A 142161-nucleotide genomic window follows, 5' to 3' on the forward strand; every position below is an offset into this window, starting at 1 on the left:
GTAGGGCGGCATTTGGCTCCGGCGGACCTTCCGCAGTCATGCCTGCGGGAGGTCCACCGGAGCCCCGGGACGAGCCGACCTGCCGCAGGCATGACTGCGAAGGGTCCACTCTTCCCACGGCTCCACTTGAGGTCCCGCAGGCATGACTGCGGCGGGCGCGCTGGTCCCGCGGCTCGGACAGAGCTCCCGCAGTCATGCCTGTGGATGCTCCACCGGAGCCGCGGGACCAGCGCACCCGCCGCTGCCACTTCTGCCCCGGCCGCGGGACCGGGGAAGGGCAGTGAACGCGCTGCCCTGCTTCGGGCAGTGTAATTTCTAGAGCCGCCCCTGAACAAGGACATGGTTTGTGTTGCTGCTTGTCCTGCAAATGTGGAAGAAATGTGTAAAGACAGAGTTTTATGACACTTCCTAACTAAGGCCCTCTTTCCATGCAGGCTTTTTCAAGCATGATGAGTTGTGAAGCGTGGGGGGTGAGAAGGGGAGCAGGATGGTGTAAGATCCAGCTATGCTGGATTTAAACCATCTGGTGTCTCCCCCATGCCAAAAGCAGCACCAGCTTGGGCTTTCTAGCTACTTTCCAGCCCCTTGAGTGGCACAAAGAAGCTAGATCGTAGCTAAGAATCTGGCCTTGTATTTCTGAGTACCATGTGAAGCTGGAAGAGGCATAATACACTATTGAACAAAACTGACTCTTTTCTTTTAGTCTCTTATTTTCTTCTAAAATTTAAAAGTGAATAAGTGTCCAGTCCTGCATAGTGCTGAGTGCCCTCAACTCCTATGTAAGCCAATGGGAGCAGAGGACGCTCAGCAATTTACAGGCTTGTAACACTACAACACTGAAGCACACAACACAAATAATTCAATTAAAATGGCAGCTTTGAGGAGTCCCCTGTTTACCATAGAACTATGGGCCATATCATTGCACTGTTTTTTATGCAGAGCTCCTCACTGAAGTGAATTAGAAAACTATGGCAAGATCTAGCCTGGGAAGATTAATATTTACAAGAATGATGCTAGAGTCACCCTGCTGAACAGGTTATTTAAGAATGTAGCGAATCCTCTCACTGCAAACTGTTTCCTTTGTAAGTATTGTAATATGATGAAATTAAATGCTACACTACTAGAAAAGGGGTTCAGCCCTTGTGCATGTTAGGTATGAATTTGCAGTGTGATAAACGACCAAGCTTTATTGAGAAAATAGTAAGAGAAATCAAATCCTGTACACTGAAATGTGTATCATCTGTTCTGCATTTGACTTTACACATGAAAGCTATTTGGTCTGGCTTACTGCCAAATCCTGTAGTTTGAAAGATCATCAGATGTGGGGAAGGATGTCAAAATTCCTTAGGCTGGATTCCTAGAATTTTCTCCTAGTTTATTATATGATGAGTTCTAACAGCTCAACCCACTCCCTGCAGACACCCCCGCCCCCTTCGTGGCTCCATTTTGTTGCAGTTTTTAAGCTGTCCTGTTCCCAGTCAACGGTAATAAGATTTATGGAGTGGACATTGTTAACACTCAACAGCTATTGTGCTGGATTACTTAAACTTGCATATATATTTTTTAAGTCACTATTTAAATGCCCTGAAATTCACCGGAAAAGGAAGTGCAAAACCCCGGACAATCCATTTAATATGGCACTATAGGTGCATACCCTTCAGTGTTATGCATAATGAAATGTCATTGCAACAATTTGGAGTGAAACTTCCATCATTCCTGTCTGTGCTTTGTCTATTCTATGGATCACTGGAGGAGTTCAGGCTCCAGTGCACACCATTAAAATAACTAAATTAAAAAGTTTAACAATAAAAGTCACTGTGATAATTTCTCAACCTTACTGAGCACTTCATTCTTTCATCCATTAGTCGTATGTCATCAAAAAGAACCTTTGGGCTCCTCTTTCCCCGCTGCAAATTTGTAAGTGTAGCCAAGCCCATGTTACACCATCAGCGAGAGACTGATGTGCACAGTTGAAAATCCAGTGACTTGTGTATATCTTTGACCCTTGTCTCTGGGTTAGCCGATAAACTCCTCCTCTTGCTAACTTGGCCACTTAACTAGTTATTGTTTCCCTATCAGTCAGTAGATCATCCCCTCCATGGAAAAACACAGGTAAGGGGCCCAGAGGGAGGAAAACTCAGTGAGGTATCCCCAGTTCAGTAGTTCCCAGATTATTCTGAGAGGAAATGGTTAATCCAGCTCTCCCCTTGGACAAAATAAGTGAAGATTCAGCCCTGCCAAATTTGCAGATCTCCCAAGATCTACAAGAAGTTAGGGCCATTTGTGTAGAGGCCCTGTGCCTTTACACTAGTGCTGCAGCCTCTCAGGACCTTTTTGGTTCCATGACAGCACAGCACCAATGGAACCGCATAGCCAAGGGCTCCAGTATCTCCTTTAGAATTCACTGCTTGCCAAGGAGGATAATGCACCCATCCCAACCCCTCCCTGTGCACAGATCCCTGGATTTGTTGCTCCAAAGAGGGAATGTCATGAAGATGGCTGACTCCACTGCTTTCCATGAGGTGAAGAGGGAGAACCACGTGCACAGTTCTTTTCCTTAGCACAGTGGTCCCCAAACTTTTGAGGGTTGTGCCCCACAGTACCTCTGTCTGCGCCCTTCCATCCCCCAGAACTGGGGCGGAGAGTGGGGCCAGTGGGGGGATGTGGACTGAGGTAAGGAGGCCAAGGCTGGGGCTGCAGCTGGGGGTTGCCTGGAGTCAGGATCCAAGGCTGGGGGCGGGGGCAGAGGCAGGAGCAGAGTCACAGCTGGGCTGTGGCCAGGTGTGGCTCCACTCCTGGCCTCACCCCCCCAGCATTGGCCCTGGGCCAGGAACGGAGCCAGAGCCAGCTCACAGACCATGGCTGGGGCCAGGGCCAGGAGCCGGGGATGCAGCTGTGGGTGGGACCGGAGCAGAGCTGGGGGTGGGGAGAGGCTGGGTGGTGCTTCCTCTGCAACCCCCGTGGGAGCTGGCCCGGGCCCCGCTTGCACTTCCCTAGAAGGTTCCACCAAGTCTGGGGACCTTTGCCTTAGCAGATCCCGGGGGGATAGTGCTCCTCCACCCCTAAATCATTTGACTGAACCCAGGGCCGGCGCTTCCATTTAGGCGACCTAGGCGGTCGCCTAGGGTGCCAGGATTTGGGGGGGTGGCAATTTGGCGGCGGGGGGTCCTTCTGCACGCCCGGTCTTTGGCGGCAATTCTGCGGCGGGTTCTTCACTCACTCCGGGACCCGCCGCCGAAGTGCCCCGAAGACCGGGAGCGCAGAAGGACCCCCCTGCCGCAGAATTGCCGCCAACGACCGGGAGCGAGGAAGGACCCCCGCCTAGGGCGCCAAAAACCCTGGCACCGCTCCTGACTGAACCATTATAGGAACAGCAAGTTGCCCTTTTGATAATCTCACTAATGTACTAATGAGGGCACTACCAGAGAGTATAGACTCAAATGTTAGGTTTTGTACAAATCCTAATAAATGTTTTCACAGTTTGCTAATGCCAACACCTTTGGTTTTTTTAGCATTTCTCCTCCACTATGTGCACCCCAAACACTGCAGCAGTGTGTTAATACATGAAAACCAGGACATGCCGCTGTGTGTGTAATGTGTGAAATGGGAAACTGACCTCTTCATTGTCCCCACTGAGTGAAATTCAAAAAAGTAAACAAACAGTATCAATGCTGAAAAGATAATGATCTTTTTACCATTGTTTGGGACCGGTTCTGTTCTCACTTCATCATATTAATAATTTTATAACACCAAAAGGATAAACTAGTGAGAGTGGAGGAAAGAAAAGGATTAAGGGGATGGGATTGCTCAGCAAAGGGTCCAATAATAAATACAGCTCTTCATCAACTCACTTAAACTGGTGTAAATTGGGAGTAATTCCACTGATGTCTGGGGGTAACTCTGGATTTGCCCTGGTGTAACTGACGTCAGAATCAAACTCTTTAATGTTAATAATCCAAGGGCTCTTTAACTGTCAACTAGGCTACTTCCAAAAATTGTCAGGTTGCCAGCGTTGCAGATTTAGCTGCTTGGGTAGCTCAGTGGAATCCTGACTGTTGGACCCAGACTCTTGGCTAACTGCCTGGCTCTTGGTGAGTTGACACATAACTCACCAGTTGTCATGCTGAATCTGCTGATGACATGAAAATCACTTTTCTCTCTGCCGTCTTGATTTTTGTTCACTTTAGTCTCTGTATTTTTCATTCCCTTTTTAAATCAATATTCAAACTGCAGAGTAAACTATTAAAGGGTGCTTGGAAAACAATTATATGGAAAGGCTAGTGAAAACCCCAATGTGAGATGCTTTAAAAGTGTCACTGCTAGGAAACCTAACTTTCCTAGCTAGTCTCAGCTCGTAAGAAAGAGGATAGCTATAGGAAAGACTGTTTTTAAAGGGAAATGCCTGCTTTGCCATTAAAGTGCTCTGATCTGAAAATTGACTCTAAAAATGGCATTAAGGGGTACCATGTTTGTAATCTTTCTCAGTGATTCCAGATCAAATGTGTTCAGGTTACAAATAAAATGTTTTATCTTACTGCCACACTACCCTGAGCTCTGAGAGTCAAAAGGGTTATTTCTGGCTCATACATCCCCAATGATGAAGATTTTTCACCTGGACTTTCACTGAAATGAATCCTGCAAACATTTGCTACCCAGTGCAGTGTTTACCATCAAGAGTGATCCCATAGCAGCCAGTCACGCTGGTAAGCACTTCGGTTACAATTGGTCCCTTTACCATAGCACTGATCTGTGGGGACAGAATAGAATCCAGTTCATTCTCCAAATGCTGTATTGGTGTGGCAGTGCTAATAGGGGTAAAAGGTAGTATCAATTTATTTCAGTTGGTGCAAGCAGCAGATAAGACTAATACACACTGGGAGTAGAATGGTTGAGTTAAGGCGATGTCACTTTTTCAGGCACTTTTCCGAATAGAAATTCACTTCAATCAAATCAAAACAAATTGGCAGGAAGAGAATTTATGATGATTTGACTGATCTGAAGGGGTTGCAAATCACTCATGACTATAGATGGGAATATGGATTTTTAAAAAAAGGTTAAATAAGCAAAAGTGCTATTAAAAAGACAAAAATGTTGCTTATCAACTTTATCAGCTATAGTGAAAATTCCTTTGGAATACAATCCTGGCTATCAAGGGTTATAATCAGTGGTCACATACTTCTTCAAGAGAGAGCTGTAGCCACTCATTAGGAGCACTGGCTCTTTGAAACTAATTCCCAGCCAGCCTCCAAAAGCAATAAAGCCTGCAGGGCAGGGGCACAGGTCAAGACTATTAACTAGCAGCTTGAGGGCTGGTTAGATCAATCTATTTTTTCCCCAAAATTAATTTAATCTTTCTAAGTGTGGATCGAATTGTTCCTCTGGCTGACTTAAACTTGCATTTGTTCAATAATTGTGCACAGTTAACCAGTATTTTTATGGGTCTGATTGGCACTGGAGGATAATAGGGGGCTTAAAAAAGCAGGCTTTCATGTATGGAAAGCAGAGCTTCTTGGGATTTAGGCCTTGTCTACACTACTGGGGTAAATTGACCTAAGTTACGCTACTCCAGCTACCTGAATAACATAGCTGGAGTCGATGTAGCTTAGGCTGACTTACTGCGGTGTCTATATCACGCTGCATCGACAGGAGACACTCTCCCATTGACTTACCATACTTCTCTCATTCTGGTGGAGTACTTGAGAGTGCTCTGCAGTCGATTTAGAAGACCCACTAAATTGACCCCCCTGCTGCATCGATCACAGCAGAGTTGATCCTTGCTAAGTGTAGACGGGGCCAGTGTTGTGACTAGGGTGAAGCGATAAATGGACCAAAATAGGGCACGTGCTGCTAGGCTGCCCACCAGTAACTGTTCTGTGCTTTCCCCTTTCAGGGTCTTCCACAGCAGTGGTTCTCAACCAGGGGTACGCATACCCCTGGTGGTACGCAGAGATCTTCCAGGGGGTACTTACCTCCTGTAGATCAGTGTTTCTCAACCTGGAGGTTAAAACAACAAGGAGTCCTTGTGGCACCTTAGAGACTAACAAATTTATTTGGGCATTAGCTTTCGTGGGCTAGAACCCACTTAATCAGATGCACAGAGTGGAAAATATAGTAGCAGGTAGGGGGTCATGGGACGGGTTTAGGGGGAGGTTGCAAGTGCAGGACCGGCGCTAGGGGGTAGCAAGCAGAGCCGTTGCCTGGGACCGCACACCACAAAGAGCACCACGAAGCAAAATTCCATGTTTCAGCCCCAGTAGGTTTGCCAACTTTCTAATAGCACAAAACCAAACACCCTTGCCCCGCCCTGAGGCCTCGCCCCTTCTCCGAGGCCCCACCCCGCTCACTCACTCCCCTTGCTCTCCCCCACCCTCACTTGCTTTCACGGGGCAGAGGGTTGGGGTGCAGGAGGAGGTGCAGGCTGTGACATGGGGCCAGAAATTAGGGGTTTAGGTTGCGGGAGGGGACTCTAGGCAGGGGTACGGGGGCGTGAGGGCTCCAGCTGGGGGTGTGTGCTCTGGAGTGGGGCTGTGGATGAGGGGTTTGGGGTCCAGAAGGGGGCTCAGGGCTAGAGCAGGGGCTTGGGGTGTGGGAGGTGGTGCAGGGTGCGGCTCTGGCTGTGGTTCCTGGCCAATAGGAGCTGTGGAGCTGTTGCTCAGGGTGGTGGCAGCATGTGGAGCCCCTGTGGCCTTCCTGTGCCTAGGAGCCAGACACGCTGGCTGCTTCGGGAGCCGCGCGGAGCCTGGGCAGGCAGGGATCCTGCCTTTGCCGTGCTGCACCACCAACTGGACTTTTAGTGGCCTGGTCAGTGGTGCTGACTGGAGCCACAGGGTCCCTTTTCAACCTGGTGTTCTGGTCAAAAACCGGATGCCTGGCAACCCTAGCCCCAGTGGCGGGGCTCGGGCTTCAGACAAGGCTCTCAGGCTCAAGTATCACCCTGAAATGTAAGTACAAGCTATTCCAGTCTATCTATTTTTTAATTCTATGGTACACACGAGAAAGTGAGCGATTTTTCAGTACTAGTGGGCTGGGACACGTCTGTATTTTTACGTTGGATTTTGTAAGCAAGTGGTTTTTAAGTGAGGTGAAACCAGACAAACCAGACTCCGGAAAGGGCAAAGGGGCACAGCAGTGTGGAAAGTCAGAGAGCCCCTGCCCGGCCCCCTCTCCCAGGCTGTGGCAGGGGGGAACCCACAGGCGGGAGGGGAAGGGAAGGAAGGGGGCAAGTGAAGCGAGGGCGGGATGGGCACAGGGCGAGGACGAGGTTAGAAGCCAAGTGTCTCCACCCCCACTCGATGTGCTCGGGGCTTGGCCGGCCGAGCTCTCGGGAGCAGCTGCTCCTGCCTGGCGGCGGCCAGGCTGAAGCGATGCACCTCTTGGCGCGGGCTCTGCGCCGAGTCTCGGGCCCCGTCCGGGGCCGGGGGCAGCACCGGCTGCAGCGCCTGGGGAGCGGCCCGTGCCCACCCCGGGGAGCCGGCGCCTGGGGCTGGGGGGTCGGGCTGGGTCTCGCGCTGGGGGTGAAGGTGGCGGCCGGCTGCGAGCAGGAGGGGGCCCCGCGGCGGGAGGCGGCGGGAGAGGTGAAGCCGCCGCCCCCCAGAGGCTTCTCCCGGGCCATCGAGAGCAGCAGGGACCTGCTGCAGAGGATTAAGGTGCCGCGGCCTGGGTCCCCCTGTGGGGAGGGGCGGGGAGAGCCCGGCACCCATGGCCGGGGGGGAGGTAGGAGAGGAGGAGCCGCGGGCCCCGTGTTTCCCAGCCCACAGCTGCACGTGCTTGTCTTAAAATAGCTTCTTGCTGTTGCCCTTCCTCCCTCCCTCCCTCCATCTCCACTGCCGCATGCACCCAGCCCCGGCCTGGTGCTAGGCGCTGCACAAAAATCACAAGAAACCTGCTCCTCAGGGGGGAGGATAGCTCAGTGGTTTGAGCATTGGCCTGCTAAACCCAGGCTTGTGAGTTCAATCCTTGTGGGAGCTATTTAGGGAACTGGGGTAAAAATCTGTCTGGAGCTTGGTCCTGCTTTGAGCAGGGGGTTGGACTCTAGATGACCTCCTGAGGTCCTTTCCAGCCCTAATATTCTATGATTCCTGCAAGGCTTTGGTGTGCAAACAGAGCAAGACTGGCACCAGGTGACTTTACTCATCTGGTGGGAATTCAGGTGCCCCTTGCAGGGGGAAGACATTTGAGACAAATGTGGTTTTGAAGTTGAACGTGTCCCTTAAACTACATCACTGAGTGCTGTGTGTGTGTGTGTGTCTGAACACTTTCAAAAACTTCCTCTGTATAACCTAATCACTAGTGTTTAGGTTACTAGGGAGGAGAGAGGAACAACCCTATACAGCCAGGGCACTCTTAGGAGTCTGGTCCCTGACTAGTGCAATATCTCTACAGCCTAGGGAATGTATCTGTACTTTTCTTCTGTGTGGCTTGTGGAGGTGTTTGTTCTGTTCACATCAGGATTTCACAGTAAATCACTGAATGTGATCATTGCTTGTATGTAAGAACTGTCAGAAGGGTCTGAAAGTGCATTTCAGTTACTGAATATATTTACTGTCAGGAAGGGCTGCCCTTAAAGGGGCTAATTAAACCAGTGCAGACCTGACATACGTTAGTGGTAGAAGTATCTTTAGTGATGAGTACATGTGAACTCAGGACTATTTGAAGGACTGGAGGCGAGCACAGAGCCATGTGAACTATATAAATAGAATGTCATGGTTCTTCTGCAAATTTGGAACTGAAGCTTAAAGGTATAGTTTAAATCAGAACATCCCAGACTCACTAAAATGATCTGTGTTGACTGTCATGTGATATCACTCACATATTGCATCTTAGTTTGAAAAATGTTATGTTCCCTGTCTGCAGTTGTTGTAGTTAGTATTAAATTAATCTTTAAGCTCATTGGACTCTCATTGTAGCTGTCCAGCACCACAACAGATAGCTGCAGCTTTTCAAAGGGGATTTGTACAAATTCAGCCCAATTGGTATTTAAACAAAATAATTTCAATAATCGTGTACTTACTGGGAACACTGCTTATCCTAAATCCCATAAAAGCAGAATGTATGTTTGAATTCTGAAGGAGCAGAACCTTTTAATGACTGGAGTATTTTTGTGACAGGATGAAGTGGGAGCCCCAGGCATAGTAATTGGAGTTTCTGTAGATGGAAAGGAAGTATGGTCAGAAGGTTGGTATACAGGAACTCAGTTGTTCTGCATGCTCTTTAAAATTAACATTTCATTTGGGTTACACATCTTAAGTAATTATTGTTCTTCAGTTTGTGCCAGGTGCTGTCCATTAACTTCACAGTCTTAAAAGTACAGGCAGTCCATGACTTTACGACGTTTGAGTTATGATGGAATGGCACTTGCAACATTTGTAAATTGATATCTTGTTCTGACTTTGACATTGGTTCCGACTTTACAATGCTTGATCCCACAGTGTTCCTATGGGATTCAAGTTATGACGTTTTCGACTTACAGTGCGATTCTCAGAAACCAATTGTGTCATAAGTCTAAGGACTGCCTGTATTATAAAATCTGCCCTAAAAACTACAGATGACAAGACATAATAATAGTCCCTGTGGCCTTAAAATGTATAAAATGGGGGATGGTCCAAGTAAAGGGGAGAATAAAGTATCTCTGGAGAACAGTGTTTCCCAAACTTGGGACACCACTTGTGTAGGGAAAGCCCCTGGCAGGCCGGGCCAGTTTGTTAACCTGCCGTGTCCGCAGTTCTGGCCGATCACGGCTCCCAGTGGGAGCTGCAGGAAGTGGCGCGGGCCGAGGGATGTACTGGCCGCCGCTTCCAGCAGCTCCCATTGGCCGGGAGCAGTGATTGGCCGGATCTATGGACATGGCAGGTAAACAAATGGGCCCAGCCCGCCAGGGGCTTTCCGTACACAAGCGGCATCCCAAGTTTGGGATACACTGCTGTAGAAGATAGTAGTGGTTGTAATGGAAGCACCTTTTTGGGGGATTGTTTATAAAGCATGTTGACAAGTGTGGAGGAAAAGGCCAAGACCACTACTGGGAGGCGAACAAGTTTCACGCTCTGAAGGCATTACAGTATGTGCACAGTTGAATGGTGACCTAAAATGGGATAAGGTAATTCCTAAGAGGTGAGTGGTGTCAAAAGAAATGCCTCAATATGAGGCTTAAGAAGGTCTTGACTATACACTAGCTCAAAATGCTTGATTTTAATGAGAGACTTACCAAAGAGAGGTAATGTACTTTAATCTTGCTTGCATAGGTCTAACTTGCATTGTAACTAATTATGAGGAAATTTGCTGTTGTAAGTCATGCTAAGTGATTTTAGTTCTAATAAGTGGTAACTAGCAGTCCACACTTAGCTTGCCACTTAACCTGTTGAGTTAGGCTGAACGTGGCTTAAATTAAGTTTGCTTAATAAAGTCTTTCCCAAACTCTTTCTGCAAACATTTTACAGAAGAACTTTTTCCCCCAGTAAGCAGTATGGGAGACTCATGGAAGAGGGTGGATATTGTAATTAAAAAAGAGAATATTTCTTTTGGGCCCTTTCCTGATCTACATCTAAGCGAATACCTACTGTGCACAAGCAGCAAAGAATCCTGTGGCACCTTATAGACTAACAGACGTTTTGCAGCATGAGCTTTCGTGGGTGAATACCCACTTCCGACGAAGTGGGTATTCACCCACGAAAGTTCATGCTGCAAAACGTCTGTTAGTCTGTAAGGTACCACAGGATTCTTTGCTGCTTTTACAGATGCAGACTAACACGGCTACCCCTCTGATACTGTGCACAATTATTCTGCCATACGTCCCCCCCCTTAAAGTTCTCCTTCACTGCTAGGTGTTATATGGTACTCTTTGAGACAGAACTGTACATCATATTTATGCAGCTGCTGGTGGAAATAAAATAATTGATATCTACAGTTATTAAATTGATTATGTTTGGCTTTGCTTGAGAAACAACTGTTATTTTACTATTCTATATTAGACATAATCTTTCTCTGAGAATCTACATAATGGTCAGAATAAACTTGAGTGGTTCCAATTCAGTGATACTTCGTATACCAGTGGGCTAGTGCTTAAGCTCCCTTTGGGAACATGTTGAGATTTGACAGCTGTAATCCTTCCAATAGTCATAAACTATTTTGCAGGTTAAATAGATTGCCCTGGAAAGACATGTCTAGATAGGTCTGAACAGAACTCCAATGAGGACTTTATTGATCTTTATTAACCCTACTTACGTATCTTTCCAAAAATATTTTGATGTTTGTTTCAGGCAACTAAGATAACAGAAACAAACAGTAATGTACTTTGCTAAAGTGCAATTATAAAGTCCCTGAAAGGCTCATTAGCAAGGTTGTAAAAGACTTTCCATTGTAAGCCTGTTTGTGGCAGAATCTTCAGGTATTCCTTCAAAAAGCTGATTTCCATTTTTCATGTGCCTTTTGTTGCCACAGGAGTGTGTTTTTTGGTGGGGGGTTTTAAATGTGGCATGTGAAAATTATGCCACAAAAAAAATTCCTCAGATTATGCCTTTCAATTCAAAAGGTTTTGCAGCAGTGTTGTTAAGAGAAACTGTCAGTGCCACAGAGACCCAAGGAAGAGGAGTTTATGCTTCTTTGCTGCTTAAGCAGAATCTTCCTCCTGGAGACATGGAAAGATATTGGTTAGGATAGAACTCTCAGTGCCTACCACAGTTGAGTCCTGCTCCATGATTGGTGTTCCTAGGCACTATGGTAATACACATAATAAACAATAGTATCATAAAGGGGTGCAGGTTGTGATAGATTCTTCCCACCCCTTCATCCACAGGGCCACGGAGAGCACCATTATCTTAAAATAAAGTCAGGAGATTGAAGGGAGAAACATGGAAAATAAAATCCGTGTCTTCTGTAAAAATTCTGCCCAATTTCTTGCCAATCTGATCATAGTGACTTGAGACTTGGATGTGCTACTTTTGCAGACAGTTGAATGGGGAGGAGTGCAGCAGCTGCTCTCAGTAGCACAACATAAGCGTCTGGGTTTCAGCTTCCTTTAGAGGAGAAGACTTGGGCAATATAGACTGGTCAATCTGATTTCTCCCTTTCATTGTGTTTTGGCAAGTTTTACTGCTTTATGAGAATCTAATCACTAGACTGCAGTGTGTTAGGGGACTGTGTTCCACTTATATACATAGAAACATATGGCTAATAAAAACTGGCCTTTGCCAGTGTGCTGTATCTAAAGATTAGAAATAAACCAATAGTGCACTGCAACATTCCATATACAACTTAACCAGTGTAGCACAGATTGAAATATAACACTCTGGTGAGCCCACTACTGAACTTGTTGCTGTGGAATTGCACACTACTATGCAGCGGTTCTAAGATGTGTAACAAATATACTGGATGGAGACTACTGAATTTTTCTTCATTTCTGATGTAAGCCCTCTTTAAGTCTGTATCTGAAGAGGTTAAAAATAATTTATTAAATTACGGTGTAGTTAAACTTTATTAATTGAGTTAAATGCTGTAAGGTTGTGTGTAAATTTCCTGTTTTTAGATTATCTTATTTTCTCTTTATAGAAGTTACATTGTATTTTTGAAAAGAGTAATTCACAGTAGCTCTTTCAAAGAATTAAAATATGGATTTATGAATGTGGGGCACTTAACTTGATTGACAGTCTAGGTTATGGTTTTTGAGAGTTTTTTCCATTGAATGTTTGCCTTTAAGGATGTATGCAGTATGGGGCCCAGGATATTAGAGAAACCAGGTGGGTGAGGTAATATATTTTATTGGACCAACTTCTGCTGGTGAGAGAGACATGCTTGTCTGCCCTTAGGATATAATTTAATTTTTCACTAAGCTACATTAGTCTTAAGTTTTATGTTGTCACTGGTCAGAGTGATTTAAAGGGGCAACGGAGGATGTATTTTTCAAAAAGACGCTTAAATGGCCTGTCTCTTCTCCCATTGAAATCACTATTGTTGATGTCAATGGGAGCAGAGTTAGGCCAACACTGAGCACTTTTGAAAATAACACCTTTCATGCCTTTGTTTTGCTTAGATGCCAAGTGTTCTGGAGAATTCTGGTAAACTTCTTAAGTTTGTGAACATTGTAAAAGCTCAAAGAATTCTCTCTATATATGTAAAGCTACTAACTGTGACCTTTTATTCTTCCTAAAGGTCTGGGCTATGCTGATGTAGAGAACCGTGTAATCTGTAAACCAGAGACAATCATGCGAATTGCTAGTATTAGCAAGTGTCTTACAATGATGGCTGTTGCTAAACTGTGGGAAGAAGGAAAACTGGATTTAGATGCTCCAGTGCAGAAATATGTTCCTGAGTTTCCAGAAAAAGAATATGAAGGTGAAAAGGTAATGGGACAGTTTGTTCTGTAACCATTGTTGGTTGTCTGAGTTTCATGTCTGTCCCATACCTTCCCTATCCACCTACACGCTTCAGGTGCACACAGCTTTATGTATATGGTGCACCACACATAAGTTAAAAGAAGTAGGGGCAGGAAGCAATACATGTTGCTGGAAAAAGGAATGTTGGAAATTTTGGATTTTCAGACTAATATTTAAATGCGGTTTTTTTAACAGACTATACAATAGAAAGAATGGCTAGGAATTCTTATTTCTTCGTTTATTTCTTAACATACCAAATATATAAACTGCAGAAATAAAAGTGCACCTTGTATAGTATCTTTCGTTAAGCAGGCATGTACTTAATACTCTTCCTTTAAACTAGGTCACCATTACTACAAGATTGTTAGTGTCACATTTAAGTGGAATTCGTCACTATGAGAAAGATATTACAAAAGTAAAGGAACAGAAGGAAAAAGCCAACAAAGCCCTTAAACTAATGCAAGATGTAAAAAAATCTAACCAGGAGAAGGAACTGAAAGAAAAAGAAGATAAAGAGACTGAAAAAAATGACTTTGCTAAATCTAAGTCAGAACAGGATGGTGAAGCTAAAGGCCGAAATTTAAAACCTGTCAAGAAAACAAAGGAATTTGAACACGAAGAGTATTATTTGAAAGAAAAATTTGAAAATGTGATTGATTCACTGAAAATATTTAAAAATGATCCTTTATTCTTTAAACCAGGTGAGTTTCTATTCCGTTTGATCAAAAGTTAATATTTTTTCTTTACGGTCTAGATTTTTAGTATACTTCAGTTTGTCTGATGCATTATGTGGGATTGAGACTTTACTGAGACTAAACCAGAAGATTCATTTTCCTGTTATTCAATGAGAGCCTCAAAAGGGAGTGTTCAAGCCATGGTCTAACTACCTGGTCACTTTAAATATGCCCTGCAAAGGATTAAAAACAATAAAATTGGGAAACTTACTGAATATAGTTACATTGGTGCAACCCCCTTGTATGTATGCAGTTATAGCACTCTAAAGGTGCTTATCTCGTGTAGCTTATTTTTCATAGTTTCAGAAATAAACTGTACTGATTATAAGCACACCTTCTACTAGTGTAACGTGCATCCACACTAGGAGTTGCACAGACTTAACTAGCAGTTTGTAGAAAAATTGCATAGACAAGCCCTAAGATGGAATATAAAGAGTCCTGGAGAGTGGGTAGAAATAGATTCAAGTGAGTTCTTTCAAAATAGTTCCATGTACAGCATATGCTGCAAAATTTGTCTATTGAATTACGAAGGTTAAGGTATATCATAAATTTGTTAGCTGACTCACTGTAACACACACATGGCCTTTTATTGAATTTCAACATGGAGACCTTGTAAGATGAGTCAAATTAATCTTTTCCCATAGTCTTTTTTCTTAACTGAAGTTTTCTTTGGCTCTCTTGCCTCTTCTTCCTACAACAGCATGAGTTTTTTAGGGTAGGTAAGTAGCCAAACAAGTTGTTTAATCAGTGGCTCAAGAACTGGTTAAGAAACAGAAAACAAGGAAAATTAAATATTACATTTTCAGTATTGCAAAAGGTTAACTACAGAGTGCCTCACAAATTCCTACTAGATTTTGTGGCATTTATTTTATTTATATAAATATGGGAATTGGTATTGAATAGTGAGATAGTCAAGACCAGAGAGAACAGTGAGGAACTTCAGAGTCTTAAACAAGCTAGGTGAACAGGCAACATGATGGCATATGAAATTCAGTGCTGATAAATGCACTGGAGTGAGAAAATTAAACTACTCATACAACTTATCGGGTTCTAAATTAACTATCAATTCAAGACAGGGACTTGGGCATCATTGTAGATGGCACTGTGAATACTTTTGCTCAACATGCAGCTGCGGTCAAATAGGTCAATAAAATGTTAGGTTGCATGAGGAAAGGGATGATGAAATGTTATAATTATCTATATAGATCAATGGTGTGGCCTTATCTAGAATACTGTGTGCAGTGGTGGTCACCCCATTTCAAAAAGGATATTGCAGAACTAGAGGGATTCAGAGAAGAGCATTAAGAATGATAAAGGGTGTGGGAAAACTCATATTAAACAAGATAGAAAAGATTGGGATTGTTTATTTTAGAAAGAAGATGAATAAGAGGGGACAAAAATATAAACAATAACAAACAATATAGGGAGGGTAGATCAGGAACTTCTCTGCCCATTTCATAACACAAGAAAAGGGATACACTGAATGAAATTTAAATGGTGGGAAATTCAAAACCGATAGAAGGAAATACTTTTTCACACAATGTGTAACTAAACAGTGGAATTCGTTGCCGCAGTCCTTGAGGCCAAGAATGCATCCAATTATTTTTTAATTTTTCTATTTATATGAATAATAAGACTATCCAGAGTTGTCATGAATATTTTGGAAAGGTTATTAAACCTCATGCTTTCAGGGCTTTGCCAGTCTATAACAGAGATCAGGAGGAGACCTAACATGGGGGTCAGATTGCTCTACATCTGCCTGCTCTGGGTTTCTTACACATACCTGTGAGGCATGTGGTGTTGGAGACAGGATAGTGGAGTAACTAGACCTCTGTCTGATCAACTATATCAATTCCTATGGCTATGGTCTGGGTCTTTATTTTTTAATTTTAACATAGATTAAATATCACTTCTTTGGTTGACTATTCAGTTCCATGCATGGCTTTTAATTGCATTTATCTTATTTTTACCCTTAAAGTTTTATCCATCACTGTTGCATACTTAAATCTTATTTATTAGTTTGTCTTCTGGTGAGTACGGGTATTTGAATAGTAGCTATTAAAAAGAACAAAATAAATGCAGGTCTTCCTAATTACATGAGTAGAATTCAGCTGATGCTATATTTCTGTGTACAGTTAACATAGAAAAAAGAATAATAATTTTTAATTCTGTACGTTTCTGATTACACTGTGGAGAAGCTAATATTGATATTGTGGTGGCATAAGATGTACTGGGAATAAGTGTGTTCTGACAAAGTTACACTCAGATCCATGTGTAAAAACTTTGTTTTCTAGGAAACTTCATAGGAAAAGATCACAGAAGGAAACATTAAACTTTTCTTTCAAGCAGTATTTAATAAACTATCTCTTTCTCTCCTTCCATTTTTTTTCAAGGAAGCCAGTTTTTATATTCGACTTATGGCTTTACCCTTCTGAGTGCTGTGGTGGAGAGAGCTTCAGGATGTAAATTTACAGACTACATGCTGAAAATGTTTCATGACTTGGATATGCTGGCAACTGTCTTGGATGATAATGAATCAATGATATACAATAGAGCAAGGTAAATGAGAATGAAATTGCACCCTGTATTCTTATGCTGGCAACTACTTGCTCAAGTTCTTCACTGTACTGTCAAGGGTTAATAGATGTGTGTTTTTAAAAGATAATTTAAAGATGAAATGATACCATTATTCCAGCCATATGATATTATGTAGGGCTGTCAAGCGATTAGAAAAATTGATTGTGATTAATATAATTTATATAAATATTTTTGGATGTTTTCCACATTTTCAAATATATTGATTTCAATTACAACACAGAATACAAAGTGTACAGTGCTCACTTTATATTTATTTTTTATTATAAATATTTGCACTGTAAGAATAAAAAAATAGTATTTTTCAATTCACTTAAAGAGATTGCACTACAGTACTTGTATTATCATGAAAGTTGAACTTACAAATATAGAGTTCTTTACCAAAAATAACTGCATTAAAAAATAAAACCTTGTAAAACTTTAGAGCAGGGATTGGCAACCTTTGGCATGCGGCTCGCCAGGGTAAGCAGCCTGGCGGGCCGGGCTGCTTTGTTTAACTGTTGCATCTGCAGGTTTGGCCGATTGTGGCTCCCACTGGCCGTGGTTCGCCGTTCCAGGCCAATGGGGGTGGCGGGAAGCGGTGGTCAGCACATCCCTTGGATGGCGAGCCATGGTTGCCAATCCCTGCTTTAGAGCCTACAAGTCCACTCAGTTCTACTTCTTTTTAAGCCAATTGCTCAGACAAACAAATTTTGTTTACATTTGCAGGAGATAATGCTGCCTGCTTCTTGTTTACAATGTCATCTTAAAGCGAGAACAGGCTTTCGCATGCATGGCACAGTTGTAGCCAGCATTGCAAGATATTTACATGCCAAATGCACTAAAGATTCATCTATCCCTTCATGCTTTGGCTACCATTCCAGAGGACATGCTTCCATGCTGATGACTCTTGTTTAAAAAAAAAAAAAAGTGTCAATTAAATTTGTGAATGAACTCCTTGGGGGAGAATTGTATGTTTTACCCGCATTCTGCCATATATTTCATGTTATAGCAGTCTTGGATGATGACCCAGCACATGTTTGTTTTAAGAACATTTTCACTGCAGATTTGACAAAATGCAAAGACGGCATCAATGTGAGATTTCTAATGGTAGCTACAGCACTCGACCCAAGGTTTAAGAATCTGAAGTACCTTCCAAAATCTGAGAGGGATGTGGTGTGGGGCATGCTTTCAGATGTCTTAAAAGACGAACACTACAGAACCCAAACCACCAAAAAGAAAATCAACCTTCTGCTGGTGACATGTGAGTCAGATGATGAAAATGAACATGCATTGGTCTGCACTGCTTTGGATCGTTATCTAGCAGAACCCATCATCAGCATGGAAGCATGTCCTCTGGAATGGTTGCCAAAGCATGAAGGGGCATGCAAATGTTTAGGATATCTAGCATGTAAATACCTTGCAATGCGGGCTACAAAAGTGCCATACGAACGTCTGGTCTCACTTTTAGGTGGCAATGTAAATAATAAGCTGGCAGCATTATCTCCCGTAAATGTAAACAAACCTGTTTCTCTTAGCAGTTGGCTGCACAGGAAGTAGGACTGAGTGGACTTGTAGGTTCTAAAGTGTTACATTGTTTTGTTTTTTAGTGCATTTATGTAACAAAAAAAAATCTACATTTGTAAGTTGTGCTTTAAGAACATAAGAATGGCTGTACTGGGTCACACCAAAGGTCTATCCAGCCCAGTATCCTGTCTACCGACAGTGGCCAATGCCGGTGCCCCAGAGGGAGTGAACTTAACAGGTAATGATCAAGTGATCTCTTTCCTGCCGTCCATCACCACCCTCTGACAAACAGAGGCTAGGGACACCATTCCTTAATCATCCTGGCTAATAGCCATTAATGGACTTAACCTCCATGAATTTATCCAGTTCTCTTTTAAACCCTGTTATAGTCCTAGTCTTCACAACCTCCTCAGGCAAGGAGTTCCACAAGTTGACTGTGCGCTGTGTGAAGAACTTCCTTCTATTTGTTTTAAACCTGTTGCCAATTAATTTCATTTGGTGGCCCCTATTTCTTATATTATGGGAACAAGTAAATAACTTTTGCTTATTCACTTTCTCCACATCACTCATGATTTTATATACCTCTATCATATCCCCCCTTAGTCTCCTCCTTTTCCAAGCTGAAAAGTCCTAGCCTCTTTAATCTCTTCTCATATGGGATCCGTTCCAAACCCCTAATCATTTTAGTTGCCCTTCTCTGAACCTTTTCTAATGCCAGTATATCTTTTTTGAGATGAGACCACATCTGTATGCAGTATTCAAGATGTGGGTGTACCATGGATTTATATAAGGGCAATAAGATATTCTCCATCCCCTTTTTAATGATTCCTAACATCCTGTTTGCTTTTTTGACTGCCGCAGCACACTGCAAGGACTTCTTCAGAGAGCTATCTACGATGATGCCAAGATCTTTTTCCTGATTAGTTGTAGCTAAATTAGCCCCCATTATATTGTATGTATAATTGGGGTTATTTTTCCCAATGTGCATTACTGTACATTTATCCACATTAAATTTCCTTTGCCATTTTGTTGCCCAATCACTTAGTTTTGTAAGATCTTTTTGAAGTTCTTCAGTCTGCTTTGGTCTTAACTACCTTGAGCAATTTAGTATCATCTGCAAACTTTGCCACCTCACTTTTAACCCCTTTCTCCAGATCATTTATGAATAAGTTGAATAGGATTGGTCCTAGGACTGACCCTTGGGGAACACCACTAGTTACCCCTCTCTGTTCTGAAAATTTACCATTTATTCCTACCAGTTCTCAAGCCGTGACAGGATCTTCCCACTTATCCCATAACTTAATTTACGTAAGAGTCTTTGGTGAGGGACCTTGTCAAAGGCTTTCTGGAAATCTAAGTACACTATGTCCACTGGATCCCCCTTGTCTAAATGTTCGTTGACTCTTTCAAAGACCTCTAATAGATTAGTAAGATATGATTTCCCTTTACAGAAACCATGTTGACTTTTGCCCAACAATTTATGTTCTTCTATGACAATTTTATTCTTTACAATTGTTTCAGCTAATTTGCCCAGTACTGATGTTAGACTTACCAGTCTGTAATTGACGGGATTACCTCTAGAGCCCTTTTTAAATATTGGCGTTAAATTAGCTGTCTTCCAGTCATTGGGTACAGAAGCCAATTTAAAGGACAGGTTACAAACCAAAGTTAGTAGTTCCACAATTTCACATTTGAGTTCTTTCAGAACTCTTGGGTGAATGCCATCTGGTCCTGGTGACTTGTTACTGTTAAGTTTATCAATTCATTCCAAAACCTCCTCTAGTGACACTCAATCTGTGACAATTCCTCAGATTTGTCACCTACAAAAACCGGCTCAGGTTTGGGAATCTCCCTAACACCCTTAGCCGTGAAGACTAAGCAAAGAATTCATTTGTTTTCTCCGCAATGACTTTATCGTCTTTAAGTGCTCCTTTTGTATCTCAGTTGTCCAGGGGCCCCCGCTGGTTGTTTAGCAGGTTTCCTGCTTCTGATGTATTTAAAAAACATTTTATTACCTTTTGAGTTTTTGGCTAGCTGTTCTTCAAACTCCTTTTTGGCTTTTCTTATTACATTTTTACACTTAAATTGGTAGTGTTTAGGCTCCTTTCTATTTACCTCACTAGGATTTGACTTCCACTTTTTAAAAGATGCCTTTTTATCTCCCACTGCTTCTTTTACATGGTGATTAAGCCATGGTGGCTCTTTTTTAGTTCTTTTACTGTGTTTTTTAATTTGGGGTATACATTTAAGTTGGGCCTCTATTATGGTGTCTTTGAGAAGTGTCCATGCAGCTTGCAGGGATTTCACTCTAGTTACTGTACCTTTCTAATTTCTGTTTAACTAACCCCCCTCATTTTTGCATAGTTCCCCTTTCTGAAGTTAAATGCCACAGAGTTGGGCTGTTGAGGTGTTCTTCCCACCACAGGAATGTTAAAAGTTATTATATGATGGTCACTATTTCCAAGTGGTCCTGTTATAATTACCTCTTGGACCAGATCCTGCGCTCCACTCAGGACTAAATCAAGAATTGCCTCTCCCCTTGTGGGTTCCCATACCAGCTGCTCCAAGAAGCAGTCATTTAAAGTATCGAGAAATTTTGTCACCTCAGGATGAAATCCAGAGACATGTTCCCAGTCAATATGGGGATAATTGAAATCCCCCACTATTATCGAGTTCTTTATTTTGATAGCCTCGCTAATCTCCCTTAGCATTTCATTGTCACTATCACTGTCCTGTCATGACAGAGATTGCACTACAGTCCTTGTATGAGGTGAATTAAAAAAAACGATTTCTTTTATCATTTTTACAGTGCAAATATTTAATAAAAATAATATAAAGTGAGCACTGTACACTTTGTATTCTGTGTTGTAATTGAAATCAATATATTTGAAAATGTAGAAAAACATCAAACATATTTAATAAATTTCAATTGGTATTCTATTGTTTAACAGTGCGATTAAAACTGAAATTAATTTTTTATTGCGATTAATTTTTTTGAGTTAATCACGTAAGTTAACTGCGATTAATCACAGCCCTAGTATTATGATATTGATTCCATGAGTTCAAATTTATTTTCAAGTCCTAATGTTTAAGGATTGATCACACTTGTTTCCTATTGTGAGAGCATATATTTTAAGAAGGGAGAGGTAGGAATTCTGAAATTCACATTTGCTTAGTTCAGTTGGATGAGGAAGTGAAAGGAAAATAAGGATATAATAATAAACCCCCAAAATACTGCTACAATTATTTCTATAATAAGAGTAGAAACAATAAAATCTTGTTATAGTGGAGATAGTTGCATCAGTTTCTTTAATCCATTAATTTTAATTGCTCTCCAAAAATGTACGTTATCAGATTTCTTGAATCTCATCTTTTTTTATTTATTTGAAATCTTCTTTAATCTGCCTCTGTCACTTAAACCTACATATCATAAAGAATGATTTCAAGTTCTTTATCAGGCTTCAGTTATATTCACTGAGGAGAGTATGTTGTAAAGAAAATAACTTTAAAATTTCTTTTTAGACTCAAAATCCATTATAGTTGATAAAATACTTATGGACTTAAAGTATAGTGTCTGAGTTTACAAAATCTTTGATTAAAGTATTGCTTAAACTGCAAAAAAAAAAAAAAAAAAATTGAGGGGTTTAATTGTAAAGTATGTAGACACCACAATGTGCTTCTAAAATTACCTCAAAAATGTTTCATGGAACAGTAATAGTATAATGTTCCTATAATATTCCACAGTTATTTATAAATTAGACTCTTTAAATGCCAATGACAGCACCAGAACCCTTTTATAAATATCTGTATCTAAAAGAACCTTTTAATAGTTTGCCATTTTGGCAGCTTTTAAGAACGTTAAGGAGGAATTTGTATATGAGTTTGTATTTAATGGGTTAGAGTCATTCTTGCTGCTTCCCTCACCAATCTTATTTTACTGAGTTACCTAGACACAAAAATCACCCACAAGCACTGAACTTGAGGTTTGTTGACTCAGCCATTAAATGTTGGCCCGGGAAGAGGATTCTAATTGAATGTCATGAACAGATTATGGAAAAACCTCATCGGTATCTGAGTTTTGATATGCAGCTTTCAGATTTCCTGTGTTGGAAAAAATACTTTGTGTTCTTAATGAAGAATGGTTATCCAAGTTAACATTTTTTTTTGTTAACTCTAAAGCAGTGGAAATGTAATTCAAGTTCAAGGTTTATAGAAGTTTGTTACGTCCTAAATTCAAATGTGTATAATGGACTAGTGTGTTGGTATTACTGCTTCAGACATCAGAGGGTGGCTTGTTTTTTTTTTTTAATTTAAAATATTTTGATCTGAATTTTGCAGCTCTTTCACAAATGCACATTAGAGCAAGTTGCAGACAATGATTATATAATATAGATAATAACCATAATCACATCACCAGCTGGTGGTAGTATGTGTAGCTAGAATGTTTATGTATGTGGCAATGCTCCTATTGCTCAATTTAGGAAAATGTAATTTTCATAATGTATTTCATTGCTTTGATGGAGGAGGAGAAAATAATCTGTTAAGAAAATTGGTCACACTGCATGGTCAATTTATCTGTTCTTGGGAAACCCACTTATTTCACTTGCTTAAGTAACTTTCATCAGGTCTCAAGGTGTAGCAAAATATAAAGCAAGTTTTCTCTCCTAAAACATGTGCTTGGCTAAACTTCAATATAGTAGTGGCAAATTAACTGTAACTCAGTGAGCCGCTGCTCTCATGAATGTAGTTATAATGGGCTGATCTTGCCAGTTGCTGAGCATGCTGCAACTCCAGCTGAGCACTTTGAGGGTAGTAGGTTGGTTAGATCAACTGGCAAGATCAGGCCCTCGGTTTTAGTGTATTTTTTGGGCTGCTAGTAGGGTGACTAGCTGTCTCGATTTCATAGGGACAGTCCAGATTTTGCGGGCTTTTTATTATATAGGCACCTATTCCACCCCACCACCCCCCGTCCCCATTTTCACACTTGCCCTCTGGTCACCCTAGCTGCTAGTGATGAGACTTTTTAGTTTTTGAGCTGACAAAACATAAGGTAACAGTGTGCATATCTAGTATTGTGGGGAAGGGTGGGTGAATGCAAGCCTTAGCCAGCCATCTCTTCTTTTCCACCCCGGGTAATTTTACATGTAGATACGTTTTGCTTCTGATCAGTACCACTCTGGCTGTATTCCTAAGTTAAACCAGGATTTTTCCAATCTCTTTATTCTGCTGATGTCTTTATAAGAGAGCGCCTCTTCTTAGTAGTCTAGCTCCCTTCTCAATACCCCAAGGCCCTATTATTATTGACTTTCAAAATATTTCATTCTGCAGACCACTAGACAGGGCTTTGCAGGGTAAAGTATAAGAAGTACTAAGCTAAACAAAACCACAGAGGCTGTAATATACCCTTGTAGTATAATGGAAATGCTAGTCAACTTACAAGCCTCTATTTTTACTTAGAGAGTGGGGATTTTATGCTAAAATGTGGGTTCCATTTTTCCACTTAAATTGTGAAAGAATTTATTTGCTGCTTCTCCTTTGATTTGTTCTTTCTTGGCCCCTATATTCCCTGCTTTGCTGGAAATTACTTCATCTGCACAACTATTTTCGCTTCCAAGTTTTCACGTTCAGCTATTCAAAGTGAAAGTTAATTAATTTGAAATGGCTTCCTAAACTTTTTTCTCTTCCTTTCCTTCCCTTCCACTTTTTCTTGTCCCTTTTTAGTATTTCATTTTAGTATTTTTTCATTGTGTCAGTTTCTAGTTCCTGTGTTTTCATAATCTTTTTCCTGGCTGACTGGTTACTTAAGTCTTTTTTTTTCTAAATGGGAATGTTCTTACAGTTTTCTCTGAATACTGTCTGGGTGCCTCAGTTTCCCCTGTGCATTTTTTAAGTATCTAGGTGGTGGGATAAGGGTGTGTGATTGTTGTAGAGCCCCAGAGGGCCAGTGTTATGATGTCTGCACAGAGAATGGCCAACACCCTGACTCCTGGCAACTGGTGGCTTGGGCCCCTCCCCTGCAAGTGCCAACTGAAAGTGTTGGAGAACAAAGAGATCAGGTGGCTCCTGGCCTGGGACAGAGACAAAGACCAGAAGAGGGGCTGGAGGGGGCTTTCAGTTTGGAGCTGACTGGGGAAATGGAGGGATGCCCAGGACCGGCGTCTGGGCTCCCTACCTGGCAAGATGGACCTGACTGAGAGGTCCTGGTTTCTGTACCTACAAGCTCTATTTTGGACTGTATTCCTGTCGTCTGCTAAACCTTCTGTTTTCCTGGCTGGCTGAGAGTCATGGTGAATCGCAGGAAGTGGGGGGTGCAGGGCCCTGACTCCCCCAGACTCCATGAGACAGTTTTGAAAGTGATCTCATCAGTAGCGAGTCAACTTGGTGAGCAGGCAAGATCAGCTCTGCCCTGGCTTGTTTATCTATTATTTAGAAATCAAGACTATTTCACTGAGTACTGAAACAGAAGGCAGAGGTAATTCATGTAAAACTGCTAAGCCGCTGTAGTAATTAAATCGCCTTTGCATGTCCGCACTATAGTCTTTGTGTCAGTGGTGTGCGTCCTCACTTGCATCAATGCAGGCAGCAGTGCACCCTGGGCAGACATCCTACTGTGCAACTCACCACTATCTAGCTCAGGGTGTTTTGGGAAGGGTTTGCAATGCCTCAAGGGGCAAACGAGTCGTACAGGGGTGACTGGGAACATGGTTTCAACGTCCCATGATGCAGTTTTCTCTGTCCTGTTATTTTATATACATCCCATAACATTTTATGCTGTTTTTCAAAAGCCGTACAAATCCGTGTCTCTGCCATCTCTGTGAGAAGCGTGGATCCTGCACAGCTTTGCACTATTGTGATGGGCATTGTGAACACAATGCACACAACCCTGCAGTAGCAGAGCCATAGGGGAAGATGACAATTCTGTGCAGGCTGGCTTGGTATGCGCCATGGAAAGAAACAATTCAAGATGGTTGTTGGCAGTTGCAGAGCAACTGCAGATGGTGTAGCAGCAGTCTGGGCCCGAGAAACAAGCACTAACTGATGGGATCGCATAGTTATGCAGGTATTGGATGACGAGCAGTGGCTGCAGAACTTTCGGATGCACGAGGCCACATTTCTGGAACTGTGTGTGGAGCTCGCCCAAGCCCTCTGGTGCAGTGACACCAAAATGAGAGCTGCACTGACAGTGAAGAAGCGAGTGGCCATCGCTGTGTGGAAGCTTGCACTGCCAGATTGCTACTGATCAATTGGGAATCAATTTGGAGTTGGGAAATCCACTGTGGGGGTTGCTGTGATGCACGCGTGCAGAGCCATTAATCACATCCTGCTACGAAGGACTGTGATTCTGGGCAATGTGCAGGACATAGTGGATGGTTTTGCAGCATTGGAGTTCCTGAACTGCAGTGGCGGGGATGGGCAGCATGCATATCCCTATTTTGGCAGCAGGCCATCTTGCCACAGAGTACATCAATAGAAAGGGCTACTTTTCTATGGTATTGCAAGTGCTGGTGGATCATTGGGTGCATTTTACCACCATCAATGTGGGATGGTAAGGGAAGGTGGATTACACTCGCATCTTTAAGAACACAGGTCTATTCAGAAAGCTGTAAGCAGGGACTTCGTTCCAAACCAAAGGATTACCATTGGGGATGTTGAAATGTGCTTTTGGATGCTTGAAAGAACGCTGGCACTGTCTGCTCACGAGATTAGACCTCAATGAAAAAAGTATCCCAATGGTTATAGCTGCCTGTTGTGTGCTTCATAATATCTGTGAGGCAAAGTGGGAGAAGTTTCCAGTGGAGTAGAGGTGGAATGGCTGTCTGCTGATTTTTGAGCAGCCAGGTACCAAGGCTATAAGAAGAGCTCAATGGGGAGCTTTGTGGCTAAGGGAAGATTTGAAAGACCTAAGACGAGTGCCCAGGCTCCTTTTTTAACCTTTCATAAACTGAAATAAATATTGTTGGGGGAGAGGATAAATGTAATTGGGGGTATTCTGTTTGTCCCAGGGACTGTTTAACGCTAGACAATATTCAGGGCCCCTTGTTGAAATTATCCTTGGAAGCTAAACTTATAAAGCATAGTGATAGCTCTCAAACTATAAAACACTGCCACCCTGTGGCTTATTTCATGATATTTATGATCTAATTCAATAGCACTGAAGTAAACTGCAAAACCTCTGAGAGGTATTATCGCCATTGTAGATAGGGAAAGTTAGAGTAGTTAAGTGCCATAATAAGTCTGTGGCAAAGCTGAAATCAGTTCTTAGTTCATTTTTTAGATAGTTACCCTACATCTCTCATATATTATGTAAAATAATCCAATTAAATATTTGAGTTATTTATGTTGTTGAGACACAATTCAACAGTGGCTCTTTTCCATTGTTGCTGATAGATCATCCCAGTTTGCAGTTCTCAGTGGTGATTTCCAAAGTCGTCATCTTGTGACAGCTTTTGCAAGATCATTGCATGTCTTAAGAAATGGTTCTGGAATACCTCCTGTTTACAGATGGCCGACAGTGGAATGAACAAAGTCCCAGTACCTTGATAAGGTGGCACTAGGAGAAACAGGATGAAATGAAGAAAGGAGAAACTTGGGCTGAATGGTAAACATTCAGACAGTTACACTAATAAGTAGACAAACCAATTTATTCATGTCTGAATATCAGTGACATCATAGCAGAATTACCTTAAACTGGGGTAGTCAATTATTTTTTGTCAAGGTCCAAATTTCTTGATCAAGGTATAGTCAAGGTCCAGGCTCCAGAGAAAATAACAATAATAATGATGGTAAGTAAATAAAAAGATTTCAGGATCTATTCAAAAGTGGCTGGCAGTTAGGGTTGCCAATTTTGGTTGGATGTATTCCTGGAGATTTCATCACATGACAATCTTTAATTAAAGATTAATCTTTAATTCCTGGAGACTCCAGGCCAATCCTGGAGGACTGGCAACCCTACTGGCGATCTACCTATTGACTACCCCTGCCCTAAGCCTTCATGATCCAGCACTAATTTTGAGCACTCAGTAGCTGACCTTTCCGTGATCAGCCACAAACCATCCACCATTTCCTCACTGGTTGTCCTGTGCTATGATGACCCTCCACCATTTCTCCCTTAATTTTTTCTCAAGGTTATTTCCATCTCTGTGCTTAATGAGACCAAAGTGCATAAGATTGCATGTTAATTTCCAACATTAGGGTCTACTTCTAACATCGGCATTCATCTTTTTTCCCATCCAGGAGATAGACAAAAGTCTTTCCCAGCACCACATTTTAAAAGCGTTTATTTTCTTCCTATCAGCAACATTAACTTTCCATGATTCACATCTATACATGGCTATGGAATAAATTAAGTTTTTCACTAGTCATACCTTTGTACATTTCAAGATGCCACAATTTTTCCATACTTTCTTAAGAGAGGCCATAGCTGAACAAGTGATCCCTTGTTGTCTTCTGATTTCTTTGGAACAGCCTCGTTGGTTGGTGTCATGAACATACAGCTAAGGGTAGCATAAAATCCCTCCTTTACCTGTAAAGGGTTAAGAAGCTCAAATAACCTGGTTGGCACCTAACCAAAAGGACCAATAAGGGGAGAAGATAATTTCAAATCTGTGAGGGAAGGTTTTTGCTTTGTGCTCTGTGTGGTGTTCTCTCTGAGACAATGAGAGAGACCAAGCAAGTAATCCAGCTCCTACTGAAATGATGCATCTAATATTATAGAAATAGCAAGGAAATGCATTAGATTATCTTTTGTTTTAGGTTGTGAATTTTCCCTATGCTAAGAGGGAGATTAATTTCTGTTTTTTGTAACTTTAAAGTTTTGCCTAGAGGGGAATCCTCTGTGTTTTAAATCTTATCACCCTGTAAAATTACCTTCCATCCTGATTTTACAGAGGTGCTTCTTTTACTTTTTTCTTTATAATAAAGTTCTGTTTTTAAGAATCTGATTGGGTTTTTAGTATCTTAAAAATTCAGGGGTCTGGTCTGTGCTCACCTTGGTTATCTATTTGGTTGGTATATTATTCTCAAGCCTCCTCTGGAAAGGGGGTGAAGGGGATTGGGGGGCTGTTTTGGGGAAACAGGAAAAGTGGTCATTTTCCTGAATCTGTGTCTAACTCACTTGTTGGTGGCAGCGATACCATTCCAGGTTAAGGAATTTGTGCCTTGGGGAAGTTTTTAACCTAAGCTGGTGAAATATAAGCTTGGGGGTCTTTCATGCAGGTTCCCACATCTGTACCCCACAGTTCAGAGTGGGGAGGGAACCCTGACAGTTGGATATATATGATCTCAGTTAATTAAATTAATCTACTGCCACTATAGCTTTCTGTTAATCAAGATGTCTGCTTGCATCCTGACAGGTTTCAGAGTAGCAGCCGTGTTAGTCTGTATCCGCAAAAAAAACAGGAGTACTTGTGGCACCTTAAAGACTAACACATTTATTTAAGCATGAGCTTTCGTGAGCTACAGCTCACGTCTTCGGATGCATAGAATGGAACACACAGACAGGGGATATTTATACATACAGAGAACATGAAAAGGTGGAAGTATGCATACCAACAGGCAGAGTCTAATCAATTGAGATGAGCTATCTTAGCAGGAGGAAAAAAACTTTTTGAAGTGATAATTAAGATGGCCCATAGAAGGTGTGAGGAGAACTTAACATAGGGAAATAAATTCAATTGGTGTAATGACCCAACCATTCCCAGTCTTTGTTTAACCCACAGTTAATAGTATCTAGTTTGCATATTAATTCAAGTTCAGCAGTTTCTCTTTGGAGTCTGTTTTTGAAGTTTTTTTGTTGCAAAATTGCCACCTTCAAGTCTGTCACTGAGTGGTTAGAGAGGTTGAAGTGTTCTCCCACTGGTTTTTGAATGTTATGATTCCTGATGTCAGATTTGTGTCCATTTATTCTTTTGCGTAGTGGGATCAGAGGGTAATGGCTTGTAGAATGTGGAGTTAGAGAGTTGCCCTCACTCTCACAGATCTTGGGAGACAAGCCAGTCCTTGCTTATAGACCGCCTCCCAACCTGAAGCAAATACTCACCAGCAACCGCACACCATACAACATAAACACTAACCCAGGAACCTATCCTTGCAACAAAGCCCGATGCCAGCTCTGTTCACATATCCATTCAAGTGACACCATCATAGGACCTAATCACATCAGACACGCCATCAGGGGCTCATACACCTGCACATCTACCAACGTGATATATGCCATCATGTGCCAGCAATGCCCCTCTGCCATGTACATTGGCCAAACCGGACAGTCTCTACGCAAAAGAATAAATGGACACAAATCTGACATCAGGAATCATAACATTCAAAAACCAGTGGGAGAACACTTCAACCTCTCTAACCACTCAGTGACAGACTTGAAGGTGGCAATTTTGCAACAAAAAAACTTCAAAAACTTCAAAAACAGACTCCAAAGAGAAACTGCTGAACTTGAATTAATATGCAAACTAGATACTATTAACTGTGGGTTAAACAAAGACTGGGAATGGTTGGGTCATTACACCAATTGAATCTATTTCCCTATGTTAAGTTCTCCTCACACCTTCTATGGACCATCTTAATTATCACTTCAAAAAGTTTTTTTCCTCCTGCTAAGATAGCTCATCTCAATTGATTAGACTCTGCCTGTTGGTATGCATACTTCCACCTTTTCATGTTCTCTGTATGTATAAATATCCCCTGTCTGTGTGTTCCATTCTATGCATCCGAAGAAGTGGGCTGTAGCTCACGAAAGCTCATGCTTAAATAAATTTGTTAGTCTTTAAGGTGCCACAAGTACTCCTGGTTTTTTTGCTTGCATCCTGTTTTTCTTAGTCGTCATGTCAATGTACATAATTTTGTTGAATTCAGGAATAGTCCATATTCCATACTACTTCTTTTTACATTTATTGCATTGCATCGGTGATTGTAGCAAAGAGTATCATACCATCAGCATATCTGAGGTTGGTTAAGAGGTGTCTTTTGTAATTTTAATTTTGTGTTTGAGGCTAGCAGCTGATAATCTGACCCACAAACCACACTCACTGTTGCTGTATCATTAAACAGCTGATTTAATTTTGTGTTATCAGATGATCTCCATGTGTACAAACATCTAGGATGCTGGATGAAGATATTTTTTTGTAATGACCAGATGATTAGAGCAGTGGTTCTCAACCAGGGGTACATGTACCCCTGGGGCACTCAGAGGTCTTCCAGAGGGTACATCAGTTCGTCTAGATATTTGCCTAGTTTTACAACAGGCTACATAAAAAGCACTAGCGAAGTCAGTACAAACTAAAATCATAGGTTTATACTGCTCTGTACACTACACCTGTACCCCGATATAACATGAATTTGGATATAACGTGGTAAAGCAGTGCTCCGGGGGGGCGGGGCTGTGCACTCTGGCGGATCAAAGCAAGTTCGATATAACGCGGTTTCACCTATAATGCGGTAAGATTTTTTTGGCTCCCGAGGACAGCATTATATCGGGGTAGAGGTGTATATGCTGAAATGTAAGTACAATATTTGTATTCCAATTTATTTATTTTATAATTATATGGTAAAAATGAGAAAGTAAGCAATTGTTCAGTAATAGTGCTGTGACACTTCTGTATTTTTATGTCAGAGTTTGTATGTTTTTAAGTGAGGTGTAACTTGGGTGAGCACAAGACAAATCAGACTCCTCAAAGGGGTACAGTTGTTTGGACAGGTTGTGAACCACTGGATTAGAGCAGCAGAATTCAGCTAAATGTCTTCCTTTCTCACTTTGTGAACCCAGACCATTGTTTTCCATTACTACTTTGAGAGCCTACAGCTCCATTGCTTACATTCAGGTCGCTAGTTACAAGGGTGATATCTTTATTTGATGTTTTAGTGAGTGTTGAGTCCTTTATGGAATTCATTAATCACATTGTCATCAACTTGTGTAGGGGTGTAAACCGGTTTGATGGAAAGACTGACTGGGTTTGCTCAAAGACAAATTTTAATGATTCTTTCACTGAGTGGATTATATCCAAGCACACACTTGGATGAGATTAATGTGACCCCATTTTCTCTCGTTTTCTTGAATCCTGAGTAGTCCACTGCATATCCATCCATCGTCTTTAAATGATCCTTACCCTTCCAACATAGCTTTGAGATTCCACATATTCCATCTTGCATCATTCCAATTCTTTCATCACAATGGAGAGGTTCCCTTCATACATACTCTCACATTCTGTGTTCCTACTCTGATTCATTTATGAAAGTTCAGGTCAGTCATTTTCTTTGGTGCAGACATCAGGCACAGTATTTCCCAGAGAACTTGGTGCAGCACCATCACAAGTACAGCCTGTGCTCTTAATGGCCGGAGTCTCCTCCCCAGTATTATTTGTTGTACCTTCTGGCCTGGGGGGGGTGTCTCATCTGTCCAGCGTTACATGTGGATCGCTTTGGCTTTGTTCTGCAGTAATACTTCTTGTCGGAGAAAGTACAGAAGGTTTCCTGTTGCTTTCCTCTGGTTTGTGGCTGCTGTTGGTTAAACCACTTACGGCAACTACATTAGGCTGTAGAATAGTCTCCCAAAGTAACTGGTGGGAACCCTATCACCTGAAACACTTAAAGCTAGGCAAAATGGTAGTGAACATGGTCTGAGAAGCAGTCCTGCACTGGCAAGGAAGATGCACTGGATAACCTACTGATTCTCTCGCATCCCTTATTTCTCTGAGAGAAGTCTACACTATAAGCAGTATAGTGGCAGCACTGCCACTGTTCCATTCTAGAGCTGTAGTGTAGACACTTGGTACAGCAGTTGAAGGGTTTTTTCCGTCGCTGTAGTAAATCCACCCCCCCAAGAGGTGGTAGGTTGGTCAGTGGAAGAATTCTTCTATCAACCTTGCAGTGTCTTCACTGGGGCATAGGTCAATTTAACTACGTCTCTTAGGGGTGTGAATTTTTTACATCCCTGATGGACATAGCTCCTAAGTTTTAGGTGAAGGTCACCTAATTCTTTGATCTTAGCAGTATGCTCTGAATAGCCCTATAATGGGACTGAAAAACAGCAGCAGATTGAACAACTAGTAACTACTTTTTTGGTTCTCTGCCTCCTGAATTTGTGTCACAGTGCCCTTTCCCATTGTTCTTTAGTTTTGCAATACATCATCTTTTTATATGTAATTTTTTTTCCTTCTGCTGTAAAAGTAACTTGTCAGAGCCATATCATACAGCTTAAAAAGTATGTACATGATCCCCTCTGCTGGTTCTGTGGTAGTATTAACATGACAAGAATTGTATGTGGTGTTGTAGCTGTATCAGTTCCAGGTAAAAAGATATTACTTCACCCACCTTGTCTATCTCAAGAATTGAGCATTCTGGGGTGTTATATCAGCCAGAGCTGGCCCAATACTATGGGGAGGAACCTCAAGGACCTTAAAAAGAGAAGAAACCAGACTGGAGTGTTCAGATAGGAGGCGGGGCCCGCTTTTCAAACCATTCAACAACTGATCAGTGGGGACATTCAGTACAACGTGCTAAAAATTAGGAGTTGAGTTCAATCCATTTGCACAAAACCTGTAAAACTCACTGTGGATGCTTGTATTGCCGGATGTGGCCACTGGACATTTTGGTCTGTGCATTCTCATGGGTGAGTTCAGACTCTAGTCTCAGTCCTTGGGGTCTGAATATGAAGGGGGTCACATTCAGATCTGCTCCCACGTGCTCTTTTTGGGGGATGTTTTGTCACATTGTATGAGGTTGTCTGGTCTGTGGTCTTCAGGCAGGAAAATCTTGTGACATCCTCGAAAACAGCCTTTCTCCGCTCTGTTTTGCTTTTCCCAGCATGCTAGAATATGATTGCTTGTCTGGTAGGTTAATTTCCTTCTCTGTTGCAATTTGTATGGATAAAGGGTCATGTAAGGAAAAACAGCTAAACTGTTGCCCCAAATTTGGGGTGTGTACCCCAGATTTTGATCAAGCTAATTTGCAACCTTATTGTATGCATTCAGCCACCGTGAATTAATAAAATAGAACACCACATAGTTGAGGATTAATTTGAACAAGTAGGGCTTCTGGAGGCAAGGTCAAAACTAACTGCGGGCTTGCAGTGTCTGCTAATCAGAACGGGAGGAGGGGAGAAAAGAGTCAACAAATTGAGACTGAAAGAAAATAAGTGGATGGCTATCTTGAGTTTGGGCACCTTTCATATAGAAGCTTATATGACTAAGATTGTTAGCAATGTTTGTGGATGAGTAGTTTATTGAAGTCAGGAGAGGTGATGACCCAGTAGGGGTAGCACTATGGGCTGTGTGTTTTGTAAAAGTTAGTTATAAAAAGACTAGATAATAGTGTACTTTGGAGCAGTCCTCTGAAGCTATCCTGAGACACTTTCCTGATACCATACTCCTTGGCGGAGAAGCTACCAGCCATTGCAGATCTCTAGTTAATTGCTCAATACCATCTCAGATTGTAGGTAATTATTTGGGATGTTCTAAACCTATTGCTTATGTCTGTGTGTGCTTTAATCTAATAAATTATAGCTTTAGATAAGAGCATGCTTACTTGTATTAGTCTTTCATCAGCCAGAAGCACTGTGTTCCCATTGATTTATTTCTGACACCGCCTGGAGTGAAACAGTTAAGTTACCACGGCTTTGGGTTCTGAAAACCCTGGGTAACAGAGTAACATTTACTCACGGGGCTATTTCCAGATTCCCTTGTTGCTTCTATATCTTGGCTTTTACAGTAGGCTTTAAGTTCTGTTTAAAGTTCTAGGTTTAACTTTTTATTATTTATTTGTATTACAATAGGACTTAGAGGTTAACAGTGAACAGTTTGTGCTAGGCACTCACTGCACATACCTAGAGAGATGGTTCCTGTCTTAATGAGCTTACAACCTAAATAGACAAGACTGAAAAAGCATTAGGGAAAGGGATATAAAGTACAAATGAACAGGGATGGTTTGCAAACATCTTATTAGTTCCGTGATTTTTGAGGGGGAGGGCAGTTAAGGGATTGGGTTTCTTTAAATGTTTTGTTGGGGATTCGTTAGGCGATCAGTTAAATGGAAATGCAAAGGAAGAGAGGGGAAAATTGCTGGGAAGGATAAAAGGAACATGGAAGGCAGGTGGAGGTAGTCAGGTCTAGAAATTGTGAGGGAGGCATGGGTGTGGAGGGTTGGAGCAAACAATCAGTTGGCTCAGGGAAGAGAATGTCTAGAGTAAAAACTGCTGCAAGGACTCTGGTCTTTCTCTCTGGCTGAATACCTGCTGCAACTGGCTAATTCTTTGGCTGGTGCTGTTCAGGAGTTTCTTTTAATCTATAACTTTCTGCGATCGGGTGTATCAGGCATTTGCTGCCTGCTGCCAGAGACCTCACTGCCTTGGTACAACCTGCCCTAGGAAAAGAAGGGCAATGAGTTGGGACCTCCAGTTGTTTAGAAAGGCCTCCCCCAGTCAGCTGCTGGCGGAACCAGCAAGTTGTTTTCCTCTCTGCAGTTGGAAGGCTGGGAGCAGGCAAAGGCCGATCAGGGATCAGCAGGCCAGATGATAAGGACTGGCTGCTATCAGATGGCAGTTCTGGTGAAGCAGAAGAAAGGATCTTCACTCTGCCTTAGCCCACAAAGCCAGGCTTTGTCAGGGGCTAATTCTGACCACTCTTCTCTTTTAGGTCAGTGAGAGCCTTTTGATTTATTTTGTGGCATGTGAGCCCAATATTAATTGGACTTTGAATTAGGCATGCTCACTTCACAGGACACCCCCAGCTTCAGGCAGCTCCATGACACACTTCTATCAGTATTGCTAAGCCGAGGCATGGTACATTTAGGCCTGGTCTACACTGGGGGCGGGGGGATCAATCTAAGTTATGCGACTTCAGCTACGTACTTAGATCTACTTACCGTGGTGTCTTCACTGCAGTAAGTTGACAGCTGATGCTCTCCCGTGGACTCTGCCTATGCCTCTCGGCTGATGGAGTACCGGAGTCAATGGGAGAGTGTTCAGCAGTCGATTTATCGTGTCTAGACTAGACACAATAAATCGACCCCCGCTGGATGGATCGCTGCCCATCAATCCAGTGGGTAATGTAGAGAAGCCCTGGGTTAGAAAAAAGGAGTAAGCCATATTTGGTGTGACTTGCTTTTGTGGATTGCAGACTCTGAAGGTGATTAGAACTTAGGTTTTAGTAATTTTAAATGCATCCCTAAAGTGAGTTTGCAGTGTATGGAGCACACTGATGTTGAACAAAGTTTAGTACTCTCTGTCCTTTTGTCTGTTATGAAACACATGCTCTTGGGGACAAATAGCAGCCACTGGGTAAGACTATCAGAGCAAGAGTCCTGAGATCCATTTTTAGCAGAATTTACTCTCACTGTGCATTTACTGCCTTTATGCACACAAATATGTATTGAACTACAAGCCACATACTTTATCCTTCCTCTAACCAATCTCCTACATTGCCCTACAGAATCTTACTGCAGGATTTCTCCGTTTTCTGTCTGGGCTGCAGAACAATGTCCTGCTGCTTTTAGGGTTTTCTGGGCTTGTGGAAGGTGAGCAAGTTTTGGTGTGTTTTTGTATCCTGAATTCTCAAGCTGTTTTTAATCTCTGATAGCTGTAAACTCCATGGCATCAGAAATCCAGAGTGTTGAACTGGTCCCTAGTACATGACAATTACAACTCCCAGTATTAAAATGGCACTGAATTGCACAGTGTCTTGAGAGTGCGCTGTCCCATCACTGTTTTGCTTTTATTATAACCTAGAAAATTAAAAGATTATTATTTCCATTTTATTTATGGGTGACAAGTAAAACTTTCTTGTTTAATTCTAGGTGTTATGTTTGCAACAAAAAAGGACGGCTCGTAAATGCACCCTATGTGGACAACTCCTACAAGTGGGCTGGTGGTGGCTTTCTTTCATCAGCGGGTGACCTCCTGAAATTTGGAAATGCCTTGCTGTACAGTTATCAGGTTGGACAGTTTAAAAACAGTGCCAACAAACTTCTTCCTGGCTACCTCAAACCAGACACTATTACAATGATGTGGACCCCAGTGCCAAACACTGAGGCATCATGGGATAAGGATGGTAAATATGCAATGGGTTGGGTTGTTGTGGAGAAACAGCAAGAATATGGTTTTTGCAGACAGCAGCGACACTACGTCTCCCATACTGGTGGAGCAGTTGGTGCAAGCAGTGTCTTGCTTATTCTTCCTGAAGAGTTGGACTCTGAGGTTATAAACAGTGGGTTAGTGACACCTCCCAGAGGAGTAGTTGTTAACATTATTTGTAATATGCAGTCAGTTTCCCTCAACAGCACTGCCTTAAAGATTGCAAAAGAATTTGATAAAGACAAATTGGCATGATACTTTGATTAAAATATAGGGTAGGTCTGAATAACTGTACTGTTGTATTGAAATAGGAACAAAGTTTTAAAAAAACAAAACATAAGGGTACATGTGAGCTCCAAGATTGCTAGGAATACACATTTCTGAGAGAATGCATCAGATTGTAAAGAAATTAACCTATATGACTTTTGTTAGTGGTGCTACATTTTAGTGCATTTGGAAGTCTTCGCTCAGGGAAGTAGCTATATAGTTGCTAATTTATGGAAAAGGGGGGAAAAGACCTTCCAAGAGAAGTTATTTTGCAAATCACCAATGTTGTAGCAATGTTTTTTCATATCAAGCCAAGGTACTGACCAGTCGAGATCAATAAATATTATTGTTGGCCTTTACCAGAAAGAGGGTGATGTTTACTCTTGTCTTCTAGACATTTTTGTATTAGCAAATAGTTTCCTTAAATGTAGTAAAAGTAAGGAAAACTTGTATAGAATCAAATAATAAGAAAATGCAAGACTTGACTTCGTTTATTGCCATGTTACATTTTTCACATTCATGCTGGCCAAAGTTGTGTTCACCAGTATTTTTGAACAGTCACTTTAAAAATAGAGATTTCGCTTTTTAAAAAACATTGAATACAAAGTTTTGTACTTCTGTCCAAAAACAAACCCCACTGAAATTAAACTGAAGTTGCTCCCAGGCTGAGGATGCACACTAGATTTCAGCAGAAGCATGTTTTTAGCAGAGTTGTAACTCTCAAGTTCCTGTTCAAAATTAGAAAAAGATGAAACTTAGCATGGTGAGTTAAGCTGATTTTTCATCTTTTAGAGGACTGCTTTTCTATTCTAACTGGGCACAAAACAAATAAGTGAAGCCAGCCTGCTGGCCCAGTGGTATTCCTTTACTCTTTTGTGTTGGATCAGAATTAAAATATTCTATATAATGAGCAAAATCAAGAGAGATTACTCTTGAAGTCAATATCAAAATTCCCATTGACTTCAAGAGGAGAAAGATCACACCCAGAGTATCTCTCACTTCCCAATTCAGAAGCTGTGCTGTGCAGACAACTCTGCTCAATGGTAATCCCCTCTGGATGAGCAAGAAGTGATGCTGAGAGCTTTCCAAAGGAAATCTCATTTCTTTGCTGTAGAGGCACAAGGAATATTGAATCAGGGATCCAGCACCTAAGGGTGCTGCATAATGGCTGTGGAGGGTCTCTTCTCTTTTCCTCTTTCCATAAGGACACTAAAGAAAATTAGCTAAATGATCTCTGCTTAGTATTTAGTCATCCTCACTTAAAAATAATCTACAGTGTTTCAGAGTCCTCTTTAATCTAGTTTTGACCTGAATATCTTCAGTATGGGCAATTATGTTCTTTTTGGCAGGTTATTCTATTGTTTAATTAAAACGGTTACAAAAGGCTTCCTACTACTTTATTTTTTCTTAATTTTAAATAATTTTGGTTATACTTTCTAACAGAAAAACTTGTCTAAAATTCCCATAAAACCTTGTAGACAAGGACATATTTTATGTATCTCCTTATCACCTTTTTTTGTTGTTTTTACATTATCATTATTTTTAATCCTTTTTTTTTACTGTAGATGTGTCAAGTTCTTAGTTTCCCCTACAAATTTAACATATTTAGCCCAGATTGAGTTTCTTGGAGTGCAAGAACTGCTTAAATCTATTAACTTTGTTCCTTTCATGTGCATCTTTTGGTTAAACTTGTCACCAGCAAAACAATTTTTGATACTGGCTTTGTAGCCAGTCTTGTCTTCCTTCTTCAGTGACAAGGCCATTGTGTGCCCTCTATTTAAAAATAATAATAATAATAATAATAATAATAATCAGGAATTTTACAAGAACTGAAATGTTTTATCATTTAATATATACACTTACTGAAGTTTGAGCAAATGGAAAGGTGGCACAACATGCATATAATTTAAATATGCATGACTGTATGGGTAATGCAGAGTTGAGGCATCACCCATGTTCCTTTTGTTCTAATGTAAAATTTATTTAGAGATGGCCAAGTGTTCACAGGCTCAAAAGCAATCTGCAGAATATGATCATGATGAAGACTTGCTATAATAGTAGATCTTCTGTATTCTCATTTTTTGAGTTGTGATTACAATGCAACAATCTGGATTTTAGGTGTACAGAATGGAAAATGAAACTACATTAATTCATAGTTCAAGTTGTGGGTTTTTTGTAACATTTAAAGTATGGTCTTAATTCATTTATTTTAGCAAATGTTTTGCTTAATTTTAATGGATTTTGATAAAGCTGTACACCTGTAATCCAGAATACTGTTTTAGTATTAATAGTGAGTTAAAGGAATTTAAGTACACTTTTTTCTTCCTGTATATTGTGCACAGAGCTTCAGGTTGGTGTACCCAAAAAAAAGCACTGAACTCCCCGCCACATGTAGTTAGCTACTCACAATGCTACTGCTGCTGTTGATATTGCAGAGCTTGGCTAGCATTCTTTTAGCCCCTGTGCTTGCATACTTCACTGGTGATGTATTTCTTCATGAGGTTGCAATACAGGAAAAACGTTGGATATGTACATCTTTCTCCAGATTATATCTGGTTTTGCAGGAGCATGCCCTCACCCTTAGTCAAAACCTTAAACACAAAAGTTGCTCCAAAATGAATCTCTTAACACTGATGCAGGTGCCACAGCACTGCTTAGCAATTCTGTTTCTCTGCCTGAAGGGTCAGGATACTACAGGCAGTAGCTGAGAGAATATTGATTGGCTTGCCTGTCCCTAACCCTACCACCACTCTTAACATTAATTTCAGAGATTTGACTTCTACCATATGGAGAAATACCATGTCAGTGCTGCTTTCACATTTCTCCTATGTTATAGTTTGAGATATGACATACCAAGACATCTATTTTATTATAGATCTGTGATATTTAGGAATCTGTGTAAACCGCTGACAATTCTGCTAATTAAATGTAAATGCCTGTCTAGTGTTTTCATGATTATAGTTAGTTATTTTATGCCTTTAATAAAATGAGTTTTTATTGTTTAACTATTTGTTTTGTGCTAAGCGAGTTTGCTTCTTGGCTGACCAAAACTGTATTTTTATATCAGTATTAGGTCTATTCAACAATTTTTTTAATTTACCAAATGTTGGAAAAAAATGCTCATGGAAGCTGAGGATTGGGTTACTTCTAACGTAGCCAGGAGCTACTTTGACATGTCTGTATTGTCAAAATCAGTTAATGTAATTTTTAACCTAAATCTTAACACTGATGGAAAAATATATCCAGTAGGAACGCTCTTACAGTGACTTGATAAATGTTGCGCAATAGCATAAATCTGTACTGTTTCATAAACAGAACATGAGTTGTTTGCCCTGGATGGCTTAGTTCCTGCAGGGTTCATGAACAGATAGTGTATGAGCTATTAAATGCAGAAACACTAAAAGGTAAAACTTTTACCCTAACATGCCGTTGTTTTATTTTTTTCGTTGTCATATAAATACTCCGAAATAGTGATCTTTGTTTAATCGTTCTTAAAAGTAAGGGTTTTTTGGTTGTGGGGAGGGGGTTTAGGAAAAACAAACTCACTAAACATTTCACTGGATCAGATAAAGATATAATATAACGTGTAAAAACCCAAGCATATTGCTAAGACCACCACAGAGCATACAGCACTAGTGATAGGAAACACCCCAATGTAGATATTTGAAATGGGTATGAAAGCAAGATTCATGGCAAGAAATAAGTTTGAAAACACTTTTAGCAATCAAAGCTACTAGTGAGAACATTTTACCAGTGTACAGTATAGCAGTTGCAGACTTTCTCTATCCAAAAAGAACATACTTTTGGATACTTACCTCACTGTGGAGGTATTGTGTCTGATTGCTTTTATTTTTTTTTATTTTTTAAAAAAAAGGCGTTCTTGAAGGTAAATCAGAATCACTGGTTGATGTAATTTCCCTATATGGAAGCATTACCGAGTTTACATCTCATTTAAGCTACTGCCAACAGCCAGGATTAGACAATGACAAGATGGGTTATTCAGCTACTCTGGTTTGGCAGTACTTAGTTATTCCGTGTTTTCTTAAAATCTCATGTGAAAAGGGTATCAAACACTAATTTTAGCTTGTGCTTATATCTAGAAAGAATTGTCTGTCTTGCCTCATTGGCATTTCTAACAATCTGTGGGTAGTGTTTAGCCAACCTAGGGCAATTTGAATGACACATCAAATCTGACTTGTTACTTTGCTCTTAAGTTATCCTGTGTTTGTCATGAAATCTCAATATGGTTTAAAGTCACTTGATCCCTACATAACTATTACATATTCTACCAACTGACACAAGCCACTTTGCACCTTTAGGAAAAACACATACATACTAAGAATTTTTTTTAAATGAAGAGATGGACACTAAATTCATGCTCACTCTCTAAGTGCAGTAAAACATCTCACAAACTGATGCAAATACAGTATCAAGCATTCTTTATTGATTTTAAGCTGACATGCTCTTACCACAAAAGAATACAGTTTAAATTGGGAAAGAAAATTTCCAATGCCAGCCAAATGACGAGAAGACGTACTTAATTTGTGCAATTTTGAAAAAAAGTTCTGTTTACATATAAATCAAGACATTACTATAAAATTATTCTTCTTAAGATACAGATTTAAGAATGCACTGTTTACATGGCTTACCATGTAAAGAAATAACTGAAATGTCAATTCTGTTAGTATTCCACGGCAATTTAGAAAGAGAAGCAGTCCTTTTAAAAACAAAAGCCAACCAATTTTTTTTCTTGCTCAGGTGAACTGGGTAATTGTTATGCATAATATCTTTTCAGACTTTAAAATGCTAGTTCATGGTCTCATAACAGGATAAAACCTATTTAAGAGCAATGTACTAGACTTAACAAGCATTATACCAAGATACTTTATTTTCTAGATTAACCCTGTCACTGCATGGAACTAATTTTTTTAATTGAATGTTATTCATTTCCTTGTGACTTGATGCCATTCACAGCTCTCTAATAGTTTGCTGTCTAATAGGTATTTGTTCATATACCATATCCCCTATACATAGAGAATGCTTTCTAGTTTTCCTGTGGAAAAATGTTTGTTTTTATATACCCATCTAGCAATTTTAACCCCATGTCTCACAGCAGTGGCATTAAAAAAAAAAAAAAGCTTAAATATACAAAATGTATTCCTACAGCAGTCTCCATTTGTAAGTGCACTGGCACTTGCCTTTCATTTCTATAGCTGATATAGCAGTGGTGATTACTCAGTTTATAATTAACAAAACAGTGTGCAGCAAGTCTTAAGTTCCAATTCTTGTGTGGAATGGCATCACCCATTCAAAATACAGTAATAAAAAGCTATAAAAATAGAGCTCAATTACCCATAGACTTCTAGGAAAAATCTGCACATTAAGACGTTTTATTGGGGGGAAAAAAAACCCACCAGGTAACCGCTAGTGTTTCTTACAAAGTTGAACAATTAACTTGTTAGATTAACCGACATTTTTGAACAGATAAGGCTTCCAGGAGCATATAGCATGAGTCATGTTGGCAAAGGGAGCATTCAATGCTGCTTTCTTCTAAATGAGCAACCTGTAAACAAATCACATAAAAGGATATCAAACTGGGATAGTCCTTAAGTTGTTATAGGAGCCAACCCTGAGAACATCCTATTGCCCTTGCCATTTCTGTAGCTGAGTTTACATAAATAATGGGTTTAATTTACTTTTTCTCTACAGGACATTAAAGTGAAAAATTAGCATTTCAGATCAGGCCTAATCTGATTATAATAATGACATAGCTACATTTTTATATCTCAATGTGCAGTGAGAGGGGCTTTATGCCTATGCCATTGAAAGCTTAACTTTGCATCTTTTTAAAGGCAGATCTCCTGCTCTCTCCTCCAATGGCTAACACCCTAAATTGCAGTGACTTATCTGGCAAGGGTGGGTTGTTCTGTAGCTTGGTCAGCCAGCAGCCTTATTCCAGGCACCCTGCACTCTTGTAAACTCTTCTGTGAATGTACATAGATGCATCACTACTATTTAATACCTATATATCCACAGTTGTTGGACTGTTTTACCACTGAAAAGTATAACCCAGAAATCAACTTTTAATGCATACTTTTCCAAAAAGAGATTAAATATAACCTCATGGGGTTTTTTTTATACCACTTTTCATATCTTAAGCATTTTGCTACACTTGAATAGTAACAAGTTAAACACTGGTTCTACCCCAGTTATCTATGCAAACAGAGCCGCCATCATTTACTCAACTATAGTTTAACAAAAACAAATTTTAATCCCAGGGAATGTTAAGTAAGGAATCTTGCTGATACTAGGGGGAGAGGGCAAACTGAGACTGTTTTAATCTGACAGCAGTACCCCACAACATAACAGTGAACGTGTGACCCAGGGATTTAAACCTCATAAGCTTCAGGTTCAGAAGTAAATGAACCATACTATAAACTTTGGCCATATGCTTTCCATTACTGTTAATCTGAAAGGAATTACAACTCAGAGTATAGGGAATCATTAAAGCCTATTCAGGGTGTTTAATTTATACAGTATTTGATGAATACTGGTTTAGTTACACCGCCCTTATATAATACAAAAAAGATGAGCTGCATATACAGTTGCAATCCAGCTCCCAATTTACCAGAAATCAACACTTCTCAAACACACACTCATTTCAGAGGGATTTGAAGAACGTTGTTAATTTTCAGTCTTTGGTTTTTAAGCCACAGAGAAAATTAAAGCTTTAGCACTTTGCAAGTATATTAATGCACAGCCTTCAAAAGGAATAAAACTGGCTTAATTATTAAACATACTCCCTTACCTTCTGTAAGCCTGGCCTTTCCTCCAGTAGGCTGGCACAACACAGTTGAGCACCCAACACACAGAACCACTGTCTGAGCATGGCTGAACACCGTGGTGATCTTGTAGCATCCTAAAAGGGAATATTGGTAGACTTCATTAAAGTGACCCAGGTTAAATGTTTAAAGAGACATAGCAAAGTCTGCATTTATTTGGTTTACAACCTTCCTCCAACAAAAAGTTGGCAACTGCAAGATACTAGACAATTAAATTTAAAAGTGCCTGATATTAGCAGTTGGACATTGCATGCCATAGGTTGCCTACCCCTGTTGTAGGCAACCTATGGCATGCATGCCGAAGACGGCACGTGAGCTGATTTTCAGTGGCACTCACACTGCCCAGGCCTGGCCACTGGTCCGGAGGGCTCTGCATTTTAATTTAATTTTAAATGAAGCTTATTAAAAAAATTTAAAACCTTATTTACTTTACATACAACAATAGTTTAGTTATATATTATAGACTTATAGAAAGAGACCTTCTAAAAATGTTAAAATGTATTACCAGCACGCAAAACCTTAAATTAGAGTGAATAAATGAAGACTCGGCACACCACTTCTGAAAGGTTGCCAACCCCTGGCCTACAACAATACAAGTTACTCTAGGATGGCACATAATTGTGTTACTGAATCAAGCCTTGTCTACAGTATCTAGTTAATCTCTCACTATTATGACTCCATCTGGGCAGAATTAGATATGACTGATTAAAATGCCAAGAACTAGCTTACATTCATACTCCCATTATTAGTACCACGAGTGCATTTGGAATAATGGAAGATTAACAAAAGTACAGCTAAGAGTTTCTCCTATTTTGAGTCACCAGAACAAAAGGCTGGTTTTCGTTGCCAAAACCCCATCCATTTCACTCAAACTTTTAATATACATTTGGAAGAAAAATTAAGAGCCTGAAGCATAAGAGAGCTCCCAAGTCAGTCTTCTGGCAAAAACAAGTGAAATCCTGATATTTCTAATATAAGAAGCAAACAGAAGTGTTCTGAAAAAAAATATCAAACCATCTTTACTGGAGCACAGAAAGTACACCCATGTTCCCTTTTATAGCAGGTTTACATCACAATTAGGAATGACATTTCATTGACCTTTTGTTATCACTCTTCACTAAATAGAAGTTTCATTACTGTTATGCATAGTGAAAGGGTAAAGCGCTTAAATATTTACCTGGACACTTTACATCCATAAAGTAGGAATTTGGACTCTGCACCAGACGTTTCTTTTTGTGCTTTCTCTTCTCCTCCTCTAGAGATGGATGTGCTATGTCTCTATCCAACTAGAGTTAATAGCAAAAAAAAGGGTAAGTCATGGTATTGGATGGTAAATACTGCTCAATCCAGTTACATCAGTTGGATAGGAGACTTCCTGTTGATGTTATGCTGCTGTTTTGTTCCTAGTTAGTATATGCATATTAATGCGCAAATTCCAGTGCATTAAAACGAAACCACAACATATGCAAGCATTTGTGTGTTAGAAGCAGCTGCAATACCATCATTACCTTTGGAGATGCTTCTTATTGTAATGTAATAGAACATGTACTATACTAGGACACACACTATTACATCATTCTTACCAATGCAATGTCTCACAATATTGAGCTAGCTGCATGAATGAATTAATCACTCTTGACTAAAAAAAATCAGATGTGAGCAGTGGAATAAAGAAAACTGGCAATGATTTCTGGATAGTTTGTTTCAGAAAGGAATTTCCCGTTCTACAGTCTCTCGGTGTCTAAAATCAGTGTGAAAACATCAGGCTGCCATCACTGGAAAGGCTAAGTGGGTTGCTAGAAGCAGCATTTCTACACAAACGAAACAGGAATGCATGGAAGAAACAAAGCCGCTAAAAACATGCATAATAGAACCGATGATTAAAGAAAACTCCTAAAACCTAGGCCACTGAGCTAGCTCAAGGTAGCTGGAGTGCAGCCAATAAGCCAAGCCCAGTACCATGTGATTGATTGTTCCTTGAACTGCTTTTCAAAAGACAGCCCCACAGCTGCCACCTGGTAATCTGATAGTTCAGAACAGATTAAACCAATTAAGAACCCAACCCTCCCAAAGTGCAAACAAGTGTCCTCCATGTTACCAGAGCAGAAATGAAAAGGGAGCTCAATCCTCCTGTCCTTGACTTGAATGACTAAACTTTGTCTTCACTAGAGCAGGATGAGATGCAACACCCCCTACCTGGACTCCCTCCTGGCAGAGACAGTCCACTCTCAAGATACAGGAAGAGGACGAGGGCACGAAAAGGGATTTGGACAGGTCCCACTACAGGGCAGAAGGGGGCAGGCTCAGCAGTCAGCCCCCTGGGTTAACAGACCCCAATACAGGGCAGGCCTTGGAGATTGGAGCTCGGCTGCTATATTCTGAGAATCCCACGTGAGACGCCTGTAACGGGCGTCCCGGCACGTGCGAAAGGCACTCGGCGCCCCCAGGCTCCCGTGAGCACGCGGGCGCCCTGCTAACGTCGCCGACTCCCTCCCTCCAAAATTCCACGGGTGTCAGTTACTCCGTCCCGCAGTGCCGTTCGCGTCACGTGGGCGCGCCCCCTCCCCAGTGTCCCTCCCGCCCAGCGCAGTGGCAGGAGAATTCCCCCGGCCCCCCGCGTCACACCTATCCAGGTCACGAGGGGAGGGTTGCCCGCGAGCGGCCCGCACTGCGGGCCCCTGGAGCTGGGTCCCATACACAGGGCTGTGGCAGGGGGGCACATTCCCTTGGCCGCAGTCTGAGGCCCCTCACCCCACCCTTCAGGGGGCTGCCAAGCTGATTCGCTCCGGGTCCCAACATTGTAAACAAAACAACTCACAGGCATGTTGTCTCCCCAACCGGAAGTACCCTTCGACTGACTGAGCAGCGAACGGGGCGGGCCTGTCGGGCCACGGCAGCGAATCGGGGCTCATAGTCCGACTTCCGCTTCAGGGAGGCGGCGCGCAAGAAGCGTGGTGGTCTGTACTCTATGGTTCACGTGGAGCTTTTCTCCCGCCTACGGCGGGGCTCGGTGATTCTCTGTCTTGGAGAGTGGCGGGAACCCGAGCGCTTTTCTCCCCGTTTCCTCCGCGTGAGTCCTGCCGCCTGCCCGGGACTTGCGCTACGATATGGAGCCCGTTAGCCCGCCTGAAGTCCCGCTTGCAGCTGCCCACAGACAGGACGGAGCGGTGGGCACAACCCCAGGCCCCGCGGCCTGATCCCAGCCGCCCCACACCAGTGGCGTGCTCCGGGGATGGCTGGCTAGCCACTGGGCACCCCTTCCTTAGAGGGCGGGCGGCCGGGCCCCAAGGCCTGGCTGCCCTGCGGAGACCACAGGGCCCAGCACCCAACCCTGAGGTTAGCCCTTCAGCGGTGACCAAGCCAGTCCCCCAGAGACAGCAGGCGAGCCTCAGGCCTGGCTCTCTGCAGTACAAAACATTGGCGCTACAAAACCTTTCTTCTACCAAGAAAACCTCCACCTCATTCTGCAGGAAGTGCCCCAGGAGGACCCTGTAGTGCAGTGGCTCTCAACCTTTCCAGACTGCTGTATCCCTTTCAGGAGTCTGTTTTGTTTTGCATACCCCAAGTTTCACCTCACTTAAAATGGCCTGCTTACAAAATCAGACATAAAAATACCGAAGTGTCACAGCACACTAGTAATGAAAAATTGCTCACTTTCTCATTTTTACCATATAATTATAAAATCAATTGGAATATAAATATTGTACTTACATTTCAGTGTGATACTTGAGCCCGTGTTTCACTTGTGAGCCTTGTCTGAAGCCCGAGCCCTGCCCCCCGGGACTGAAGCATGTAATTTAGCTTTCTGGGCCCCCTGTGGTGTGGGGCCCCAGGCAATTACCCTGCTTGGTACCCCCTAATACTGGCCTTGCACTTGCAACCCCCTAAACCTGTCCAGGTTGAGAAACTGATATAGAAGACAGGTTTCAGAGTAGCAGCCGTGTTAGTCTGTATCCGTAAAAAGAACAGGAGTACTTGACTTGCATCTGAAGAAGTGGGTATTCACCCACGAAAGCTCATGCTGCAAAACGTCTGTTAGTCTATAAGGTGCCACAGGATTCTTTGTTGCTTTTAGGAGTACTTGTGGCACCTTAAAGACTAACAAATTTATTTTAGCGTGAGCTGCAGCTCACTTCTTCGGATGCATAGAAGAAGTGAGCTGCAGCTCACGAAAGCTCATGCTAAAATAAATTTGTTAGTCTTTAAGGTGCCACAAGTACTCCTGTTCTTTTTGATCTAGAAGAGTTGAGTACCCCCTGGAAGGCCTCTCTGTACCCCCAGGGGTATGCATACCCCTGGTTGAGAAACACTGCAGTAGTGTTTCAGGCCATTATATAGGCTTTCCACTTTTTATGGTTTCTTCTCTAGAGCACACAAATTGAGTTATGACACAATAACATTAAGATGACAGTGTTTCTCAATGATCTGATATGTTGATGGTAGGGGCATTTTAAACATTTTATTGTATAATTTTTAGATTAAAGTACTTATAATACAAATTGCATTATAAATGCTTTAATCTGAAAAGACTCAGCTAACACTTTGCTCTGTTTACTGTCCTACAAGTTATCAGTATGGAGCAGCTGACTCCAATTCTTGCTTTGTAACTCCTCTCTCTTCCAGTCTTTTGCCTTCAAATGTATCCTATTTACCTGTAGGTTGAAAATAAAAATGTAACAACCAGATGGTTCAGTTTCGGGAGGAGGATTATAAAATCCTTCGACCAAGACAATACCTTCATTATCCATAACATAACAAAGGAATGACAAAGCATTTGAAATATCCTCCTTTTCCCCTCCTACATTACCATTCCCTTCTTATAATTTTTCTCCTGCTAGGACAGTCTAATGCTGTATGAAGATTTTTGAGTTAGCGTTTACCTTAAAAATAGAGGTTTTTAGGGAAGGAGAGGCTCAGCGGCATGGTCCAAAAGCAGGATGTCCACACCACAGTTGACCTGGTTCTCTATTTTGAGTTTATTTGGAGCTTCATTTTGTAGTGTTCACTGCTTACTGTGTGAAAGTGTGAGTGTCTGCCACTGTCGGCTCAGTGCTCAGAATGTCTCCGTAGATCCCTCTATGCACCCCCTTAAAAGCATGCATCCAACGAAGTGGGTATTCACCCACAAAAGCTCATGCTGTTAATCTATAAGGTGCCACAGGACTCTTTGCTGCTTTTACAGATCCAGACTAACACGGCTACCCCTCTGATACTTAAAAGCAAAGACTACAGCTACAATTCAAACGTTAAAAAAATAAAATACAAGTTTATTTTGTTACAGAATAGGAACAGGAAATTAAAGATGTTGAACAGCAACTGTGTAAAGAGATAACTTGAAAGATTCCTGAAGACGGACTGGAAACATAAAGGCCCAGTATAATAGTAGGTATGTTTAGGAAAAGGTGACTGAAAACTTTTTGTTGTCTAACAGCTGAAGCTGAGCTTCTCTAAACACATGCATCATAGTGTCCTTTTTCTGGACTATCCCTTTTTGCATAGAATCCTTTTCCATTGCGGTTGCAAGGCAGAACTTACTCCCTGTTTCACTCAGTTCTGCTCCATTCACTGCCTTCTGGAGCTGGGATATTTTTCTGGTGTTTGCTCCCTGGTGTTGTCAGTGTAGTTAAGGTGACGTAGTGTCCGTGTAGACCAGGGTAGGCAACCTATGGCGCACATGCTGAAGGCAGCACCAGGGCCGCCCGGGGAGGGAGGGAGCAAGTGGGGGGGCAATTTGCCCCGGGCCCTGGGCTCCGCAGGGGCCCCCAAGAGAACAGCTGAGGCTCCCGCCTCCGCCCCTCTCCTGGAGCCTTAGCCCCGGTGGGGCCCCTTCGCCGAGTGACCACCTGCTCGCAGCCTGCACCAATCTCTGTCAACCCCCACCCGATTGTTTGGCTGAGTGCTGAGCAACAGGGAATCGAGGCACTGCTCCGCATCTAGGGAGCGCAGGCCTCAAGGTCAGAACATGCCCCGCTGGGACTGGGACCAACAGCACTGGAGGTCGCTAACTCCGAGAAGCCACCATAGCTCCTCGCGGTACTGATGTCAACGCCGCTCATGCTCTTCGCTCTGGTCAAGGTCCCCAGCACGGCACCACTCCCGCAGCCCCAGGTGTAGATCGCCGGCAATGGGCCACTGCAGATCCGCCCGACGGAGCCATTCACGGAGCAGCCATTACAGATGGCACTCCCGCTCCTCTACACTGGACTCCCGGTCTCAAGCCCAGCAACACTCATGACGCCGCTACTCGTCCCCATCCTGGGATAGCAGTCATTCGTATGCCAACCTAGCCTCCCCTTGGAGCCGGCAGTCAGCGGTCCACATGAGTCTGGCAGGGCAGCCTGCTCCGATGGTGCTGCAGCAAGTGCAATGGCACCAGGCTCCTTGGCCAGCGCCCTGGTACCAGTGGACCCCATAGGCCCCGACGTAGCCCCCGCAGGTGGCTCACTTGGTAGCCGGGGCTTCAGACAGACCGTCAGCCTCCCTCTCTCAACCCCCCAGGCTCCTCCTCAAGACCCCCCAGGTAGGCGGAGCGCTCCTCCCGGGCCCTGCAGTCAGAAGGGGACCAAGCGCCAGGGACTGCGGCACCGGTGGGAACGCAAAGCACCACACCTCCATCCTAATCATCCCCAGATGAGGCCATCACGGCACCTCTTCCTCCTCCTGTTCCCCAGGAGGACACAAAAGCCCATCAAGAGCTCCTAAAGAGGGTGGCCTCAAGCCTCAATCTACAGGCTGAAAAGGTGGAGGAGCCTTCGGACTTCCTCTTTGATGTTCTCTCAGCCACAGTGCCAGCCAGGGTGGCCCTCCCTCTCCATAGAGGGGTGGCAAAAATCTCCAATGCCCTGTGGCAAACCCCGTCTTCCTTGCCCCCCATCTCTAAAAGGGCAGAGCATAAGTATTTTGTGCCCGCTAAGGGGCACGAATATCTCTACACTCACCCAGCCACCAACTCCCCTAGTGGTTGAGGTGGTCAACCATAAAGAGCGCCAAGCCCAGCCTGCTCCCACCCTTAAGAATAAGGACTCAAGGAGGCTGGACTTGTTTGGTAGAAAGCTTTATTCCTCTTCAGGCTTCCAGCTGAGAGTGGCAAACCACCAAGCCCTGCTGGACAGGCATAATTTTAATCTATGGGTCTCAGTGCCAAAGTTTACAAACTCTCTCCATCAATGTGATAGGAAGGAGTATAACACCCTGGTGGAGGAGGGCACCGCTGCTGCCAGAGCAGCCCTTCAGGCAGCCTTGGACATAACGACAACAACCATGGCCTCTGTGGTGTTCATGCGGAGGGCATCATGGCTCCTCTTGTCCAGGTTGTCCAACGAGGCACAAAGCTCGCTGCAGGACCTCCCCTTCGATGGCAAGGCCCTGTTCATGGAGCAAACAGACGTGAAATTACACGGTCTCAAGGACTCTTGCACAATCTTAAAGACTCTTGGCATCTATGCCCCGGCCAGGACCAAGTTCAGGCTTCAATAGGCCTCCAGCCAAGCCACCCACTCCCAATACAAATCTTCTTACAAAAAATCCAAGAACTATAAGAAGCGTCCACAGTGGCAGTCTCAGCCTGCTCCCCGCCTGGCCCCTCTAAGGGCAAGCAGGGAGGTAAGTACCCATTTTGATGGGACACCCAGGGTCAACTTACCAGTCTGCACCAGGGATCTGCACACTCTACCCTTCTCCAACCATCTTACACATTCCTTCCGGAGTGGTCATGACTGATCTCGGACCGATGGGTCCCCAACACCATCTCCCAGAGCTAAACCCTCCAATTTCTCTCTACTCCACCTTCCCTCCCCATTCCTCTTCAGGGACCCCTCTCACGAGAGCCTACTCGAGCAAAAGGTCAGGCAGCTCCTGCACCTGGGAGCGGTGGAGGTGGTGCCTGCGGAGTTCAGGTACAAAGGATTCTACTCCCACTATTTCCTTATCCTGAAGGCCAAAGGGGGCCTCAGGCCCATCCTGGACCTGCGAGGCCTAAACCAGTACATGGTAAAACTCAAGTGCCGCATGGTCTCCCTGGCCTCCATTATTCTCTCCCTGGATCCCAGAGACTGGTACGCCGCCCTCGATCTCCAGGATGTGTACTTCCACATTCACATATTTGAGGGCCACAGGCATTTCCTCCACTTTGGGGTAGGACAGGAACACTACCAGTTCACCATCCTCCCATTTGGCCTCTTGACGGCACCCAGAGTCTTCACAAAGTGTATGTCTGTGATAGCAGCCTACCTCAGATGTCGGGGGGTCCAGATCTTCCCCTGTCTCGACAACTGGCTGGTCAAAGGCAGCTCCAGCCAGGTCTCAGGTACAGGACCACGTAACACTCCTCCTGTCCAAATATACCACACTGGGGCTGCTGGTAAACAACATCAAATCCACGTTGGTACTGGTTCAACAAATAGAGTTAATTGGCGCAATTCTCAATGTGACATTGGCCAGAGCTTCCCTCCTGCTGGACAGGTTCGAAACCTTGAGGGATCTCATAAGGGCAATCACGAGGTTCCCTGTGACAACTGCCAGGGCATGCCTCCAACTCCTGGGTCACATGGCAACATGCACGTACGTATGCCATGCCAGGCTCAGAATGCGGCCCCTTCAGCTCTGGCTGACCTCGATGTTCTCCCAGTCCAGAGACATGTTGGACAAAGTCCTCACTGTCCCCGAATCCATACTAGCCTCCCTCCTTGGTGGACCTCCCCGGACAACATGCTCCAAGGGGTCCCATTCAGGAGCTGCTCCCCCACCATAGAACTGATGTCCGATGCGTCAGACTTGAGGTGGGGAGCCCAGCTGGGAGACCTCCATACCCAAGGTCAGTGGTCCGCACAGGAACTAGACCTGCACATAAACGTCAAAGAACTCCAAGCGGTCCGTCTGGCTTGTGTTGCCTTCCACTTGTGCCTTATGGGCAGGGTGGTCAGAGTTCTCACAGACAACATGGCCTTGATGTTCTACATGAACAGGCAACGCAGGGCCTGCTCCACAGCCCTCTGCCAGGAAGCCCTCCGGCTGTGGGATTTCTGCCCACAATATCACCCACATTATCAACTTGGAAGCCCACCACTTACTGGGCATCCGGAACTTTCGAGCGGATCGCCTGAGCCAGGAATTCTACTCCCAGCACGAGTGGTCGCTCCACCCGGAGGTGGGGCACTCTCCAAGTGAACCTCTTCACAATCAGGCAGAACCGCCGGTGCCCCCGGTTCTGCTCTAGGAGGGGCCTGGGCAAAGGCGCGATTTCCAACGCCTTCCTTCTGTCCTGGTTGGGTCAGCTGCTATATGCCTTTCCCCCAGTTCCGTTGATCAGCAGGGTCCTGGAAAAAATCAAGACGGACAAGGTTCGCGTCCTCATGATTGCCCAGGCATTGCCCAGACAACATTGGTACAGGACTCATACAACCCTGTCCATTGCCCGCCCGTGGCCGCTGCCAACCCGCCCAGACCTTCTCTCTCAGGACCAAGGTCGCCTCTTCCATCCCAACCTTGCAGCTCTCCACCTCACGGCATGGCTGTTCAATGGTTAGACCAAGAGGAAAGGACCTGCTTGGAGAGTGTACGATGAGTCCTACTGGAAAGCAGGAGGCCCTCCACGCGTCAGGTTTACCTGGCAAAATGGTCAAGGTTCTCTCGATGGGCCGCCAATTGCGGTGTCTCACCAGTGGCTGCCCCACTCCAGTTAATACTGGATTACCTCCTTCATCTCCGAGCCCAAGGCCTAGTGCACTCGTCCATCAAGGTGCATCTGGCAGCCATATCAGCCTTTCACCCGCCTGTGCAAGGCCACACAGTATTTTCTCACACCATGACCGGTCGATTCCTTAAGGGCTTGGATCGCCTCTTTCCTTACATTTGGCCCCGTTCCACAGGGGGCCCTGAACTTGGTTCTGGCCAGGCTGACAGGACCTCTGTTTGAGCCGCTTGCCACATACTCATGGTCCCACCTTTCTTGTGGCAATCACATCTGCTAGGAGTGTCTCGGAGCTCCGGGATCGCTAGGGGTGCTCCCATATAGGTACTGCTAGGGGAAAAACTTCCGGCACTGGTGCACGTGCAAGCATGCACACCTACTGTGGAATGGACATAAGCAACACGTCTTGAAGAACACCAGTTACGGAAAAGGTAACTGTCTTTTCACTTAAATGGCATGTTTGATCTGGAGATTCTGCCGGCCTGGGGTCTTATCTGTATTACAAGTTGAAGCAGTTTAAGAAAAATCTGTTTTTAGATTGATTTTAAGTGGACTCTTAAATGGATTTTAACTTGTTATATTGATTTAGCTTAAATTGACAAGGAAATTTTAAGCAGTTTTAAAATTATTTGAGTGTCCAGGCAAAGTTAGCATTGATTTAACTGAATTGATTTAGTAGCACACCAAAGATAGCACTGGTTTAACTAAACTGATTCAGTAGCACACACACACATGCAATTTGTAGCATTTATAATATTCAAAGTAATGCTTTTCCTTCTTGGGGTATGGGCAGATTGAAACGTGTGCATATTTAATTAACTTTGCATTACTAAATGAGTCGATGTAACACCTTCCTAGATAGAGTTCTCTTAATAAGCATATGAAAAGAGTTCACACTTGCCCATCGTTTGTGTAATGAAGAGCACATCTCTGCTTAAAGACCAAAAAATTAAGAATACAGATAAATCCATTTGCAAGTAACAACAGGCCTTACAGAAGGCACTGTCACAAGGCCTAGAATGAATCCAGAAGCACCTAGATGCAATGCAGGACCTGCTTACTACAACTGAGAAAAAGATGGCAGATTATTTTGAAGTAATAGATGTAACAATTTCAGGTGATGGCTACCAACTGGTTTTAACTCATAATAGCATCTTCCCAAACCAGTCATTCTTAAGTGCAGAATACTACTATATTTAGTTAGTAGAGTCCAAAAGCTGGAGAACAAAGCTCATAATGATGTGCAGGTAGAAGGTGTTCATGGAAGGTTGAAGCAGTTCTGGGACCTGTGGATTCCACAAGTGTTTAAAATAACAGCGTCTAGAAGGGTCCCAGAGCTACCCGTTTATTTCAAACCATTCTGTTGGTGTTTGAAATCTTATAGTCTTACAACAAAGAATTAAAAGTTCCCAGAATTTCTGACCTCTTGAGCAAAAGATCTTGATTTTCTGAGTTTTGCCACTACTGAACAAGTTCTGCATTCAGTGGGCCTAGTGGTTTTGTATCCAGTCAGGCTTTCCCTTGAACAAAGAGGAAAGAGATTTTTTAAAATTGGGAAGTGATGATATTTGCCAACCAAGACAGTAGAAATGGGAATGAAAGTTGAATTAGATGCATTACTCTCATAAGGATTTCAGATAATTCGAGTGTGTGCAGACCAGTTACAAACATTTTGTATTTTTCCTCTGTACCTAAAATCGTTTATTTAGATTTTATATTTGTGACGTTTTATATTATATTAGTGAGCATCAAAGGACTATTTTGCTATGCACATCTTTCATGCCTTTCATCCAAGGATCCCCACCCCAGTGCTTTACAAACCATCTGTACTTCATTAAATCTTATAACAGTTCTTTGAGGAAGGTATGGGCTACATATGTATTACTTCATCCCTGATGAGTTGTTGCCATCTCTTGGGTGGGATTTAGCAGCTGTTTAACAGTACAAAAAGATATGGGTTAACTTAAAACTATTTATAACCAGATGATCTGACCAGGGGAATTTAGTTTAAAGTTGAAATTGACTAGGGTTAATATATGATTTGGGATTTATGAAAGACTGCATTACCATTCCTTCAACCTACAAATCAGCACTACAGACAATCTTTTCTATTTTGTTCCTGTGGAAGTGTAACTCTTTAGATGGCTCATAATATTAACTTTCTTCTACCTCCCACCATCCCTAAAAACAAAACAAAAAAACCCCTGTAGGCTCCCATTAGTAGATAGAAATTTATCTGTCAAACACAAATAAAATTTTCTGTCATTACTCACATTTGTCTAGCATGTGACGCACAACATTTTTTTTTAAATGTAATGCTATAGCAAAGATTGGGTTTGAAACAGTGAAATTTTTATAGGGCAAAGGTCACAGTAGTTGTTAAGGCCTAACAGCTTTAAGAGCCTTGTGAAGTTTACAGTTTGTACAGTCGCAGTTTTTACATACTAAACAAAGGCAGGAAAAAATGTAAATATCAGTGAGTTTTCACATCTTGTTTTTAAGGTAATTTTTAAGTTGGTGGTTAAATAAACATCTGTCTTGCCAGTCTAGCAAACTGGCACTTTTCCCATTCAGAACTGAGTACAATATTGCAAAGCACCGCAGTAATTAAAGAATGAAGTAATTTGCATTATTTTTCTATAAAACTACTCTTGAGTAGCAGATGGTGAACACAAACGTGTTGCTCCAGAGACATATGAAAACCTATCTGTTCCATAAAAGCCTCGGTGACTCTCTTCGTTGCTGAACTAAGATGATGTGTTTCAGAGTAGCAGCCGTGTTAGTCTGTATCCGCAAAAAAAACAGGAGTACTTGTGGCACCTTAAAGACTAACAAATTTATTGTAGCATGAGCTTTCGTGAGCTAAAGCTCACTTCTTCGGATGCATAGAATGGAACACACAGACAGGAGATATTTATACATACAGAGAACATGAAAAGGTGGAAGTATGCATACCAACAGGCAGAGTCTAATCAATTGAGATGAGCTATCGTTAGCAGGAGGAAAAAAAACTTTTTGAAGTGATAATTAAGATGGCCCATAGAAGGTGTGAGGAGAACTTAACATAGGGAAATAGAATCAATTGGTGTAATGACCCAACCATTCCCAGTCTTTATTTAGACCACAGTTAATGGTATCTAGTTTGCATATTAATTCAAGTTCAGCAGTCTCTCTTTGGAGTCTGTTTTTGAAGTTTTTTTGTTGCAAAATTGCCACCTTCAAGTCTGTCACTGAGTGGTTAGGAAGGTTGAAGTGTTCTCCCACTGGTTTTGAATGTTATGATTCCTGATGTCAGATTTGTGTCCATTTATTCTTTTGCGTAGAGACTGTCCGGTTTGGCCAATGTACATGGCAGAGGGGCATTGCTGGCACATGATGGCATATATCACGTTGGTAGATGTGCAGGTGTACGAGCCCCTGATGGTGTGTCTGATGTGATTAGGTCCTGTGATGGTGTCACTTGAATGGATATGTGGACAGAGCTGGCATCGGGCTTTATTGCAAGGATAGGTTCCTGGGTTAGTGTTTATGTTGTATGGTGTGGTTGCTGGTGAGTATTTGCTTCAGGTTGGGAGGCTGTCTATAAGCAAGGACTGGCCTGTCTCCCAAGATCTGTGAGAGTGAGGATCATCTTTAAGGATAGGTTGTAAATCTTTGATGATGCGCTGGAGAGGTTTTAGTTGGGGGCTGTAGGTGATGGCTAGTGGTGTTCTGTTATTTTCTTTTTTAGGCCTGTCCTGTAGTAGGTGGCTTCTGGGTACTCTTCTGGCTCTGTCAATCTGTTTTTTCACTTCAGCAGGTGGGTATTGTAGGTTTAAGAATGCTTGATAGAGATCTTGTAGGTGTTTATCTCTGTCCGAGGGATTGGAGCAAATACGGTTGTATCTTAGAGCTTGGCTGTAGACAATGGATCGTGTGGTGTGTCCGGGATGGAAGCTGGAGGCATGTAAGTAAGTATAGCGGTCAGTGGGTTTCCGGTATAGGGTGGTATTTATGTGACCATCGTTTATTAGCACAGTAGTGTCTAGGAAATGGACCGCTTGTGTGGATTGGTCTAGGCTGAGGTTGATGGTGGGATGGAAATTGTTAAAATCTCGGTGGAATTCCTCGAGGGCTTCTTTTCCATGAGTCCAGATGATGAAGATGTCATCAATGTAGCGCAAGTAGAGTAGGGGTGTTAGGGAACGAGAGTTAAGGAAGCGTTGTTCTAAGTCAGCCATAAAGATGTTGGCATACTGAGGGGCCATGCGGGTACCCATAGCAGTGCCACTGACTTGAAGATATATATTGTCCCCAAATGTGAAATAGTTGTGGGTGAGGACAAAGTCACAAAGTTCAGCCACCAGGTTAGCCGTGATATTATCGGGGATACTGTTCCTGATGGCTTGTAGTCCATCTTCGTGTGGAATGTTAGTGTAGAGGGCTTCCACATCCATAGTGGCCAGAATGGTGTTTTCTGGAAGATCATTGATGGATTGTAGTTTCCTCAGGAAGTCAGTGGTGTCTCGAAGATAGCTGGGAGTGCTGGTAGCATAGGGCCTGAGGAGAGAGTCCACAAAGGCCCTAATTAGGCTATGTAGACACTCAGGCCTCAGAAAATAAAGTAAATGGAAAACCTTTCAGTGATTAGTTTTTCATTAGTAGTTTCCCCTAATCTGATGGTTCATGCTAGTCTGAAATAATTAAACTATTTGGTTTTATTGCTTCAGTGCCAGATTAGGCTGTCATCATTTATAATCTTAAATCTTGTAATAAATAGCCGAAGAGCCCATCTTAATAATACACACACAGCCCACTACCATTGATGTAGAAAGAAAAAAACTAAGCAACCATATTCCAGAATTTCAGTTTGAACAATGCTAAGCATTACAAGTGTGAAAAAAATCTTGTATTGCTCCATTGTCTTGGCTCTGCAGATGATATCCTGATCTCCCTGAGGTGTTCGTCAGCTGAACAGACTGAGATTTCTGCTCCACTTGTTGACATGATATCCAGTTGTGGAGGTCATATAATGTTAAATCCTAATATAGTAAACCAAAGATTAGTTCCAAGTTCTTGTTGAAACAGACTTCCAACTTGTAGAGAATTTGAAACCAGATTTGTAATTGGATTTGTGTTCATAGTATGTAACTAGTACATCTTGCTCCCATGTCAGGAATCTTACCATGCTTAAACCTTTAACAAGAAAGGTTTGGAATCATGCTGATTGCATTTGTTTCTTCAAGACTTCTTATTAATGTATTTCATTGTTTGGGGCAGCTCCTGATTATATTTTATCCAAATGCAGCAGTCCATATTTTTGTAGGTGGCCAAATAATAGAACGTTTTGGCCCTGTTTTAAGACCTGTACGTTGATTCCCCCATCAAATTATGGTTTAATTTCAAAGAGTGATTATAATGTTTGATGCACATGATGTATGTCAGCTACCTATGTATGACTGAACCCCATGCCTCTCAAGTTCTTTACTTAGTTCAAAGTCAGCAGGTCTGAGCTTTTCCTAATGTACATCTGTGAGAAAGGACCTTTAGCAACTATGGGCCAGGTCCTAGCCCTGTAATCTTGGTGCAGTTGGGACACTTGTCACACACATTGGCCCTAGACTACCTGTTAGGGAGGGTTTTCCCCATCCTCTCCCTCCACATTTCTGGAACCCCTCTTCTCCCCGCAAAGGACTTGAGAATCTGTATGCGATGAGGGGTCATGGATGAACATCATCTCCACAGTCTCCACCAGTACTGTGGAAGAGCCTACTCAGAGGTTAGTACAGATTAACTATTGAGCAGAATATCCTTTAAGAAGGGTACCAGGCACCACTGCTTTGTCAGCAGGGCCCCACTGGAGCCATAGTTACAGGAACGTGAGGGAGAGCTCATACGGGATTGGAAGGGAAACCTGGGGTCTTTAAGGCCAGACTCTTCCCCTCCAGTTAAGGGGCAATCCTTAACTGAATTATTTGGAGCAAACTGTCCCCAAACCATTTCCTGTAGGATTTCCCATGGGAGAGAACAATCTGTCCCAATGATTTACAATTGTACAACTCCCTCTTTCTTTTCATAGGGCTCACTTTGTTACAGCTTTTGAAACTACATTAAAGCAGTAGTTCTTTCCTATTGCTGTCAGTTGTTTTTATAGTTTTGTTTATTTTGATAGAAACCTGTGACATCCTGTGAAGGACACTGTAGAAGTGCATAATTATGCTGACTCACTCCAGAACATTACAGATAGCAAATGAAAGAAAAAAATACTGACATATTAACGGTACTTAAAAGACTTTGGGGGGAAAAAAATCTATGTTACAATTCTTATCTCACTTTACACAAATATATCACCATTTAAGGTGGCTAAGTGAAACATTTACTGCCAAAATTAAATAAGCTTTCACCAGATCTCTTTTTGCACCGCAAAATTTTATGTGCATATAACTGAAGTATTATGTCCTCATTTATTTGTGGATATAGCCAGTGGTTTCCCCAGGCATTGAAATTAGGGGGGGTGTTCGAATTTACAGGGGGGGTGTCAGGACCAATGAGATATATAAAAGAGATATGAATAAAGTAAATGTTTTGTTAGGATTATGCAAATTTAACATAAGAATAATGCAAGTTACACCAAAATACATAACAGGTCTAGATTTCTAAAAAAATATACATTTTAAAAAAAAGTATTTAATTTAAATTGACTTTTGAAAAGTAAGCCATCATGGGGTAAGAGGAAAGTCCTCTCATGGATCAGTAACTGGTTAAAAGATGGGAAACAATGGGTAGGAATAAATTATCAGTTTTCAGAATGGAGAGAGATAAATAATGGTATCCCTGAGGGGTCGGTACTGGGACCAGTGCTGTTCAACATATTCATAAATGATCTGGAAAAATGGGTAAACAGTGAGGTGGCAAAATTTGCAGATGATACAAAACTATTCAAGATAGTTAAGTCCCAGGCAGACTGCGAAGAATTACAAAGGGATCTCATAAAACTGGGTGACTGGGCAACAAAAATGGCAGATGAAATTCAGTGTTGATAAATGCAAAGTAATGCACATTGGAAAACAATCTCAACTATGCTTACAAAATGAAGGAGTCTGAATTAGCTGTTAACACTCACAAGAAAGATATCTTGGAATCATTGTGGATATTTCTCTGAAAACATCCACTCAGTGTGCAGCGGCAGTCAGTGATTCCCAACATTCTGTTTGCTTTTTTAAAAAGAACAGGAGCACTTGTGGCACCTTAGAGACTAACAAATTTATTTGAGCATAAGTTTTCGTGGGCTACAGTCCACTTCATCGGATGTAGCCCACGAAAGCTTATGTTCTTTTTGCAATACAGACTAACACGGCTGCTACTCTGAAACCTTTGCTTTTTTAAGAAAGGGATAGCTAATAAGACAGAAAATATCATATTGCCTCTATATAAATCCATGGCACATGTACACCTTGAATACTGTGTGCAGCTCTGGTTACCCCATCCCAAAAAAGACATACTGGAAATGCAAAAAGTACAGAGATAGGCAACTAAAATGATTAGGGGTATGAAACAGGAGAAGAAATTAAAATGACTGGGAATTTTCAGCTTAGAAAAGAGACGACTAAGGGGGGATATGCTAAAGGTCTATAAAATCTTGACTGATGTGAAGAAAGTGAATAAAGTAAATGTTTTGTTAGGATAATCCAAATTTAACATAAGGAAAATACAAGTTACACCAAAACACATAAGAGATCTAGATTTCTTAAAAAAATATATAATTTAAAACAATGTATTTAATTTAAATTGACTTTTGAAAAGTAAGCCATCATGGGGTAAGAGGGAAGATCCTCTCATGGATCAGTAACTGGTTAAAAGATGGGAAACAAAGAGTAGGAATAAATTATCAGTTTTCAGAATGGAGAGAGATAAATAGTGGTATCCTTGAGGGGTCAGTACTGGGACCAGTCCTATTCAACATATTCATCTGGAAAAATGGGTAAACAGTGAGGTGGCAAAATTTGCAGATGATACAAAACTATTCAAGATAGTTAAGTCCCAGGCAGACTGCGAAGAGCTACAAAGGGATCTCACAAAACTGGGTGACTGGGCAACAAAATGGCAAATTAAATTCAATGTTGATAAATGCAAAGTAATGCACATTGGAAAACAATCTCAACTATATATACAAAATGAAGGAGTTTGAATTAGCTGTTAACACTCAAGAAAGAGATCTTGGAATCATTGTGGATATTTCTCTGAAAACATCCACTCAGTGATTCTGTTTGCTTTTTTAAAAAGAACAGGAGCACTGTAGATCTCTGAAAATATCCACTCCACGTGCAGCAACAGTCACAAAAGCAAACAATGTTGGGAATCATTATGAAAGGGATAGATAATAAGACAGAAAATATCATATTGCCTCTATATAAATCCATGGTACATGCACACCTTGAATAGTGTGTGTAGATCTGGTCACCCATCCTAAAAATATATATATTGGAATTGGAAAAGGTACAGAGATGGGCAACTAAAATGATGAGGGGTATGAAACAGGAGGAGAGATTAAAGTAACTGGGAATTTTCAGCTTAGAAAAGAGATGACTAATGGGGATATGATAGAGGTCTACAAAATCTTGACTGGTGCGAAGAAAGTGAATAAGGAAATTTTATTTAATCCTTCACATAACACAAGAACTAGCAGTCACCCAATGAAATTAATAGGTAGCAGATTTTAAAAAAAACAAAAGGAAGTATTTCTTCACACAATATAAAGTCAACCCAGGGAACTCTTTGCCAGGGGATGCTGTGAAGACCAAAACTATAACAGGATTTTAAAAAGAACTAGATAAATTCCTGGAGAACAGGTCCATCTGTGGCTATTAGCCAGGATGAGAGGGATGCAATGCCATGCTCTGAGTGTCCCTAGTCTGTTTGCCAGAAGCTGGGAGTGGGCGACAGGGGATGGATCACTTGATGATTCCCTGTTCTATTCATTCCCTCTGAAGCACCTGGCCTTGACCATTGTTGTAAGACAGGGTACTGGGCTATCTGGACCATGGGTCTGACCCAGTATGACCATTCTTATGTAAAAATTAATTATAATAAAAATTTTTAGTACAGAAACTCCCCAGCATAATGACCTCCCAAGATAGCAACAATGTGAGATAACAACCTTGGCAAATACTGCATTTTAAAAATCTTGGCCTACTGGGAAACATATTTATATAAGTTTCCATTCCCAGTCACAAATCTAGCATTCTGGAGCAAAGTGACTAAAATATAGTCCAACCATCAAATGTTTATTTAACATGCCCCTCACTTTTCCCTCCACCGCACTCCACTCACCGGTGTTGTCCTTGGTCAGTGGAGACTCAGAGTTCAGAGGTGCTTTCACGTGAGTACACCTTCCAGGTGGGGGACAAAAAGGCACAGTTCGCTCTGGCCATGGCTGTTCGTTGTGCCACTGTTCACTCCACCACTCTGTTGCCAATGGCCCTGCCCAGTCACCTTCTGCTGTCACCTACTACTGTGACCTCTGTGAGTTGGTCTCTTGAGGTTCCACCAGCTCTCAGTGATTTCAGCTGAGCCCTCAGTGCGGGAACCTCGCTGCTAGTGCAGTCTGGGCTGTCTCTTACACAAAAACACTGTACCCACAGGAACACTATCCCCACAACAGGACTAAGCACTTAGACCTGATTGTCAGTGATTTCAGCTGCAGTGGTCACTTAACAAACTAAAAGACTATCTATGGAGCCTAATCAGCTCTGTCTTTAAACAGTGGAGAGGGACAGGTTCCCCACCCTCTCTCTTGATGCCTTCAAATCATAAGAACATAAGAATGGCCGTACCGGGTCAGACCAAAGGTCCATCTAGCTCAGTATCTGTCTACCGACAGTGGCCAATGCCAGGTGCCCCAGAGGGAGTGAACCTAACAGGCAATGATCAAGTGATCTCTCTCCTGCCATCCATCTCCATCCTCTGACAAACAGAGGCTAGGGACACCATTCTTACCCATCCTGGCTAATAGCCATTTATGGACTTAGCCACCATGAATTTATCCAGTCCCCTTTTAAACATTGTTATAGTCCTAGCCTTCACAACCTCCTCAGGTAAGGAGTTCCACAAGTTGACTAAGTTCCACATCACAGACTAAGTACAGTTCTACTGCCCTTTATTCATCAATAAGAACAACATTTCATCCCCCCTTCCCCCCACATTCAAGTGGTTTGTAACCCAACCCCAGCCAAAATCTATCACTTGGACAACACAGCTCTGTTTGCTGGATACCTAGGTAGATTAGGTGTGAATGTAAATATAATCTGTCCCTGAAGCCTTAGCCCCCAGCTCATCACTAGCTGTCAGGGAGAACTCATTTAGACTTTGCTTACAAATCATCATTTGAAATTATTAGGTTGGCCAACATCACCGAAATGAATGCACTGACACTGTCATAAAAAACAGCTGTATAAGGAAGCAAGGAAGCTAGTCTATGTTCATACTTTTCAAATCTATTATACTTTTTCAGATACACATATTTTATCATACACTGTATAAGCTTTTAAAGTGTGTATTAATGTTTCAGTTTAAATTCAGATTTCCAAACAGTCACTAAATTGGTATGTAACTAGCTCACAAAACTGGGGGGGGGGTGGGAAAATTCAGGGGGGGTGTACACACCCCCTGGGGGGGTGTAGGGAAATCACTGGATATAGCTTCTATCACTTGAACATCTAACTACCTGATTATGCCCACAAATTTAATTTAGATATTTAGATTTCCAAGTGGCAGAAATTGTGGATGCAAAATTGACCCTAGTACCTCACAAGATGAAGCCATATGATCCCAGGTGGCAGCCAATTATCCAAGTGTCATTAAACCCTGAGTTCTTGTGTCTCCATGTACAAACCTCATATCCCTGGGAAGTGTAATCAGAGCACTTACATAAAAAGAACAAAGGTTAGTATGTTGACAAGTCATCATGCTTACCAGTAGTATCAGAGATATATAGGTATTGAAAGAACTGATAAACCCCATGTTCTTGGTGCGCATTTTTGATACTGTACATGTTGGTATCTTTATGGGATGCCTCAGCTCAGAAGTGAAACTTCTACTCTGCAGTTTCTGGGTTTCTAATTTTTTTCTAAATTCTAATGTTTAGGAAAGGTAATACACACCCAAAACACTGATATGTGCCTGAAACCTTTGCATCACCTTAAAAACAATTTTTGTGGAGGATTGTTCTATACAGATAAAAACAAATATCTGATGCAGTACTTTTTAAAGTTTATATACAGGCCGTTGGTGAAACATTGCTATACACAAATATATCCACAGCTATTTAAAACAGTATTGTTGTGCATTGTAGGGTTTACAAGCAGTCAGTATAATGTTTGTATACATAGGAACTCTAGGTACATAGCCGTTATGCAGGTGCTCAGATACCAGAGTGATGACTGTGTTATAAAAATAAAATTAGATAATTGATGCAGAATTGCTAGGAGAGTCTGTATGAATGTAATTTTTCATGCCCAAACCAAATACGCTTTATAGAAGGAAGCCATGGGTTCTATAAGTAAGTGTAGGTATCTAAATGTATTTACCCAAACCACAAAGTCTGCAGTTGGCTCACTTCTGCCACTGGATGCAAAGAAAGCCTTTCATATGATGAAATGGACACATCTGTTTGCAGTGCTCCATCCCATGGTATTCAAAGATGCATTAGTTAAAAATAAGCTTGATAGTAACTGAAAGTCACTGCCACCTCACAGATGTTTTGTGTCAATGTGAGATGTATGCTGATCCCTGTCCTGGGTCTAGTGCTAAGGGATCCATATTACCAGGAAAATCTAGTAGGGAGATTAAGGCTTGACTAGTCATGGAGCGTGAACTCTCCATTTTTTAGGTGGTTCCACAGACACATTTGCAGCACAGGGCCACCACTAGACTCTATGATACTACACATATTCTGAAAAGAGAGGGATAGCTTGTGTCTTCACAGCTACCAAACCATGAACGTCCACCACAGCTAATGCCACTGACATAAAATTATTTGAGGTGTTGGTAACATTACACTCAAGGGAAGGGCAGATGCGGTTGGAGCAGGGCGGAAGCCCCCATGTTCACCATTTCTAACATTTCCCCTGATGGCAGTGGAGCAACCCGGCAGTGACAGCCTCTGAAATTAATCTCTCCTGGGGGTGGGAAGGAGGGAGAGAGTCTAGGTCAGGGGTAGGCAACCTATGGCATGGGAGCCGAAGGCAGCACATGAGCTGCTTTTCAGTGGCACTCGCACTGCCCGGGTCCTGGCCACTGGTCCAGGGGACTCTGCATTTTAATTTAATTTTAAATGAAGCTTTTTAAACATTATAAAAATCTTATTTACTTTACATACAATAGTTTAATTATATATTATAGACATAGAAAGAGACCTAATAACATTAAAATGTATTACTGGCACATGAAACCTTAAATTAGAGTGAATAAATGAGGACTCGGCACACCACTTCTGAAAGGTGTTTCAAGCTGATCTTTAGGCAAGGTCGTCTGGCAACTAGGTAACATTCATTAGAACTAATTCAGTTAATTAGTTAGGTGCTATTAAATTGCAGGGCTCGTTCCCTGCCCCAGAGCCACTCAGCTCAGCACATCCAGGCTCCTTACATCACCGGGGCCTTGCCCCAGCACCTCTGGCCGCAAGGCCCCTCATTGAAGCAGTGCCTGGCCTGCTCCTCCCGCCCGTAAAGTGAGTGAGTTTTCACACTACACGGCCCTGCCCGGGCAGCCCCCGGCCTCCCGCTCCAGCATAAGAGCCACTGCTCCCCGTTCCGGAAATGAGTCTGGGTGGCCTTTGCTCGGGAGACTACATAGCCCATCAGCCCCGTGCGCACTTCCGGCGCGTAGTGATGAGTCTCGGGGCGTTGCCGGGGTTGATTGGATGCCGGCTTTGGCGCGTCAGTGTTGTGGGCGGGGAGTGGCGGTGGAGTTTCCCCCTCCCCAGCTCCCGGTAAACCAGAGCCTCGGCTGAGCGAAGATGGCGAAGACCTACGACTATCTCTTCAAGCTGCTGTTGATCGGCGACTCGGGCGTGGGCAAGACCTGCCTGCTGTTCCGCTTCAGCGAGGACGCCTTCAACACCACCTTCATCTCCACCATCGGTGAGGGGCTGGGCGGGAAACGGAGCCGCGGGCTGCCCCGGAACCCCCCCGCCCTCCCGGATCACTTCCCTTGAGGAGCCGGGCCGGGCGGGGGGAGCCGGGCGGGGAAAGGGGCACGGGCTGCCTAGGCACCCCCCGATCACCCGTAGTGAGGGGCTGGGCTGGTGAGAGGAGCCCGAACGCGGAGAGCGGGGACGGGGCTGCCACCCCTCACCGTTGTCCTCTTCCTCCTGGTGAGGGGCTTCGCGGGGTGGCGGGGGAACCGGAGCGGCGAGGGAGGGCGGTTGGCTGCCCGAATGCCGCCTGCCCCCGTTACCGCTGTGGGGGCTGGGCAGAGAGTCGAGTGGGAGGGGACGCGGCCCGGGGTTTCCCTCTTGGCGCTGGTTCCCCGCGGGGACAGGCGGGTTCGTGCTGGCCCGGCCGTCGGGCTCGCTGTCATGGGGCGAGCGAGTGCCCGTGAGGTGGGTCTCCGCCTCGCTCGGAGCCAGTCAAGTGCGGGGGAAGCCGGGTCCTTCTGCCCTCAGGGGGGTCGGGGGAGATATGCCAGCCAGGGGCACTTCATCTGGCCCCGTCGAGCCTTCTGGTCGGGCCGTACCCTCTCCACGGCATCCCGCAAGCTCGCCTGGTTGTGGCCGCCGGGGGCTCTGCCCGTCGGCGGGAGGCAAGAGGGAGTGAACCCCCCCTTTCCCTAGTCCCCGTTTTTTGGCTCAGCTGCTCAGCACCTTCTCGGCCGCCTCCTAGGAGCTGGCTCTAGGCTGCGGTTCGCATTATCTCTGGCGAAGTGCATTACCGCGGGCTGCCTTGCTCATCTCCGGCTGCGGCTTCGAGATCGCTATGTGCATTTCCCCCTTGTTTAGCAACTTGACAAGTCATTAGGGAGGTGCCCTTTGCTGAGCTCTCAGCCCAAACCTTGTAGCAGTGACTGGCAGTCTGCTCAAAACATTGAACTTTGCTTGTTTCGTTGTTAAATCAGGAAAATAAGACCTAGGAGCCCCAGTCATTGATCAGGGCTCCTGTGTTTGTGTAGCACCTAGCACAATGAACAAAAACTCCCCATACCCCTAAGGAGTTAAATTCTGAGGACAAATTCTGGGCTCTCTAAATGGAGTGGAGACCATAATGGATAAATATAAACTATCCTAGTTCAGTCTTGCAGGAAAACAAATATCTACACCTTCCCCTTCCCCCCCCAAAACAGTTTCTCTGACACTTACAGTCCTAACTCTTTCTTCAATGTGATCATCCAGTTTTGAATGTAAAATGTTTTCATGTGACTTGAGAAATGACCAACTGTTGACAGTTGTACAAACTCCCTGAACCGTCTTGGTCTCCCAGTAATGGAAATCACTTTAATGGGTTAGGATGTTTTAGAAATGCGCTTTAAAATATTGACCGAAGACTGAACTGAAAACAAAATCCAGAACATGACACTAATGGATTTGGGGGAGGCCTCTTCTAGGCTGTTCAGGAGCTGTTCTCATAACTGTTTCCCTGTTGCTTGCTAAATTCTTTGCGATGTGCATGTGCAAGTTATCAGGAAATGGAAGAAAACTCAAACTGCTTAAACTGGGTATTGCTCAAGTTGTATTAAAAAACAAACAAACCCCCAAACCTGCTTGATTACAGGCAGTAAACAATGTTAGCAATTAGTAGTCAGAGTTGAAGGTGAGTTGATTTTTATTAGTTATGGGTAATATTAATAATTGTCTTAGACTTTAGTTCCATAAAAGTAGAGTACATATGAATGTGTATATTGAGTTCCTGAGATTTGGAGTGGCTTTTCTTGTGATTAAAGTTACTGTTTTTTATGCAATAAAGAAAACTTCTCAAGGCAGTATCTTCCTTTTTTATTAATAAAAGCAGATACTTTTTCAACAGTAGTGTCCTTAAAAACTACTGAGCTATGCATGACTTAATTATCTAATACAACAGACTCTTATGTTAAACATTTTCACATTGACTGTCAGTTTTAAATTGAACAAAGAGAATTTTTATCAGACCTTTACTGTATTAGATGTAAATATGGTGTTACTGAAATATTAGGCTTATGTCCCAATCCTCCAAACACTTAAATTCATGCTTAAATTTATTAATGTAAGTAGTCTGATACTACTTGCATGATGAAAGCAAAGATATGCATAATATCTTTACAACTGAAGACTAAATCTTTATGCACATTGCTAGTGCTTGGCAAGATGAAATCCATGCTCATCTGAAAGATTAAAACTTTTTATTTAATGGAGACATAAATAAAGGTGATCTGGAGTGGAGAAACAAAATTTGTACTCCTTGTGTTTTGTGAATAAAGACAACCTGAAATGTTTTTTACTCTAATGATTCATTTTCTGTTATCCTGGAGACTTGATGTACTGCTGGTGTTATGAGATGCTGGCTATGGAGGAAGTGAATTCTGACTAAGATAGGAAGTAGCCTGAAAGATATTTTTTAGTTAGGACTAATTAACTACCGTTTGGGAGAAAAGATGTCTCTCTTAAAGATTAAAACTCTCCCCTTCAGTTAAGGACTGAGAGCAGATAGTCCACATCAGAGTCCCAAGAAATCTCCAGAGAAGACTAGACTTTTTTTTTTTTTTTTTTAGGGGAGGGAGGTTAAAACAAAGCACAAAGGTTATATATATATTTTTTAAATTCTTTGTGAGGAAGGGAAAAAAATTCCTCGTTTCTTCTGCAGCCATCTTCAGAATGTAATCTCAGCAATTCTGTTTACCAATAACAGTTTGATTAGTAAAAGCAGCAAAGAGTCCTGTGGCACCTTATAGACTAACAGACGTATTGGAGCATGAGCTTCTCTGGGTGAATACCCACTTAATCAGATGGCTTTTCTGAAGGTTTTTTTCATTGTGTATTCAGTTGAATAAGAAGTTTTGATCATAGAAATGTTATTAACAAGCAGCATACTCACCTCCGAAAAACCCATGCACAGGTTAGACACTGAACATATTTCTGTGTTTATAGTTACAGAAAGAACTGGATAAAGTAAATTGAACTGCATTCAGAATTCTCTCTCTCTCACAACCTTTCCTGGTTATACTTCATGGCGTTCTGCTTAGTTCCTTAAAGCTTAAGTGCAATTTCATTGGTCTGCTTTGGATTTTAAAGATACTTTGTATATATGACACTACTTTTCTCTATCTTGCCTACCTCAGCTTAATGTGTTCTTTCCCTCCCTGTTTTTTATTTTGTGTTTTAAAAGGATACTAACTTTAAGTCTCATCAATTTGACAAAGTTACGGGTAGTTTTAAGATCTGCCTCGACTACCCAGTTGATTGGGCTTTTACAATCTCATTTTCCTATTTTTTGTAATTGTTTCCTCCCCTGTTGGTTTATGGAAGCCCTCACAGAGGGAAACTGAGTTACTCTAGGGGAAACTGACTATGCAAAGTGCTGACAAATGCCCAAACAGAAAGACTGCACAAAATGAAGCATTCTCTAATCTCAATTGTAGGTCAGTGTTCTAACACCTGAGTGTATGCCGTGTGGTTTTTGCTTGTTTGTTTAGAACAGTGGTGGGCAACCTGTAGGCTGCATGCAGCCCGTCAGGGTAAGCCGCTGGCAGGCTACCAGACTGTTTGTTTGCACAGCCGCCCGCAGCTCCCAATGGCCGCAGTTCGCCATTCCCAGCCAATGGGAGCTGCGAGGAAGCAGTGTGGGCCTGACCACCGCTTCCCTCAGCTCTCATTGGCCAGGAATGGTGAGCCATGGCCATTGAGAGCTGTGGGCGACTGTGCAAATGTAAACATACAGTCTGGTGGCCTGCCAGCAGCTTACCATGATGGGTTGGAGGTTGCCCACCACTGGTTGAGAACAATGTCCAGACTTCTACTTAAATGGATGGTATCTTCTTAAAAGCTTGCTGTCTGATTTAACTTAATCAGTTCTACAATGCTAAATAACACATCATACATGTAGTGCTGGCCATCCTGAAGGCTCTTGAGTGCAGTGTATAATAAATTGAATTATTTCTCCCATGATTAAAATGCAGCTATTTCAAGGGTGGAACAATACAATGCTGTATCTAAATGGGAGTAAGTTGGGTAAAATGTAGCTACAGGAATTGAGGCTGTCAGAATACTGGCTTCACATGACCTCCAGAAGATGGTATCTCCAACAACATGGTGTCCCCTAGCATCCATGTTGTGCATGGAATCTACCATAATTTGGAGCACCATCTAATACTACTTGGTGGCACCCTTAGTAGAAATGGGATATGTCTACACTTTGAGCTGGGGGTGTCAGTCCCAGCTCAAGGAGGCATACTTGCGCTAGTTCTTATCGGAATGTAGCTGCTATCTGCCCTGAGTGCAAGCCTGCAAGCTGGGAATCACACACACACACACCCCTCCTGCTTTGAGTGTAGACATACGCTTACTTAGTCTCTGTTCAAGTACTGAGCTGCAGCTGACTTAATTTTTTAGATCTGACATATCTTGTCTTTTTACTGTATGAATTAGCCTTATGCTAGTCCCCATTTGTGCAGGGGTGGGCAGAAGAGGGTTTGGTGAGGTGTTTTGTGTGTGGATTTTTGGTTTTGACTGCATTGTGTTACTCTTTTTAAATTTTCCTTTTCAGCCTCAGATCCATTCCTAGCTATGGAATTCTGCCTTCTCTGTGTCATAGCAGCTTAGATCTTCCTAGTGCTGTTGCAAGACATTTCTCTGGTTGCTCCTACTGTTTCCTAATCACGACTTGCATTGTCACTTAGCAATTTCAGTCACCACCGCATTGGAAGTTATTCGGTCCGATTTTTTTTTTAAGTAGCTGAGAAGAAGGTGGGGAATGTGGTAATCCGTCAATTTCATTTCTACCAATTGTAGAATTGAATCACCACTGAAGTTATATGCTTGTGTCCTTGCTGTCCTTGTATGGGCCTTTCAAGACTGAAGGTGCTCTGTTGATGTGCCCAACCCTTGGTTTTATGGATTCCTCTCTCTCTTTCTCCTGCCCACATTGGTGATGGGGTGGGAGGAGGGGAATATACCTCATGCTGAATACAGGTGTTTGCCTGGATGCTTGCAACTTGTGCCCCATATTTCTTGGCTCCCCCCCTTTTTTTCTCTCCCTGACTACAATTGTGTTTATGCTGTCTCTTTACTTAGCTTCCTTTTTGTCTTTCTACCTCTTAGAAAGAGGTCCCTTTTCCTCAGTTACTCTAATCATTAGTAGGGCTCCACTCTTCACATCTTAAAAACTTTTTCCTGCAGGGGAAACTCATTGCTAACATGGACTTGTCACTACTACTTCCTTGAGTGGAAACTCTTGTTTTCATACAGAACTAAAAGGGAAGTAAAACTCAGTCAAATAAATTGAGCCAGTTTGCTCAGCCCAACAAGTCAATATAGAAACTTAAATTCCTGTTAAAGCTGATAAAAGATAATTTATCCAAAATATAGAATATGTAGTTTGCTGGTCCTATCAATTACTGATTCTAGAGTCTGGGCCCTAAAGTGCATACAGTCCTGTTACATAATTTACTTGTGCACAGTATTGAATGACAGTCTAATAGTCTGCAATTCTCTAGCTTGCTGTTTGAGTAGTGCTGGCCAGCAGAACGGGATCCATTTTATTTAGAGTTAGAAAGCTTATTCTTTAGATTTCTCTGGGTTCCTTTCACTCTTTTGTATGACTGGATTTCCACAAGAATAGTAGGTCATCTTTCTCTTGTTTAATAGTGATTACTGATTGCAAAATAAAGTTTTTCTCTTTTTATCCAAGACATCAACATGTGGCAAAAAATCATCCAGAGTGTATGGTATCTGATGGTTAGAACCAATTGCCTCACTCTTTTTTCTTGGGCTTCATGCTTTAAAAACAGGGCCATCCAGAAAAAATTAAGCACATGTATGCTGACTTTAGCTTGTCAAATTAGTTTAATCCAAAGTATACAAAACTATCCACTTCTCCCTAGAATGAAACTTCAGCCCCTGTAATAGCCTTTAATAGAAACTATTTCAACACATTTTATTGTTAAATTATACCAGACTGAATATTCTGGTACAAGTTAGTGAGGCAGAGTTATGTAAAGAGAGAGTGAATTGTCATAGGCCAAAAAGAGGAAGTGCTGAAGCTTTAATGAAGAGGAAAATTTCAGTTGGGCTATTCTTGATGGCCAGGAGCTATAGACGGAAAGTTCATTGCTGGTGAGATGGTGGAAAGAGACAGTGATGGAAGAACAGGGAAATAATATTCAGGCGTGAGTTGGTGGCAAGAACTTGTAGCTTCTCTTTAAAATTAGGGTTTTTGAAATGAAGGAGACACTGAAACTGTCTGGAGGGGGTGACAAGGTGGTGCTGTTTTTGCATTAGTAGGCTATGTGTGCAGGAGTCCTGAGGAGTGGGACTTGAAGACTGGTCAAAGTGTGAGGAGGTGAAGGCTTGCTTGGGAGAAACAAACAATAATAGGCAAATATGTGGCAAGAGGAATGACGCTTCAGAGACAAATGTGAGGCCTGAGTCAGCAGGAAAGATGACATTGCGTTGTTTAGGAGACTTCTCTTCGTCAAGAGAAACAATCTTCCGTGTACATTATAGGTGAATAAACATATTGAGGTACATAGAGTATTTCACTTGAGCTTTGAATATTCCACATTGTACATTAATCAGTACAGGGGACATCTTAGGTTGCAATCCTTTTTTATTATTAAAATGACACTACTTTCCCTTTCTATGCTCTACAATAAAAGCAAATCAATTTGAGTGAAATTGCTTGGTTTGTATTAAAAATAATATTGCCGCTTGGTCTTTGCGTGTTACCCTGAAATAACATGACAGATGTCTAACTGTTTCATCCCCATTTTTAACTGGCAGATGGAACTGTCTTGGTTATGTGTTGCCTGATTATTTGACCAACAGAGGGGCAGATTGAAGTAGTGTTGGTAGCCTGCTCTGAATAAACAGTTTTTGTTTAAGAATAGATTAACACTTAATGAATTTAGGAACAAATGTGAAACTTGTAGGTTGTTAGCATATGCTATCAGGAAAGTATTGTAAAGCATTAAAAAAGTGATTACTATTATCTAGGCTCCTTAAGTCTTGTTCCTGTTTTAATAACAGTTGAAAATAACAGTTCTGCAGTTTGTCACTTTAAGCTGTCTTTTTAGTGGTGGTATTTGTCTTGACCTGGCTTTCTTTCTTAAAAGTTGGCTGAAGTTCATACTATGATTCACATAGTGAAGAACACATTCTGTGTTTAAAGTGAGGTATTGCTTGATTTTAATCTTTGAGATTGCAGTACAAATTAACATTTATGTAAACATGTAAAATCTCCCGTTGAAGCCTCCACGGATGAACTGTCACTTAACTTTTATCTTCAAAATGTTTCAGTGTTAGATGAGTTCTCACTTGGGGTAAATTGGGAGTAACGCCATTATTTTTAAGAAGTTACATGAGTAAAGCTTGTGTGTGAATATAGAGTTGAGCCTCATTCATTTTAGCTTCTTGACTTTGAACTCAAAATCAAAAAACCCAGATCCTCACATTGGAAGGAGTTCTTTCTTGTCCTTGGAGGATGTAGTAAGGGACTTTGTGGTCCTGGGTGTGTGTGTGTGTGTGTGTGTATGTATTTTTCCCTAGACCTTTCTAACAGATAACCCTGTTGCATAATGGCCTGTAGGAAGCTTTCATGAACAGCTGTCAAATTCTATACAATCAGATCTCAATTTAAAAAACAATAACAAAAAAACCCTCTCACAGTTGTAAAGATCACTCCTTCGTTTCTCCCAAGTTGAAACAGCAGAGTATAAAATGACTGGTATTAGTTGCTCAGTGTGTATCAGCAGGCAAAATGCTAACAATGTTAGGAACCATTAGGAAAGGATAGATAGAAAATATCATAATACATGCATTATGCATGCAGTTCTGGTCATCCCATCTCAAAAAAGGTATATCAGAATTGGAAAAAGTATAGAGAATGGTATCAGAAATGATTAGGTGTATGGAGGGGAGAGATAAATAGTCCCAGTCTTTTTAATCTTAGAAACGAGATGTCTATAAAATCATGAATGTTGTGGAGAAAGTGAATAAGGAAGGTTTTTTTTTTTTTACCCATCCACATAACACAGCAACCAGGGGTCAGCCAATGAAATTAGCAGGCGGCAAGCTTAAAACAAACATTAGAAAATACTCCTTCTCACAATGCAGAGTCAACGTGTGGAACTCATTGCCAGAGGATGTTGTGAAGGCTAAAAAGTATTACTGGGTTAAGAAATAATTAGATTGGCTATTAGCCAAGAGGGTCAGGGATGCAATCCCATGCTTTGGGTGTTCCTAAATCTCTGACTGCTAAAAGCTGGGACTGAATGACAGGGGATGGAGGGATCTCTTTCCCTCTGAAGCATCTGGCATTGGCCACTGTTCTCAGAAGATGGGAAACTAGGCTAGATGGACTATTGCTCTGACTCAGTATGACCATTCTTATGTTCTTAACAAGTGTTATTGGGAATCCATTGCTGTTGGAAACTGTGTAATTGATAAGAGTGAAGTCAGTTTCACTCTGTTGTGGCTTTGGCAAGATCTGAGCGAGGTAAAGATGCAGGATTTGATGTTCATTGGGGTTAGTATCCAAAAATGGAGGCCATGAGGGAGTGGTAAAGTAGCAGATACGCCTTGCACAAACCTCTCGCAAGAACTAATGTTTCCATTGGTGGTAGGGATTAGAAAACGTCATCTTCCTGCCAAAAGGGGTTGGAAGGCTGTACAATTCTCACACTGATTGGCTGAAGGCTACAAAAAATAAGTGGTGAAACCCTGGCTCCATAATTTAACTTCCATTGACTTCAATAAAGCAGGATTTCACCTAGTCTCCAAGGTCAATCCTGATGTGATTCCCAACAACTAGGTTGTATGGCTTTGCTTTTTTACATGAATGGTTTATCTGTATACCCTAGTAGGACACTCTGACGAACATAGGGCTCAGTTAAGGTTTCCAGTGACATGTTCAGCTCTTGGAGATGCAGTGAAAAATGGAGCTACTCCTTTAAAAGGCTGTTGGAGCTAATTAAGTACTGTATTTAATTGTAATACATTTTTAAACAGGCTTATTCCTTTAAACTTCAAGAGATTTGGTGACATGGGTATCTTTCACCCTGACTTGCAGGCTTTCTTTGGGTTACAGTTGTCAGGTAAACTTTGATCATCAGTAGGACTTTAATTCACATTTTGTGAAGATAAACCAGAGAAATAGCTTGTTCAGTGTGATACTGAAACATAAAAGGGATGAGGTTTCCTCTGAATATCTTCACATATTAGTATAAATGGACACAAATCTGATATTAGGAATGGCAATATACAAAAACCTGTAGGAGAACACTTCAGTCTCCCTGGACACACAATAGCAGATTTAAAGGTAGCCATCCTGCAGCAAAAAAACTTCAAAGGACCAGACTTCAAAGGGAAACCGCTGAGCTTCAGTTCATCTGCAAATTTGACACCATCAGATCAGGATTAAACAAAGACTGTGAATGGCTATCCAACTACAGAACCAGTTTCTCCTCCCTTGGTGTTCACACCTCAACTGCTAGAAGACGGCCTCATCCTCCCTGATTGAACTAACCTCGTTATCGCTAGTCTGGTTCTTGTTTGCATATATATACCTGCCTCTGGAAATTTCCACTACATGCATCTGACGAAGTGGGTATTCACCCACAAAAGCTTATGCTCCAATACGCCTGTTAGTCTGTAAGGTGCCACAGGACTCCTTTGCTGCTTTTACGGATCCAGACTAACATGGCTACCCCTCTGATAGTTCACATATTAGCTGGCTCCAAGTTGTGGATGTCTTTTTTATCCTTTGGGAATAAGCTTTTGTGGGCTAAAACCCACTTCATCAGATGGGAGTTGCCTTACCAAGTGGGGGATCAGTGCTAATGAGCCAATTCAATTGAGGTGGAAGTGGCTTATTCTCAGCCGTTGACAAGCGGTGAATACCAAGGGAGGAAAAATCACTTTTGTAGTGCTAATGAGGCCAGTGTAATCAAGGTATCCCATTTCAAACAGTTGACAAGAAGGTGTGAGTATCAGCAAAGGGAAATTTGTTTTTGTAGTGACCCATCCACTCCCAGTCTTTATTCAGGCCTAATTTGATGGTGTCCAGTCTGCAAATTAATTCCAGTTCTGCAGTTTCTCGTTGGAGTCTGTTTTTGAACTTCTTTTGTTGAAGACTTGCCACTTTTAAGTGTGTTGTTGAGTGTCCAGAGAGATTGAAGTGTTCTCCTACTGGTTTTTTAATGTTATAATTCCTGATGTCTGATTTGTGTCCATTTATTCTTTTGTGTAGAGCAGGGGTAGGCAACCTGCGGCACGCGAGCTGATTTTTTTTCAATGGCACTCTCATTGCCAGGGTCCTGGCCACCAGTCCGGGGGGCTCTGCATTTTAATTTAATTTTAAATGAAGCTTCTTAAACATTTAAAAAACCTTATTTACTTTACATACAACAATAGTTTAGTTATATATTATAGACTTATAGAAAGAGACAGTCTAAAAATGTTAAAATGTATTACTGGTACGTGAAACCTTAAATTAGAGTGAATAAATGAAGACTTGGCACAGCACTTCTGAAAGATTGCTGACTCCTGGTGTAGAGACTGTCTGGTTTGGCCAGTGTACATGGCAGAGGGGCATTGCTGGCACATGATGGCATATATCCCATTGGTAGATGTGCAAGTAAACGAGCCTTTGATGGTGTGGCTGATGTAGTTAGGGCCTATGATGGTGTCCCTTGAATAGATATGCAGACAGAGTTGGCAGAGGGTTGGTTGCAGGGATTGTTTCCTGGGTTAGTGTTTTTGTTGTGTGGTGTATAGTTGCTGATGAGTATTTGCTTCAGGTTGGGGGGGCTGTCTAACCAGTTTAACCATTTTGTTGTGCCACCTGTGGTGTTCCAGGATCACTTTAATATAACAAGTTTAATTACAATATGTGATGAACCTTTGGCCTCTTTTCAGATAGCATTTTGTCTTCTGAGGTCCTAATTTTATTTGAGCCTTATTAAAAGTCCTTGTCAGGAATCTATCAATATGTTTTCTTATGACTGTATATGTTTTCGTATATTTCTTAGACAAGAGCTTGACCTTTATAAATGTGGGATATAGAATAATATTTTCATACCCTCAGTTTGACATACTTTATAACCTCAGCTAAGCCTATAGGTGGTTTGGATGGTTCTTCTCTTTATATTGCCCTCATCTACCTGCTTCAGTAACTTATTTAAAACTAAAACAAAAACCTAACAGCTCAGAACCAGACATAGGCAGGATTGTTACTGTGAAACTAAAGTTCCCATGGAAATAGTCTCTAAACATTCCCCTGCAGAGGTTGCAAACTCTGCAGCTTGGTAGGAGACTATGAGATCCAGAAGTGAAATTAACTAGATAAAACTGAAACATTATGCTGTCTTCATCCTCCCAACTGAGTAAAAAATATAAATGTTGAAGAATTAATTTCTGATTGTAATAATCAGAAACCGTGTGGGTAACATAGGCAAAGAAAACGAGGCGTCCTTGTGGCACCTTAGAGACTAACATTTATTTGGGCATAAGCTTTCATGGGCTAGAACCCACTTCATCAGATGTATGAAGTAAAAGATACAGGAGCAGGTATAAATACATGAAAGGATGTGGGTTGCTTTACCAAGTGTTAAATCAGTCTAATGAGAGAAATCAATTAACAAGGACTCCTGGTTTTGTTTTTGTTTTTTTGCTGATACAGACTAACATGACTACCACTGAAACCATAGGCAAAGAAAACAGCTTATCAAAATGACTTTTAGCCTGTGCTTTTCAAATGTCACTACTGCTGAGGGAGGAAGCAGACGAGGGAATAGGAAAAGTGGACTGGACTTCCAAGCAGTTCTGTTACCAAAAGTTGCTTCGGAGCAATTCTACTTGAGTACTTGCCTAAAAAATGTAAAGCAAAGGCTGGTATCTCTGCAGTGATCCTGACTTCAGCTGGCTAGAGGGGGGAGTCAAATTAACTGGTGACTTGGGGTCCAATATATGCCATTCTGATGCAAGAGGCCAGTTCTTGTCATGCCCACTAAAGGATGTGGTTAAATCCTTGATTCAGAAAGCTTTAAAGTTTCTCTGACGCAGCAGTAATTTTCTACAGAATTAAACTTCAAGGCCAGTGTCCTGTGTTCAAGACCTAAAATTTCATGTGCTGCATGCCATCCTGCTTACGCAATGGGCTTTTCTCAGAGTGGAATCTTCATACATTTTATTGAGAAGTCACTTGCATGCATGATTATATTTGAACAATACATTAACTGTTTGAAGCAAGCTGGTTGACTTTGGAATGTCTTATGAAAATTGCATGTCGCATTTTGTAGGGACTACTTCTCTTAATGATTAAGTTAGTGATGCCATCTTAAAGGGTATTGAGCTAAAAACAATACACCCAAAACAAGCAATCACTTATTTGTTGCTAATGCTTTCGTAAATTATTACAACATAAAAATTTCAGGCTGAGATGACTTCTCCAGTTGCTGTTTGATTACTCTGTTTTGCTCATGAAAATAGACAGCGAAAACAGATTAGCTGCTTTTCCTTTTATAATGCACTAGCATAATGTTGCGGTACCTCAGTTGCAAACACTATGGGGAGTTGTTGAGAGGCCAGAAATCCTGTTTTTCATATGAAACTTCTATTCTGTACATGTTTGTTAAACCACCCTTACCCTAAAACATGTTTTAAAAAGTGTTGCTGAAGGGGGACAGTGAACTTTGACTCATGTCGAGCAAAGTTACAACCAAATGAAAGTTCCTACTGATATTGTGGCTTGCAATTTGAAAGCTGGACTCAGCTTGCTTTCAGTGTCTCAAATTATTTAGTGCAAAGGTCACTCCAAGGTATGGTGTGTGAGCTCTGCTTTCTGCCAAAAGACCTTTTTGGAGAGGTTTCCCTGGCTATGCTCCTTGCTTGGAAACTGAACTTGCTTCTGGATGGGCCTCTCCTGTTCCTCATAGTAGAACACTTGGTACATGCCTTCCTTTTGGTAGTGGTCCTGACAGGATCACTGATGTAAATAAGAAGCTGAGCCCTGAGACAGTCCACTGAACACTAGATTTGAGATCATGGTATTCTGACCAGTTTATGCTGTAGGTCACTGACATGTAAAAGACTTAACAGTTTCCAAGTATACCTTAGGGGAAAATCCTAGTTCTGTGCTGATGGTTATAGACTTAACACAGAAAGTATGTCACTTCCCTTCACTGAAGATAGATTCTTTCCTTTTTCAAACCATAGTAGGATAGCTTCTCTTAGCCAAGGAGACAGGTGCTAGAGGAAGCTACGGCTAGCTTTACTCCATTGTAAGCATTGGTCTGATCTGGTTAATGAGTCTCAAGTGCTTCAGAGTAGGAAATCTTTTCATATTCTACATACACATACTTGCATTCTTTGTCATCTTATCTGAATTGGCCTTAACTATATTTTTTATGTCTTCCCCCTACTCCACCTTTAACCTTTCACTCCATGAAGTGGAAGGTTTTATAGTATCTTGCAAGGTGAGATAAATGTGGCTGAATGGGAGGTAGGCTGCCCTCATGGAAAAACTAGTCCACTGAGGGGTTCAAGGCACTGAACCATGGCCATGATCAGAGCTCTTGAAATATCTGCTTCATCAGGCCTCTCTTGAGTTGGCTAGGTGGTAGCTGCTCCATCCACCATCATGTGGGAACCCAGAGTTTGTTCTGATTTTCTTGCTGCCAAGCTCGAAGTGAGATGAAGGGGAGGGAGTGCCTAAAGTTGCTCTTGGCTGACTAGTGCTGATTGTCATTTTAAAGAGCATTTTACGGAGTCCTCCAGAGTATAGAAGTAACAACTATTCTTTTAAAACAAAATACAAGGGAAAAAACCACCAAAAACATGGGTCCCTAACTTTCAAAAGGCTGAATAACTGGTTGCATTTGTGTCTCAAATGTCTTGCAGATGTTTGGGAGTAAACCCAAATGTTAAAGTTCAAAATGATTAGACTTTGTTCTTCTGCATTCAGCACTGTATGACGCTAAGATGTTGCAAGTGCACTCCACCCTCACTGTTATACGCTGACCATGCCTCCCATGCTGTAACTTTCTTACATGCCATTTCATTACTCAAAGCCCTGTTAGGATCTAATATAAATGCAATTTTTGTGAGGAGACTTTTTTTATTTTATTTTATAGGCCCAGTATATCTTGTGTCCGATAATGAGGCAGAGTAAGATGTTCCCTAAAACTTTCCTTTTAATACAACTTAGTTGATGCTTCTAAGAATGTATCAAAACTAGGGTAATATATATCTGCTTCAGAGAGTCTAAATTGGAGCAGGCATGTACTCTTTCCTTACAGATTTCCCTCTAAGGAAATGAAGCAGACATCCTCAGCTCTTTAGAAATGGTGTGAGGAGTGCATGTAGCAAGTAATGCATTCTTGAATATCTTGTTGTCCAGAGAGCAACACAACTGGCTGTCTGGTGCTTGGAATCTGATTGGAAGGTATTAGAACTTTTCAACTGTCTCCCAAAAGACTCGTGTGTGTAATCATGCAGATACATCTGCACATGATTAGTACTCCTGCACTGAGCAAGGCATGTAAATTAGAATCTGCTTAGGGTTTAGCGTTGCTTACTTGCAACTCTTCAAAGTATAATTAAAAGCAAATGTCACTGGCAGCAGTTTGTTCTGAGATTCATGCTTTAGTAATATGTTGGAGTGTGCTATAATCTTGCAGAATTCAAACCTGCCCACTTAAGAATCAGCAAAAAATATTAATTGTATTGTGAACATAGTTTAGATTCTTCTGAAAGTCAAAGTATCATTAGTATTACTGCTGAATAGCACTGATTTATGTGCACATCTAACAATTGCTTGCTGTCACGAAAAGGCAGAACCTGTAATGAGCATATGTCCTCGAAGTATTTTTTCATCAAGAATTCTACAACAGTATTCTGTCTCCAGTCTATTGTGATCTTAAAAGTGAAGAGTGGGAAGAGAACATACTTGATTATCTTTGAACAGCTGACTTAAACAAAATCCACAACCTCGTTTCTATCACTGCCACTGTAGTAGGTTGATAGACCCTCAGGAGCCCCAGGGCCAGCTCCAGGCACCAGCTTATCAAGCAGGTGCTTGGGGCGGCAACTCCAGAGCGGGGTGGCACTTTCAGGTATTTGGTGGCAATTCGGCAGAGGGTCCCTCACTCCCACTCGAAGCGAAGGACCTCCCGCTGAATTGCTGCAGATCGTGATCGCGGCTTTTTTTTTGGCTGCTTGGGGCGGCAAAACCCCTGGAGTCAGCCCTGGTAGCCCTCTTCCCAGCTAATTTCCTTAGAGGTCTAGATTGGTAGATTTATGGTGTTCACATGCTAAAGTAGTGGGTGACCTTTTTTAAATAAAGAAATAAAACCTAAATAGGTTAGGCTGGGTAGCTTTTTGCTTCTCCTTAAAGTAGGCCCAAAGCTTAGATCTACCTTAAAAGTTGTTTAATTTTACATTGCCAGTATTGTACTACAAGTGGTAGAGTTCTTCAGCTGTAACTTGATGCCATACAAAAGCTGGGGGTAGAACCCTTCAGGGTGCTGTGTTTGTGCATGTACCTTTTCTCATACTGTGCTCTGGTTCTGAGCAGGCCCATACAACAAGCTAACAATCTTGCTCTCCTGAAAAGCTCCAAGACTTTTTTTTTTGTAAATTTCACTCTGGCTGCTTACAAGAGCCAAAGAAACACAAGACAGCTATGCTAGTTGCACCATGTCATCCCCCCGCCATCTCCCTCCCCTCAGTACAAATATGCTGACTTAAAGTGCAAATACTCTAAACTTAAAATTAAGTGAAAACTTCCAATTTTGAATGGAAATGCAACTCACTAGAGCCCAAATTCTGTCTGAAGCCTTCATTTGTACCCTATACAAATAAGATGGGACTCTGGCAAGTCAGGATCTAAGGGTAGGTCCATACTTACCCGCCGGGTCGACGCGGAGAGTTCGACTTCTCGGAGTTCGAACTTTCGCGTCTAATCTAGACGTGATGGTTCGAACTCCGACCGCGCTCCCGTCGACTCCGGAACTCCACCACCGGGAACGGCGGTGGCGGAGTCGACGGGGGAGCCGTGGAGTTTGATCCCGTGGCGTCTGGACAGGTAGGAAATTCGAACTAAGGTAGTTCGACTTCAGCTATGCTATTCGCTTAGCTGAAGTCGCGTACCTTAGTTCGACACCCCCCCCCCTCCCTGTAGTGTAGACCAGGCCTCAGTCTCAAATCCTAGTGGCCCGTGAGCCTCCTCAATGTGGTCCGCGGGGCTCCAGCAGTTTTGGGGCCAGGTCTCTCCCTTGGCTCCACCTGCTGCCCCCAGGCACTCCCCCTCAGGAGCCCCGGCAGCGCAGGGGAGCTGAGCGGCATGTGCTTGCTCACTCCAGTGGCTGCCAGCCCCTCCGTGCAGCCCAGGGACAGGGCAGGGCTGTGCCTCTGTGTACTGCCCCCGCCCCGACCTCCCCTGCGGCCAATGGGACGTTGCCGGGGCGGTGCCTGGGGGCAGAAGTGCGTGGAGGCCACCTGGCCTGCCCTGCCTTGGAGCCCCAGGTAAGGGTCGCACCCCCAACCCCCTTCCAGAGCCCACACTCCCTCTCCACATACCCGCTTCCCCCACACACCCCCAGCCCCCAAACTCCCTCCCAGAGCCTGCACCCCAATCCTCTACCCCAGACCTCCTCCCCCACCCAAACTCTGGCTCAGAGCCTTAGGCAGGTGGGGGGGTGGAGGTTTTTTGGAGGGAACGGGTTCTGGGTGGCATGAATGACATTGGCTCTCTGGGAGGATTTGAGGACTGGCACTGGCCCTAAGGTAAATTTAGATCAGGGGTCTCAAACTCAGTGATAAGGAAATCTTGTGTGTTCAGGAGCTTGTACAGCTTTTTAAAAAAAAATCACTCAAGGCTTGCTGCCTTCCAGTCAAACAACAGTGGATATTTCTCCTCTTGTTAATGGTTCTGATTTCCTGTTTCAGTAAGTCTTACAAACTTGCTGGTGTAGGTATCCCTTGTTTGCTGTTACTGCAGTTTATCCTCCTGTTGTGTTCCTCTGGGTGGCCCAAAAGTGACTGCTTGTCCTATTTATTAACAGGAGACAGCAAGCCTTGTCTTCCTCTGCCTTCTCAACCCTGTCCTAAAAAAACAAAACACACACTTGAGGGCAAGGCTATACAAAGACCAGAGACCCCTGAGAGGTGAAACAGTGTTAACTTGGAGGCTGCTGTGTGGACTTGGATCATAGTGCTGTCACATCCCTTAAAGGGGAAGGCAGCTTTCTATTTTGAGACTCGGATCCCCTCTTGTAATTTCCCATTTATTGCGGCCCATATTCTCTGGTAATAGGCAGTAGAGCATTGCTGCCCTTCATACTGGGGAAACTCCCACTGAAAAGTCCTCTTGGTTTTTCTGGTCTATAGTCTCTGTCAATTGACATTTTCAGAAAAAGAAGGAGAGAATGGTCTGAGAATGTATAACAAGAATCCTAATAGAATTGTCAAACTGCCTATTTAAAAGGCCGGGGTTGCATTTATATGTACATCTCATGCGTGAAGATCTAATGGATTTTACTTGGAGAAGCAATGATATGAAGTCCATAACCAACTTCTAATATTAGCTGTGCATGGGATGTTAATTCAGCACTAAACCTACACATTGTTAATCTGTGGAAATCCCAAAGGGAAGTTCTTAACTGAGTTTCTAGCCTAGCCATGATGGCCATCCTAAATGTTCCATGATACACCTATTATGTAACAGCAGTATATTGAGTTACACTAGCTACTTGACTGGAACTGCTGTTGCTGCAGCTGGAGTTCACAGGAGCATCCCGTAAAAGCTGTACCCAGAGGCACTAGCAGTTCATGGCAAACAGTTAATAACAGGACTTGATAGATATTTAACCTAACTACCCTTCCCTTTCCACTACAGTGGCTGTGTGTGTTTATGCAGTTGAGGTCCTCACCCAAAAACAAATAAAATGCCATCCTCACATATGCTGTAGTTCAGATATGCTATTGGTTGTCACTGTCGAAGGCTTTTATTTCTCTTAAATGAAGGATGCTTTCATAGTCCTTTCTGACCAGGCAGCTTGGAAATAGTTATCGCTCTAAATAGCTGTCATATTCCGCCATTTACAATTTTGCTATATACTAGGATTCTGAGCAAGCACTGTGCAGTAGTTGAGCCTTGAATATTTAATCAGTAAATCAAAAACTGGTTCCTCACTGCTTCCATGCAGATGGTTGGCAGTTACATGGACGCTTGTTTCTGCTACACCAACTTGCCAAGAAGTAAGTATTGGCTCTTTAAATATCTAATACATTAGGTGCTAGGAGTTTCTTGGGCATGTATCCCACTGCTCGAAATGGGAAGCATTGTGACTGTTTACACTATGTAGCGTGTAGGTCAGCATACACCATGACAGATGGGTGCAGTTTCCCTGCATCATTGAAGGTTCCATTTCCTGACAAAACTGACTTCCTATAAAGACTGCACCAAATAGTAAATGCGTGATTACTAAATGTGAATACTCTGTAGATTTGTTGAAATAGGAAACTAAGGATTAAATCAGCTTGAGTAAAGAGCAGACTGAAAACTGATGTGGCGTTTTCACAGGATATGCTCCAGCTGCTGTGATGCTAATGGTGAACTATATGAAATATTAGCATGAGCTACTAGATCGTTAGCTTTGATCCACAAAAATGTAAAACCTCAAATGTTGCATGTTGCTCCCTGTGACTTTTCTGGAGGGGGTGTGTGAACTTCTTCTGATTTTTTCTTTTTGATTATTTGAGGACTGGGCTCCTGCAGTTCCTCTTGCTGCATGCAGATCTAAGGCAGGTGCTAACCTAGAAAAGGTTTGCTGTCTGTACTAGCAAACCTTGCTAGTGTAGCTGCAGCTTAAACTGATTCCCTGAGTGAAATAAGCTATACTGGCACAAGCACTTTTATGCTGGGGTAATAACTGCACCTTCATTAGGGCTTTAGTTGCTATAAAAATCATATCCCAAATGACATTACTATACTAGTAAGTTTATAGTGTAGACCTGGTCTACTGTACTTGGAGTGTGTCTGCAGTATCAAGTGGAAACAAGAGTTCGGCCTTTGTCATTTTGAGGGGTTACATTCTCCCAATCATGGGATTTGACTAGCACTTCAGAGTTATCTTTCATGTAATAGTAATGACAAATTAATACAAAGCCTTCTCCACTCCAATTAACTTATTGAATAGAAAGAGTTGGATTGAGGCTGGCTGTTTTTGTTTCACTGCCTTACCCCCGTTGAAAGCGTTACACAACTTCTTTAAAGATAAACTGCAAAGGAAAAAGTATTGTACCCCCTTGTTTCACTTTGATGGAGTAAGAGGGCCTGAAAGGCTTCTTCAGTATGACAGTTGGGGGGTTTAACTTTAGAAATATTAGTTTCCCTTTCCCTGTGTTTTTGATTGATAGATCTTCCTTGAAAGACCTCAACTTGAGGAAAGCTTTCTCAATTAATAATTGAAACAGTGGAGTTGTTTGGTTTTTACCCAAACAGTTAGCAGAAAAGTTTGTTATTATAGCTAAAAAGGTGCTCAAGTATTATACCAGCATTGGTGAGAAGTTGTATGCTGATTTCCAATATGCAATCAATTGTATACTATCAATTGAAATACTTAGCTGGTTAAAGTGCCCTAGAGTAACTGATTTGATTACTTTTTTTTTTTTGTTTTTGGCTAAGATGTCTGAGGTTTTGATAGTTTTAGACTTGTATCTACATCCTCCTAATATGGCTTGCCACACAGGTCATGTGCCCATCCCAACTTATTCATGTTCCAAAACCTAAGGAGAACCTGTAGATCTTGTGGTATCTACTAGAGGCCAAGACCTTCTACAGGGCTCCCTAAGCCCCACGTCCACCGTATCAGCAAGGCTCTCATAGTCATGGTCTCTCCAATGTGCCTAGCTCAATTCCATCCACATCATTGTGTTTGAAAGATGCAGAGTGGAAATATATCTGTGATTCAGCTTGATGCTATCAAAGTCAACCAGGCCCCCAAATCTTGTATAATTCCCCCAAAGGAAGGAAAGGGATGTTACCACATTGCCTGAAACCTCTAGCTGAACTTGGGCTCAGTGGATCAAGATATCTACTCTTCTAATCCCTTACTTGGGATAAATATGATGGCATGGAATCCCAAAGTAATATCAATCCTCACTCTTCTCTGCTCCAAATCTGAAAGGCTTGTCCAGAGGTGTTGGATTTTCTTCTAGTTAAGTTTTGGCTGGCCTGTGTGGTAGGGAGCTTATTATTCCTGCAATAAATACCCTGTTCTACAGGAAAAGTTGATATGCCTAGCTCTGATGGAGTTCATCTGCCAATCTCAAAGCACTTTCCAAAGATCATTAACCCTATTTGACAGAAGGAGAATAACAGGCCTGGAGGTGAAGACTTGTCCAAGATCACCCAGCAGAGCAGTGGCATGTGTATAGCCAAACATGTTTTTCTTCAAGGTTGTGTAACATTACATATTGTATTTTAGAGCTGAAGCTGTTATGTGTCCCCTTTCAGTTGCAGCATTGCTTTGTTTATCTCTGGTTACAGTTTAAAAAAGTGTAGGGAATCGTCCAAAGAGGTTGTTTTATTACCAGTGGATGGAAGTGTGTGTGTCTGTAAATCTGCTGTTACTGAAATGAAAATGTTTTTTTTTTAAGTGTTGGTATGTCAGCTATGAAATATTGTTAGAGCCTCAGCTATGTTACGCCATCACCTGACTTCAGTAACCAAAGTGCTGCACATGCTTAGCTATGCAGTGTATACAGCAGGAAGTGGTAGCACATGTCACTAGATCGACACTAAATGGGTGCAGCTCACCACTTCCTGTTACTGTAGTGAAGAACAAAGGAAATGTCAGTGTCTAGTTCACTTTAGCCTCTCAGAATGCTGCAGTCACTTATTTGATTTTTTTTTTTCAGTTTTCATTTTAATTGTGAGGCTCATGGTTTTTCTCACTACCTGTTGTTCCTTGTTTTTTAGATTAACATTTTTCACTTTCGTGCAGATACATTTAACATGGTCTTTTTTTTGGATTCTGTAGAGCTGTTCTGTGCCAAGAAATCCTGAGTTTTAGAGTAGGTCAGATTATGGTTGTATAAAGCTTTTCGTAGTACCTGGGGAAAATACTAACCATAAGAGAATATCCAGTGTTCACCAGAGTGGAGTAGGGCACACAGTGTGCTTGGTTTGCACGTGTAACATATGCCATTCCTCAGGAAACCTGCCCCTTCTGGGGCTTTATTTGAAACATCTTAAACTCAGTTCTTGTTGGTGTGGTGGTTTGTTTCTTGTGCATTGTGAACTAATGATTTTAAACCACACTAGTTTCAGAACCTTTTTTTTTTTCTTTGCATGACCATTGTTATAATTAGCATTAAAACTTCAGGCCTAGAGATGATGAATAAGGAACTCTTAAAACCCTCTGACTTAAATTGCTATAGTCCATAATATTCTTTTTTTAGAAGAGAAGTGGATATTGCATTTGTGTGTTCAGTTTTACTAAAACATTTAAATTTAAATTCCAGCATCTGTGAAGGGCTTTGCAATGGCATTCAGAATGTTTCCAAATGTAGAAACGTTTTGAATTTTTTTTTAAAATCCATTCATATTTTTAACATGGTGGGGTTTTTTTCCTCTCCTGTTGCTGTAAACACACCTCTCCAATAAACAAGAGACTCTGATTATCAAAACTTAACAGGGTGCAGGGGACACAGTGCTATCAAATGTTAAGTGAAAATATATATCTTTTCTAATTTCAGTTATAGTAGTCTTGGGTGTAACTTATAAGGACATGAAAATCAGTAACAGGAGTGCCCCATTAAATTGACATAAAAGTGAAGTTCATGAACTTCACTAACTTTGAAACTTGTTAATGAATCATGAATAACTTAAAAAAAAAATCTGGAGTTGACTATAACTAGTCATTACATTAAGTTAAAACACTGTTATCAGTAAAAGTTCATACAGTATCAAAATATTAATGTGGTGTTTGTAGTGACAACATACATTCTTACAAACTAGTGTTGCTTTAAATTTCATATCCTCACTTCATTGCACCTGATATTGGACAGCTGAAATTTGATGGCATCTTCATTAAATCAAAATGTTTCCACCTCCTGAGTGTGTAAGTCAAAGTTCAAATGATTCATGCATTTGTATACTGATGTGTCCTCTTTAAACTCAATTGCAATATAAAAAATCCTGTCACTTCCTGTTCTTAGCTGTATATAAGCCCTTGATGCTAGAAACAGAATTTTCTTCACTAAATGTAGTTGTCCATTAAATGACTATTGTCAAATGTATGTTAGAGGAAAATCCATGTGGATCATAGACCATGATTAAATGTTGGTAATTTATTTAGGAAAAGAAATGGGGCCATGATTTTCAAAATGTATTGGTAATCTAGGGACTGTAGCAGACTTAAAAGAATTCTGACTTACAAATGATGGGTGCTTGGTGCTATCAGAAAAATCAAGCTATCTTAAGTTATCAAGTTGGACATCCAAAAACCAAGATGCCCAAATCACTAATCAGTTTGGAAATCATGGTCTTAATGTCTAGATCTGTTTTCATAATTACATTCTCAAACTCTAATAGGTGATCTTGAAAATTCTGCCCATAAGTTATATTGGAGTTACTGCCAGTTTTACTCAGTGAATGCAACTTATTTTATTTTTGTAACTACAGAACTAACATGTAACATTTCCTTACTACATTTGTGAGGTTATGACTTAAGTTAGAAAACAAGACATAGGGTAAAATTTTGAAAAGTGAGCGTTGAGTGCTTTTATATACTGTGTGTGTGTGTGATCCATGAAATGTATATAATATATAAATATCCATGATCTATTGCAATAGGCCTCATTTATAGACCAGCCTATATATCTGGTCTGCAGATAAAAGTAACACTTTTTTTCCTTTGTTTGGCTATGAAGTGCCTTTCCCCTCTATTGCAGCTTCTGATTTGAAAGTTTGGGCTTATTTCATTCTAAAGTAGCCACTAATGTTAGAAGGCCAGTTTGAGGTACTGTAAGGCCTAATTTTTCAGCGGTGTTGAGCACCCAGGACTCCCATGGTCTCTGGTTAAACTTCAGGGTAGTTAAAACTTCTGACAGTGGGCCTTTCTAATTGGGCACCCAAAATTAGTGGCTACTTCTGAAAGCTTTGGTCCTACAGTATAAATAAGTAGAAGGATTTTGGGGTGAGATCTTGAACTGGTGTAAACTAGCATATCCACTAACTTCAGTGTCTGGTTTTCTGTACAAATTCAGCATAGTAATTTTAAGAGCAACAGCTTCAGACTCTTTACTGCTTGCCTACCATGACCCGTACTTTATTTCAGAGCAATCAATAACAAATTGAATATTTATTTCCTTTTGTCATTAAACTTAATATGTTTTTCTCTTTGCCAGGAATCGATTTTAAAATCAGAACAATAGAACTAGATGGAAAGAAAATTAAGCTACAAATATGGTAAGTATTGCAATAAAATTAATGAATACAATTAATAAAATTAATACAATTAAATAAAATAAGTTTTCAGTCAGGCTAAATTACTCATGGGCAGTACAGTGTGATAGTGATGGAGAAGCTGTAAAACTGGTGGTAAGCTCTACACGATAGCTATTGCCACCTTGTTCTTGGAGCAAAGGTCCTCATAGCATTTGTGCGTGTGCGAACACATTGAGTCAGTTGTCTTTTTAGTTATGACTATGACTGCTCCTGATAAAAAGGGAAGCTGTTAAAACTGCATTTAAAGGGTTTTGCTACTCCAGAGGCAAGAGAGATCCTAACTGCATCATCATAGACGAAGTAGTGAGAGTTGCTAGGTGTGGTTTTTTTTTTTATAAAATGTATTGGTGCCTGGAGTCAGACTGCATAATGGGAAATGAGGATTGTCAAAAGTTCTTGGGTTGTGGGGGAAGGAAGGACTGGTGTCCACCAGTGTTGGTCTCCTGCCATCACAGGGAATTGTCAGATGGGTGCCGGCAGACTTCTAATAGATGATCCCTGGAAAATGCTACAACAGTTTTTCCCACTTAAAATAGCAGGGGCTTGCTGATATTTTAAGGGGGGCAAGGCTGGAATGAGCCCTTTCTGACACTTGGTTTAACACAGTGATACTCAGACTGAGGCTTGTGAGCCGCAAGTGGCTTTTTAATGTGTTGCCTGTGGCTCTTTGTAGCACATGATATTAAAACACTGTGACTTTAATTATTAACCAATCACGATGCTTTTACTATGTTGTACATTATCAACTTGCATTAAGTTATTAGTTATATTATTCTCACAGAAAATAAGTTGTATAGTATTATAGAAAATGAAACCGTTAATTCACACTACTGTGTCTCTCTTGGGTAATGTTGATGGCTAATTTAGCTCCTGAAACACTGATTTCTGAGTGTCAGTGGTTTAACATTTGCATGTAATCAAAAATCATAATCACTAAATAGCTAAACCTTCTTTTATCTGTTGGTGTCCAACTGTTATCCATATCCATATCCATATCCATACAGTGTTGAGAAATCAGCCAGCAGACTTCCACAGACATCTGGGATTTAGCTGTCTCTGGATGCGATTGACATTCATAGACTTCCTGATCTCAATAGTCAGAACTGGTCTTATCCTCAGATGGCCAGATTCTTTGAAGCAGCATCCAAGATACTATACTGACTGCTATCCTATGGTGATTGGTTCTAATACTTAATTTTGCATTAAATTGGCCTATCCTATATTTGTTTTTAATAACTTCTTGGGGCACATGTTTTTGTTTAATACAGGGCTAAAATGTATAAAACCTGCCTCAGAAGAATTGCTTACACTTGTTACTGTAAGCAGGGCCATGCAGTACTGAGTCTCAGTTGACTGATGCTGTGTCAGTTTCTTAACTGAAAATTTGATTTCTCCTTTTACTATTTCCCAGAGTGGATTTGATTTAAATCACTAGTCAGGAAGACTTGATTTAATCATGGATTTCTACATAAGTGTATTCTTGCTGGTTGTTATAACCTTAATACATATTCTTCACAACTTGGAGATGTAGGTTTCATTTTTAGAAGGTACACGGTACATTTTTTTTTAAGGGATTTATTTTGAAAACTTTTCAGATTAGTTTTACAGCTATATCAGAAAATGAATGAATGGTTATTTCGTTTGCTAAAGGTAATTGAAGCAGATAGTTCACCTCCCAGTGACTTCATAAATATCTCCAATTCAACAGACTAATCGTTAATATTTGGAGGCTTTTCTTGCCATGCTTTATTAGGAGGACAACGTCACCAGACAGACATGTAAATTGTTTTATTTAACTAAAACAACGTTATGTATTCTGGATTTTTTTCTTCAACAGCAAACATACAATTTTAACAAAACAGGCATATGAATTTTTGAATTTAGTAAACATTCAAGTTTTTTAAAATGAGGGGTTTTTTGTTAATTGTTTTTAACTAAGATAGTTGATTTGATTTTTTTTGTTTTTTAAAAAAAAATCATTTAACTAGGACAGCCAGGTCAACATGAGAAACTTAAAATATTGGCTTCTACAGCTAACTCAGTCATCTTCACCTTCATTTTCCTGTTTGTTCATAATTTGAAAAAGAAAAACAAGCTTTCCTGTCCCATAGGATTTCTCAATTTGGAATGAATTAGTCCAAAGGAAGAAAATTATTTTTTCTCCACCAGCAGAAGAAGCTGCTGCTGTTAAAAGTGAGATTATCACTTCAAGAGTCTCTGAATCCAAGTACTTAAGTCATTTCCACCAGTTTACTGGTGTGACTTTCTTTTAAACATCAGCAAACATGTATTTCTTGAATGGTTCACCTTTAGCTCAGAAGTTTATTATAGTTGGCATTATGGAGGGATGATTGCTGGATGTCCATGTCATAGCCAACTCCTCTTCTTCAGCAGTTAAGGTTTGACCCTGGTACCGAGTATTGAGAATATTTGTAAGAAAATGAACTTCTCTACAAAAGTTTTTTCCCCCTCTTAATTAATTAGCCTGTTAGAGTTGGTAGGACAACTTCCACCTTTTCATGTTCTCTGTATGTGTATATATAGCTCCTGTGACAAGATGGACAATGTAGTATGGTGGGTCCTGCACTTTTCTTGGCGGAGAGCTAAGATGCCACCCCTTGCCCCCTGCTCTTGGGGCACCGAGGGCCCCACTAGTGGCCTGGGAAGGTGGTAAAGGAGCAAAGCAGGGGACAGGTCTGGGGTTGCTCCTTACTCTGAGCCCTATCGCCTCTCAACCCCTGCAGGTTCTTACCCTCTTCCCCCTTGGGTGGGGTACCTTTTGGCCCTTAAATACTGGGGGAGGGAGTCTCCCTCCCCTGCTGGGGCAGGGTCTCTCTTACTCCAGTTTTCTGATCTTCCAAGTCTTACAGCACACCTCCAATCCTCTCTCCTTCCTCCTTCTCCCCTGACTGCCTGAAGCAGGGGGTTTTATTAAGTTACTAACAGGGCCTTAATTGACTACAGGTGCTCCAATTAACCTGTAGCAACCCTCCCTAGTCTACAGGGAACCATGCCTTAATTAGCCTAGGGCTTTTGTACTTCTCTACCACTCTTCCACTGCTCCCTGGCCCTCCTGTATCACTCCTCACTATATGTTCCATTCTATGCATCTAGTGAAGTGGGCTGTAGCCCATGAAAGCTTATGCTCAAATAAATTTGGCAGTCTCTAAGGTGCCACAAGTATTCCTGTTCTTTTTGCGGATACAGAGTAACATAGCTGCTACTCTGAAAGCTGGAGATAGTGCTTGTCCCATTCATTTTTTTAATGTTTGTAATTTAACTCTGTCACTGCATATTTCTCTTTTTAAGATCTCACTCAGTTCCTTCCAAATTTAAACAGCGTCAGCAATAAAACAGCTATTTCCCTGCATTTTGGTCAAGGCTACAGAAATAGGCTTCAGGGTACTCAGCATGTATTCAACATTTCTCTTGAGCCCAATGTTTAGAACTTTGGCTGTGACAGTGCCATCTATTTTTTCACAATTTTGTTCACGCACTGTCGTCATATTAGGCCAGTTCTTGGTATAGTGCTCAAAACCGTCCACTACTGTGTTTCATCACATGTCTTGTGGGAGAGTTAGCTTGGTTCCTCCCACTTTTTTTTCAGAGCAGCTGCTGCAAAGTGGTTGTTACAGAAGCATTTTGCAATTTCAACAACATTGGCCTTTATTTCTGGAACACTGAAGTCTTTGGCTGGGAGGTGCATCAAATGAGCAGCGTAACCGTATGTTGTTAGCTTGGGACTCTCTTCTAAATAATTTCTTCTCATCTTGGATACATTTGCAGCATTGTCTGTGACCAAGCTGTGTACTAGACATTTGATTATTTTTTTTCCAGTTTGTTATAGCTTTTACTGCTACTTTTTGTAAGTATTCTGCTGTGTGTGCATTTCATGATGCATCGATTGATTCTGTAAGGAAGACATGCTCTTCTTATGTTATTACACAAGCACATACAACACGATCATTGTGGACATTGCTCCACCCATCAAGACTCAGGTTAACAATTTCACCCTCTAGACCTTTTGCACACTGCTCGATTTCTCTTTCATACACTTTATCCAGCAATTTGCCTGCGACATCTACTCTGTTGGGTGAACCGTATCCTGGTCTTAATGACTGAACCATGTTAATGAAGTGTGGGTTCTCAATCATACGGAAAGGAGAGTTTCTTGCATAAACAAACTGGGCAATTTTTTCATCAGTTACCCTTTTTTGTAATCTGCTGGTTCTTATCACAAACTTATCTATGTTTGTTTCTGGATGATGGAGATTTTTTTTTTGCTACAGCTGATATACTGTGGCTATGTGACATACATGATGTGACTGAAACACTATCATTGGCCGATAACTCTGAAACTATAGAAAATGATGGTGATCTTGAAGGTGGATAGTCTTCAGAATCCTGTATGTTGAGGATGGATTCTCCTAAACAAAATAAGTCAATGCAGTTAGTTAATTATTGCCATATTGCTCATTTAGTATTACTTACTCATTGCATTCACTGACACTCAGTACTACTTTAAAGGTGAAATTGTGAAAGGAAGATTTGCCTATTTCAGCTATTTATTTTTTATCATAACTGCATCTAAAATGATAGTACCAAAGAGTAACAACTATATTTTTTTGCTCAGACATGATGATTCAAGGATAGTCCAGAAGGAAGACAGGCAGTCCTTAAGAAAGAAGTATGAAATTAAAAAAATTACCAACCTGAAGATCCTGCATGTTCAGACATGTTCCTTTCATCATCTCCAACACAGCTTCCTCCTGAGAAGGAACACTTCTCATGATGTTGTTTCATTCGAGCAACTGGCCTTGCGTTTCTTTGTTGCACTGTTTTGCATTTTGCAGGCATGCCTTACCCACAGGTAGAGGAACTTCATTAAAATATTCCCAAACTGGGTCTCTTTTACGGATTGCTGCCATTATCAGTCTTCCCCTCTAGTGAGGGAATGGTATGGTAGATCTCAAATCAATGAAGGCTACACTCAGAACTCAAGACTTCTGGCATATGCTGCCCAAATAGTTTCATTTTTGTTTCTACTGCCTGTCCCTCCTTTCTCACGTTTATCTCCAGACTTCTTGTCCTTGTCCAGATTTATTCCGCCCCCAACACTCAAAGTTCAATGAGTAGAAGAAACGTTCTACCTTTAGAGAGAGGTAAAGGATTGACTCTGTACACAAATTTGCAGAGGGACAATAGGGTTGAGGTCTGTTATTTCTCATCTCTCTATATTATTTATTTAATTAGTTAACATGCTTGTTAACAACAGCAAAAAATGTTTTCTTTCTGGAGACACAAATCCACAGTTTGAGAACTGTAAAACTAAGCATCTCTGATGGTATCTTCTGGACTGAGCTCTGAGTCCCATGGGTGGATAGAAAGATTAATTTAAATAATCTATACAGAAGCCCTTGAAACCCCATAAGATTGGGTCCCTAATCCATGAACTATTGGAACTCATTTATACAAATTTTCTTCAACATTACATGAATATATTGTCTCTTACTACAGAATTAGAATTTATAATCCCTATTCCATGATGAGATATCTTTGAGCTATAATGTATCTTAATTAAAACTATCTTTAGAGAAGTTTTTTCCTCAAAGCATTTTATCCAAAAAATCCAGTTTAAAAAAAAAATTGATTTTTTTTTCTTATCCACTCTTTCCCCTCATAAATATCAATCTTAGTATAGTGGTTTGTTGGTAACTTTTTGAGCGCAAAGGAGAAAGATATACTTATTTAACTTTTTAAAGGGTACTTTTCTTTTTATCTAGGAGTATCAACACATTCATTACCTTCTTGTTTTTTATGAACTCTGAAAGTAGTGAAAACAAGGTTTAAAAACAATAAACAAACAAGTGTCTATTTTCACCAAATTCTAGGGATACAGCAGGTCAGGAGAGATTCCGCACAATCACAACAGCATACTACAGAGGAGCCATGGTGAGTGAGTGTTCAGAGTGTATCTGTTCAGGTGTGACTAAAATCATAATTAGTTTGCTTCCTTAGGTTTAAAGGGTTCAAGCTGTCTTGCTAGAGAGAAATTATAACTCAAAGGTAGGGGATAACAGATTATTTCGGGACCATTGCTGTTTTCTGTGAAGTCTTTTTCTCCAGTTTTCTGCCCCTCCATCTTGTATATAGTCAATCTCTTTGTGGACATATAAAAGGCTTAATTCACCAAGTTTTGTTTGAGAATCTTGTTTTTATACAATCACAACACTTTCCTTGTCTCAAGTGATAGCAGGATAGGTGATATGTCTGCTAATATTAAAAGTGCATTTGACTGAGTTGATTTTCCTGCTGTGTGTCCCCTTCAGCTGCTCTAGAATGTAGCAGCTAGATTCAGACATGATCAAGTATATACTGTCTCTAGTGCAACTGCTACTGATTCTAGTTAGTCAACTATTTGACTTCTGAATAGTTCCTTACATTTTGACACACCATACGTGACAGAGCTATGCACAACATACCATCACTGAGACATCCTAGGTCAGGCATTAGTGCAGTTGTTGTCTGGTTTTACTTACTTTACTGCCACTATATTATAGGGAGATGCACGTGCATACACACAGCTATGGAAGAGCAGACTTGCTTTGACAGCATTCAGCATCAGCCTTGCTGTGAAACTCTACTCATTTGTTAAGTAGAGCTACTTGCCCCAGGCAAGCAGAATCTTACAAAAGCTGTTCCCAGGCCCTTTGAGAGGTGGGCTGATGCATAATGAACACTGAAATACATGTTGTAAACATGGCTTACTTAAGACAAACAGGATATCAGGTCATGATTACTTTATGGTGATCACAACCGTTCTTTCTAGTAAGACCGACTGCTGGTTATAGAATTTACAAATTCTTGCTGATCAGAGTTTAGCTAGTTGTAACTTAATATTAAGAGCATAATTATGCTATGTTTAAAAACAATTGGTGACAATTAATGGATATTTATTGGGTCAAGACCATTCAAAATTTAATCTAAGTGAGATCATATAAAATCTTCAGAAAGGGCTGTTAATTATAAAGGTACATGTGGCTTACTGACATTTTAGGAGTTTTAACCACAAACAAGCAATGTGTACATCAAATCTAAACTAATATTAAGTTTAGCTTTTTTTGTTTTTGTTTTTACCCATAGGGAATTATGCTGGTATATGACATCACAAATGAGAAGTCTTTTGACAACATTAAAAACTGGATAAGGAACATAGAAGAGGTAGGTGATTGGGGAAAATAAGCTGCATCTGTTGATACTCTCTAACTTCTCCAAAGCAATAACCAACATCCGAGCAATTTTATTTTCTTTCAAGGGAGGGGTATATATGTGTACCCAAGTTAGAATGGATGTAAACCAGAGCAGTCGTCCTTGAGCACAGGGTGGCTTTCTGGTTTACCATGGGCTGGAAAGAGGAAAGTTTAGCGACTTTCATTCAAAAATGATCATGCAAAGCAAAGATTTCAAAACCACTTGCATCCAGTGGGTGCCTTTACCTTAACCTTTGCTTTGAAAAGATGAGAAGGAGAACTCTTTTCAGTATCTCTTGGTGAAGTTGAGAAATGCCTAACACTACTTTGGTAGTGTTAAGTGTAGATTTACCTGCTTGTGTGCATTCAATACCTGGTTGTCCAAATTTTGGCTTTGGTCTTATGTTAAACTTCAGTTGTGTGTGTTGGTTTTCCCTCACCTTGTAAGTTATTTGAATAGCAAATACATTGACCATACTTGAATCTGAAGGCAGTGCTAAACAAATTGGGAATAGGAAGCCTTGAGCATTAGATCCAAGCAAAATAAGACTTAATCTGGTGGTGACAGAAATTTATTCTACTTGCTCTCAAGAAAAGAAACCTGCCACCATTCTCTGGTTACATTTGACTGTTGGACCTTGCAAAGAAGGGATTATCCCAAGGAGACTTCTAATACCATCACATCAGACTGGTCACTGGTGACAAGGGTTAGAAAAGCCTTCCACTCTAGTCAAGAATGGAAGCACACTGATCTAATCGGGCAATTTGTGACCATTTTGCAAGCCAGTAAACATCAGTATTGTTTTAATAACTTCATTTTGAAGTCAAGCAAAGCATCTACATGCTGATGCCCTAGACATTCAAAATTAAGAAAAATACTTGATTAAGCCTTTCAAAAAGTTTATTCTTCTCTTTCCCCACTGATGCCCTTATTAGGGTTTTATTAGAGCTCTTATTGTCTAATGTGAGGATCTGTTTCTGATAGGTGAAGATTTATCTTTAACTCTATGCTGCTTTTACAAGAGCTTATTTTTCCCTTCAGCATGCCTCTTCAGATGTGGAAAGAATGATTTTGGGTAATAAATGTGATATGAATGAAAAGAGACAAGTCTCAAAAGAAAAAGGAGAGAAGGTAAATTTTTGGACTACTAAATTCTTTAGTAAAGGGCTAATATTTTTCTCTGATCTACTGTTCCTAATGATGCTTGTTGTTCTACTCTACTTTTAGCAACACCAAACAAAATGAGTCTTGAACTCCTTTATTCTTTAGAACCTTCTACTCATCCTAGGATGTCAACCTATTTTTAAGATGGTACTTAATATATGGACTCCAATTGAGCTTCAGTACTCGTCTCAAGTGATATGTTCTAAATGTTGGCCTTCCCTGTGATAACACAATTCTTTCCTTTGAGGGAACCTGAAAAGGATGATGATCAGGATGTCATTTAATTGCTTTGTGGTTGATGATTCTCTGAATCAGACTTTTTTGCAATGGCGAATTATGAATGTTAAATTAGCCATTTTAAGGGTAAAGTTAGTAGTTTTGATGTTCTGGGACACTTTCTAAGGATCCTGAAGTAAGGCTGCACACATGAAATTATAGTTTACACAATCCAAGTATTGTGATACTGGCTAGGGGTCACTAGTAGGATTATCTACACCTGCATATGAATGTCTTAATAGTAGTCTGACTTAAACTTTTGGTATAGACAGGGAAAAGTCCTTTTTAACTTGAGTGATTTCCATACAATAATTCAAAAAAGCTACAGAATAGACAGGATTTACATCCGGTTCTGCCTCTGGGAGTATTCTGTGGTGGGGATACAATTCAGTGCCGCTACATCCATTTACACCAGCAGAAGGTCTGGTCCACCATGTTCAGAAAATCCTTAAGCTATTCTCTCAATTTCTGTAGGAGCTATTCAAACGTCTATAGCAACTGTTGATTTAGTCCTTCATTAAATGCTATACAGCTCTTCAGTAAAAAGGTAATGTTAACATTTTTTCAGGACAAAGAAAGTAAATTTGGGATTATGATATAAACTTGGTTACACCCTTAATGGAGCCACTGCTCCATTATTAGCTGACCTAAAAATGTCTTGTCACTTTGCAAATTTAATTTATAAATACCAAAACTTTTTAAAACCTGTCTTCCAGTTAGCAATAGATTATGGAATCAAGTTTCTGGAGACAAGTGCAAAATCCAGCATAAATGTGGAAGAGGTAAGATTGGAATTACATTTTTTTTTTTTTGGGTCAACTTAAATACTGTTGCCTAGTGTTGCTTGCAATGTGATTTCTAACAATTAGCTTTTCTGACCTGATGCATAATGTGGTATTGACCACTTTGCTCTTGTGTCTTCATGTGCTGTCAATTTTGCTTTATTTGAGTATGTCCTTGTAGCATCCAAATCACCAGATGTCTTCTGGTAATATTTCTACATTTGTAGATGGGTGTTAATAGTGACTTTTTATTAATGTTGCAGATAGTATAGTCGTACACTTACTAGTAACTAAAAGGTGTCTAGATACTTAAATTGTGCATGGTTTTTTGGAACAGACTTCTACGTTTATACAGTGTATAAAATGTACTAGGGTACAGTAGGGTCTTGGACTCTAGGTGCTACCACAGTACACTAGTATTTTCTCTTTCCTAGAGAGAGATTTCATATTACTATTGGATATACGCCGTACATATGCATCTTCTCCCTGTCGTTTGCCAAGAGGACCAAATATATCTTGGCTAGCAGATGGTCCGCTGACTAAGTTGAAAGAGTAGCTCAAAGTATGTCAGGCTGTCATATCGCTTCAGTTGCTATAATATTTTCCTACTTTTTAAATTATGATTGCCGTCCTGCAGGACAACTATATATTTTGCTGCAAATAGAGTTATGAGCTGAACTCACTGAGTGGACCACACCAGCACAGATATCCTCTTCCTGTAAAGGTCTGAGGAAAGGAAATGAAGCTTGAGTCTGTCAATGCTGAATTGCCAGAGAATCCCACACAGCAGTGTTTATATAGACCCACACAAAATAAGTTATTTTCCTCTTTTAGGTAATTTTAAGACAGTAAGGACTCCAAGAGCAGTTGCTTTGGTGCTTGCTTTAGGGAGGATTAAGCTATCAGTTCATTCCAGATGTCTAGTCATTAACAGATCTGTACGTTTAAGCCACTAGTCATGACATATAGCAATCTTTTTAGAGTGTTTTTTAAAACTAATATTGGTTGAAGGTTTAAAAAAACATAGGAGGCAGGACAGCTGGTAAATTCTCTCTTCTGGAGGCCACTATGTTCTAAAAGCTTTCCAAAGTATATGAAAAGGGAGGGCACACTTTTTTGTTTAAGGCTTCAATAAGCATTGAGTTTACAATTGTGGAAATTAACATGTGCATTTTTAAAAATAGCTCAACTGATATAGGATACCACTAAAGTAATTTTGTAAATTGAGAAATCAGTGTATCTAGTTTATAGCTAGAATAGATTTCTGTTTTCATTGTCCTGCATTGGGGATAGTGTTTGATCTATTTAAGGTTATCACTATACCAGTGCTTTTTTGTTTGTAATGGTCTTCAGAATTGTGAGAATAAAAGTAACATTAATATTAAATAGTGGATAATGAGTGGACTTTAGATAAAAGCATATCCCTTATTCCAGTTGTTCACCCACTGTGGTATTTTTTTGCTGCTTAATTGTCAGGAGCATCCTGCAATTTCATCATTATTCCTACTCTGCATAATTTAAATGCAGGGAATACATTGGCACGGAGAGCCAGAGTGCCAAGCTAGCTGCCTGAGTAACTTTTTAGAGTTTTCATGTTTTCCTCTCATCTTTATTACATAGCTGGCCTAGACATGTCAGACTCAAATATAATGTGTAAATCTTGAATCTTATTTCCAACCACTTAACTTCTAGAGGTAATACTTAATTCTGTTAATAAGTGAATCATGTATGGAACTCAGTTTGTGTTGTCACTTTTTTTCTCCTTTATAAATGCATGCTTCCCCTCCTCAGCTCCCTGATACATAATCACTCCCATTCCTTCCCTTGAGAACCTTGTCTCTGGTTCTAAGCCCTTCCCTGAAATTCCACTTTCCTTTTGGTCCCTGAGAATTCAAATTCTCTCAAGGATTTCTGTTGCCTTAAAAAATAGACTCTGGCCATCACTCAACTTTTGTATCCGTGTCTGATTAGCCCAACTGTCAAACACAGCATGGCACATACAAGCCAAAGTGGTTTTTGGTTGTGGGAGCAGGAGGTGGGTTGGCTGGGAACCCATGCACAAAGCATTGGCAGGGACAAAAGGAAATGGAGCTTTGAATTTTCTGTTACAGGCTAACTTTTGAGTTTTTCCACCTTGAATGGTGCTTCTGAAAGGCTAGATTCTAACCACAGCACACAACTTGATATGATGTGGCACATGCTGCATGTTTGAATTTGGACTCCGGCCCTGAGTCTTTGCAAAGCAGTCTAATGTACAACAGTGGTCTGCCTCAGCAGAAGAGCTGCTCAACAGCAGAAGATGAGGTGAAGGATGCTGACCTAAACACCAGATTATAAAACAACTATTGACGAATGAGAGTATCCATTGCACACTTAGTGCCTTTGATATAATTTTTTTAATATTGCATATTTTGTAGACCACTGTTACTAAACGTGTTAGACCATTCAATCTATTTTGTCTCTAATGTTCCCTTCTCCTTGGTTTCAGGCATTCTTCACACTTGCACGGGATATAATGACAAAACTCAACAGAAAAATGGTTTGTACCTTTTTACTTTGCAGTATGTTAACTTTTATGCATGGTGCAGGCTGTTACAAGGACAGTGTTTAAAACACTTCAGTTTTATACTTCTAGAAAAACCCACTGTTTCTACGGTAATCTAACCAGCAGCTTTGTGACTGGCAAAAGAAGCAGTCTCTGCATAGACTTGATTACAAGTGAAGGCAGGCAATGCTGCTCTTACTGTTCAGTACTTGTGATTAAATTCTCTTCAAAACTATGTAGAGAACATCAAAGTTGCACAGAAACTTTCTTTAAATGAGAAATGCCAGAGTTAAGGTTCCACTCTGCCCTCTTGTGTGCATTCATTATAGCAGTCTTTATTGCATGATCACACATTTCTCAGATACAACTCATTTGCTCTTTCTGTTGCTAAGACTAGGGGACTATGCAAAATATATTATATTGTACAAGTTTCTAGTATGGTGCTATTCTAACAAATAGCATATTTTTTCCCTTCAGGAAGTGTTCATTTTCCTTCTCATACACAAAAGTGGCTGACCCTCTTTTGCTCACTTTCAAAAAAAAAAAAAAAATAGAACACTCCTTCAGGCAGATATCATGCCTGAAAAGCTTTGTTAAAAGAAACTGTTTGCAAAACTACATGCATTTGACAATGAGCTATTTAATATGGAAAATGTTTACCCTTAAAGTATCAGCTATAGTTTGCTTTAATGACTCTTGAACATGAGAGCTTCGGAATTGACCCTAAATTTACATGATCAGTAAGAAGTGCCCCTCTCTATATGGGAGGGGTAGGATACATAGAACAATGATTAGTCGTCATTACCGATTTCTAAAAAAAGGCTTGCCCAAATGTCCTATGGGTAAACTACTTAAGTGACAAATTACTGAAAATTGAAATCAGTGGACAAGAATTTAGCTATGCAAATCCTATTAATGTTATGCAAACCATTTTTGCAAACTTGGTTCCTCAGATATCTTCCCTTGTTAAACAAAACTTCAGAAGAACAAAAAATGTTGTAGTGTGATAAATTCTGTGGATCCCATAGCAGTCTACATCTTGTGTACAGATTATATAGGGGATCTCTTTACCCACCATTAAACAACCATCTCCTGCTAAGAGGTGCATAGTACTTGTTGAATTTATATTTATAAATCTTAGAACACGAAGTGAACACTTAGACTTTAAAAGTCCTAAACTGTGCTGCAGGCTTCACATAAATCATACAGGTGGTCCTTGTCCCACTAAACTGTCTTACGAACTCAGTTGGTTATTCTTTCAGGCTGGGATTTCCATATGGATGCATTAATAATGTGGTAATTTTGAGTTTCCAAACTATCCAGCTCCCAAGAGATTGTCAGTTACCCAATAAAAGTGCCCCTCTGCTTACAAAAAACCCCCCCAGTAAACGCCAATATTTCAGTTATGCTTTGGAGGCTGGGGAGTGAAAGAGAAGGGGGAATGCTAAGGCTGCTTTTCTCCATTCATAACATAGTTGTTTTTGTTTTTTCAGAATGACAACAGTTCACCAGGGGCTGGTGGGCCGGTGAAAATAACTGAAAATCGATCGAAGAAGAGCAGCTTCTTTCGATGCACGCTACTTTGATGAACTCCTAATGATAGACTGCAGCACACTTAGAAGAACCTTTTTTGCTTCTCTGAAAGCACAGGGTCACACAGCCTCAGAAATTATACCACCAAGCTGCTGCTGAGAGCTTCAATGAACATTGACTGCGTTAAACAAAATACCAAGTGGATTTTGCTCACTAAGCCCATTGACCTGTCAGGCTTCTTTTTCTCAAATGTGGAAGCAATGAAGTGGAGACACACAAATGCAGGATTTAATTTTCTTCATTACTTTTTGTTTTAATGCCTGTTGCAAAAGCTGCTACATTTCTTTTAACTTTGCACATCCATATTAGCCTTTTATTGCCTGTTACCGCACAATCTAACACTTGTGTTTGCACAGTTTATTGTCCTGTAAGCAAGTTCTTTAACAGATTTGTGCATTCTTTTAAAAATTTATTTTAAAAAGGGAGAAGGAATAGATTAAATCACATCTTCATTAGTCTTTGCTCTACACATATGATCATGTCTGCCATATGAATATGTTTAACATAATGGCGCTTATTAAAACAAGTTGGCATTTAAGAACTTGTATAGGTTTTTATTCAGTTTTTCTCACAAATGCACAAATCCATTCATACAGAAACTACTGCGTCTTCTGTTCCGAATGTAGGATGTTTCTCTTCTGTTGGTTTTTACCAAACTTAAGAGAATCTTTTTAGAGCAGAGTTGTCTTCTAAATAGACCTAGTTTTTGTTTAATTTGTTGAATGCACCCTTAAAGCATGTGAATGAACCCCACTGGTCATTCATTTTTCACCTAGTTTTCTTCTGTTAGCCCAACTCATCTGCTCCTTTTGTTTTTGTTCTTGTTTCTGATGACACTTTAGTTGAAATTTTCAACATAGCACAGGTGGGCATCCTAGCTCTCACTTAAGTGACTTGTGGTAGCTAAACTGAATTATTCTGTTCTCCAGTGTATGAAGAGTAATTAGTGATGCTGAAGATGTTTGCTTCACACCTCTAAACCTTGACCCTAGCTTCCTGTGTAGTCACTATAGTTATTAAGCCCCATCAGTAAAGAAAATGGCACACCAAGGCTTATAATGCAATATTATGCAGCTGATACTGAATGTGTAATGCTTTCTGTCTGCACAGGCGATTATAGAAGTTAATCATCAGAAACTGGTGCAGTGATTTAAACCGCTAGAAGCCAAGTTGAAACTTAATTGCCTTTCTCACGCCTCTGAACATCTGCAACCTAGCTTATGTATTTTATCACTTGCTTATTTGTTTTTCAAAGATCTCTCTTCATGAATGATTAAAACTGGTGCTTTAGTTTGTTGTGCCAAACTTGGACCATTGTTAGCTTTAACTACAAATTTAACAGAGTCCACCACTTTGATTATAAGGTGCAGATGGATTGTCTTGTTGACAAACTGCTAACTTTTCTGACACATCTGCTTGTTTCACTACAGTCACTTAACTTTGTGGGAACAACCAATCCACTGGTTAATATGTTAATATTTCACTCTGCTTCAGTTTGGGATATCTGATATTCAATTTGTCATCTTGGGGTCTATCTCAAACATTTTGAAACTAATTCAGTGGCTTTCTACACATTCTCCCCACACCTCTACTTAATTACAATTTAAAATGATCCTTGTAATTAGATTGTGAGTCAGTCTCCTATTCTTACTGAACTAGAAGGCACAGCAAAATATTTGAGGTAGCAAGAATGTTCAAAACAAAACCAACCCTAGCTGCTCTGGCCTACACTTTGCATTTTTCTGGGACAGGCTAATGCAGTTAAGTTTTCTGTATGATAACAAAGTGCTTTCTATACAGCAACCGTTATGACTTCAGTTATGAATGTTGTTTAATTTTCAGTAATTTTACCTCTGACTGACTTGGTGTCGTAACACAGATTTTATCTTGGGGTTGTCTGCAAACCAAAACTGACATGTTCTGTGGTTGGCAATTTTTACAGAATGCTTTGCTTATGTTGTATTTCCTCTGTCTTCTTTCTGTTTGGTTCTGTGTACAAACAAGATTAGTCTCCATGAACTTCCTTTTGAAAGAGCCTGTAAGTGAGAGTGTATAAAGTGCTTCTTGACGCAGCAGCAAATTAGGGTATCTGCTCTGTTGTATTAAAAAGAGAAAAATCCTTGCTATTTTCTTACATTTAGCTATGCTAAACTGTACATAAATTTGAGGTAAGACCATAGGAAATTCACTTTATGCATGATAAAATGATGCAGTAAATATTTCACTTTGCTTAATGTTCGTATAATGCTCATCTTTCTCTATTTGTAGAAGGACTTAGTGACAGATAATTTTGTCTGTCCCCTGCTGAAACTGAATTCCAGTTTCATGTGAAAACATTATGGTCTTATGGATAAGGTAAAACAGATTTTTTTTGCAGCAGTATTAAGTGGTTGATGAGCCGCACTTTATCAGTATATTAACTTTTGATAATGGTCAACATAGACTTCTTTACTCATACAGTCTGTTGTCAGACACTGAAAAATGTGCTGTATTTTAGCATGTAAATCAGCGGATTATGTTTCACTGGGAACTTTTTTCTAGCTATATTTTGCTTTAGGCTAGCAGACAAATAATAACTATGTTATATCTGAGCATCAGTTGCTGGGTGCTGCAGGTTTTCTTAATACCAGAATGATTGGTTTGTGCAGTCTTTTTTGTTCTAACTTTACTCAAGACAATAATCTTAACTTTGAAAAACTCTTTAACTATACCTCAGCTAACAAATATTCTAACATCCATTAAAACAAAGGTGATCCAACTATTATTCATTATACAAAGCAGAAAATGTGCAGCCTGCCTTGCTCTAAAGACCTCCATTAGCCTTTAAGGAAAGGCAGGCATTTCTTTGGGTTTTGTTAGGAATAGAAGCTACTTGCTGTCAAGTTGGGGTTCCCCCCCCACAACTCTCTTCTTCCCTTCCAGTTTGTGCAGCGTGTTCTGTTTTTTTTCCCTAAATGGTGAGAAAATAGAACCTGAAAATATATGGTCTCAGTGCTTCTTTTGTTATAGCTTTCAATCCTGTGATCAGCAAACCATGCTCATAAAATGCTTAGTTCTTGTTGAATAGACATAGAATACTTGATTTAGGTTTAGTTATTAAATCTCTTGAAGTTTAATGTTAAAACTTCGAAACCACATATTAAATGTAATGCAATTTACCTTTATTGAATGTGGGGGTTTCTACAGTACTAGTCAAGGTTTTTTAAAAGTGCAGTTTTATAAATGGGGTATTTCTTGTCACAAGTGCATTTCCTCTTTTTAGTCTTTTGTTTGTCAAATAAAATCACGTTATTTTCACAAGCCAAAAGTTGAGGTGAGTGTATTTTTGAGGGGGGGGGAAAAATTTTTTTGAGAAGAACTCTTGGTGGGTAACAGCTTGGAAGATACACCAATAGTATATAACATGCATAAATGTGTTGCTAATTTGTGGAAGTACATCAGTCATCTGATGTAATCAAGTGAAATTTGCCATGTTAAAGTTTAAGAACAAGCTGTCTACAGATACTGGCTCCTTCCCTCTACTGCCCCTGAGCTGCTTATGCCACATTACTCTTAGTAATGTACCTTGTATTTCAAAATGCCATGTAAAGGCAGGACTTCCAACTTTCTTTGTTTCCAGTGAATTTAAACATGTTAGTGCATTCCTATGGCCTTATAAACATATATTTTGCAAATGACACTTTTACTTGGGATTACAATTATTTTAATGCAATATACAGTTACTAAATTCAGACTAAAAAGTATGGCCCTAAAGAAAATGCTAAATTTTCAAATAGAATTGTTCTACCGTGTGTGTGTTTAAGCACATTTTATCTCTGTTCCAAAGGCGTAATGTGAATATCCTGCAGATAAAGTGGACTTGTCATGTTAACTTGTAAACTTAATCATTAATTGTGTACTGATACTGTGTTTAAAAAGAATGGTTTTATTATTCCATGTGAACTTTTTTTACAATAATGTGCATCTCAAATAAAATTACATAATGAAAAATATTCAGCTTCTTCTATGAAGTAACTCCATGTAATCAATCTTATGCAAGTTGCTTTTCCACTCTATTCTAACACATGATTATGTTGGGGAGCGTCCAATTTAACTTATGCCTGAGGTTTTGTTTAACTTCAATAAACTTCCTGAATAGCTTGCCTGCTTGCTTCTGAAATTGACTCTTTTGGGAGTAGCTTCTTCAAGAACGTCTATCCCTATACTAATTCCTTCTGCATCAGAACAAGGGGAAGTTTTAAGGTAATTACTGGGAGGGAACACTTGAGTATCTTAAAGATATGTTTGAGTAGCAGCCGTGTTAGTCTGTATCCGCAAAAAGAACAGGAGTACTTGTGGCACCTTAGAGACTAACAAATTTATTTCAGCACAAGCTTTCGTGGGCTACAACTCACTTCTTCAGATGCATAGAATGGAACACACAGACAGGAGATATTTATACATACATACAGAGAACATGAAAAGGTGGAAGTATGCATACCAACTCTTCCATACTTTTTTAAAGATGTGTTAGGGAGTGGGAATATTCTCCCAAAGCATGTGTTGAAAGCAAGACTAGACAAACACTAGTAGATGTAAAGAGAGGTGCAATCTTCCATTACCAGAGAGACGAGTGGGGTGGGGGAAGAAGTGGAAAGTATTGGGCTATCTAGTCAATCTCTAACATCTGTGATTTAAATAAGCTTATGTGAGGGGGAGAAGTCTTTCATTCTCCAATAGACTTTGACCTTCTGAGGCACATACAATTGACTGCCCCCAGCAAATAGTAGGACTGTCCAGGCTAATTCAAATGCTGAATGAGTATTGAGGTGTCTGACAAAAGTAATTGCTAACAATTACATTACTAGCAGTACCGAACTTGGCAGTTAATACAGTTAACTTTGTCACCTGTATCTAGGCAATGCACTTGTAATTTTAAACAGGGACTGTTCGGGGAAGGATTGAATCGATTGCATCAAAATGGGAAAATGAACGAACAAACAAAAGACATCTTGTCTTAACACTTTTCTATAATATCAGTATCTTTTATTTTAAAAAAATCTTCCCCAGAAGTCATGACCATTATTTCTTGTCTCCAAACTTAAAACCTCTACTGAATTCAGATTCTGCCAATGACATCATAACATACCCACTTATCTAACTTTTCTGCCTCCTAGCAGGGTGGATTTGATTTATCGTATGTACTCGTTCATTAGCCCATTCGTTTATAAGCCGACCCCCAACCCCCAAGATGGTTAGGTAAAAATAGCAAAAACTGTATGACCCTTTCATAAGCCGACCCTATATTTCAGGGGTTGGCAAACGTTGGCTCCTGGCCCATTAGGGGAAGCCTCTAGCGGGCTTGGATGTTTTGTTTACCTGGAGCGTTCACAGGCACAGAGCCCCTCAGCTCCCAGTGGCGGTTTGCTGTTCCTAGCCAATGGGAGCTGAGGGGCTCCATGCCTGCAGACACTCCAGGTAAACAAAACGACAGTGTATTAGATATTCAATTCAATGATTCCATAGACTTTAAAATCATCAAATTTTGGTGTAGACTGGTTTATAAGCCAACCCCTGCTCTTCATCACTTTTGGTGTGTAAAAAAAAAAAAAAAAGTGTTCAGCTTATGAATGAGTATATACAGTAAATCAAATTGATTTAAATCCATTATTTCAATCACTAGTCAGGAAGACTTGTTTTAATCATGGATTTCTGCATAAAAGTACATTCTTAATTCATATTCTTTGCAACTCACAGAGTAGGTTTCATTTTTAGAAGGTATACACTGTTTTTTAAGTGATTTATTTTTAAAACTTTTCAGATTAGTTTTACAGCTATATCTGAAAATGAATGATTGTTTAGTTATTTCATTTGCCAAAGGTAATTGAAGCAGATATTTATGAAGTCATTGGGAGGTGAACTATCTCCAATTCAGCAGGTTCATCATTAATATTTGAAGGCTTTTCTTGCCAAGCTGTATTGGGAGGACATCACCAGACAGACATTTAAATTGCTTTATTTAACTAAAACAATGTTATGTATTCTGGATTTTTTTCTTCAACAGCGAACATAATATTTTAACAAAACAAGCGTATGAATTTTTGCATTTAGTTAAACAATCAAGCTTTTTTTAAAAACCCAAGGGTTTTTTTTGTTTTTAAATAAAATAGGTAAATGATTTAAAAAAAAAAAACCAAACAGACAAATTAAATCAACTATGACAGCCAGGTCTACATGAGAAACTTAAAATATTGGCTCTGCAGCTAACTCAGTCGTCTTCACCTTCATTTTCCTGTTTGTTCATAATCTGGAAAAGAAAAACAAGCTTTCCTGCTTTTTCAGGTCCCATAGGATTTCTCAATTTGGAATGAATTACTCCAAAGGAAGAAAATTATTCTTTTTACACCGGCAGAAGAAGCTACTGCTGTTTAAAATGAGATTATCACTTCAACAGTCTCTGAATCCAAGTACTTAAGTGAGTTCCACTGGTTCACTGGTGTGACTTTCTTTTAAACATCATCAGCAAACATATATTTCTTGAATGGTTCACTCTTAGCTCAGAAGTTTATTAAAGTTGGCGTTATGGAGGGATGATTGCTGGATGTCCATGTCATAGCCAACTCCTCTTCTTCGGCAGTTAAGGTTTGACCCTGGCATAACGGGTTTGATCACAGAACCCCCCCCTTAGGAGCTGACACCTGATGTGCCAAGACTGCTTCTGCCCCTGTTTTCCTGCCCTGTCAGCTTAGGACTTCAGTGCCCTGCCTGGTTTGAGCCAGACTCACTAGCCTGCTGCAAACCCAGACTCAGGTCACATCCCCTAACAGCTGTAGGCTTACCTGAAAGCAGCTAACAGAAGTGTTCTTGTCTTTAATGCTCAGATGCCCAACTCCCAAATGGGGTCTAAAACCAAATAAATCCGTTTTACTCTGTATAAAGCTTATACGGGGTAAACTAATAAATTGCTCGTCCTCTATAACACTGAGAGAAATGCACAGCTGTTTGCCCACCCAGGTATTAACACATACTCTGGGTTAATAAGTAAAAAGTAATTTTATTAAATACAGAAAGTAGAATTTAAGTGGTTTCAAGTAGTAACAGACAAAACAAAGTAAGTCACCAAGTAAAATAAAATAAAACATGCAAATTTATATCTAAGCAAACTGAATATAGATAAGATCTTCACCAGTTCCAGAATGTTTCCTTTGTTCCAGTTTCTTTCAGGTATTTTTAGGGTGGAGAGGCTCTCTTTAGCCAGCTGAAGACCAAATGGAGATGTCTCCCCTAGGCTTAAATAGACTTGTGGATGGAGAACCCCTCCTCTCTCCTATGCAAAGTCCAGCTACAAAATGGAGTTTTGGAGTCACCTGGGCAAGTCACATGTCCATGCATGACTGAGTTCCTTACCAGCCAAGCCACACTTCCAGGAAAGCCTAGATGTCCATTGGTGTCTCCAAGTTCAATGTTGGCTTAAGTGTTTCTTGATTGGACGCTTACTGAGGGTATGTCTACACTACGGGACTATTCCGAATTTGCATAAACCGGTTTTGTAAAACAGATTGTATAAAATCGAGTGCGCGCGGCCACACTAAACACATTAGATCGGTGGTGTGCGTCCACGGTCCGAGGCTAGCATCGACTTCTGGAGCGTTGCACTGTGGGTAGCTATTCCGTAGCTATCCCATAGTTCCCGCAGCCTCCCCCCGCCCCTTGGAATTTCCGGGTTGAGATCCCAGTGCCTGATGGGGCAAAAATCATTGTCGCGGGTGGTTCTGGGTAAATGTCGTCAGTCACTCCTTCCTCTGGGAAAGCAACGGCAGGCAAGCATTTTGCGCCTTTTTTCCCTGGATTGCCCTGGCAGATGCCATAGCATGGCAATCATGGAGCCTGTTTTGCCTTTTGTGACTGTCACCGTATGTGTACTAGATGCCACTGACAGAGGCGATTCAGCAGCGCTACACAGCAGCATGCTTTTGCTTTTGCATGACAGCAGAGATGGTTACCAGCCATACTGCACCATCTACCAATCCATAAATTTGTAAAAAGATGAGCATGGCTACCAGTCGTTTTGCACCATTTGCTGCTGTCATAAGTGCCCCTGGCTGCTCTTAGCCAGGGGCGCAAAAGCCAAAATTGGGAATGACTCCCAGAGTCAATCCCTCCTTTTTGGTATCTAAAAATAGAATCAGTCCTGCCTAGAATATGGGCAAGTGTACTAGAGAACCACTGTATCAGAGAGCACAGCTGCTCTGTGTCAGATCCTGCAGAAATTATGAGCTGTATGCTATTCACAGGGGGTGCTCCTGCAACAACCCCACCTCTTGATTCCATTCTTCCCCCAGCCTTCCTGGGCTACCGTAGCATTGTCCCCCAACTTGTGTGATGAAGTAATAAAGAATGCAGGAATAAGACACACTGACTTGTTAGTGAGAAATGAGTGGAAGGCAGTCTCCAGCTGCTATGATAGTCCAGACAGGACAGTAAGGAGTGTGGAGCAGAGGAGCCCAGCATCCCTCTGCTAGTCCAGGGGCAATTGAATCTTTTTTTACACATGAAGGGTGGGGGCTGACAGAGCTCAGCCCCCTGTTGCTATGACGACGATGGTTATCAGCCATACTGTACCATCTACCAGGAAAAATTAGGGCCAGGCACCCTTGATAGACCTCACCGATGCTAGTCTGCATGGTTACCAGTCCTTTTGCACTGCCCCATGTGCCAATAGGCTGATGACGAGGACGGATACCAGTCGTATTGCACCATCAGCCACCCATGGCGGGGGGGAGTAAGGATGTTGGTGTTGAGTGCTGCAGCATCGGGTCTATCTGCAGCATTCAGTAAAGATAGGGTGACATGTTAAAGAGTCAAGAGAGGATTGTTTTCCCTTTCACTTCTGGGGATTGGTGGGGGGGGGGTGCGTAAATTGCCGAGCTATGCCCTGACCCACCGCGGACACTGTTTGACCCTAGAAGCATTTGGAGCTCAGCCAAGAATACAAATACTTTTCGGAGACTGCAGGAACTGTGGGATAGCTTGAGTCCTCCAGTCCATGAGCGTCCATTTGATTCTTTGGCTTTCCGTTACGCTTGTCACGCAGCAGTGCGCTGAGCCCTGCTATGGCGTCTGTCTGGAGATTTTTTTAAAATGATTTTGAATTTAGTCTTCTGTAACGGAGCACTGATAGAACAGATTTGCCTGCCCTTACAGCGATCACATCCGCATGGTCCATGCGGGAGCTCTTTCTTTATTTTGATTTTTAACTGCATCGCCACACGTGCTGATCTGAGCTCTACGCTAGGCAAACAGGAAATATTCAAAAGTTTGCGGGGCTTTTCCTGTCTACCTGGCCACTACATCCGAGTTCAGATTGCTGTCCAGAGCGGTCACTGGTGCACTGTGGGATACCGCCCGGAGGCCAATACCGTCGATCTGCGGCCACACTAACCCTAATCCGATATGGTAATTCCGATACTAGCGCTACTCCTCTCGTTAGGGAGGAGTACAGAAACCGGTTTAAAGAGCCCTTTATACCGCTATAAAGGGCCTCTCAGTGTGGACGGGTGTGGCGTTAAATCGGTTTTACGCTCCTAAAACCGGTTTAAACTCCTAGTGTAGACCAGGGCTGAGAATAGTCTTCTCAGGAAGCTGACCAACTGCTTCACTACAGCCTATTTAGAATCAAAAGTATGCAGCCAATATTATAACTTCAAATACAAAAATTATACATGCATACAAATAGGATTAATAGATTCAGTAGATCATAACCTTTACAGAGATGTGTTATAAATAAAGAATATTTCCATAAAGCCTTATGGGGGGTACTGACCATCACACCTGGTACCTAGTATTGAGAATATGTGCAAGAAAATGAGCTGGAGATAGTGCTTGTCCCATTTGTTTTTTTAATGCTTGTCATTTAACTCTGTCATTGCATATTTCTCTTTTTAAGATCTCACTCAGTTCCTTCCAAATCTCAACAACATCAGCAACAAAACAGCTATTTCCCTGTCCCTCCCTTCTCACATTTATCTCCAGACTTCTCCTTGTCCAGACCTATTCCACCCCAAACAATAGTCTAGTCATTGGACTTTCTGAAACTTTGCACTGTTAGAGAGAGGTAAAGGATTGATTGTGAGTACACAAATTTGCAGAGACACAATAGGGTTGAGGTCTGTTGTTTCTCACCTCTATATATTTATTTAAAAACATTTTTGCTGTTAACAAGCATCTTACTCGGGAGACACAAATCCACAGTTTGAGAACTGCAAAATTAAGCATCTCTGATGGTATCTTCTAGACTGAGCACTGAGTCCCATAGGGGAGATAGAAAGATTAACCTAAATAATCTATACAGAACCCCTGGACCCCCATAAGATTGGGTCCCTAATCCATGAACTATTGGAACTCATTTATACAACTTTTCTTAAACATTACATGAATATATTGTCTCATGCTACAGAATTAAATTTATAATCCCTATTCCATGATGAGATATCTTTGAGCTATAATGTATCTTTATACAGAACTCCTTCAAGCATAATAAATGTAGAATTACCATAACATGCTTATGTTAAAATTTAGTGAATCCCAGTTGCATTGAAATGTACCGTTCTTTTCTGGCTGGCTCTTTATAAAACTAGTTTAATAGATTTGCTTGGCATATCGCTTAAGTGGGATGTAATCAACTACTCTGGTCACTTAAAGTTTTCTCTCTTGTATTTCAGAGTGGTAGCCGTGTTAGTCTGTGTCAGTAAAAAGAACAGGAGTACTTGTGGCGCCTTAGAGACTAACACATTTATTTGAGCATAAGCTTTTGTGGGCTAAAACGCACTTCATCAGATGCATGAAGTGGAAAATACAGTAGGAAAATATACCGGTATATACACAGAGGACATGAAAAAAATGGGTGTTGCTATACTAACTATAACGAGAGTAATCAGTTAAGGTGGGCTATTAGCAGCAGGAGAGAAAAAAACTTTTGTAGTGATAATCAGGATAATTGGGGGGGAAATTAGCATGGGGAAATAGGTTTTACTTTGTGTAATGACCCATCCACTCCCAGTCTTTATTCAAGCCTAATTTAATGGTGCCCACTTTGTAAATTAATTCCAATTCTGCAGTTTCTCGTTGGAGTCTGTTTTTGAAGTTTTTTTTGTTGGAGTATTGTGACTTTGAGGTCTGTAATTGAGTGACCAGGGAGGTTGAAGTGTTCTCCGACTGGTTTTTTAATGTCTACGCAAAAGAATAAATGGATACAAATCAGATGTCAAGACTTATAACATTCATCATATAGCTACTAGTGATTTGTCAGGGATTGTTGTTCTAAAATCTTAGTCAAATTAGAACTATGGCTTCTTTGTTATTAAGTGAACACATAGCAAAGTGTGAAATTTCAAGTACTCTCTTCTTCCACCTACTTCACTCCAAACCATCTTAACACACTTTAAATTCTTCATGCTGTAGATCTCTAATCTGAGGCACTAAAGACAATCTTGTCCCTTACTTAAGTCTCCTTCAAACTTTAAAAGAGGAGGTTGAATATTGTGTCTTTTAGGTACCCCTTCTATGGCCTGTTCAGTGGGAGGAATGGTACCAAAACAACTTGGTAAAATAGGGGAATTTAGCTGACAAGAAAAATGGATTCAACCCAAACTTAGCCCTATGGGGCCTGTGGCTAGAGAACTTCACTTCATTAATGGGACACAACTGAAAGAGTCTTGGCTGAAGACTGAGGAGTAAAAAGGTGTGCTTGCATTCCCTTAATCAGAGATACTTTTATCTCTTCCCCTCATTTGGGAGGTATATGTCATATGGCTTATAGTCTGAGTACTTCAGGATCCTTGACAGCTCTTGAAGTTGCAGGCAGATAGTGTGGCTATAAGTGCTTTTTTAGGGGTGACACAAAGATTGTAATGATACCCCTTATGTTTCTGTGCTCTGTGTTCACTTCTAGCTTAGATCATTTAAGATACTGCAATTAGGGCTACAGTACACAGAACAGGAGTTCTCATATTTGGGGTTAGGATCCCTTAGGGGGTTATGAGGTTATTACTGGGGGAAGGGGGCGAGCTGTCAACCTCCACCCCGAAGCATGCTTTGCCTCCAGCATTTATAATGGTGTTAAATATATTTAAAACGTGTTTTTAATTTGAGGGGGGAGGGTGTGCCACACTCAGAGGATTGCTATCTGAAAGGAGTCACTGCTACAAAAGTTTGAGAACCACTGACATAGAAGCTGTAGGGGAGTAGAGAGTGCCTATGTATAAGGGGATATGTGATGCCAGTCCTAAGAAACATGCTACAGGCCATGCAATGTATTGTATGGACTGTGAAGTCCTGTAGTGTGAGGTCCTAGCGCCCTGTGAGACTATTTATCTTTTCTGTAAAGGCAAAGATGTGTTCTTGTTCATTGTGCTTAAACGTTTACCCAAGAAGTAGTATGCTTTGGAATGCACAATTTCAGGAGGAGGCTCGAGGAAGACTGTAAGAGGAGAGAAATTTTTGTCCCTGCTGGAGGTCATCCACCTGCATCTAGTGACCATCTTACCTAGTAAGCAAAACCACTGACTGAGCTGGCCCTGTAGGCTTTACAGCCAGCAGCTGGCTGGGAAGGGGGTTGGGATCGCTCCTACTGCCAACGGACTATTGCAGGAGCTAGTGAGCGCTAAGCCTACAGCACTTCAAGCCAGGAGCGGCGAGGACTGTAGCAGAAAGGGCTAGTCCAGCCCCCTGCTTCAGCCTGACGCGTGACTCCAGTAACACAGCCAGAGCTTGTGTCAAGTCCTCAGGCTCGCCCTGAGCCCGCCCCACGTGCGCGTCTCCCACCTCCCCCTGCTAGCCCTGGTCCCAGCAACAGGGCTGCGGGCCTGGGGAGAATGCGCTGCTCTGAGGAGCCAGCGGGAGGCCGAGGCCCTGGTTCGGGCTCCCGCCCAGCAGAGGGCGGTGGCAGCGATGGGCTTTGGGTGGGGGCGTGTCCGGGTCTGGGCCAGGTTCCTCCGCCATGACCGCGGCCGTGTTCATTGGGTGCAGCTTCATCGCCTTCGGGCCGGCACTGGCCCTGTGCGTCTGCACCATCGCCGCCGAGCCGCTGCGCCTTGTCTTCCTCATCGCTGGGTGGGTGAGCCGGGCCGGGCCGGGCCGGGGAGCGACACCTGCCGGGGCCTCCTGAGACCGCTCGGCGCTCATGCAGCGTCTGTGCAGGGGCAGGTGGGGAGGAGCCCCTAGGCGCCCCCCTCCGGGCGTCAGCCCATTCCCCCCCTCGGCGGGAGGAGCCCCCAGTCCCCTCACTCTGGGTGTCAGCCCCCCCCCCCCGATGGGAGATACCCTCAGACTGTCCTAAGCAAGGGGCTACCCGCCCTCTGCTGTCGATGACCTCACCCCATGGCACGAACCTCTCCCCCCACCTTCCGGCGGGAGAAGCCCCCAGACCCAGGTGGATTTGAGGTTGTGACCTCAGATCCCACCTGAGTGTATCAGCCTCCTGTTCCCCTAAAGCCGGAGAGAGGATGCATCTCTGTAAAACAGCAGGACCCACCCGCCCCCTGCAAAGGTCTGACACACACATCCCAGTGAGGGAGAAGTTAGGTGTGTGGGGAACACCAGCCTAGTACTAGGGCATGACCCCCCAACTCAGGGTGTTGGGTTTAGTGGCACATGTGGGGGACCCCAGCCCCCACTCCAGATGAGGGCAGCACTAGGGGACCAACCCTTATTATAGGATCACCTCCTCCAGTGATAGCTCCTAGTCATGTTTATATGAACCAGACAACAGGAGTAGGGGCTATTACTGGAGAATAAGATTGGGGAAGGGGTGGGGGGATGAGTCTTCAGACAGTTGTGCTTCTAAATTGGGCAGACTGCTGGGTGCGCTCTCTAGACCACATAGCCATGATGACAACCCTGTGCTAACAAGAATTTGCTCCCAAAGTACAGGATTAAAACCACATTTAGCAGCCATTCCCAAGTGCTTTGGCTATGGTAGGAAATAGATGTCAGCAAAAATAGTTTTTAGCAGCAGTGCCCCCATAACTCATATTGAAAATAAAGTAGCCCAGTCAAAACCTTTTCACTGTTGTCTCAGGAAACATGGTTGAGAGTGGTCAGTCCACTTCCTGCAACAGTTCAGTTTCCTTGTATAGTCAAGGCTCTAAAATGGTTTTCTGAAACCATTTTAATCACAGTATGCTCTGTCTACATTGGGGGTAAAACCGTTAGTCTAAGCTAACTATTATTATTTAAAATTAGTTTTTCAAATAATTTACAGTATTAGCATGGTAAATGGGGTTTGTGGGAGAGTATTGTCTGCTTTGTCACCCACTTCAAGACAGGTCTTCCTTGTCAATGCATCTGCTGCATTGAGGAATCCCTTATTAGAGATTTTTAAACACAAGCTATGGAATCTTTATTTATTTATTTATTTATTTATTTAGGTAATTGAATATTTATTTATTTAGGTAATTGGTAGTATGCATGATGGGTTGTCTCCTCTCTCCCCTGCTTCCCCTTCCTTCCTTTATTTTATTTTATTTTATTATTTTTTTTAAACTCTAGAGGTTTCTTCTGGCTGGTCTCGTTGCTGCTTTCTTCCCTTGTATGGTTCATTGCAGTGCAGATTGGTGGGAGCAACAATGCATCAGTAAAGAAAAATTTGCTCATCTTTGGTGTGGTGTTCTCTGTCCTGCTCCAGGAAGTCTTCCGATTTGCCTATTACAAACTGTTAAAGTAAGTTAAATGTTTCTGGTGTCTCTTAGGCCTTGCCTACACTGCCACTTTATAGCGCTGCGACTTTCTTGCTCAGGGGTGTGAAAAAACACACCCCTGAGCGCTGCAAGTTTCAGCGCTGTAAAGTGGCAGCGCAGACAGTGCACCTGGTAGCTACTCCCCGGTGGGGGTGCTGGTGCTGCAACTACACATCCATGTTAAAGTGCTGTCGTAGCAGCGCTTTAACATTGCTAGTGAAGACATATCCTTACTCTTTCGAGGATCATACTTAATAGGTAGCCTGTAGTATGCCAGCACTCCTCTTATGGCCTCACCAGTTTCTGCATAATTGGGGATTTAATAAGAAGTATGAAGTCCTTATGTTACAAAGAAAACTTTCTAAACGTGACTTGAAAATCAGATTGGAAAGTGTTGTATTATATGATGCATTCAGATAAAAATAATAGGCCTAATAGACGCATTAATGTATGACTGTTTTCTCTCCTATAATAAGACTATCCTTGGGTATAGAAAGAATTTAAAAATAAATAACTTGGGTCTCATCTGTCAAGGATCTCCATTAAAAAAAATTTGATTGTTAATTAGAACAAACTCCAGTGTTTCAGCATTGTATTTTGACATTTTCGTGAATTATTGTCGTCCCCTGCTTGTGAGTTTTCCAGAATTTCTGATTCCTCACTGCTATATCAGTAATTTAGTTATTAAAAACTCAGATTAAATCTTTGATCCTATATCCCTAAGCAAAATGAAATCTGAGAAATATAGCATCTAGGAAAAAGTTTTAAAATACAATGTTTTTATTTCTTTAAATTCCATCTAATCTGAATACAAAATTAATACAGGGTGGAAAACCGGGGGAACTGAGTAACAGTGTCATATGGTGGCATTTTAGATCATGATAATTTACATCCTGTGAATGCTGTAGAAACAGCAGTTGAGTGAACATGGCTTACTGCAAGAACAACAGCTTGTCTCACTGACCTCAATAAGAAATGCATTACATGATGACATAAGTGGCGTCATTTCATGTGACACAAATGTTACTCTACACTGCTACCATTTCTGCAAAAGAATCAGATATCAGATTCTTCTTTTACAAGTGGCATCACAATTTAGGTTTTGACTAAAAATACTTGCAAAATAATCAAGGTATCTGCTTAGGCAATTTTATTTCAAAGACCAGTGAATGGGGGTAGGTAAACCAGAAGAAAATCTTTATTTTGTCCTTGGCATCAAAATAATTGGTGTAAACCCTGTAACAAGTTCTAACAAATTTTTCCAAATTCTTATTACATTAGTAAATTGAATTTTGCTTGGATAAAGGTTCTTAAGGTACTTAGAATTAATTTTAGGTTTTAACATTTGAAAAGAGTGTAGACATGGGCACTGATCCTGCAAATAATTAAGCATGTGTTTAGCTTTATGCACTGTGAGCAATCCCAATGCTTAAGTTAAGTAACTTAAATATATGAGTAAGTCTTTGCAGGATCAGAACCAAGATATAGTAACTGTTAGAGCTAAAAACCCCCATTAGGAATTCTGCTGAACAGGTTGAAATGTTTGGCTTAATTTTTTCCTGGGTCTGTTTATCCAGAACTAAAATATTATAGGAGGGGCTGGTAACACCATCTATTATGAAGGCTGCTCAACAATACTTGTTATAATATCCTGTTTTCAGGTGTGTATAACTTTTCCTGTCTTCATCCATATGGTCCGAAATTTTCCATGCTGGATGTCTACCACAGGGTGAATTTTTTAGAGGAAATTTCAGCCATTTCTGAGAATGGGACTATGAGAAAATAAGTTGTTTTGCCCATGTTGAAAAATGCTGGTGACCTTTGCTTTGAAAAGCCTCCCCCCATCCTTTGCATATAATTATTTAAGTGGCTTTCTTGTTTCATTTAGACATTTAAAAATAAGATCTGACTAGTTTGAAGTAGCAAAGTTGAAAAATAGAATGTATGGACATTAAGGTATTACTTTTAAAAATATTGTCTTTATTTCAGAAAAGCTAATAAGGGCTTAATGACTATAAGCCAGGAGGAAACCATACCCATCTCTGTCAGACTGTTGTCCTATGGTAAGTTGAAATGCAGTCAAAACTATCTAACTTGTACCCTAAATAGTCATGTTAGAAAAAAAAAAGTCATTTGTAAAATTTTATAGCCACAGAGAATGTTAACTTTTGCATGCAGACTGTGTTTATTTGCTACTCCATTTTTATTTGTTTCTCAAAGTCTTGTAGACTCCAACAGGCATGTAAAAACTTACTTTATAGATGTTCAGTTTACGTAAGGCAAAAGGTATCAAAATAATTTTACCATTAACATCAAAAGGAAGTTGTTAATGAAAAGCACTACAATTGCTAAGAATTATTTTCTTAAATTCAGAGCCATTTTACAACCATTGACTAATTCTTACAAACGCTCCAGGAGCTAGGTAATTATTTTAATCCCTACTTCATAAATGGGACTTTAAAAAAAAAAAAAAAACGTGCCCAAGATCCTAGAGGCAATTACTGTGAGAATGAGGATTAGAATTCAGGAATTCCATGTTTTCAGTTCTCTGGTTAATGTACTAGACCACACTGTTTCTCAAGATCTTTTTTTGAGCTCAGTTAATTTGTGTGAAGATGACCAGGGTTGTGCTGAAATATGAGATGCAGTAAAACTATGATTCTACTTTGTCATGAAGCATTATGTTAATTCTGTATATTTCTTTCAATAAAGTTCAGTCTCTATAGTTTGCAGAAAAAATATATTATCTTTTTAAAAACAATCATGTGGATTTAGCACTTGTGAAAGATAACCTCAACCTTGATCTTCCAACATACCTCTTATCTTTTGGGGTGAGATGGTGCTTCAGTCTCCAAGCCCATTTTGTCCTTGTCTCTTCTAATAAAACTGCCATCAGTTGAGAGGAGACAATAATATCTGAGTTCTGATTCTAGCTCTGACATGGATTCGCTCTATGGTCTTTGAAAAATCACTTAACCTCTCTCTCCCATTTCCATCTTCAGGCAATGGGAATAATTATATTTGTTCACTTCACAGCAGAATTGTGAGTGTTGATTGATGTTCGTAAAGCACTTTGAAGATGTAAAGTCCTCTGTAAGTTCTAAGTATTATTCTTCTCCTCTATCACAACCAAAGAATTAGTTGGTTTCCAATAAAAATATAATGTAGGAATGAAATGGAGAGATTCCTTAGAATTCTTTTGTCTTTGAATATGACTTCACTTATAACATCTTGCCACCTGCAGGTAATGTGAGGATTTGTCTAAAGACTTGTAATTAGTCTCTTGTGTGTTTGTGTGTGTTCTTTGCATAGTGTCTGGCCTGGGTTTTGGGATCATGAGTGGAGTATTTTCTCTTGTGAATATCCTGACTGACTCCTTGGGACCAGGCACAGTGGGTATTTATGGAGATTCTCCTCAGTACTTCCTGTCTTCTGGTAGGTAAATCTGTGCATGGGAGTGTGGCCTGGTGATTGTTGTAGGTGCTGAGGGGCAAGTGAAGACTGAATATATTCAGTCATTTTTTCTGACAAGCTCCTGACATTTCCTGGTATAAGTGGCCCATGGAAAACTTTATTTAACCCATTATGAGGGCTCTAACTGTACTGTGAAATATTTGTGTGTATCTTAGTATACATTTGAATAAACATAACTTTCACTAAACAGTTATGTTAATTTTTGGCTCATGAAGCATAAGATTAATTAAGAATTCAGCTTTTTAAGAAATATTTTACTAGTTTTGCCTCTAGACATTCAGGGTCCCAACCACCAACTGATTGGAAGTCAATCTCACATTGGTAAACATCCAGCATTTGGTGTGTTATTTTTCTGCAACATAAAATCTGTTGCAAATATTTAAATTTTGGTGTACTTTAAAAAAGTTTGTTTCAGTGTAATAAAATAGAGGTTGCAATGACATCAAATTATAAAGAATGTAAATCACTTGTATTTATTTATGTATTTTCCTTTTCCTGTAAGGGTATTCCTCCCATATATGAAAGTCTAAAAGGACTATAACATAAATTAGGGCTTTGGCACTGTTCTTTCTTATTTTACTATTTCTTTGAAGTCAGATCTGTTTGTCATTCTGATCTCGATCATTGCAAAAATAGAGTACCTCTTTAGGTAACGCAAAGCTAAGGAAAACACATTTTTCTGAATGAGGCTTGCTGGACACCTTGGGTGTTTATCTCAAGGTTGATATGTAAATCAGATCACCCAGATCTTGTATAAATAATACCCCTAGTAATATGAAAACATCAACTTTGAATTATTGCAGAAGAATAGAACAAGAGTAAGAGAGATTTCCAAAATGTTATGTTTTGAAAAGCGTATACGCTTTACGTTATCCGTGGTCTCTGGTGGTGTTTTCAAAAGAGATTGATTAGGGGATTCTTTCTTTTAGTGGATGCAAGCAGTGTACATTCATTAAAACTTGCCATCCTGTAAGGCAGACATTTCATCTGGAATTGAAATAAAATAAAAATTAAAGGACCATACTTCAGGCCAGACTGTTTAAACATATGCTCGCTGCTAGACTCTGGTAGAGAAAAATAAACTCTCTCTGCTGGTGTGGTGGCTGGTAGAGAGAAACAGATTCTTTGTGCAAGTTCAACTGGGTACATTACAAATTGGTAGGAGAAATTAGGTTGTTTGACTGCAGCACTGACTGAGTTTGGCTAGGTCCTTGCCTTTGTTAGGGCCAAATATTGTTCTGCTTTGCAGAAATACCAACTCACTCATCTATTGTTTTCCTTAATGGCTTTTGATCTCTCCACCATAAAGCAGATTCTATAAGGGTTGCCAGGAAGGAAATCACTCCTGGCCCTGTTACGAAAGTGTCAGTTATCCATAGAGGCATGAATACTGGAGAAGCAGAGCAGAACTGTTGGCCTATCATAAGGTTCGCCCACGAGTTTAAGGAATGTCCACTCATTCGTGAATAATTTTGGCAGTGTAGGACATGACAGGGTGAGAGGTACAATAGGTTTGATCAGATTTAACAAATTTTAAGTTGTCCCTATTTGTTAATTGCCTTACTTCCTAATTATTACCATTAATTTGAGTTGCCAGGGACTTGGTTTTGCTTGTTGAACATCATAGAACAATAAATTGTTCTTTTTGTGTACGCAGAAAGCAAAGAACCGGGCAGAAAAATTTTAATGAAAAAGTTAAAAACATAAAGTCTTCATTTCAACACATTCCCTTATTCCCTCTCCCTCTCTTTGCATAGAGACTTACAAAAGGTAAAATGCTTACTTGAAATTCCCTTACACATGGCATGATATCTTGTTGAGAAATAAGTGGTTCAGTCACTTTGTGATAGGTGTCTGTTGTTCAGTCCTTTTTCTTAAACCAATAGAACACAGAGAGAGAGGAGAGTAGCTCCCCTCCCCCCCAAAAAAGGCAGTACTAGTCTCTGCTGGTTGTAGGTCCATTGCTGAAAGATCACAGAAAAAGTACACAAAATATCACCCAATTTTATTGATTCTGAATACCCTATATCAGTGGTAGAAGCCTGTAGAAGATCTTGGGAAGAACAGTAGAAATGTGAATCCATAAATGTATAAAGTCAGTCTAGATCCTGACATATTTAAGAACACCATATGTGTGTTATTGATTGTATAGAAAGCGCCATCATTTTTAAACATTTATATTTGTGTTGAGGTAAGATGTGTCCAAAATTATGCACATTGTTTACAAAAACAGACAGTGGCTACAGTGTTACAATTAATCTCCTGATGCCTCTTTAATTAACTATTGTTGCCACTTTACAAAGTGTAAGTGTGTGTTTGTGTAGAGAGAGAGAATAAAGTGTCACTGCCCTTGGCTTTTTCTTCAAAACAGCCATTAGACCAGGGGTGGGCAAACTTTTTGGGCCAAGGGCCACACCTGGATGGGAAAATTGTATGGAGGGCCAGTGCAGGGAGTTGGGGTGTGGGAGGGGGTGTGGGGTGCAGGAAGGGGCTCAGGGCAAGAGATTGGGGCAGAGAGGGGTGCAGGATGTATGAGTTCAAGGAAAGTGCCCTTACGCATCCTGAAGTTTCGCAGCCACTGTGATTCATCCCAGACCTGCAGCACTATGCGGTCCCACCAGTCCGTGCTTGTTTCCCGGGCCCAGAATCGCCGTTCCACACCATGAACTTGACCCATTGCCACCATGATCTCCACTGCGCGGCGTACCCTGCTTTGTGAGAGGTCTGCGCCACTCTCCTCACCGCACTGACGGAGCCTCCTCGCCCGATTTCTCAGCAGCTGACTGTGGAAGAGGTGGACAATAAGGTGCGAGGAGTTGACAACGGCCATAAGTGCAGCGATGATCGCAGCGGGCTCCATGCTCGCAGTGCTGTGGCGTCCGCGCTGTAACCGACCAGAGAAGGGCGCGAACAGATTTCCTGCCGGCGCTTTCAGGGAGGGAGGGCGTGATTGACGGTTCAATGACGACAGTTACCCAAAACCACCCTCGACACATTTTTTCCCCCAGCAGGCATTGGGGGCTCTACCCAGCATTCCAATGGGCAGCGGGGACTGCGGGAACTGTGGGATAGCTTCCCACAGTGCAACGCTTCCGAAGTCGACGCTGGCCCCGTTAGTGTGGACTCTCAAAGTCGAATTAGTGTCCTTAGTGTGGATACACAAATTCGACTTCATAAGGTCGATTCCACAAATTCGAGTTAAGTAGATTCGAAATAGTCTTGTAGTGTAGACGTACCCTAAGTGTCCCAATTTAATGTTGCAATATTTAGTCACTAGATGGCGCCATCTCACATCATTGTGACTTCAAATGGTTCTGATTTCATGTAATTTCAATGTTGCTAATTTTGTTTTAAGAGAAAAGATAAGAATTAAACTCTCCATTTCCGTTTTAGAGGTCCCACTTTTCTCAGATTGCAAAATATAAATATTTTATTCAAAGAAGAGTGCATTATTGAAATGTTATATTTGATTTCTTTGAAAGCACTTGTTTTAATCGTACCAGATGCTTTTGACCTTAGCTTATACTTTTGAAATATGAGATCTTTTTGATTAAAAAGACAAGGGTTTTTAATATGGTTTTGTTTGATTTTTTTCCCCTTGAGATCTTGTGAACATGCTCAGTTGGAGTAAACTGATAGCTCAGTTATTTCAGTTGTCTGCCTCCTGCTTTCTAAACTTTCATAGTTGTATATTAATTGACTAGATTAATAAAACCCCCAATCTAATGGAGTGGGGAGAACAGTGACTCAGATACATGCTTTCCTCTTGTCCTAAGACACCACAGAAACAACTCTATGCAGTAAAGGCAACACAAAGTGACAGCTGAAAAAGGTGAGCTTTCAACTTCTGTGTCAAAATTTCATAGAGGAAGTTCCAAACCTAAAGTCCCTACACTCTTTTTCTGAATAGACCTATTTGTAATATGAACATTTTCCAACTGGCTGCTTAAGTGGTCAGAAAACAAACTATGAGAGGTTTTTTTGTCAAACGGTTTTGACACATTTTCTAAGCAGCTGTAAAACTCAGTATTGTAAATGGAATCTACCTTAGTGCGTACCTGAATGTTTGTTATTAGTAAGATGATGTGTTTCAAGTGACAAGTAGTAAAATACTATGGTATTCAGCTGTTTGTTTAGCTAAACTCTTACAATATGTAAGAATAATGTCATCATTATACAATCATGGATGTAGAGTTGTGGTATAACTTCTTTCATTTTTGCAGCCTGGCCAAGGTGAAGTGAGTTAGGTGAGTATTAAGACCACTTGATAGACATCAGAAATTAAGATATTGAGAATAAATTACTTGACCAAGGCCACAGAGTAGGTGCGGGGCAGTTCTGGGTTAGAACTCAGGTAGTCCTTGAGCCCAGAAACAAGACTTCTGTAGGTGGATGTTACAAATCATCAGTCGTCCTTGGGAGTGGGTGTGGTCTAATGGATAGGGCGTTGGACTGGGAGTCAAGAGATATGGATGTCATTCCCAGCTCTACCAGTGACCTTCAATGTGACCTTGGGCAAGCCACTTCCCGTTTCTGTACCTCTGTTTCTTCTTCAGGTGATTGCTCATGTGTATTCCCCAATAAGTGTGCGTGCTCGCCACGTGCACCGGTGCCGGAAGTTTTCCCCCTAGCAGTACCCTTTGGGGAGGGCCCCAGCGACCCCTAGAGTGGCGCCTCTATAGCACGGTGTAAGGGGCACTTTGCGCTCCCCCACACTCTCAGTTCTTTCTTGCCGCCAGTGAAGGTGCTTTGGAACTGTTCTGCTCCAGCTTGTCTGCAGCTTTCTTCTAGACCTCTTGTTCGTTCATTGTAGTAGTACCTGTAATTGAAGATTAGTTTAGTTTAGTGCGCCCGGGTCGGGGCGTGCCCCATGCCCCAAGTCGTGCGACACTTGAAGGCGGCCAATGCCAGTGAGTGATCTGCATGCGGACTGTTTACGCTGTCTGGGGGAAACCCATCTCACCGATCACTGTGAGATTTGCAGGTCTTTCAAGCCTCAGACCAAGAGAGAAAGGGACATTAGGCTCTGGGCTATCCTGATGGAGTCAGTGTTGACTCCGACTCCGGTGCCCTGCTCCAAGTCAGCACCAGGTGCTGCGGTGTCGGTGCGCGGCGACCCCTTGGTGCCATCTACCCATCGGCACCGCTCCCCGTCTGTGGGGCATGCCAAGAAGGCTAAGAAGAGGCCTTTGCCGCCGCGGCACCGGAGCAAGACTTGGGGAGAGGCTAGACCCATGTTGGGCAGTCCTCAGTCCCCATCGGCCTCCAGGCCTCCAACTCAGGTTGAGTGGAGTAGCCCGGCCCAGTCGGAGCAGGCTTCCCTGGATGTGCGGATGCCCTCCACGCCAGAGGCCCTGCAAGCGGCTCGGGACATTATGTCCCTGCCGGTACCAGGGGCACCATCAACACTGGGTCCCCAGTCCAGAGGCAAGCCACCTGCGGGGAACTCTGCAGTTGCCCCCTGCTTGGTACCGATGCGGTCGAGGGAATCTTCCCGACGCTGTTTGCCGCTCAGCGACCACCCTATGCGTAGTCCACACTGGTCACCATCGACCCCCACCAGGTGGTCTGGCTGAGTTCTGACTAACAGGGGTTCCAGGCACTGCTCTGCCTTGAGGAGCAGGCCCCGTCGAGACCGAGACAGATGGCACCGAAGGTCCTCATCTCCGAGGGGCTACCGTAGCCAGTCACGACATGAACGTCGACACTGTTCCCATTCATTGTCTTGCTCCACAACCCCGCCACGGCACTGCTTCCGCAGTCCTGGGTATCGATCGCGGGCACCTTGCCGTCGCAAATCCTCCCGCCGAACCCAATCGCGGAGCAGCTGCTACCGGTGGTACCATTCCTCCACATCAGGATCAGGGTCTCCTGCTTGGCACTGTTCCCGCTGCTGCTGCTTCCCCCAGTCCAGGGACAGCGACAGGTTGTACATCAGCCTGGCCTTCCTTTGTAGCCGTCGATCGATGGGACAGGCCAGTCAGGCTGAACAGCCTGCTGTGCTGGTGCCACAGCAGGTGCAGTGGCACCAGGCTCCTTGGCTGGCACCGTGGTACCAATGGGCCCTGTGGCCCCCGACGCAGAGGGGGCTTGGTTGCTGTCCGGAGCCTCGGAACAGCCGTCAGCCTCCCTTTCCCAGCCTCCTAGAAAGGAGTCGATGGGACGTGCACTTTTGGTTCAGTGCTTGGAGGGCGACCAAGTGGTGGGACCCCCAGTACCGGGGGGTACGCAGAGTACTGCGCCCACCTCCTCACCCTTCCCTGATGATGCGATTACGGCCCCTCCTCCCTCTGTCCCACAGGAGGACTCTAAAGCCCAGTAGGAACTATTGAAAAGGGTGGCATCAAGCCTCAACCTTCAGGCCGAGTAGGTGGAGGAAACCTCTGACTCCCTCTTCAACGTCCTATCGGCCTCAGTACTGGGCAGGGTGGCTCTCCCACTCCATGAAGGGGTGGCAAAAATTTCAAACGCCTTGTGGCAAACCCCACCTTCTTTGCCCCCCATCTCTAAGAGGGCTGGATAGAAGTACTTTGTGCCTGCCAAGGGGCATGAATACCTGTACACCCACTCTGTCCCCAACTCCCTGGTGATCAATTCAGTCAACCACAGGGAGCAGCAGGGCCAACCAGCCCTAACTCCGAAAAATAAAGACTTAAGGAGGCTGGACTTACTTGGGAGAAAGGTTTATTCATCCTCGAGTTTCCAGTTAAGAGTGGCAAACCATCAGGCTCTCCTGGGTTGGTGTGAGTTAAATCTGTGGGGCGCTCTTCCCAAATTTGAGGACTTCCTCCAGGAGCGTGACAGGAAGGAGTTCAAAGCTCTGGTGGAGGAGGGTACAGCGGCTGCCCTGGCAACCCTGCAGGCAGCCTCGGATGCAGCGGATACAGCTGCATGGTCCATGGCCTCCACGGCATGCAAGAGGAGGGCGTCATGGCTCCTGCTGTCTGGACTGTCCAGTGAGGCGCAGAACTCCTTGCAGGACCTCCCGTTTGATGGCAAGGCCCTGTTTTTGGAACAGACGGACGTGAAGCTGCATGGCCTGAAAGATTCCCGCACTACACTTAAGACCCTGGGCGTCTATGTTCTGGCTCCGGCTAGACCTAAGTTTAAGCCTCAATAGGCTCTCACCCAGACCACCCACTCTAAATACGAGTGCCCTTATAAAAAGTCACAGGACTATAAGAAATGCCCACAGAAGCAGTCCCGGTCTGCCCCCAAGCCTGGGTCCTCTAAGGGTAAACAGGTGGGGATCCAACAGCAATAAAGCTTCCCTTCTCCAACCAGTTTTGTGCTTTTCTCCTGGAGTGGTCACCCCTGACCTCAGACTGATGGGTCCTCAACACCATCTCCCGAGGCTACACCCTCCAATTTATCTCTAACCCGCCCAACCACCCTTCGCCCCGTCCCTCCTGGGGGACCCCTCTCACAAGGCCCTGCTTGAGCAGGAGGTGGGGTGGCTCCTTGGCTTAGGAGTGGTGGAAGTGGTGCCAGTGGAGTTCAAACGCAAGGGGTACTATTCCCACTATTTCCTTATCCCGAAGGCCAAAGGGGGGCTCAGGCCCATCCTGGACCTGCAAGGCCTGAACCAGTACATGGTAAAGCTCAAGTTTGTCATGGTCTCTCTGGCCTCCATCATCCCCTCCCTGGATCCCTGGAACTGGTACTCCACCCTCGATCTGCAGGACATGTACTTCCACATCCATATATTCGAGGGGCACAGACGCTTCCTCTGTTTCATGGTTGGACAGGAGCACTACCAATTTACAGTCCTCCCGTTTGGCCTGTCCACTGCTCCCAGGGTATTCACAAAGTGCATATCTGTGGTGGCGGCCTACCTCAGATGTCGTGGGGTCCAGATCTTCTTCCCCTATCTGGATGACTGACTAGAAACAGAAAACAAAATATGAGAGGGTTTTTTATGTGCATAATTTTGGACACATCTTACGTCAACACGAATATAAATGTTTAAAAATGATGGAGCTTTCTATACAATCAGTAACACACATATGGTGTTCTTAAATATGTCAGGATCTAGACTGACTTTATACATTTATGGATTCACATTTCTACTGTTCTTCCCAAGATCTTCTACAGGCTTCTACCACTGATATGGGGTATTCAGAATCAATACAATTGGATGATATTTTGTGTACTTTTTCTGTGATCTTTCAGCAATGGACCTACAACCAGCAGAGACCAGTGCTGCCTTTTTTTTGGGGAGGGGGGAGAGGGGGGCTACTCTCCTCTCTCTCTGTGTGTTCTATTGGTTTAAGAAAAAGGACCGAACAACAGACACCTATCACAAAGTGACTAAACCACTTATTTCTCAACAAGATATCATGCCATGTGTAAGGGAATTTCAAGTAAGCATTTTACCTTTTGTAAGTCTCTATGCAAAGAGAGGGAGAGGGAATAAGGGAATGTGTTGAAATGAAGACTTTGTTTTTAACTTTTTCATTAAAATTTTTCTGCCCGGTTCTTTGCTTTCTGCGTACACAAAAAGAACAATTTATTGTTCTATGATGTTCAACAAGCAAAACCAAGTCCCTGGCAACTCAAATTAATGGTAATAATTAGGAAGTAAGGCAATTAACAAATAGGGACAACTTAAAATTTGTTAAATCTGATCAAACCTATTGTACCTTCTGCACTTCAAATAATAATGTTGCTGCCTCTTTTATAACTGCTCATTCTGCTGCTCATAATTTGGTTATTAAATTATGGCACTTGTAGCATGCTATTGGGAAGCTAGTTACATCCAACATGGGTCTCTAACTCTGAAAATCAATGCCACATCAGTTAAAAAGCAAATTAAGTACTTTATCCCCAAATTTAACAATTTTCCAATGTGTTTTAGCACCCAGTATCTCCTGACTGCATAAGCAGAGCATAACGTATGCTATGTACTACATAAATAGTGTCTAAATATTTCATGGTAACATGCTGGATGTGTGTGTGTTTGTTTAAAACATCTTTACCATCCAGCGTCAGTGATCACCAGATTTTAGCAATTTTAAAATGGGTGAAATGCCCTTTTTTGTTTACTCCTTCCTATAACTCTCATATTCATGGTTTAGCATGTCCTAAAAGCGATCCAAACTAGGCAACCTGGACTCTTTTGTACCTTTCCATTTTAAGTAGTACATTCAAGAGGTAACATTTAAAAACAAAGATTTATTTTCACCTTTTTATACACAAATATGAGCAAAGTCTGTAAAAAAAATACACTAGAAGACTTCGAAATTTAACAAATATACATGACCCACAAACCTAACACTAACTATTGTGGGTTCTCTCAAAAGATTTAACAATAAATCCTCTTGATACCTATATCAGTTTGCTTTTTGTGCATGCAGTAACTTGGACCAAGTCAATGGACTCCTCTGGAGTAAGATCTTTCCCAGTTCTCCTCGTTTGGGCTGTAAAGGGAGGCCTTATTCCTCTCTGGTTCAAGTTCAAGACACAGCTAACTCTTTTTTTTCTTCACTAGCTCATTCCCATTTGAGTTACCTTCCCTGAAAGGAAACTGTAAGCATGGTGTGCTCCTAAAGGAACATATGTGATGTTTCTAATCCTTTGGAAATCAGAACTGTCACTTCATTCAGTTATGTAACTGCCTAGTTGGCATGTTTGATTCCCTTATGTTTTCAAGCCACCTCTCCGCTACCTTATTGTTTATCAGGAAAAAATAGTGTTCTCTGCATTTAACAAACATTCATGTTAACAAAGTGAAATTTCAGTGTGGTGTGGTGTCTTGCAGTAGGTACCAGACATCCTGCACCTGCCTGCGCTATTCCTGGCATTTGAACGTTTTCATCTTAAAGTGGCATATGACTGTCCATCACATTACTGATTTTTTTTTGTGGTGCCTGGGGGGAAAAACATGGGATATTTTTATGTAGTTTGTGTATTATTGTATTTGCTTTTACTTGTGTTTTAATTAAATCACAGGGTATCCAAAAATTGTCCTTGTCTGTTTACTTGACTGAGTTGGGAACTAACACTGGTACCCGATGTCTTGTTTGATTTTCCTTTAATGGTGCCAGTTACATAGCACTTTTTATAAAGCCTTAATCTTGAGAATATTTAAAAATGGCTTCCTTTTAAAGGGGTGTTGCCATGTGGATTATGCCTGAAGTTTACATTTTCTAAAAATATAGAGAAATTTATACTATGTGGTTATTTAAAAAAAACCCAAACCCTAAATACTATAAAGCAAAATAGTTATTTGCATTTAAATTATTCCTCTGCAGTTTGGCCATACAAACCTTGCAGCATTTGCCCCTGTATAATTATGGCCCAAGCTACGTGAAATGCAGAAATAAACAGCAATAATTGTAAGAAGTAAATTTGATTTTTAAAAATAGTAATTGGACCAGAGTGTGTGGGAGTGAGTGTAGAGCCCACCGGTTAGGGTGCTCACCTTGAAACGGAGACCCAGGTTCCAGTCCCCCCACTCCATTGACTATTTAATTATTTTTATGCAATGGAACAGCTTCAACAGGAGAGAGTGAGAGAGCTCTGCCCCAGAATACCCCATACCCCAATGATTAGGACACTCTCCTAAGAGGTGAGACACCCCAGTTCAAACCACTTCTCCACATCAGGCAGAGGAGGGAATTAAACTTAGGTTGCCCACATCCTGGGTGAGTGCTCTAACCACTGAGATAAAAGTTATAAGAAGGGGCAGCTCTTCTTCTCCCACCCCCCTTTTTGCGTGGGATTTGGTGTGCTCTGAGCATGCCTACCATATCTGTCCCCTCATGCAAGATAAATTGGGGAAAGCCTATTTTGAGAATCTGCTGGGGCTGAGGTGCACAATAGTTGTCCAAGTGCCTAGACTGAGGCAGTTGTGCTCACTGGCAGAAACTTAGGCACCCAGGGTCAGGGGCGGCTCTAGCAATTGCGCCGCCCCAAGCAGGGCGGCACGCCGCGGGGGGCGCTCTGGCGGTCGCCAGTCCCGCGGCTCCGGTGGACCTCCTGCAGACGTGCCTGCGGAGGGTCCGCTGGTCCTGCGGCTCCGGTGGAGCGTCCGCAGGCATGCCTGCGGCAGGTCCACCGGAACCGCCGGACGACCGGACCCTCCGCAGGCACGTCTGCGGGAGGTCCACCGGAGCCGCCTGCCGCCCTCCCGGTAGCATGCCGCCCCAAGCGCGTGCTTGGCGCGCTGGGGTCTAGAGCCGGCCCTGCCCAGGGTTCTTTCATGGTGGAAATTTAGGTGCCTACCAACTTTAGGCACCTACAGAGCTAGGCAGCAGCTGAGCAGACATTTGGGGGATCTCGGTGGCACATAAATGTTGGATTGAGGTGCCTACATTGTCAGGTGCCTAAGTTCTTTTGTGCACCTAGTCCTTAGTTCCTTTCTCCTTTTTGCTGTACAATACTAGTAAGCAGGATTTTCTTTCTTTCAATTAGTTTTGAAGTTTAAAACCCATTTATTTATTTTTTGTCTTTGCTTCGGGATATAAATGTTTTTTCAGGTTATAAATGTGACTTTTACCCACTTTCCTACCTCTTCCAAAATATGGATTTGAAATCCTCTGCTGGAAGACAAGGAAAACAGTCCCTATTTCTTATGCATAGTGAAGGAGGAGCAGTAGATCCAATCAGTTGTGTGAATAGTTTTGCTATGATGCTGTATAAGTCCTGGGATAAGCACATCAGAACCAATCATTTAGGTAAAAATGTATGTGTTTTTGGCTGCCTAGCTATATTACATTTACAGCTGTTGCTAATGTGTGTGCAGAACACATGGAGTTTTGTGTTCTCTTGTGTAGACTGTTGCACAGGTATTAATGGATACTCATACTACAAGTTTGAACCAGAGGTTGTGTGGATGAATGAAAACTATGTGTGTTTGTACATTTAATGTCTTACCAGTAATGAGGACTAATGATATACTGTCTTTCAGCATTCATGACTTTGGCCATTGTTCTGCTGCACGTTTTTTGGGGCATTGTATTTTTTGATGCTTGTGAAAAGAAGAAGTGGTGGGCACTGGCACTAGTCATCCTGAGCCATTTGCTGGTATCAGGTCTGGTGAGTTCACCTGTTGTGATATATTCTTAAAGTCTGCTAGATTGGTATGAGGGGAGGGGAAGAAGTGAATACATTTCTGATTAGGACTGCTGATCATGGCTTTAATAATCAAACAAAAATGCTAATTAATGAATTATTTGTAGGGTGAAAGCCAAACAAGTGTTTTCACTCAAGCAATTGTTTGTCTGATTCTAAATATACAATAACTTTCCAGTTAGGGGATATATTTGTCATTTGCATTATTTGCCTACCCCATCCTTCTTAAGTTGTCTTTTGTAAGCAATTTCGGTACAAAATAATCTGGGGCCACAAGATACACAGCGGCTAACTGTTGAAATGCAGCAACATTTGCAATGAAGAGCTGCAGTTAGAGCACTGCCAAATGCAGAATTTTGGCCAAGACACTTGGCAAACTCTTGATGTCTTAAAAATTATCCTCCTGGCTTGTTAGTATCCAGACAGAGCAGGCAGCCTGGATTTCTAAAATCTCATCTGATGAAAAGAACTTTGGATGTTAATTTAATTGTTGCTGTTCAACTGAACTATGATTTTTCTTTTCCTTTTGCAGACTTTCCTGAATCCTCAGTATGAAGGCAGCCTAGTGCCATCTTATATTATCATGATGCTTATGGGTACCTGGGCTTTCTTCACTGCTGGTGGCTCCCTTAGAAATCTGAAACTGTGTCTGATGTGCAGAGACAAGGACTTCCTTCTAGCCAACCAGCGCCCCAGATAACCTCTAAGCATCTGGATTTTACCCATCCATCTCTCTACATGTGCTTTCACTAAACAACTGGTGCCTTCTTGACCTTTCTTGAATGCTAAGTTGAGATATATATGTATTCCTGTGTAACTTGGCTTCTTTCTAGCTATCTCCACTGCCTTCTAGAAGGATCTTAATTAGCCCCAGGTGTCTTGATTAACTTGGAGCAACTGCCATTTGGTTACCATGGTATCAGGGATTTGTTTAGCCTGGGGCTAACATACCTGTTCCTCACTACTTTACTGTAGCCATCTGATCTTGGCCCATCACAGTAGCTACTGAGGGCAACTTGTTTTTTATTTTTTAAAAGAACAACTTCAGGAGAAACAATGAGGAGTCCTTATGGCACCTTAGAGACTAACAAATTTATTTGGGCATAAGGTTTCATGGGCTAGAACCCACTTCATCAGATGCATGAAATGAAAAATACAGGAGTAGGCATAAATACATGAAAGGATGGGGGTTGCTTTACCAAGTGTAAGGTCAGTCTAACAAGATAAATCAATTAACAGCAGGATACCAAGGGAAGAAAAATAACTTTTGAAGTGATAAGAGAGTGGCCCATTACAGACAGTTGACAAGAAGGTGTGAGTAACAGTAGGGAGAAACTTCAGGCGGTGATTCATAGTAATTACTGTAATTATTTTGCCTTTTATATTTGCTGATTTGTTAGAAGTCTGTAAATATTTTGACTCCAGAGAAATTAGATGATTAAACTTAATTGGGAAATGATGTGGTATGGATGAATGTTTACTGCTGAGCTGAGCCCTTGGGCATTAGGTAGGGCTGAAGCTTTAGATGTAGTAACTCAAATGAGCTTCAGCCAGCTAAATACTTGTTTTTACTCTCTAAGGCCATGTCTATACATACAGTGCTGCAGCGACGCAGCTGTACCAATACAGCTCCCCAATCTAGTGAAGACCTTCTGTGCCGATGGGGGAGAGCTCTCCCATTGGCATAAAAACCCCACTTCCATGAATGGCAGAAGCTATGTCGGTGAGAGAAGCTCTCCTGCCGACATAGCAGCGTGCATATGAGCGTCAATGCCAGTGTTTATTTACACCCTGAGCAACATAAATTATGCCAGCATAAGCTGTAGCGTAGACATAGTCTAAGTCAGTGATACAGAGACCTCAGTAGTTTACAAGCCAAATTAGCAATCAACATTACCCAAAAGAGCCACAGTAGTGCGAATTCACTGCTTCATTTACTGTAGTACTATTCATACTTAAACAGTATGATGGGAAATATTTGTGTGTATATATATATTCTCACAATAAATAAGTTAATAACTTAGTGCAAGTTGATAACTTAATTGGTTAATAACATAGTAAAAGTATCCTGATTGGTTAATAATTAAATCACACAGTGTTTTAATATCATGTGTAACAGAGAGACTCATTAAAGAGCCACTTGTGGCGTGTGAGCAGGGGCGGCTCTAGGCACCAGCAAAACAAGCTGGTGCCTAGGGCGGCAAAAGGCTGGGGCTCCAGCTCATCCTGCCGCTGCGAGCCGAGGAGTGGCCCGTCCCCTGCAGCCGGGGGGGGCGGCAGGCTGGGCCGGCCGGACCTGCCGCAGTCATGCCTGCGGGAGGTCCACCAGAGCCCCGGGACGACTGGACCTGCCGCAGGCATGACTACGGAGGGGGCGCTCGTCCCGCGGCTCGGCTGGACCTCCCGCAGGCATGACTGCGGCAGCTCAAGCGGAGCCGCCGGACCCGCGAACCGTCCGCAGCCGCGGGAGGTCCAGCCGAGCCACGCGGGACCAGCGGTCCCTCTGCAGTCATGCCCGCGGGAGGTCCACTGCTCCCGCGGCTCCGGGGCACCTCCCGCGCATGACTGCTTGGGGCAGCCAAAAAGGTAGAGCCGCCCCTGCGTGTGAGCCGCAGTTTGAGTATCACTGGTCTAAGTAGTTACTCCTGGAGGAATTCTGTGCCTGGAGGGGGGCACAGAATTCATACCTTGTGCAGATTTCTTGGCTCCTCTGCAAAAAAAATGGAGGCTGAGTGTGTCCATGGAGAGACATTAAGGGGGTGGGGCTGGGAGCCTGCCTGTGTGTGAATGAGAGAGATTTATTCTGTCCCTCTCCTCGCTGTTGCTGCATCCTGGGCTTGAAGGCGGAGGGCTGTGTGAAGCAGGCTCTGTCCCTGAGGCAGAGCAGAAATGTAACAACTAAGCAGGCAGGCTGCTAATATTCATTAATTGTTCCCATTCTTAGTCAGTTAAAGCTTCTTTACCTTGCCAGAGTGGTGTAAAGGAGCGTTATTGTAAATGACAGTAATATAATCCTCAACTAGGAAGGTCTATGTGCGTTCTTGCTTTTATTCCTGTGCAAGAGAGGCACAATGGGGTTAGATTACAGCTCAGGATCTATTTTACTTACCCATTAAAAAAAAAAATCCAAGACAATGATTAGCAAAACTGTATGACTTTCTTGTGTGAAAGTCTGAGCAATTTAAAGCGATATTCTGCTTTACAGAACACCAATCACCAAAATAAAAGTAATGTAATTTAAATAAAAATCCAGGATTATAACTGGAATGCGGGGTCTTGGTTATCAAGTATTTGTGACTTAACTTTCATGTGTTTAGGAAATGCTGAACAGTAATTGTGATATTTTTTTCTGTATGGTAGTTTAAATAAATTACCAAAATAAGTGAAACTGGTGTGATTATATTGCATTATTTTGACAAATAAAATATGCAAAATTTTGCATTTTGGGTGCAGAATTTTGGATTTGGGGGTGCAGAATTCTCCCAGGAGTAAAGTAGTTGCACCTTTACAGTTTAAGTGAATTTAAAGGAGTGAGTGTGAGCTCTCGAGACTGAAAAATTCTCTGTGTGGCACAGGCACAATACTGACAGCAGTAGCACAAGATTCCTCAACACTGCCCTAAGAATCTGCTTTTTCCTTTATGTGGAGTGTTATTTATTTATTATTTCCATGGTCTGTTGCATCACTGGTGCATGTGAGACTGCCAACTTCAAGGGTAATTAATGTAGTATTAATATTTTGGAAGACAGGGACTTCCAACATCCTATATCAGGGTTGATAACAATTGATGATTTTTTTTAAAGTAAAAAAAAAGGATTTTATATAAATTGGGTGTTTTATTTAAATACATTTATTTTTCAAATTAAACCTGTTTAAAATAAAATTTGAAATCATAACAACTTATGTTAAGGACTAGACTTACTATAATTGATTAAAATAAATTTTTAAAAAGCCTGCATCATTGAACCCTCAAATGTTAATGTAAAGGATGCTATTTTCTAAATTATATACAGATTCCTGGTTAAAAATATCTCTGACTTTTGAGGTCAGCTCAAGCTTTATCAGTGTCACGATGTCATGTATTGCATTAAATATTCTTCTTCTTCGAGTGATTGCTCATGTGTATTCCACAATAGGTGTGTGTGCTTACCGCGTGCGCCGGTGTCGGAAGTTTTTCCCCTAGCAGTACCTGTAGGGGAGTGCCCCAGCGACCCCGGAGTGGGGCATGCCAAGAAGGCTAAGAAGGGGCCTTTGCCGCCATGGCACCGGAGCAAGACTGGGGGAGAGGCTAGACCCATGTTGGGCAAGTCCTTGTTCCCATCGGCCTCTAGGCCTCCTACTCAGGTTGAGCGGAGTAGCCCGGCTCATTCGTAGCAGACTTCCCCAGATGTCCGGATGCCCTCCACGCCGGGGGCCCGGGACGTTATGTCCATGCCGGTACCAGGAGCACCACCAATGTTGGCCCTGCAGTTCAGAGACAAGCCACTGCTGGGATCTGCGCAGTTGCCCCCAGCTCGGTACCAGTCATGGTCAAGGGACTGTTCCTGACACTGTTTGCTGCTCAGCGACCGTCCCAAGCATAGTCCATGCAGGTCGCCGTCGATCCCCACCAGGTTGTCCGGCTGACAGAGACGCCAGGCACTGCTCCACCACAAGGAGCGGACACCGATGGGACCGAGGCAGATGCTGCTGAAGGCCCTCGTCTAAGAGGGGCTATCGTAGCCAGTCGCAATACAAACGTTGTCTCGCTCCGGACCCCGGTACGGCACTGCTTCCACAGCCCTGGGCGTTGATCACCAGCGCCTCACCATCACGGATCTGCCTGCTGGAGCCAATCTCAGAGCAGCTGCTACCGGCGGTACTGTTCTTCGACATTGTGATCACGGTCTCATGGTCGGCACCACTGGAGGCGCCGCTGCTCCTCCTGGTCCAGGGATAGTGGCAGGTCGTACGTCAGCCCAACCTCCCTTTGTAGTCATCCATAGATGGGTCAGGCCAGTCAGGCCGAACAGACTGCTCCGCCGGTGCCACTGCATCTGCAGTGGCAACGGGCCCCGTGACCGGCACAGTGGTACCAGTGGGCACCATGGCCCCCGCCGCAGCCCTGGTGGGGACTCGCTCAGTGGCTGGAGCCTTGGAATGGCCATTGGCCTCCCTCTCCTGACCTCCGAGGAAGGAGTGGTTGGGACGTGGATCATCGGCACCATGCCTGGAGTGTGACGAGCTGGTGGATCCTCCAATGCCGGTGGACACGCAAAGTACCGTGCCCACCTCCTCGCCCTCCCCTGATGACACAATTATGACACCACCTCCCTCCGTCCCTCAGGAGGACTCTAAAGCCCACCAGGAAGTTCAAGGACTCCCTCCAGGAGTGTGACAGGCAGGAGTTCAAAGCTCTGGTGGAGGAGGGTACAGCAACTGCCAGGGTGACCCTGCAGGCAGCATTGGATGCAACGGACATGGCCGCGCGGTCCATGGCCTCCACGGTGTCCATGAGAAGGGTGTCGTGGCTCCTGCTGTCTGGGCTGTCCAGTGAGGCACAGAGCTCCTTGCAGGACCTCCTGTTTGATGGCAAGGCTCTATTTGCGGAACAGACGGACATAAAACTGCATGGCCTGAAAGATTCCTGCACTACTCTAAAGACTCTTGGCCTCCATGTTCCGGCTCCGGCTAGACCTAAATTTAATCCACAGCAGGCTCCCACCCAGGCCACCCACGCTAAAAACGAGCTCCCTTATAAAAAGTTGTGGGACTATAAGAAACGCCCACAGAGGCAGTCTCAGTCTGCCTCCAGCCTGGGTTGTCCAAAGGCAAACAAGCAGGGAAACGGCAGTTTTGATGGGACGCCCTGGGGCGACATACCAATTCACATCAGGGATCCACTCACAATAAAGCTTCCCTACTCCAGCTGGTTGTGTGCTTTTCTCCTGGAATGGTAACAGCTGCCCTCGGACTGATGGGTCCCCAGCACCATCTCCCGAGGCTACACCCTCCAATTTACCTCTACCCTGCCCAACCACCCTCCACCCCTGTCCTTACTGGGGGACCCCTCTCATGAGGCCCTGCTCAAGCAGGAGGTGGGGCAGCTCCTTGGCCTAGGAGCGGTGGAAGTGGTGCCAGTGGAGTTCAAACGCAAGGGGTACTACTCCCACTATTTCCTTATCCTAAAGGCCAAAGGGGGGCTGAGGCCTGAACCAGTACATGGTGAAGCTCAAGTTCTCCATGGTCTCCCTGGCCTCCATCGTTCCCTCCCCGGATCCTGTGGACTGGTACGCCGCCCTCAATCAACCTTCCACATCCATACATTTGAGGGGCACAGGCACTTCCTTGGTTTCACGGTTGGACAGGAACACTACCAATTTACTGTCTTCCTGTTTGGCCTGTCCACTGCCCCCAGGGTATTTACAAAGTGTATGTCTGTGGTGGTGGTCTACCTCAGGCGCCGTGGGGTCCAGTTCTTCTCCTATCTGGACGACTGGCTGGTCAAAGGCAGCTCCCGGTTGCAGGTGTGGAATCACGTGGTGCTCCTTCAGTCGACGTGTGCCACTCTGGGCCTGTTGGTGAATGACACCAAGTCCACATTAGTCCTGGTACAGCACATAGAGTTTATCAGTCCTGGATGCCACATCAGCCAGAGCCTCCCTCCCACCGGACAGGTTTGAGACCCTGAAAGGGCTCATCGGCACAGTCACAAGGTTTCCAGTGACAACAGTCAGAGCGTGTCTCCAGCTCTTGGGTCACATGTCGGCGTGCAGATATGTGGTTCACCATGCCAGACTCAGGATGAGGCCCCTCCAACTCTGGTTGGCCTTGGTGTTCTCCCAGGCCAGAGACAGGATGGACAAGGTCCTCACTGTGCCCGAGCCGGTGATCGCCTCCCTACAATGGTGGTCCTCCCCGGGAAACATGCTCCGTGGGGTCCTGTTCAGAAGCAGGCCCCCGTCAACGGAACTGGTGTCCGACGCATCGGACCTGGGGTGGGGAGCCCATGAGGGAGACGTTAAGACCCAAGGTCTGTGGTCTGCACAGGACCTGGCCCTCCACATAAATGTCAAGGAGCTCAGGGAATTCCGGCTGGCATGCGTGGCCTTCCGCTTGCACCTGGAGGGCAGGGTGGCCTGGGTTCTCAAGGACAACGCAGCATTGATGTTTTACATCAACAGGCAAGGCGGGGCCTGATCCTCTGCCCTCTGCCTGGAAGCCCTCAAGCTGTGGGACTTCTGTATAGCCCATGACATTTGCCTACAGGCCTACCACCTACTGGGCGCCCAGAACTCACGGGTGGATCGCTTGAGCAGGGACTTCTCCTCTCAGTACGAGTGGTCTCTTCACCCAGAGGTGGTGCACAGACTTTCCAAGAGTGGGGATCTCCCCAGGTGGACCTGTTCACTACTCGACAGAACCATCGCTATCCCCGGTTCTGCAACGGGGGAGGGACTGGGGGGGCACTATCTCGGATGCCTTCCTCCTATCCTGGTCAGGCCAGTTTCTCTATGCCTTCCCCCTGTTCCCTCTGATTGGCAAGGTCCTGGAAAAGGTAAAGATGGACAGGGCCCAGATCCTCCTGATTGCCCCAGCGTGGCCCAGGCAGCATTGGTATGGGACCCCCATGAGCCTGGCGGTCGCCCCGCCATGGCCATGACCGTCCCACCCAGACCTGCTCTCCCAGGACCAGGGCTGCCTCCTCCACTCCAACCTAGCGGCATTCCACCTCACAGCGTGGCTGCTAAATGGTTAGGCCAGGAGGAAAGGACGTGCTCGGAAGGGGTTCTGCATGTCCTCTTGGAAAGCAGGCGACCCTCCACGCGCTGAGCCTACTTGGCGAAGAGGTCTTGGTTTTCCTGGTGGGCGGTTGAGCGAGGCATTTCCCCTGGGGCTGCCCCAATCCAGCTTATTTTGGACTACTTCCTTCACCTTAGAACCCAGGGCTCGCCATTGATTGTGAGAGCACACTCGACTAGGGCACAGGCCTCATCGGCTCTCTTTTTAGCCCATGTCCCCATTCAGGACATTTGCAGGGCTGCCACATGGTCTTCAGTTCACACGTTCACCTCGCATTATGCGATCATCTCCCAAACCAGAGAAGACGCCAGGTTCGGCAGGGTTGTGCTCCATCCCGAGAGTTCATGAACTCCTACCCATCTCCAACAGATATAGCTTGGAATTGCCTATTGTGGAATACACATGAGCAATCACTCGAAGAAGAAAAGACAGTTACCTTTTCTGTAACTGGTGATCTTCGAGATGTGTTGCTCATGTCTATTCCACATCCTGCCCTCCTTCCCCTCTGTCGGAGTTGTCTGGCAAGAAGGAACAGTGGGTTGGGGGAAGCCCGTGGAGGCTCCACTCTAGGGATCGCTGGGGGCACTCCCATATGGGTACTGTTAGGGGAAAAACTTCCGGCACCGGTGCACGTGGCGAGCACGCACACCTATTGTGGAATAGACATGAGCAACACATCTTGAAGAACACCAGTTATGGAAAAGGTAACTCTCTTTTTTCAGTCTGTACAATGGAGTAAATGGTAGTACTTACATTTTTCCAAAT

The 142161-nt window shown here is 42.1% G+C and overlaps 4 protein-coding genes and 2 long non-coding RNA genes across 12 annotated transcripts; 3 read left to right on the forward strand and 3 right to left on the reverse strand.

Moving 5' to 3' along the window:
* The first annotated feature begins 6874 nt into the window (after nucleotides 1-6874).
* LACTB (lactamase beta) lies at nucleotides 6875-39546 on the forward strand. Of its 3 annotated transcripts, none has more exons than XM_039492505.1 (6): nucleotides 6875-6941; nucleotides 9108-9174; nucleotides 13141-13331; nucleotides 13708-14065; nucleotides 16492-16657; nucleotides 35993-39546. In XM_039492505.1, exons 3-6 carry the CDS (start codon nucleotides 13194-13196, stop codon nucleotides 36522-36524), a joined length of 1194 nt encoding a protein of 397 aa, XP_039348439.1. In that variant the 5' UTR covers nucleotides 6875-6941; nucleotides 9108-9174; nucleotides 13141-13193; the 3' UTR covers nucleotides 36525-39546. The 3 variants fall into 3 exon arrangements, with proteins under 3 accessions (XP_039348439.1, XP_039348438.1, XP_039348440.1); XM_039492504.1 differs by lacking the exon at nucleotides 6875-6941 and adding an exon at nucleotides 7365-7646; XM_039492506.1 differs by lacking the exons at nucleotides 6875-6941; nucleotides 9108-9174 and adding an exon at nucleotides 11767-12396.
* On the reverse strand, nucleotides 11185-27843 carry LOC120373713. The gene is made up of 2 exons (XR_005585663.1): nucleotides 27565-27843; nucleotides 11185-11620 (listed from the first exon to the last, which is right to left on the reverse strand). It is a non-coding gene; the product is annotated as an uncharacterized LOC120373713 (long non-coding RNA).
* Nucleotides 39547-41910: 2364 nt separating the features above from the next.
* Nucleotides 41911-46333, reverse strand: RPS27L (ribosomal protein S27 like). Of its 4 annotated transcripts, none has more exons than XM_039493443.1 (4): nucleotides 46197-46333; nucleotides 44556-44664; nucleotides 43345-43455; nucleotides 41911-42099 (listed from the first exon to the last, which is right to left on the reverse strand). In XM_039493443.1, exons 1-4 carry the CDS (start codon nucleotides 46200-46202, stop codon nucleotides 42071-42073), a joined length of 255 nt encoding a protein of 84 aa, XP_039349377.1. In that variant the 5' UTR covers nucleotides 46203-46333; the 3' UTR covers nucleotides 41911-42070. The 4 variants fall into 4 exon arrangements, with proteins under 4 accessions (XP_039349377.1, XP_039349379.1, XP_039349378.1 ...); XM_039493445.1 differs by lacking the exon at nucleotides 46197-46333 and adding an exon at nucleotides 45477-45874; XM_039493444.1 differs by lacking the exon at nucleotides 46197-46333 and adding an exon at nucleotides 45575-45872.
* A 4160-nt stretch (nucleotides 46334-50493) lies between these two features.
* LOC120373542 lies at nucleotides 50494-66893 on the reverse strand. The gene is made up of 4 exons (XR_005585580.1): nucleotides 66399-66893; nucleotides 52447-52692; nucleotides 51608-51734; nucleotides 50494-50743 (listed from the first exon to the last, which is right to left on the reverse strand). It is a non-coding gene; the product is annotated as an uncharacterized LOC120373542 (long non-coding RNA).
* On the forward strand, nucleotides 65954-107341 carry RAB8B (RAB8B, member RAS oncogene family). Its single transcript, XM_039492119.1, has 8 exons — nucleotides 65954-66184; nucleotides 89641-89701; nucleotides 95632-95692; nucleotides 96884-96961; nucleotides 98033-98122; nucleotides 99148-99213; nucleotides 101702-101752; nucleotides 103252-107341. Exons 1-8 carry the CDS (start codon nucleotides 66061-66063, stop codon nucleotides 103342-103344), a joined length of 624 nt encoding a protein of 207 aa, XP_039348053.1. The 5' UTR covers nucleotides 65954-66060; the 3' UTR covers nucleotides 103345-107341.
* An 8964-nt stretch (nucleotides 107342-116305) lies between these two features.
* APH1B (aph-1 homolog B, gamma-secretase subunit) lies at nucleotides 116306-134711 on the forward strand. Of its 2 annotated transcripts, XM_039490226.1 has the most exons (6): nucleotides 116306-116440; nucleotides 117878-118048; nucleotides 120055-120128; nucleotides 121378-121500; nucleotides 133451-133578; nucleotides 134147-134711. In XM_039490226.1, exons 1-6 carry the CDS (start codon nucleotides 116328-116330, stop codon nucleotides 134312-134314), a joined length of 777 nt encoding a protein of 258 aa, XP_039346160.1. In that variant the 5' UTR covers nucleotides 116306-116327; the 3' UTR covers nucleotides 134315-134711. The 2 variants fall into 2 exon arrangements, with proteins under 2 accessions (XP_039346160.1, XP_039346161.1); XM_039490227.1 differs by lacking the exon at nucleotides 121378-121500.
* The last annotated feature ends 7450 nt before the right edge of the window (nucleotides 134712-142161 follow it).

This window comes from Mauremys reevesii, linkage group 10 (genome assembly GCF_016161935.1).
Source record: "Mauremys reevesii isolate NIE-2019 linkage group 10, ASM1616193v1, whole genome shotgun sequence".
In the NCBI taxonomy this organism is placed as follows: domain Eukaryota; kingdom Metazoa; phylum Chordata; order Testudines; family Geoemydidae; genus Mauremys; species Mauremys reevesii.

Coding starts and splice junctions, on each gene's coding strand:
- RPS27L (XM_039493443.1), bottom strand. Junction 43,456..44,555: donor TATGGATGTAAAGTGTCCAG/GTAAATATTTAA, acceptor ATTCCCTTTTAG/GATGCTACAAGATCACCACG. Junction 42,100..43,344: donor AAAGGCCAGGCTTACAGAAG/GTAAGGGAGTAT, acceptor ATTTGTTTACAG/GTTGCTCATTTAGAAGAAAG.
- APH1B (XM_039490226.1), top strand. CDS start 116,328: ATGACCGCGGCCGTGTTCATTGGGTGCAGCTTCATCGCCTTCGGGCCG. Junction 116,441..117,877: donor CTTGTCTTCCTCATCGCTGG/GTGGGTGAGCCG, acceptor TTTAAACTCTAG/AGGTTTCTTCTGGCTGGTCT. Junction 121,501..133,450: donor TCAGTACTTCCTGTCTTCTG/GTAGGTAAATCT, acceptor ACTGTCTTTCAG/CATTCATGACTTTGGCCATT.
- LACTB (XM_039492504.1), top strand. CDS start 7,365: ATGCACCTCTTGGCGCGGGCTCTGCGCCGAGTCTCGGGCCCCGTCCGG. Junction 14,066..16,491: donor TCCTTTATTCTTTAAACCAG/GTGAGTTTCTAT, acceptor TTTTTTTTCAAG/GAAGCCAGTTTTTATATTCG. Junction 16,658..35,992: donor ATGATATACAATAGAGCAAG/GTAAATGAGAAT, acceptor GTTTAATTCTAG/GTGTTATGTTTGCAACAAAA.
- RAB8B (XM_039492119.1), top strand. CDS start 66,061: ATGGCGAAGACCTACGACTATCTCTTCAAGCTGCTGTTGATCGGCGAC. Junction 96,962..98,032: donor GGATAAGGAACATAGAAGAG/GTAGGTGATTGG, acceptor TTTTCCCTTCAG/CATGCCTCTTCAGATGTGGA. Junction 98,123..99,147: donor CAAAAGAAAAAGGAGAGAAG/GTAAATTTTTGG, acceptor CCTGTCTTCCAG/TTAGCAATAGATTATGGAAT.